Consider the following 144,179-nt stretch of genomic DNA (forward strand, 5'->3'; position numbering starts at 1 on the left):
ACCACCAGGAAGAGATAGGGGAGCTGTTTTGCCATGAGGCAAAGAAGCATATGTTTGGTACACATGTGATCCACTTGGAAGCTTTCAGTATTCCCTCACCCAGTTTTTACAATAAATAGACAATTGTAGCAGCCATGCTACAGTTGGGCATAGTGATCAAGGAGAAGACCCTTCATGGATGAGTGTTTAGATTATACCTATATGTAGGCATGCCACAGAGATTAGCAATGGTGCTGGGTGAGGTACAGGGGAATTTCAACTGTATAGTAGAGGAGAGAGACAGAGTGTTGGTCGTGAACCTTAGACTAGCTGAGGTTATGGGGCTATGATTTATATTGTTACATTTTCTTAAGTTTCCCCCTAGACAGAATTTTCTTGGGAATCCTGGACCTGATGATCCCAGGAATATGTAAAGAAATGGATCTGAGCAGGGTAAGTGGTAGACTAGTGGTAATTGTAATATCTTTCAGATTACTCTTCATAAATGAAGAATTCATTCCCTTAACTGCTTGGACTGCTGCCAATTGACAATTCTCAGTTGTCAGCCTTCCTCAGGCACCTTAACTGAAGTGAGCCACTTCGCTCAAAGACATGTTCCCTTCCTCAGGCAACCAATATTCAATTACTTAAGTACATGGAGCTATAAAAACCTATCCTACTTGCCCCAAGTTACATAACTCTAAGATATTATCTCAACTTCAGAGCTCTTCATAAGGTAAGCTGAGGCCTTCTGTGAGAATGCATCTTGGCCCAATATTTTATCCTGCTAATCTTTCTTTTCTTTTTTTTTTTTTTTTTTGAGACGGAGACTCGCTCTGTTGCCCCGTCTGGAGTGCAGTGGCATGATCTCCGCTCACTGCAACCTCTGTCCCCCAAGTTCAAGCTATTCTCCTGCCTCAGCCTCCCCAGTAGCTGGGACTACAGATGCCTGCCCCCACACCCAGCTAATTTTTGTATTTTTAGTAGAGACGGGATTTCACCATGTTGGCCAGGATGGTCTCAATCTCTTGACCTTGTGATCTGCCCGCCTCGGCCTCCCAAAGTGCTGGGATTAAATAGGCATGAGCCACCGCACCCGGCCCTATCCTGCCCAATCTTTCTTCTCTTTCTTTCTACAAATGTTGATTCCAAGAACAATTAATAAAAACTTCCAAACTAATAATGTCTGTCTCAGCCTGCTTTCTGGCACAAAACTATATGAAGAGTTTGAAGAAAAACATGAATAGACCTTTCACAAAAGCAATAGTTGCTCAATACATGTATAAAAAGATATTCTGAATTAAAATCAACTGTAAAAGCAGACATAAAGACCATTGTGAAAAACTTTTTTGTTGTTTTATTTTTTAACTTAATTTTTCTGAAAGTATTCTGAAAGATAATACTGCTTGCATTTCTGTGTATAATATGATGGTTTGAAGTACATACACATTGTGAATAACTAAATACTAATTAGCTAGATTAATAACTAAATCTAGCAAATTAATATGGGAATTGCCTCACATACTACCAATTATGTTGCTAATAGTGCTGAGAATACTTAATATACACTTTCTAGCATTTCTAATAATAGAATATATTGTTATTAGCTATAGCCACCATGTTGTACAAAAGATCTCTTGAACTTACTAATTCTTACTAAAATTTTGTATCCTTTGACCGACATCTCTCCAGACCCCACCACCAACCCCCAACCATCCCAGACTCTGGCAACCACCTTTCTTCTCTCTACTTCTATGAGATAAAACTTTTTAGATTCCACATATGCATGAGATTTTACAGTATTTATCTTTCTGTCCTTGGCTTATTTCACTTAATGTAACTTCCTTTAGGTTTAATCATATTGTCTCAAATAACAGGGTTTATTCTCATGTATAATGGCTGAATTGTATTCCACTCTATATAAATTTTCTTTATCAATTTATGCATTGATGGACACTTAAGTTGATTCCATATCTTGGCTGTTTTAAATAATGCTGCAATCAATGTGGGAATGCAGATAGTTCCTTGACATACTGATTTTATTTTCTATGGATATATACCCAATAGTGGAATTGATGGAACATATGGTAGTTCTATTTTTAATTTTTGAGGACCATCTATACTGTTTTTATCAGGGCTGTAATAATTTCTATTTTCACCAACAATGTGCAAGGATTCCTTTATCTCCATTTTGTCAATACTTATTATCTTTTGTCTTTTTGATAATAGCCATTCTAACAGGTGTAAGATGATATCTTATTTAAATGCAAATTGTGATTTTAATTTGCATTAGAATGATGAGTTGTAATATTGAGCATTTTGTAATACACCTGATGGCCATGTGTATGTCTTATTTTGAGAAACGTTTCTTAAGGTCGTTTGCCCATTTTTTAAATCATTTTTTTTGTTTTGGCTGTTGAGTTGAGTGTCATATATTTTGGATATTGACTCCTTGTCAGACGTATGGTTTGCAAATATTTTCTCTCATTCTGTAGGTTGTTTCTTCACTCTCTTGACCATTTCGTTTGCTGTGCAGACCTTTTTAGTTTGATACAGTCCTATTCATCGATTTGGGGGTTTATTGCCTGTAATCTTGAGGTCATATTCAAAAAATTATTGCCAGACTAATGTCAGGGAGTTTTTTTCTCTATAATACAAATGGGATTGCATCAAACTGAAAAGCTTTTACACATCAAAGGAAACTATCAAAAAGTGAAGATACAGTCTACTTAATGGAAACCATACAGGTGCAAATCATTCATCTGACAATGAATTAATATCAAAATAGGTAAGAAACTCAACTCAAGAGCAAGAAAACAAATAACGTAAATTAATAATAAGCAAAGGACATGAACAGACATTTCTTCATTGAAGACATGCAAAAAATGCCCAACATAACTAATCATTAGGGAAATGCAAATCAAACCTTTATGAGATATCATCTTATGCCTATTAGAATGACTTTTGTCAAAAAGACAAAAGGTAAGTGTTGGCAACCTTATGGAAAAAAGGAAACATTTGTACATTTTGGGTGGAAATGTAAATTAGTACAACCATTATGAAAAACAGTGTAGAGGTTCCTTAAAGTATTAAATAATTAAAAATAGAACTACCATAAAATCTAGCATTCTTACCACTGGATATGTTTCCAAAGGAAATGAAGTCAGTATCTCCAAGAGTTATCTGTACTTTCATGTTTATTATATTATTATTTACAACAGCCAAGACATAAAAACAATCTAAATATCCATTAATAAATACAAGGTTAAAAATTTGGTATATATGCACTGGAATATTATTCAGCCTTAAAAGGAAGGAAATTCTGTCTTTTCAATAACTTGGATGCATCTAGAGGTCATTGTGCTAAGTGAAATAAGCTAGGCTCATTAAGGCAGTCACTGCATGCTCTCACTTACACGTGTGTTAAAAAGTCATCAAACTCCTAAAAACAGAGAATATATTACTGTCAAGGGTAGGGGAAATGAGGAGATGTCAGTCAAAGAATACAAAGTTTTACTTACGCCAGATAAATTTTTTGTGGAGATCTAATGTACAGCATGGTGACTACAGTTAATTTGTGTTTTATACTTAAAATTTGCTAGGAGAATAGATCATAAATATTCTCACCACACACACAAAATTGTCAACTGTCTGAGGTGAAGAATATGTTAATTAGCTTTACTGTTGTAATTATTTAACTCTGTAAATGTATGTCAAAACATCATGTTGGATATATTAAATTTATCCTATTTTTATGTGTCAATTATACCTCAATAAATCTAAAAAAAGAAATTCTAACAAAAATTTCTTAAAGTAGAAATTTTTCTAATTTAATAATTTATCAATTTTTTTTACTTCAAAGGCAATTTTTGCTTAATGCAAAACCTTGAGAATCGGGGATAAGTATGGAAAAAGAATAGCATCATAATTTACCACAAAGAAAGCACATCTAAACTATAACCATATTTAGAGATATAAAGATAAATATAATTGGTCCTTTATATTTATGGGTTCTGCATTCCATGGATTATTTACTATAGATAAAACATATTTGGAAAAAATAAAGTATGGTTGCATCTGTACTGAACATGTACAGACCTTTTTTTCTTGCCATTATTCCGTAAACCATACAGTAGAACAACTGTTTACATGGCACTTACATTTCATTTGGTATTTTGGTGCTGTCATACATACTAATTTTCATCCAAAGTTTCATAACTCCCCATAGCCCTTGTTACATCTTTTGTTATAATGTTGGGTGATTAGGCCTCAGGAGCAGGCCTCTGACCTTCTTTTGCCCGCTTTTTTTTAAATTATATTTTAAGTTTTAGGGTACATGTGCACAACGTGCAGGTTAGTTACATGTGTATACATGTGCCACGTTGGTGTGCTGTGCCCAGTAACTGGTCATTTAACATTAGGCATATCTCCAAATGCTATCCCTCCCTCCTCCCCCCACCCCACAACAGGCCCTGGTGTGTGATGTTCCCCTTCCTGTGTCCATGTGTTCTCATTGTTCAATTCCGACCTATGAGTGAGAACATGCGGTGTTTGGCTTTTTGTCCTTGCGATAGTTTACTGAGAATGATGATTTCCAGCTTCAACCATGTCCCTACAAAGGACATGAACTCATCCTTTTTTATGGCTGCATGGTATTCCATGGTGTATATGTGCCACATTTTCTTAATCCAGTCTATTGTTGATGGACATCTGGGGTGGTTCCAAGTCTTTGCTATTGTGAATAGTGCCACAATAAACATACGTGTGCATGTGTCTTTATAGCAGCATGATTTATAATCCTTTGGGTATATACCCAGTAATGGGATGGCTGGGTCAAATGGTATTTCTAGTTCTAGGTCCCTGAGGAATGGCCACACTGACTTCCACAATGGTTGAACTAGTTTACAGCCCCACCAACAGTGTAAAAGTGTTCCTATTTCTCCACATCCTCTCCAGCACCTGTTGTTTCCTGACTTTTTAATGATGGCCATTCTAACTGGTGTGAGATGGTATCTCATTGTGGTTTTGATTTGCATTTCTCTGGTGGCCAGTGATAATGAGCATTTTTTCATGTGTCTTTTGGCTGCATAGATGTCTTCTTTTGAGAAGTGTCTGTTCATATCCCTGCTTTTCACTCTAATGTTCCCCTGCCTTTCTGATTGCGGATCTTAAGGCCCTCCCAGGAGAGGGTCCCACCCTATATTCTGAGAGTAAGAATGCTGATGTCATGACGCTTCCATAAAAACCGAAGAGGACAAGGTTCAGTGAGCTTTCAGATAGCTGAACATGTGGAGGTTTCTAGAGGGCGATAGTTCCCAGGGAGAGCATTGGAGCTCCTAGTCCCTTGCCCCTTCCCCCATACCTCATGCTACGCATCTGTTCTTCTGAATCCTTTGAAATATCCTTTATATTAAGCCAGTAAAATAAGTAAGTGTTTTCCTGAGTTCTGTAAGCCGCTCCAGAAAATTAAACCCAAAGAGGGGATCATGGGAACTCCATCTTGAAGCTGATGGGTCAGAAGTTCCTGAGGCTTGGACGTGGGGTGCAGGGCAGAGGCCTGTCTTGGGGACTGAGCCCTCGTAGGATCTGACACTATGGCCAGGTAGACAGTGTGTGAACTGAATTAGAGCACACCCAGCTGGTGTTAGCTGCTTGGTTTGTGGGGGCAAAAATTCCCCACATATAAGGTCACAGAAGTCTTCTTCTGTGTTGGTGACTGTCATGGTGTGAGAGCACAGAAAAAATAGGTAGAGAGAGTTTTCCCTACACAGGTATTATAAGTAATCTAGAGATCATTTAAAAATGTCTGTAGGTTATATGCAAATACCACACCATTTTACATAAGAAACTTGAGCATCGATGGATTTTCCTATCTGTAGGGAATTAAACTAGTCCTTTACAGATACTGAGGGACAATGATATGTGTGTGTGTCTGTATTTGTATACATATATATAATTTTAAATAAAATTGGTACTATAGTAATAATGTAGTTCCTATTTTATTTTAAACTTAGCAATCCATCCTAAATATATTCTATTCTCAAAGGTTTTGATTATGTTTATAAAAGACTGTGACATTTATGGTTGATGTTATTTTAATATTCCTATTAAAATAATGCACAAAAACAAATTAACATAGATGTTTATGCTTATCATGTATTAAGGAAAACCATATTTAAAGTAATTATTGGCTGAAGAATAAACACACTCAGGTTTTTGTTATATATTCCCTGATTATCTTTTAAAAATCTTTAGCAAATGATAATCTTACTAAAATTATTTTGTAGGCCGGGCGCGGTGGCTCACGCTTGTAATCCCAGCACTTTGGGAGGCCGAGGCGGGTGGATCACGAGGTCAGGAGATCGAGAACACGGTGAAACCCGGTCTCTACTAAAAAATAACAAAAATTAGCCGGGCGTGGTGGCGGGCGCCTGTAGTCCCAGCTACTCGGAGAGGCTGAGGCAGGAGAATGGCGTGAACCTGGGAGGCGGAGCTTGCAGTGAGCCGAGATTGCGCCACTGCACTCCAGCCTGGGCGACAGAGTGAGACTCCGTCTCAAAAAAATTATTTTGTAATTTTTCTAATATTGTTCTTTCTTAAAGGTAATAAATGCAAACGTCCTAATTTACATTTCTATGATTGTTATAAACTTGAATTTTAAAATATTTATATTTTAGTTACAAAACTTCTTAGTATGAATTGTGTAATCCTGTCCATTATATATATTTTTTCTTTTTTCTATTTTGCATTTCTGTTTATTATCTTCTTAATGATATGTTATAGTGTGTTTTTGTTTCTTTGTATCCAACAAAAATACCTAGATTTCAATACAATTCTCTATAATTAAAATTCCACTTTTTGCTCAATAAATTGTAGATAATCATAACCTCAGTAAGAAACAAGAAAAAAGATGAGGCAAGTCAATCAATTTGAAAATAAACAATTAAAATTGAAGATATAAAAATAAGTCTAGATAAAAATATATATATTTTGAAAAATTTTAAAGTTGCAACCAAACACTTGGAATGAGATTTTCAAAGAATAAAAAATCCTGTCCACACTATAAGATATTAAAATCAGTATTGTGGAGGAGAAAATTGACTGACTTCTGAGAATACATCGAAACTACAAGAGAAGATTCATTAATAAAATGTTGATAGATATTCAATATTTAGGAAACTGTCCTAGAAGAAGGAATCAGAAAAAGTGAAAAAAGAAGCAATATTTGAAGGGATAGTACAATATAATTTTATGGGCTGAAAATAAAATGGCATCTTCAAACGGAAAAGACTGAAAATGACAAAGATGACCACAAGATGATGCTAGTGGTACTTGTCAATATCTTTTGAGTGTATAAAATGTGCACAACTCAATAATAAGATACCTGTCTTTATACATGTTATTTAACCCTCAAAACCACTTTTTAAGGTACATATTTTTTAAATGAAAAATGAATTCTTAAATATATTGTGTAATATCACAACTAGTTCAGTATAAACAAAAAAGTTTAAACAGATTTAGCCATTTTCATTTCACATATTTTTATTCATCACATATTGGGTTGATATATTTATGTAAGTTTCAAAGAGTTTTTAATTTTAAAGATAAAAAAATAGCAGACAGCTTAAATGTATGCATTTATACATTAAAAAGAATAAAGGTGGCCTCAGAACTTTCTACTATAGTACAATGGCAGGACATGTGTATCATAGATACAATGGGAGATTTTATAGTAACATAAAATGGTTAAATAAAACTGGTAAAGAATAGGTTTAATTAAAATATTAAAGTGATTGCATTAGTCATGGTTCTCCAGAAAAACAGAACTAATAGGAGAGTATATATACATATATAATGTTACATTAGAGTATATATACATATATAATATTACATTATATTATATATAACTATATGCATATATACAGTATGTATATATGCATTCACATATATGCATACATATATACGCATTCACATATATGCATACATATATACACATATAGATACATATACACATACATGTATACATATACACGCATATGTATATAATAACAAATGTGTTTACGTAATATTATTGAGGTTGAAATCTTCCGTGATCTGCCATCTGCAACCTGGAAACCCAGGAAAGCAGGTGGTATAGTTCCAGCCTGAATCTGAAACTCTGAGAACTAGGAGTTCTAATGGTGTATTTCTCAGAAGACACATATTGCCACTCAAGCAGTTCATCAGAGAGTGTGAATTCTCCCTTCTTCCATCTTTTCATTTCATTCACTTCTTAACAGATTGAATGATATCCACCCACACTGGGGCGGGCAATAGCTTTATACAGTCTATATTCAAATGCTAATCTCATACAGTGACACCTTCACAGATACACCCAGAAAGAATATTTAACCAAATATTATTGGAGCATCCTATAATCCAGTCAAGTTGACACATAAAATTAACCAACACAATACTCAACTATGTAGAATATTTCATCTACTTATTATAAATAAAACTTATTCCATATTCTTGTCTGAATAACCATGCCCACCAGAAAGGAATATATAAAGCCTAAAAATGAATAATACTATTTTTATCACTCAGTTCTATCATATTTTGTTTTATTTTTCACTTTAGTCTTTCTTACAACCCTTCTTACAAAAGGAGAGGCTGAAAATTAAAATTTGTCTAGCAGTATGGAATCTGTATAAAATAGTATAACAGGCTTCTAAGCCTCTAAAAATAGTAGCAGCGAGATTAAAAATCCAGAGTGAGTTCAAAGAGGGCAAATCGACTTTTAAATATTAAAAATAAATACAATTGTGTATTAGATTCCTATTATCGCTTTAACAAGTTACCAGAAACTTTATGGCTTAAAATAGTATGAATTGATTACTGTACATTTCTAGAGGTCAGAAGCTCAAAATTACCTTCACCAGGCTAAACTCAACATACTGCCAGGGTTCTGTTCCTTTTTAGGGCTTGAAAGGAGAATCTGTTTTCTTGCCTTTCCCAGCTTCTAGAGGCTGCCCATGTACCTTGCCTTGAGGTAACATTCCCCCATTTATAAGCCAGCAACATCAGGCCTAGTCCTTCTCATGCTGCAATTTCTTAGGTTCTCTCTTCTTCTTCCCTCTTAAATCTATAACAACCTTTGAGACTACATTGAGCCCACTTAGATAAACTAAGAGTCTCCCCATTTTAATGTCAGTTGACTAGCAAGATAAATCCTATCAGTCATCTTAATTCATTTTTGCCATGTATGTAGCTATTACATCTTGCAGAGATTAGGCTGTGCACATTATTCCAGAACTGTTATTCTGCCCCGTATTCTAGGCTTTGGTTCCCAAAGAGTCACATCTATCCCACATGCAAAATGCATTCATTCCACCCAAGTTCCCCAAAAATCTCAATGAATTACAGCATCAGCTCAAGTTCAAAATATCGTCTGAGTCACATCAGCTTAAAAGTCTCAAATGTCATCATCTATATAATGTAAAATAAGTATGGATGAGGCCAGGGATATAATTCATTGTGGGGTGTAATTCCTCTCTTTTACTCTATTATGATTCCAGATTGTCTTTGAGTAGAATTGTTTTCAGACTATGAAAGATAGGGCCAATATTAAAAAGTGCAAGTTGAAGACACTTATGTAAGAAGGTTGGTTATGTGATGATTTAGAGTCTGTGAGTACTATGTTGCTCATAGCAAACCATGAAAGAGAGTGAAGACAGAGTTCCGTCATTCAATACCTTTTAAATCACCAGATGATAGAACGAGGACAAAATAGTGCATATAAACAGACATCTTGACTCCCTAAGAGATGGAAATCTTTGATTTTTCTTACCATGGTTTGATGGATGTAGTTTAATAGGAAATATCTTTAAAGATTAAATTACTCAATAGAAAGCAAAACAGAGATCTCTAGAGTCTAGAATGAGTTCACTATAGATAAATCAGTAAAAACCAATTTCAAACCAATTTTTCCTAGATAATTTTATCAAAGTAATAAATTAGAAAAAAGTTATAGTTTTGATAAAACATTTAATAAATGTGATTTATATCACAATGTAGGTAGGTATACATGTAACAAGTTAAAAGACTTCTCATAAAATAAGCATAGGTTAAAATGTTGTGTACCTAATGGAACACCATGATATGCCCTGAATTTAATATTTCTTTTTTTTTTTTTTGAGACAGAGTCTTGCTCTGTCACCCAGGCTGGAGTGCAGTGGCTCAGTCTCAGCTCACTGCAAGCTCCACCTCCTGGGTTCACGCCATTCTCCTTCCTCAGCCTCTCCGAGTAGCTGGGACTACAGGCGCCCGCCACCACGCCCAGCTAATTTTTTGTATTTTTAGTAGAGACGGGGTTTCACCGTGATCTCGATCTCCTGACCTCGTGATCTGCCCGCCTCGGCCTCCCAAAGTGCTGGGATTACAAGCGTGAGCCACTGCGCCTGGCTGAATTTAATATTTCAATCAGTGATTTCTATAAAGACATTTATGGCATGGTAATAAAATGGATGAAGCATGTCAAACTGAGCAGTGTACTCAAGATATTACATAAAAACCTCCAGGCTTTAACTGATTCATTTCTATTCTGCAATAAACATTATTTAATGTGAGGTAGAGACTTAAAGTACTACATAGTAAGGTTTAAAGAAACTTGGATTGTTTTACTGGCAAATAAAATTTTGAGATAATACAAAGGCTGTGTGAAACTATTTAAGACCTGGGATTTTTAATAAGTCATAAATATATTTTATTTACTTCATTAACTCATTGCATAAATATTTATCGAATGATTATTTTTTCTCATGTTAGATGCTGTTTGAAAACCTATAATTTTGCTCACGGGTAAAATATTAAAGTATGAAATTATTTTAAATCAGACATAATGAAATGATTTTAAATCAAAATTATTTACTATAATAATATAATATTTAAAATAATTATTTTAAATTAGAAATAAATCAGATTTATATAAACTTTAGAAAATAAAGTAAAGGACTTTTATTAGTTCATTTTCACACTGCTATAATGAGCTACCTGGCTGGGCACAGTGGCTCATGCTTGTAATCCCTTTGGGAGCACTTTGGGATGCTGAGGCCAGGTGGATCATTTGAGGCCAGAAATTTAAGACTAGCCTGGCCAATATTGCAAAATCCTGTCTCTACTAAAAATTACAAAAATTAGCCAGGTGTGGTGGCATGTGCCTGTAATCCCCGCTACTTGGGAGACTGAGGTGGGAGAATTGCTTGAACCCAGAGGCAGAGTTGGCAGTGAGCCGAGATCACGCCACTGAACTCTAGCCTGGGTGACAGAGCAAGACTCTGTCTCAAAAAAAAAAAAAAAAAAAAAGAAAGAGCTACCTGAGACTGGGTAATTTATGAAGAAAAAGAGGTTTAATTGACTTATAGTTCTGAGGGAACCTAGAACTGTGGACTGGGGGACCTCAGGAGACTTACGTGGTGGAAGGCAAAGAGGAAGCAAGCATTTCTTACCATGACAGAGCAGGAGAGGGAAAAAGAAGGGGGAAGTGCCCTTTTAAACCATCAGATCTCAATATCATGAGAACAGCAAAGGGGAAATCCGCCTCCCACCAGGCCCCTCCTCTGACATGTGGGAATCACATGTGGAATTACAATTCCACATAAGATTTGGGTGGGGACACAGAGCCAAACCATATCAGAATTATTCCCAAATTATTGTATGAGATCAGTATAACCCTGATACTAAAACCTAATGAAGGCAATGCCAAAAATATCTCTAATGAAAAAATATAAAAATGTATAACAAAATACTAGCCAATCAACTTGCACAATACATAGAAAAGAAAAATATATCATGACCAAGTGCGTTTTGCATCAGTAATGCAATAATTTAGATGATGTGGTATTTACTGAAAGTAAAGATAATTATATTATTCTCCTCATTGAATTATCTTGACACCCTTGTCAAAAATCATTTGACCATATCTCCAAGAGTCCATTAAGTTAAGAATAAAGATTACAAAGCTATTCAGTAGAAAAAAGAAAGTCTTTCAACGAATTGGATTGGTATAACTAGATAAATATTTGGGAAAAATTAATAACTCTTGAAGCTTACTTCACACCATAAGCAAATATTAATTCAAAAATAAAATTTAGATAACTGAATATAAAACAATTTAAAAAGAAAAAATAAAACTTTACAGTTTTGGGGTAAATAATTTATATATGGAATACTTTTTTGAAAATAAAAAGAAGAGCTTTATAAATAAAAATCTTTTGTCCAAATAGTGCATCTCATCGTCATGTAATAAATGAAACTATACATCCCTCCAATTAATAAAAATCTACAAGATTCCAATAACATAGGAGAAAATTGTTTTCAGTGCTTGAATAGTCATCAGCATAAAACAGTAAACCCTGGGAGAATAAAAATATCAATGAAACAAAGAGCTAGGTCTTTGAAAAGATGAATAAAATATAGAAATTACTGGCAAGACTATTAGTCCTCACATTGCTACAAAGAAATACTTTAGATGTGGTAATTTATAAAGAAAAGAGGTTTTTATTGACTCAGGATTGCAACCAGGTTGTATAGGAAGTATGGAAGCATCTACTCTGCTTCAGGGGCAACCTCAGGAAACTTACAATCATGGCAGAAGGTGAAAGGGAAGCAGACATGTCTTATATGGCTGGAGCAGGGGCAAGAGAGATGGAGGTGGGAGGTGTCACACACTTTTAAACAACCAGGTCTCCTGAGAACTCTATCAAATAAACAGCAACAAAGGGATGGGGCTAAACCATTCATGAAAGATCCACCCCCACGATTCAATCACCTCCCACTAGGCCCCAGCACCAACACTGACTATTACAACAGATCATGAGATTTGGGTGAGGACATAGATCCAAATCATATCCCTGACACAGAAAAGAAGGGAGATGACACAAATTACCAATATTGGAAATGTAATTACACAGGGTGTTACTACAGATCCTGAGACAAAAACCAGACTACTTAAATTTGAATTCTTATCTGCCACTTATTAATTTATTAATCCTATATAGACCACTTATTAATTTGTGTGTGCCCTTGAGAAAATTACCCTCTTGGTGACTAAATTTCTATATTTGTAAAAATAGGGTTGGTTTATTCATTATAATTTTATTGCTCATGCTGCATAAATATTGTTCTAGACCTGAGGATAAAACAGCAAACCACACAAAAATTCTTGCCCTCAAAAAGTACACATATTAATAGGGATGGGGTGTGTATACATTACACACAAGAAAAAGTAAAATGTATGTTTGTTACATAGCAGAGAATACTAATCAGCAAATTAAGTGAGGAAGGGGTTAGAATTTTGTGAAGATGAGAGGAAGTTGCATTTTTGGTAGGTGTGCTACAAAGTGCTCACTGGAAAGCTGAGGTTTGAGTAATAACCAGAAGGAGATGAATACTTTGGCCTTACAGACACAAAGGGCAAGAGGTTTTCAAGAAGAGGGAAAAGCAAAATGTTCTTTATTGGTAACAGCTTTAGTTAGCTAACGCCCTGGCACGACTGTCTGCTAACCGATAGTAACAATAACTATTATTTACTGAGTGCTTAGGATGAATGACATATTCTGAGAAATCGGAAATATTATCTCTATTTAATATACAGAACTAGGTATCAGAGTGATCAAATAGCTTCCTCAAATCAAACGAGAAAAGTAACAGAACAGTTTTAAACCTAGTCTAGAGCCCTGCAGCTTCTGCTCATCCTTTTCCTTCAAGCAGAGAGGATGATATCAGTAATTCAACCAATATTTATTGAGCACTCTACTAAGATTTTAGATATGTCAGTGAAAAAAAAAAACAGAAAAAAATCCCACCTTACTGAGACTATAATTTTCAATCAAAAAAGATAAAAAGTAAATGCTTATAGGTGATGATTTGGCTGTTTCCCCACCCAAATCTCATCTTGAAGTTTAGTCCCCATAATCCCCACGTGTCATGAGAGGGACCAAGTGGAGATAGTTGAATCATGGGGGTGGTTCCCCCATCCTGTTCTCATAATAGCTAGGTAGTTCTCACGAGATCTGATGGTTTTATAAGGGGTTTCCACCTTCGCCAGGCACTTATTCTTGTGTCTCCTGCCACCATGTGAAGAAGGACGTGCTTGCTTCCCCTTTTGCCATTATTGTAAGTTTCCTGAGGCCACTCCAGCCATGCTGAGCTCTGAGTCAATTGAACCTCTTTCCTTTATAAATTACCCAGTCTCAGATATGTCTTTATTAGCAACGTGAAAACAGAATAATACAATAGATAATCAAGTAAATTACACAGTATATACATATATTATATATATGTGTGTGTGTATATATACATATACATAATTAAAAAGTATTGACTATTCTAGAAAAAAATAAGGCTGGAAAAAAGGAGACTGGGATAATGAGGTGGGGTTGTACTCATTAATAACTTTTAAATATAAATTTTATTGTTACTTTTGAGACAGAGCTTTGCTCTTGTCGCCCATGCTGAAGTGCAGTGGCACAATCTCAGCTCACTTCAACCTCTGCCTACCGGGTTCAAGCGATTCTCCTTCCTCACCCTCTCAAGCAGCTGGAATTACAGGTGCCCGCCAACACGCCCGGCTAATTTTTTGTATTTTCAGTGGAGACAGGATTTAGCCATGTTGGGCAGGCCGGTCTCAAACTCCTGACCTCAGGTGATTCGCCCACCTCGGCCTCCCAAAGTGCTGGGATTACAGGCATAAGCCATCTAGACGTTGATTAAACTTAGCTATTCCAACCAATCTGGGTAGAAAAAACCTTCACAAAATATGACAAATAATTATTACCACATAGGGAAACATTTTCTAAAGTATGAATAGTATATTACAGTGATGTAAATTTTTTACAGTTTTAAGAAATATTTAGAAAAACTATAAAGAGGGGTGCAAGGGAAGTCTGCCCTTGCAAGCAGCATAACTAACTGTGCATGTGTGCTTCTGTGTGTATAAAAATACTTAAATATACACACATCCATCCATCAATAGACTTACATATACACATATATGCACATACACATTATGAACATACATAATACATAAATGAAAACATGCATATAAACAAAAAATGTATTTTATTAATATAAATATTTGTTTCATGTAGATATTTATTTCATAATGATTAATTAATAACATCTGTAATCTCCAAAGTATGAGAGAAATATGTGTTTAAAGTTAGTAGGGCAGTTTCACCTGAAGTTATTTAGACTAGATAAAACTGCAATGCAAAAAAGCAAAAAGTGATTTACTCTGAAATTCACTAAATGGTATCTTTATGGCCTTTAGAATTTCAATAATAGGCTTCTTCCTTAAATAGAAAAACCTCCATTTAAAAGAATTCTCCCCTGGGTAACATTTACCTTTCTTAGGCAGAATAGAAAGTGTCAATGACAAAATGGTATAAATACAGTTTCAAAGAATATAGTCTACCATCACGGCCTGTTTGAAAAATCATGATTTAAAAGAGAGAAAAAAAGGCAATAACATTAATGATCAAAAAGCAACGCTGGTGGTTGTCCTTTGGTTTGGTTCTTCTTTGTCCTTTTGTTTTCTTCTGATTGTAGCCTCTTCACCTGCATCAAAATACATGATCACAAGCTTTTGCTTACTCCAAGTGCAGAGCTGCTTATTCATATGGTTTTGGAAAAAATAGTAATACAAGCCTACATCTCCTTTCACCAATGCCAAGGGTCTTTAATGCAAAGCTTAGGAAGCTTCGCTCATTGACATCAAACCAGTTAGGAATATTTATTTCAATGAATAGGCCCACAATTGTTAGAAATGACCTTCATATTTCAAAAATTCAAATGGCAGAAGAGAGTTAAGCTGTGAGTAGTGGTAGAATTGGAAACGGCATATCCATCCTTTCTCTGCCTCAGTCCACGAGTATTTCAAAAGGCAATAATAATTTTGATGTTCAGACAAAAAGCTTGAGACCATTCGCTCTCTGTCTCTCTTTCTCTCTCTCTCTCCTCTCTCTCTCTCTCTGAACAGGGTCTTTCTCTGTCACCCAAATCAGAGTGCAGTGGCACAGTCATAACTCACTCAGTCTCGAACTCCTGGGCTTAAGCTATCCTCCAGCCTACGCTTTCCAAAGTGTTGGAATTACAGGCATGATACGCTGCACCCAGCCAAGAAAGTGTTCTCAATGAGGTCATCAATATTTTGTCACTTTTCTTTCTAATGATTTTATTGTCCTTTTTGTATGTTAATTAATAATTTTTAATCATTCTAAAATAAATTGATATCTGTAGTTTGTTGAGCATTTGTGTTTCTCCTGTGAAACTTCTGCTCATATATTTTTTTTCACATTTTTCACTAGGTTGTTTGTCTTTTTCTTATTGATTTATAAGACTGCTCTTATATTAATGTGTTTCTGATTGCATGTTTTGCAAATATTCTCTACCAATTACTGGCTTGTGCTTTCACTTTTATAAAGGAGTATTTTTTTCATCAACCTTAGCCCTTAGCTTTAATGAGGTTAAATTTATTAGTCTGTCTTATGTTTAGTGTTTTTGCTGTTTTTGTTATTGTTACTGTTTAAATAGTAGCTACTCCTATGCTTGTTAAAAATCAGGGAATTCAAAAGACAATCAAAAGAGATGTTATTTAACATTAATTCAGTTGATGCAAATTAAGAATTTTTATAATAACAAGTGTTGAATCAGATATGGACTATGTGTATCTCCTATATATTGATACCGGGCATGTTAATTTGTGTAACTCACTTGGAAAATATTTTAACATAATCTTGTAAAGATTTGTAATTTGTATACCTTAGGAAATAGTAATTACTTTCCCAGAAAACACCTAAAAGAAACTATTGGCCATGGTTTCTAGGATGTACATACATGAATATCCATAGAAACATTATCTGTAATAACAAAAATGAATGGCACCAAAATGCTCATTGTTATAAGGATGAGCAAGTACATAGTAGTTTGACTAACAATAGATTATTATACTACAATGAAAATGTGCAATAACATGGTCGATTCTTACATAACATAATATTGTGTGCCAAAAAATGTAAAAACTACCCATAGTATAATAACTTTTGCATCAGCTAGGAAAATTTAGAGTCAAACATACATAAACTGTATATTTGTAATAAAGTCATATTATTATAAAATCAGTGGGATATGCAATATAAAATTGCAAAGAATGGTGGTCTGGGTCTAGAATGTTGAAGCTAGAGGCAAAATATTAAGTTAGAGGAGAAGCACATAAACAGATGAAATAATTGAATGCTATTCTATTTCTTTAGTAAGTATCAGGTGCTTTTGTATGCACTATATTTTATAACCAATTTATAAATAATATGGGTCATGTTGAGGCCAAATATAACACTGAGTGATGAACCAAGTAGAATGAAAAAGCAAATCTGATACCCAAAGAAAAAGTAATATATGTGTATTTTAATGAATACCATAAAATAACATGTAAAGTGTCTCACCTTGCCCTTCTGGCACCACTCCCTGGAGATATGCCACTATTAACAATCCATCCAGAAATGTTTAATATATAAATGTATATGTCATCAAATAGTATGCCATATCATATTATATTTCAGCATTCCAGAGAATATTTGAATAACTTAAGATGAAAACCTTGCCACTTAGAGTATATTCTTTCCTTTTAAATCTCTATCTCTCTATCACCATCTCAATCTGTCTGCACATGAGAGAGAGAGAGAGATAAAGAGAGAGAGAGAGAAGCAGAATGTGGGAATTGGGGGAGAGGAAGAGAGGGCTAGGGGGAGAGAGAAAGGGAGTGAGAATGAATGTGGAGGACATTTTATATACTCCAAGGATTTACATTTGCCTCACCTCACTACTGTGTTCTTCAGGAAACCCAGTTTATTGAAACATTCTGGTCACTCTCCCAGAAATTCCAAGCAGCTATACACTTCATGAGAGAAAACTTAGAGAAACCACGTGAATATATTCTAATATTTATGTATATGCTTATGGAAAATGTGATTCCAGTATATTTAAAAATTGTGTTTATATGTTTATATAGGTATTGATAAATAGAATTACAGATATAGGTAAAGATATATATATATATCTTTATATATATATATATATATATATATATGCATAATGGAGAGTTAGATGAAAGGATACACTCCAAAATGTTAGCTGTAGTAACATCTGAGTATATAACAGGATTGTGAAAAATTTATCTTTTCTATCATGCCGTATATCTTTAATATTGTCTCTAATTACTGTGCATTAAGTTTATAATAACAATAGCCATCATTATAACTTTAAAAATTCATTCTTATGAGCAATCAAATATATTAAAAAGTACTGTGTTTTATGTATCAAATTAGCAAACGTTAATACCCCCAGCTGTAAAAGACACTGAAAAATTCAATATTTATTTATTGCTAATGGCTGCATTAACTGGCCCAATTAAAAGGGAAGACAATCAAAAATTCATATCCTTTGGTCCTGCATATCAATTTTCGGCAGGCAATCCCCCTGCCTCCAAATAATAAAATACAGAATAATCAAAAGGAAAGAAAAAATAATCTGCATATACAAACTTTTCATTATGAATCATAAACTACAAGATATATAATGTTCATATTACAAAGCAAATATTTAGTATAAGATAACTATGTAATAGATTGTATAATCACTAAAAAAGGTAATGAGGCCATTAATAGTTTAAAAAGCTTGTAAGTGCTAAGAGCAGAATGCATCTTTTAAGTTACATGATTGCTTATGTAAAAATGTGTAAGGAGGATACAATCAGATTGGGCACAATCCTTATGGTCAAGGGTTTAAAATCTAATTTGGTGGGCAATAAATGAAATACAGAAGTTTCTCAAATGTACATTTTATTCAAATTTTTGGGTTTTTTTGTATGCCAGATTGGAAAACAAGACTTTTGACATTTACATCATGACTGAATATGAACACAATTTTCTGACTTTTTGAAACCAAATGAAAGTCCTTCAAAAATTTATTTATGCAAATTGAAATAATAACAATAATAACAAAATTTTAGTTACATAGCTGAATCAATTCTGTCCCTCCAGATTAAATAAATAAGTAAAATAAAATAAAGTAAAATAAATAAGTGGAGAAATAATGCTAAGTTCAGTCATTTGTTCTTCAAGGAAATAACACAGCTCAAGTATAAAGACAGACTTACTATTTATTATTGCCTGTCCTTGGGCAAGTTATACAACTGGTCCATCCTCAGTTTTGCCATTGTGTGCATTTACATTTGGGTATGTGTGTGTGTGTGTGTGCATGTATGTGTGTGTATGTGTGAGAGAGACGGAGGTGGGGGAGAGAGAGAGAGAGAGAAAGAGATGGTATTAGGGGAGAGACAGATTAAATTAATTAAATTACCCATATAAACTTCTGATGTTGGCACAGAATAAGTGCTAAAAAAAAAATTGATGTCATATCCATTTGTCAGCAATGTAAAAACGACTTCTGGAAAAGGTTTTTGAAAAATATATGAATGAGAATTTTTTTCATTTTCCAAAGTTACAATATACTTACAGTCACAATATACTTAAACAGTCACTGATTTGCCTCCCATGTCAGTATGACAGGCTTTTGCTTTGTAGATGCTTCCAGTGTTAATCTTTAAAGGAAAATTAAAAAGTCCAAAAACAAAAAACATATGAAGACCCACACCATATTTTTCTTCTCTGAATCTTGTTTTCCTTTATTCAATCTGCATGTCGGTTTATTTGGCTAGAACTTCTCAAAACAACACATTGTTTGCTCTTTTCTTCAAAGTGATGTTTCTTCCTTCATTCCAAATTAAAGCAATCTAAATACTAAAATGAAAATCCTGTTACATAAATTCAAAAAATCCACTCTATACTCACTGAAAAAATATCACAAAGCTCTGCAGGATGTACTTTCAAAAAAAAGGCTGAACTTTTGGAGTCAAATTTTAAAATATAACTTCACAAAGGTGTTTTAACAATTTTCAGTATGATAAGGACTCCTCTCAAAAAATGGTATACACTAATTTTTCATAATTATTTTAAGTTTATTTTCCAACTGGAAACCTGATAATTCCATTATCTGATTTATGAGCAATCTTTTAGTCTTTTGTTTACGCATTCAATAAATTTGGAGGAATTGTGGGTTGGTTCATTATAATCACTGGTAATACATCAGTATCAATAAAATAGACAGAATCTGTACTACAGTCACATTTGTATCAGTTTTTTATTGCTGCTTTACCAAATTACCAGACACTTAGTGGTTTACACTATACACAATTTAAAATACAAAAATTTTAAAATTTAAAAACATAAAGCTCTTGTGGTTCTGGAGATCAGAAGTCTAAACTCATGACTTCTGAATTCTTCCAGAATTTTCTTCCATAATTTCCATAGGATAATCCATTTCCTTACGTTTTTCAGCTTCTGGAGATTGCCTTCATTCCTTGGTTCAGGGCCCCTTCCCTGAGTTACTGAGAGAATGGAGGCTCCTGCTTCTTTCATCACATCTCATCACATCTTTGGCTTCTAACACTTATCCTTTCCTCCCTATTTTATAAAGACACCTGTAATTACACTTAGATAATTAAGAATAATCCCTCCTTTATCAAGATCCTTTACTTAATCACATATGTGAAGTCATTTTTATCAAACAAAGCCATATATTCACAGGTTTTTGGTGGGGATTTGGATGTAGACATCTTTGGGCAGCCATTATTCGGTCAACCACAGAATTTATTATCAAGAATTACTTTTGAAAACCTGCACAATTCTATTTCCTGAAGTATTTGAGCTTTAACAAAGTGGAAAATAAACAAGCAGGTGATTATAATGTAGTATGTTATGACTGGTAGAATGTGGAGAAATAGAAATTCTGTGGTTACACAGATATAGATTGAATTTGAGTTTTAACATTTTCTAATTGTGGGAAGTTAGGAAATTTCCTTCACCTCTTTCTAAGCCTTACTTTCCTCATGTGTAAAATAGGGATAATAAGAGTACCTACTTTGGAGGCCTGCTCAAAGGAACTCATGCATAGGAGGGTAAGCAAAATTTCTGATAAATACTAAAAGTTCAATAAAGTTTTCTTATCGCCATCATTAATTATTAGATTGGGGAAATACAGTCCAGTATAAATGGACAGAACATGGATATGTCAAAGATTGTGTCATGAAATAATACTTTATGGAAACAGTAAATCTGAAATGGGTAATTAGACACCCAGTTTTCCTCCATATATAGCCACATAAAGAATTTGAATATCATCTTGGAAGGCAAAACAGATTCTTGAGGAAATAAAATGGGGTGGGGAGGAAATGAGAGAAGGAAAAAAGGAAAAGAAGGGAATAGAAAACAAGAGAAAAGTGAAAGACAGAGAAAAGATGTACCTTAGATGCTTGGCATTTGCTCTATAAGGCAGATTGAATTATTGCCTCTATTATTGTCCCTATGAGTCTATTTGCATTGTCGTAAAGGAATAGCTGAAATTGGCAATTTATAAAGCAAAGAGGTTTATTTGGCTCATGGTTCCTCAGTGTGTACATGAAGCACAGTGCCACCACTGCTTCTAGTGCTCCCTCAGCAAGTTTACAATCATGGTGAAAAGCAAAGGGAAGCCTCTTTCTTTCACATGCCAAGAGAGGGAGCAAAAGAGAAAGGGAGGAGTTTCCAGCCTCTTTTAAACAACAAGATCTCATGTGAACTCATAGAGTGAGAATTCTTTCATTATCACGAGGACAGTATCAAGACATTCATGAGGGATCTGCCCCCATGACTTAAACACCTCCCACTAGGCCCACCGTTTACATTGGAGGTCACATTTCAACATGAGATTTGGAGCGGACAAAACATTTGAACTGTATCAATGGTTCTTTTTTTGTTTTTTTTTTTTCTTTTCTTCTTCATTTTTTTACCCCTTTCTGTATCCATCTGTATCCATGTTCTTTTTCATGTTACTGTTGCCCCTCCTCAAGAGGCTGAGTATACTACCCTGTCCCTATGGTGTGAGCTCAGTGAGGTGAGTTGCTTCACCCAGTGGAAGCTGGTAGTGAGACTTTCCATGCCTTGGCCTTAATAAAAAACATATATATATACATGTTGTTTATTAAGGATATATATAAAAATATATATGTTTATTAAGGCAATATATATATGTTGTTTATTAAGGCCAAGGCATGGAATATATATACATAATATATTGTACATATATATATATAAATATTATATATATATGTATATATATATTTTTTAGTTGCCCACTTTTGCCTCTGTCATTGCTCTGCGAAGAACATGCCCCAGATAGGCTGTTGATCCAAGAAGGATGAGAAACACAAGCAGTATTCACAGAAACAGTCTGCAGCTTACAGCCATTTAGCTGAGCCCACTCTAAGCTGAATAGATGCCTATTATGTATCCCACTGAGATATGTTGGTTGATTGCTACCCAGCAAAGCAACTACAGATGCTCTCCTTATATTCACAGTAAACCACTTACTTCTTATTTGCCTGAAACCTATACGAGTATGTTTTGGTCGGGAGAATTACAGCATACTGCATGTTTCTATTCTGTTTTATTAAGGAATCAATTCTGCCCACTTTCCTCTGTGATGCACTTTAATTAATAAGTTTATAACGATTGTAAAACAGAGCTATCACAGAATGAAAGAATTGCAATGATTAAAGTTGACTCTACTCTTTATTAACATTACAAAACTGGTAGATACTAATTACATGTCATAAACAAGTAAAGAGAACATCACTTTTCAGCAGAGAAGAATGAGAAATTTAAGCCACAAAACTAAAATAGGACACATTTAGCCCTCTACTAAACAGAACATGCCCTTAATCATGATAATTTCCAGTGAACACTTTTAGGATGGGTGAGTACAGCTTTATGACAATAAACAGTGGCTAACTAGGCACCTGGTGATTCACACTGATTCACAGACTTAAATTGATGTGTGCAGGTTAAAATTAAGTTGTCCCACCTTGACTAGCTCAAGCCATCTTGAGCAAAAAGGAAAAAGCTGGCTAGCATCATACAATTTGATTTCAAAATCCACTACAAAGCAATAGTAATGAAAACAGCATGGTACTGGCATAAATAACAAACACATAAACCAATGGAACAGAATACGGAGCCCCAAAATAAATCCACAATCAACTGATCTTCATCAAAGGTGCCAAGAACACACAAAGGGAAAAGGACAGTCTCTTCAATAAATGGTGTTGAAAAAACATGTGGAGAAGAATGAAATTAGACTCTTATCTTACTCTATACACATGAAAAAAACTTACTTAAAATGGGTTAAAGACTTAAATATAAGACCTTAAACTATAAAAATACTAAAAGAAAACACAGAGGAAAACACGATGATATCACTTTAGGCAATAATTTTCTGGATATATCTCCCAAAGCACAGACAACAGAAGCAAAAAATAGACAAATATGATTGTATCCAATGACCAAGCTCTGCATAGCAAAAGAATCAGAGTAAAGAGGCAAGCTATAGAATGAGAGAAAATATTTGCAAACCAGGCATCTGAAAATGGGTTAATATAAATATACAAGGAATTTAACTAAATAGCATGAAAACAACTTGATTTAAAAATGGGCAAAGAAACTTAATAGATTTTTTTAAAGAAGACATACACATGGTCAACAGATATATTTTTGAAAGTTCAATGTCATTAATCATCAGAGAAATGCAAATAAAAACCACAATGAGTTATCACCTCACACCAGTTATAGTGGCTATTATTTAAAAGGCTGAATGTCTGGACATGGTGGCCCAGGCCTGTAATCCCAGCTATTCCAGAGGCTGAAGCAGGAGAATCACTTGAACCTGGGAGGCAGAGGTTGCAGTAAGCCGAGATCACACCACTGCACAGCACTGCACTCCAGCCTGGATGACAGAGTGAGACCCTGTCTAAAAAAAAAAAAAAAGAATGAAGGATAAAAAGAGTTGGTGAGGATATGGAGAAAAGGAAACTCATTGTTGGTGACAGTGTAAATTACTACAGCCATTATGTAAAACAGTATAAATTTTCTTCAAAAAATTAATGATAGAATTATCATATGATCTAGCAATTCCACTTGTGGGTATTACCAAAATACCCAGAAATGTTGGTCAAATGATACAAAAGATTTGACATTAGTGTGTTGAAAAGATATCTGTACTCCTATGTTCACTGAAGCATTATTTTCAATAGCCAGGCTATGGACTCAACTTCATTGCTCATCAGTGAATGAATGAAAAAACAAAATGTGGTACGTGCAAAATGAACTATTTGCTCAGTCAGATACAACAACAATAACAACAACAACACAGCTGTCATTTCTGAAAACATGGATGTACCCAGAGGATATTACGCTGAGTAAAATAAACCACACATAGAAAAACAAATACTGCCTGGTCTCACCTATATATGAAATCTAAAGTAGTCAAATTCATAAAAACAGAGGGTAGAATAGTGGTTACCTAGGGGCCAGGACCATTGGGAGGGGAATAGAAGCAGCTTGGAAAAAATGTGGGTCAAAGGATACAAACTTTCAGTTAGAGAGAAAGAATAAATTCAACAGCTTAATTGTATAACATAGCGAATATAATTAATAAAAGGTGTATGATATACTTGAAAATTGCTGAGTGTAGGTTTTAAGTGTTCTCACCACAAAAAAAGACAAGCATTTGAGGCAATGCATATGTTAATTGCTTGATTTAGCCATTCTGCAATGTATACATGTATCAAGGCACCATGTTATAGACCCTATATATTTATAATTTTTGTCAATTTAAAAATATTTTTACATAGTCAATGAAAGATATTTTATAATACGTTGCTATATAAAAGGCCGGGATCTAGAAGTCTTCAGTAGTTGTCTAAAGATTTAGAAAGATAGAAGTCGATCTAAATTTGCAATACACATTTCAGTAGCTCAAAGGGAGAAGAGAAACAATAATATTGAACTAGAGCATAGTGTTATTGTTTCCTGTCTTAAAATACAGTCTTCTCTAATTCTAAGGTTTGCTTTAGATATTGCAGCTATACAGTACTTCAAAATGATTGAGAATTAATTGAGGATGAGTGGGACTTTTAGAGGAGGAGAAGCAGGATTTAGAATGAAACAAGTTTTTAAATATTTTTCTCTATGTGTCAGCTACATTAACGGGCATTAAATAATGGTGTTGATGATGGATGCTAATAAAGAGGAAGATGAGCATGACACTGATGATGATTATAATAGTAATAATAGGCAGTGTTTATGGTGTTCTTATTTGTACCAGATATTGTGCTAGAAACTATAGATGGACTTCATTCCAATATAATAATCTCACATCAAGGAGGATCTACATTAATATAGAGAGGTACCAACATTTACTAAATGCATTCTATGTTCTAAGGATTGTTCTAGGTACATTAAATGCTTTACCTCTTTTAATTCTGGCAATAGTTTTGAGAGCTACCTACTAATGCTCTGTGTGTATATATATGTGTAGGCAAACATAAAATGTTTTAATTATGTATCTGTGTATACATATATATGTTTATGTATATGTGTATATATAGTTATGTATGTATAAGTGTATATATATTATAGTTATATATATATATACACGCAACTGGGTTTCACATTGAATAAAAAAATAGTATATATGATTGAAAAGCTTGGCTTTTTACTGAGAAAGATTGGTAAAAAAAATTAATAAAAAATGTTCACAATCAGATTTGTCCAGAAGCAATCTGTTTTCACTCTCCCCGACAGAAAACTAAAAACAACTATTAGGTGATGAAACTGTTACCACCAATATCCCAGAACTCAAAGTTGAGGCTATGACAAAACATGGGGCAACAGAGAAATGAAAAACTGTGAGGAGGAGGAAGGAGAAGTGATTTATCTATCCTCAATGCCCCTTTCCCCAACTTTCAGGTGCAATGCCCCTCCTCCAAACTTTTAGGGGAAAATTCCCTGAGCTCACAGTTTTTACACTAGAAAAAATGAGATTGAGGCAGCCAGCCCCCATTGTCTTTGGTTTCTATGCAGGAAACTGCTCCTGTTTCAACCCACAGACAGTGTTGAAAGTGCCTGTAAGGTGAGGGATTCCTGAGGGCAGCTGGAGACAGATAGTGAAGGTAGAGCTAAAAGCCTCAGCACACAAAACTCTAGGGCTAATTTCCCTCTTAGACAAAAATTACCAAATCAGAGAGACGGTTCAGCAGCACCATGCTGTATGAAGTGTATTCCACAAGCCCTTTGGCCATGAATCCTAGCCAGCCTCCCCCCAAAAACTGGGAATCCCACTTGGAACCCTTCCATCAGGGCAGCACTTTGATATAGTGTGAGAGCAACAGCAAACCTGGACTTAGGTCACCATCTAGTACTACAAAAGAGGCAGCAATCGAGCACTAAGGAAATCAACAGGAAAACTGCACAGAACTTCTAAACACACACGCACTAGAGAAAACAAACCAACCCAGAGAACAAGGACTGGAATAAATAATCCTTCAGTGTGAAGACATAGATAAACATTCAGAATAGCAATCTTAAGGAAACTCAGCAATGCCGAGATTACACAAAAAAAGATTAAGAAATTTATCAGAAAAAATTAACAAAGATATTAAAATATTAATAAAAATTTAAAAATAGAAAAAACTTAACTAAGAAATACATTGAGCTGAAAAGTAAATCAGAGATCCTCAATAGCAGACTTGATGAAGCAGAAGAAAGAATTAGTGATAGGGACAGGAGGCTGGGAAACTCTGGGCAGAAGGCGGGTCCCCAGAGGGGACTTGTAGTCACTTGTGACAGTACTTGAAATTTTTAAAATGAGAAAAAGAGGTAAGGAAAGCAAGTAAAAACGAAAGAGGGATCTTAAATCTAGCCAGAGAAAACACCAGCCAGCAACAAAAGTTACACTATAAGTATCTCATTCAATTCTTCCAACAATCATGTTTTGTAACAGTTTATTTTATAGGTGTAGACTATTACTGTAGTATTCACTTCTGAAATCTGAGACCTTGCTGAAATCTTTAAGATTATGTAACAACAAAGAGATTTTAAATGTCTTTTAGGAAAAGTTCATTTCTTACTTGGCCCAAATAAGGAAAACACAATTCAGCATTCTATTCTAGATTATCTTTTTTCTTATTCCACATGCACCTATTTGGTGAGGTCATCAATTCTCAAAGTTCTGAGCAATCAATCAACCAGTCATCAATAAAACCTAGATCTTCCTTCTGAAATCCAGAAGTATATGCTTAGCTGCCTACTGAACATCTTTTTTGTGTGTGTTCTAAATATGTAACCCAATGCTTTCTAATCCAGAATTCTTTGCCTTCCCTTCACTGTTTGCTTGCCGTTCACTGTGCTTAAGTAAATGGTGCTGCCATCGCCTAGTTGTTCAAGTTAGAAATGGGACATCTTTCTTGCCTACTCAGTCCTCTGCCTTATGATCAAACCTAATTCCATAAATTCTTATCCATTTGTCACACTACATGTTTCTCAAACAACGCTTGTTTTCTCTTTCCTTACTGTGAAGGCCTTCATGATGTGGTGGCTGCTTAACACCTCCAGCATTATATTTTGCCGAGCCTCAAACATCTATTTAATTATGACAAATAAAAATTATACTCCACATTTATAGAGCATTTTAAAAAATATATGAGGCTTTCACATCTGTGATCTTGTTAGATTCTTAAAGAAACTTCGTTAAAAAAGGAAGATACACACTTACACACACTCATACATATGTATAATAAAAGCTATCATTTTACAGCTGAGGAAAGTATGCCAAATTTATTGTTTAATTTAGAATTACAGAGTAAAGTAGCAAAATACAGAGAATTGAACATCCATTATGTACCTAAAATTTTGCTTGCACTATATATCATTATTGCACAAAGCCACCCAATGAAGGAACCACCCTATAATACTAATTATTATTATTATTGTTATTTTTTTGAGATGGAGTCTTGCTCTCTCACCCAGGCTGGAATGTAATGGCACAATCTCAGCTCATTGCAACCTCCGTCTCCTGGATTCAAGCGATTCTCTTGCCTCAGCCTCTCAGGTAGCTGGGATTACAGGTGTGCACCACCATCATGGCTAATTTTGTTTTTTTATTAGAGAAGGGGTTTCACCATGTGGGCCAGGCTGGTCTCGAACTCGACCTCAGATGATCCACCTGCCTCGGCTTCCCATTGTGCTGGGATTACAGGCATGCGCCACCGCACCCAACCCTACTTACATCATCGAATCTGCAAAATCACCCATTTCACAGATGATGTAGATGAATCTCAATGATATTATGTAATTTACATAAAATCACATTGCTATTTTCTTGAAGAGACCACCTTTGCCATTGTATGCTTTTCAAACTTCCTGAAAGCTTAGCCCATGTCTTACTCACTTGTGGAAGATCGGAATTGTTCCCCCCAAAGTTTCTATAAGAAGTTAATTCTTGTTACAAAAATACTCTATTTTGAACATCATAAAAAGTAATTAAGAACCTGAAATTTGGAGAAGTTTGCTGTTTTATGAGTTTTCTTGATGTTTTCCTCCAGTCACACACATGGTTCTTGAGAGTAAATCTAATTGCTTAGACCACTTTAGTTTTATGACCCTGATTTCACTCACATGAAGAGATGATGATCCTGAAATTCTCATTTGCTTAGTAAGAAATGGTTTTAATGAAGCAAGGATACACAAAAGCACCAACTAAAAAGGAATGTCAAGATGTAAGCTGTGGATTCTTTCCTTCTAACTGCAATTTTACTTCCACAAGTTCCGACTCTGGAGTTGTAAAACTGCTTACTTATGTTGGAAACTATTCCCTTTTGTGTAGGAGGCAGATGGCATTTTCTTGGCACAGCACAGAGTGGATTTGCAGAACTAGCAAAAAGGGGGAGGTAACACGGAAGGAGACGGAAAGTGTTTTTTCATGGTGCTTTCCTCAGCAACAGCTGCCATGGACTGCAGTTGACTTGGCATAGAAGATCCATTCCCAGTTGAAAATAGTGGAGGTCTCTAGAGACTCCATTAAATGTTGCAAAAGAGGACGCTCATCCCAAACCCCATCTGAAAACTGTATGGCATTTAGAGAAACCTGAATGGCATACAGGTTAAGGTTTGTTCTGCCTACTATCCTGTGCTGAAGTGAGAATTAAATAAAACAACCTATGTGAGTAATAATACCAATCTCTTTTATTCTATAACCATATTTTCATTGTTTTAAATAAACTTGACATATAGTAGTCATGTATCAGAAACTCTAAGATTACATCTGGGTTCCGGATGTATTTTGATTCTTCCAGATAGAATTTTTAAAAATAATGAATGAGTTGTCAATACTTAAGGAGGCTTCATAGAAATATCTCGTGAACAATTGCAAAGCTCACTCTCCCATTCCTGCCAAGTACCAATGCACTGGACCTGAGGACAGAGCACTCTCTCTCTCTCAAGATTCCCACTTATTCCCCTCATTTGCCCTAAATCACTTGGCTTAAAACGGATTTGTATAGAGTGGGTTTCTGTCCTCTGACCAGGAATCAGTAATATTTTCATTTCTTTTAGAATAGCTTTTCTTAAGCTATACCAAATAACCAGGCTTCAGAAGCTTGAGCTGGTGATGATAGAAGGCTTCTCATTAGGCAGCAGGAAGCCTTCACTCTATTTTCTGAGTGTTTTACCTAACAGTATCCTCAAAGAGTATACTCAAGAGTAGCAACACTTGGGGAAAAATCTGAGAACTGTATGTTGGAAAGCCCACCCTACCCCTGCACACACATACCCAGAGCACACACATGAACATGAATATCTCTGTAGAACATTCTCTTCCCTCTGTTCCTTTCATGAAGACTGCTAAAGATTTTCCCACTAGTTCTCTATAACAATTCTTTTTAAAGCATTTTTTTCACATTAAAATGTAGTTGCCCCAACCATTTTCTCCACGATGTTTGCTAGGGAGGAAATATGGCAGAAAGAACCAGTCTGCTTGGACTCAAACTGACTAGAATTTTCAGGTTAATCTACTAGCAGTGCAAACTTAAACGTGTTATTTAATGGCCTTAGTTTCCTCATTCTTAAAATGGAAGTAATAATATCTACTCTGTATATAAACAATTAGAATTGAAGCAGATAACTTTGAAAGTATCTCTAACGTACTGTCTGGCAAAGAATTAGAGGTTAACAAATATTGCACTTTCTCCCCAAGTGGTTAGTTAATCAATCTGAAATATCCTTCCCAAATGACATTTAAATTTTAGTAGTGACTTTTATTGCCTTAATTGATGGGAATGAGTGTATGAGAATTAGAAAGGGGAAATATTTTGGAAGTAAAAAAAAAAATCTTCTTTGCTTTGAAGCTGTAACTAAGCAGTGCCTTAACTTCAGCTACTTAGCAATATTGAAAAATAGTACCTACACCCCCAAAATAATTGTCAGATTATTTGGTATCTGTTATTGGATTTTGCATGTGTAATTGTCTATAACTGTACATAAGATATATTTAAAGCATTTCCACATATTTTGTTGAACTGTTTCCTTTCCCTCAAATATAGTTACTTTTAAGGAGCAGGCAGAGCCAGCTAGGTAGCTTAGAGAAGCTATTGACATTTAGAAGCAGTGCTTTTTTTTAACTTAAGATAAATTCAGTCTAACTCTAAGAAGATGCTTAAAACTCTGGTGACTTTCTCTGTCCCTCTCCTGAGGGGTTGTTCCAGAAAAGTCCTACTATCCAAGCTGCTAAAAAGACATGTGTCTTGGGGAGTAAATGTGAACTAAACAAAAACACAGCAACAGGGAACCAGGCTTCATTTGTGCTCCTTTGAAACATAAAAATAACACCCAGTGTAGTAGAGAATCCCTGAATGCTGATCACAATGCATAAGAAAAAAAGCACAGTACAAATAAAAAGCATCTCATTCCCAGGGACATACTTCTCATACACAGTTTTGCAGTCTGAGCAGTTACTAAATGCAGGGCCTCCTACTTTCTTTTTTCTCTCTGTCCTCTAGGGGTGACAGTGTGCTCCAAATACAACCTTAATTGTTCTGCTCTGGCTTAACAGACCCATCTGCCATGGCTTCTAAGTGCATCTCTTGGGTCTTTGTTGTGTTCCCTGTGCATGGCGGGGATCCTTCACTCTGTCTTGCAGTAGCTGCATGCTAAATTTTCATGTATATATTCAGTTCATTTTTAAGACTTTTTTTTCCTGAAAAATGTTTTTAAGTCACTCAGGTCTTTGTGAAGCATTTATGCTTAACTTTTTCATTGGTAATTTGCTTGAAAATTATTTAAAAGTAAGCAAACAAAAACATCAAAAATCAAGAGATATATAGTGCCTAACCAAGATGTGCTTTTCATATTTGTGAATAAGGCAGGATGCATACGAACAAATTTAGCTCAGAATGGAATTTCTACACATTAGGAAAATGATCTTTTGATATGTTCATCTCCTTAGCAAACACCTGGTACTGCCAAAGTGAATATTGCAAATATCAGGGTCTGGCTTCCACTACTAGAATCAGTATTTTAAAACAACTAGTTTCAGTGTACTTTATTTTGACTGAGTTATGCCTAATTTGCCTTTCCTTTCATAATCATTGACAATCCAGTGCCTTCTGCACAGAGTATACCTGCAGATATTCTTTTTGTGTTCTGTAAGATGTTGCACACCTGTGCCCTGTGAACATGGATAATATGACTTAATCACTAGGAGAATGGTGTGTATTCAGTAAACTGAGAAAATTAAGTCTCTAATTTTGGAAATTTGAAATTTATCAAATCCCTCTCAAAGCCATGGAGCTATTATACATTGAGTATATAATATTATCTGTTTTATTAAATAGGTAATATATAACTGCAAATATTTTAAGTTTTATATATAATTCCCTCTATATATCTGGCCAACCTGGTGCCTTCTTATTCAAAACCATGTGACTCTAGATTTTACAGTTGTGATATTGTGATTTATAATAAGAAATAGCCATGCATAGCTTAACAACAAGGATATATTCTGAGAAATGGGTCACTGGATGATTCTATTCTCATGTGAACATCACAGATTGTACTTACACAAACCTAGATGGTATAGCCACCTATACACCTAAGCTATATACGGTACAGCCTATTGATCATAGGCTACAAAGCTGTGCAGCATGTCATAGTATTGAATACTGTAGGCAATTGTAACACAGTGATACGTGTCTATGTATCTAAACACACCTGGATGTAAAAAAGGTAAAATCAAAATACGGCATAAAAGATAAAACATAGTAGGACACTTACCATAAATGGAGCTTGCAGGACTGGAAGTTGCTCTGGGTGAGTCAGTGAGTGAGTGGCAAGTGACTATGAAGGCCTAGGACATTACTGTGCACTGTGGTACACTTTCTAAATACTATACACTTGGGCTACACTAGATTTATAAAAACAATTTTTATTCAATAATAAGTTAACCTTAGTTTACTGTAACTTTTTAACTCTATAAACTTCTATTTTATTTTTTGATGCTTGCGATGCTTAAGAATTAGCTTAAAACACAAACACATTTCATAGCTGAACAAATATTTTTTCTTTATGTCATTATTCTATAAGCTTTTTGTATTTTACCTTATTTTTTACTTTTTAAACATTTTGTTAAAAATAAGATGCAAAACACACACATTAGCCTAGGCGTCCACAGGGTCAGGATGATCAATATCACTGTCTTCCACCTCCACATCTCGTCCCACTGGAAGGTCTTCAGGGGTAGTAACAGAAACAGGAGTAGTGTTTCATAGGACAACAATGCCTTCTATTCGAATTCCTCCGGAAGGACCTGCCTGTGGCTGATTTACAGTTATATATATACAAACATATATATATATGTTATAAATACGTATAGTTGTACATATATGTGTATAACTGGAAGGAGTACACTCTAAAATAACAAAGTATAGTGTAGGAGATGCATAAGCCAGTAACATAGTCATTTATAATCATTATCAAGTTGTATTATGTACATTATTGTATGTGCTATACTTCTATAAGACTGTCAATGCAGTAGGTTTGTTTACACCAGTATCACCACCAGCATGTGAGTAATGAATTTCACTATGATGTTACACTAGCTAAGATGTCACTTGGCTATGGAATTTTTCAGCTCCATTATAATCTTATGGATCCACTGTCATGTATGTGGTTTATTGTTGATCAAAACCTGATTACGCAAGACATGACTATATATTTTGGCCTTTGTCCCCTGTTCCTGGCATAGAGCTTCTAAAATCCTTTGTAATTTTCTAAGTGATAGGCATGCTAGGAGCATACTTTCCTGAAATACTTTGCCTTTGACCCTGATTCTTGACACAGAGTTTTTAATCCTATGATGTTTCCTTGGTGGTAGAGCTTTTCGTGGAGTTATACGTTGACAGCCACTTCTGTTTTTATAGAGAGAAATAAAATGTAGTAATGGGGAAGTAGATGGTAGTGTTTAGGAGGAGAATTTACTATCACTGTTCCTTGATTTTGTTACTCTTATTCCTCTAACTGAAATTCAGTAAGAAATGTTCATAGACAGAGAAATACAATTTGACATCTATCATGGAAAGTAGAAAAAAAATTTTTTTCCAAACAGTTTTTGAAACATACACTTTTCACCAGCAAGGGAAAAACAACTCACTGTATTCCACCTGCTCTTCCATATGCTAATATCTTGTGTGAAAAAAGGTTTGTGTTTGTTTGTTTATTCTTTTGGAGAAATTATGATTAACAGCTAGATACATTGTTTATATCTTACATGGGTAGAATCAGAAAATAAGAGACTTGAAGCAATTTGACAAGAAGAAAATACTAAGCAAGAGGAAAAAGATGTTCTGCTCCCAGTGCCAGAGAGTGTTAGAGGGGAAGCTAAAACTCAGGTCATCAGATTTCTGATCTCCTGAGAATTCAAGATGCATGGCATAGAATTTCACATACACAAATACAAGAACGGAAAAAAAAAGGAAAGACAATTATGCTATCATGGTATGAAAGTCAAGAATCTAGCCAATGGTGTCATTTTAATTGCTTTATAAAGCTTTCCCACTTTTTAAAGTTGTTTCAGTAAATTTATTTCAGGTGGTCACCTACTGAAATATGGAGGCGTTTTTCTTTGCTCACCTTTGGAGACAGACTGGAGGAAATAAGTGTACAAAACTAATTGGTAGAAATCTATCACAGTAACATTAAAAAAAACTGTTTTTCAGTCACCTCTTTGTTTAGGGAAACATTATCTATTTGTCAGTTATTATCATTTCTTATCTCTGCTTACATATGTCTGCAGAACTGATCATATCAAATAAAAAGGGCTTTTGCAATTAAGAGTGCTTTCCTTCCATGGTAGATTTCAATTTACTCTTTTTGTCAACAACAAAAAAGATATTTTAAAATGAAAGACCTTGTTTTAGAAGCTTTTAAATTTTTCAGATAAATATTATCCATTATTAATAAACCATTGTAATTCCATTATCTAGCATTTAATTTAGTGTTTACTCATAAATGATAGCTGTAATGCATGATGACATTATCACAGCCTGGGATGAAAACATGCGGCTTTGGATTTCTCATTTGATTTTACTCTTCATTTTTTTTGCAGGGATTGCTCTTGAAGTTTTAAATGTTGTGGATGAGGAAGGCAAGGAATGACTAGGTTAATATCTAATTATAATGAAAATATAGGAATTCTATTATCTCTTCTATCATTAGCTATTTTTAACTCAGTTACTGTAGGCAGTGACAAAGACATAAAATCTGTCAAGTGCCACTCTGTCTTCAGAAGAAAAATGCATACAAATAGGGTTTTTATTACATATCCTTGAATAAATTTGGAAAATTAAAAAATCTAGTATTAAATGTAAGTTATTATAATAAGTATTTCTGCATTAAATACTTGGAGTGAAAAACTGGATTTGTTTAAACGTAGAGTACAAGGGATTTGTGTAAAAGTTTTAAAGCTGGTGAAAGTTACTATCCCTTTAAACTTGTGGCTGGTTCTCTTTCAAGAGAACTTCTTATTGTGCACTTCTTATTTTCAGGCTGGTTAGTGTGTGATTAATGTAGTCTCATCACTTTGTCATCAAGCCAGGGATCTACATGCAAGAGGGTCAGGTATGCCCCTAAAAGATGCTGTTGCTATCATCTTGATGTCTACTTGAAGAGAGAGTTTTCCTCAAAACTGAAAATCCTATACAATGTAGAATTGGCATTGTCTCGTAGGTAAAAATAGGCATATAGAAACAGTTTACATGAGGTTTTTTCTTTTGTCTTTGCTTTTTAATTTGCTTTTTTTTTCCTTCTAGAAATAATCTCCAGTTTTTCCTTGGTATTCTCAGCCAAGAAAACTTGCCATAGAGCATCAGAATAATCAATGTCATGTCAAATAAATTTTATAAGATTTTTTCAATTAAATTAACCATCAAGGAAAAATGATAGATGGATAGATAGATAGAAAGATAGACAGACAGAAAGATAATAGACATATGGTAAATAGAGAGGCCGTTCCCTCCATATAATGAGGTTTTTGAGAGGGGAAAGAAGGCCTGTGACCCTTGTGGACACTGAAAACTCTTGTGAACTTGCTGTATTAATGAAATAATGTATTTTGAGGAAGAATTATTGTGAGCAAATACAAAACTATAATATATCTCCCTTTCAGATACCCATCTCCCCAAAAAAGGAAGACCTGGCAGCCTAATTTGTGTTTTTGACCTAGCTTGTCTGAATCCAGGTAATTGTCTTGTTCATTAATACCTGACCGATTTTTAATAATAGAATCTCTTATTCTATCTCAAAGGCTTCCCTTCTTTCATATTTCCTGAATTATTTCCTATTCCTTTCTCCCTTCAAAGTTGAGTTTTAAATATAACCAATCTCTTTGTGTGGATGGAGTTATGGATTGATATAAGATGTTTGGTGTATATGAGCAAGAAAAATCAGAAAAAGAAATTTGAAGAGACAGAGAGAGTGGGGAGGAGAGAGAAGGAGAAAGCAGATACTGATAAAAAGTAGAGAGTATAATTATTATCAATCTCCAGTGATAACGGAGAGCCAATGGCATCCTTAGTTTCTCAGAACATTCCAGTGGCTGCTACTCACCTGTCTTACCACTGACTAAGCTTTAAGAGATGATACTATATCTTCTATTCACATTTTTTGCTTATTCTTGACCAAGTGAACATCAGAAAAAAACCTCAATAATCAAAGTATTATTTATTTCTTTTACATGGTTCAATAAGCAATATAGGTAATATAGTTTTATGGTTATGATAATGTTTTATAGTCTTGTAATGTGTTACTATGGAGGGAGACTTTATGAATGGTACGTAGGAACTCTGTGTTATTTTTATACTTTTATTGCGAGTTACTACCTCAACATAAAAGTTAAAAGAATGACCTAGGCACCCAAATCTTGGTTTCTAATACCATTGTCCATTGAAAGGATGCAGAACTCCCTAGATAAGTGGCTGATTCAAGGATTGGAATAGGAAATAAACAAGATGAGCTGGAACATCTCATAGAAATAAAACAAAATGCTCAAAAATTCCAAAATCATGGGGCTCGATTAAATGGATACAGAAGCCAGCTGAAATTCCAGAGCCCCAAACTGGGACAATTTGAACAATACAACAAATAAAACAGTATTGGATTATAATTTGAAGTATAAAATAAATATCCGTGAGTCTATACTTATAAATAACCAAATAAATAAATGAGGGTGAATAGACAAATCTTATACACTGAAAAATTACAAATAATATATATAGGTACTTCATCCTCAACATGATGGAGCATAATTCCCCACTCCATTAGTGTGAGCTACTCACATTGATTTCCTTCAAAAGCATACAGTATTAAAAAGTAGGAAAAGAGTAAGTTTAGAATGGAAAATCCTAATAAACACTGTTTTAGCCAGGTGACCAACATTAGCATCAATAGTTATAAGTCATATTGATAGTGATGCAGGACAGGTGAGCCTCTAAATTAGGGCTTAGCCTGGGAAGGTTCTTAACTGTGCCCAGGAAAGAATTCAAGGGTGAGCCACTGGTATTGGACAGCAACTTTTATGAAAGCCACAGTGTACAGCAGCAACAGATGTGCCAATCCTTGCATAACAGGGCTACCCCGTGGGCAGTGTGCCCAGAGTAGCATCATATGGGCTGTTGGTAGCTATATTTATACCAACTATAATTATATGCTAATTAAGAGGAAGGTCATTTAGAACTTTCTAGAAAAGGGGCAGAGAGTTCCTGGAACCACATAAGGTAACTTCTGGACCGTTGCCATGGCCTGTTGCAATGGCATTTGTAAACTATTATGGTGCCAGAGAGAGTGTCTATGCTAATGAGCAGTAAGGGCAATTAGAGGTTATTTTTCCTTGCCATCTGCTGGTTTGGGCTGGTTTCCTCACTATAACCTGTTTAGACCAGATACTGCTCTGATCAGTGGGGTCACAACTGGGGCCATGACCAGTGCTTGGAAAACAAGTCCCGTTGATCTCCCACCTCAATAGTATGTACCCTTAATATGATGTCGTGGAAATGACACTTCACAGCTGAGGTCTTCCTCCCAAAATCCAAACTCCAGTTTAATCATGAGAGAAACATCAGACAAATTTGAATTGAAGAATGCTCTACAAAGTACTTGATGGGTAAACTTCAAGACTGTTTTTCAAAAAACAGGACATTATGAGAAATTTTCACAGAGAACAGCCCAAGATAATATGGTGACTAAATGTAATGTACCCTAGATGGTATCCCGGAAGATAAAAAGGGCATCAAGCAAACACTAGAAAAATAAACAACATGTAGACTTTAATTAATAATCATTTAAAAATATAGTTTTATTAATCATGACTATGCTACTACATTTGTGTGAGATGTTTGTTAAAGAAAATCCAGATGTGGGGTGAAAGGAAATTCTGTATATTCTTCACTTGTTCTGTAATTCTATAACTATTCTAAAATTAAAATTTTACAAAACAGTGCCAAAAAATGTGCTGACAGTGTTTCACCCAGATTAATTTAGTTAATTTTATAGATCCATTTGTTGAATAAACCAAACCACCTTTGGACTTTACATACACACACACACACACACACACACAGAGAATGAGAGAGAAGGAGAGAGAAAGAGAGAGAGAGAGAGAGAAATATTTGTGTAAAATTTGTTTGGGTACAACCTTTATTTTTATTATAATATCTATGCACCTGTATGGCATTTTTATTTTTATAACTTTCCTGTTCATTTTACCATCTGATTTATACCTCAGTTTTCTTATTTGTAAAATCAGGATATTATGGACTCACTGGATTGCAGTAAGATATAATCAAATTATATTTATAAGGCATTTGCTGACATTTCTGGCCACAAAATAAATTGGAATGGAATATCTAAATTTAACTTTCCTGCAGTGGACCACAGATATGATTGCAATGCATGTTCTCTAGAAAACTGGTATTAAATTGATAATATATCTAAAGTATCTGAAAATCAAGGAAATCAATCCAGATGGATTGTTTGTATCATTTTTAATTTGGTTTCACATTGAGTAAATAAATATTTTGTACCTGTAGCAGATTATATTTTGTAAAGATAGTCAACAATATCTCCTATTCCACCTGATCTTCTGCAATGTGACCTTGCCATTTTCCCTTTAAGAGACAATGTCTCATTCCTCTCTTCTTGAGTCTATGCTGGACAGAGTGCTTTTTCTGTAACAGATAGAATGTACCAGATATGATCCTGTGTGACTTTTAGGTTGACTCAGAGAAGACCATGCAGCTTCCACCTTGCTCTTGGTTACAGTCTTTCCTTGGGGGATGTTTTAGGATCCAGACACAGGGAAATCCAAGTCACACACAAAAAAGCCATGTGTAGGTGCTTTGGTTGACAATCTAGATAAGCCTAAACATTGAGTTCTTCCATCCCAGTTACCAGACATATAACAGACATATTAATGAATACACCTTTAGATAATTTCAGCCCACACCTGCTTGAGTCAACACAACATTATGAGTTTTTCTAACTGAAGCTCCAGATATAGTGGAGAGGAGACACTAGCCATCCCTGTTGTACTGTCTAAAATCCTCACCACAGAATCTGTGGTTATTGTTAAGCCATTTAATTTAAGATGGTTTATTATGCAGCAATTAATACCCATATCAAACTTCTGATATTTTTCAGGTCATAAATGTCTCCCAGTAAAGTTTGGTAGATTTTGTTTGTATTTGTTTTGTTTTGTTTCATTTTATTTTATTGACTTTATATTTCTCCTTGGGAAAACCCAAGTGTATTTTGTTAGGCATTAGAATATTTTCTTCTGTTATGTGTGTGAAATATTTGTTTCCATTTTGTCTTCTGATTGGGCTATTCACTCTTTATTTGATTTTTATATACGTTACTAATATCTCTCTCATATTTTTAAAATTTTTTATACAAAATTTAAGTGGATTATCTGAGTTTTCTAATTATATAATTATATCAGCTACAAATAATAATGGTATGCTTTTATCACAAAAATTATCCTTGTTTTTATATCAAGTCATCTTAATGGATCCACATTTCTAGAATAATATTTAATAATATTGTTGACAATTTGTATTTTTGCTTTATTTGGAATTTTAACTACAATGGACATAAAATTTGCACATAAATACACATGAATTATATGCCAATTCTTATCTGCCAACAATAGAAATTATCTCTGGATAAATTAAATAGGAAAATATTGTATTGGAAATATTTTGGTTAGTTTACATAATCAACATAAAGGTTGAAACTATGATAAAATTTATATTAAGAGCAGGCCACAGTCAACAAGGTTGCTAGCTGCACCACATTTATTGCCTCTGAAGGCCAGAGACCAGCACACTCTCAAAATCTTATATAAATGCTGCACTTCAGTCACTTGATCATAGGAGCTGTCCTTTTAGTATCTATGTATCACTCTCAAATTAAATGGTCATGCCCAGGGTGTTATAAAAGGGTAGATTATATTACTCAGAGCCCAAACCAGTAGTCTAGGAATTTGTGCTGAATTTCTAGGAAATACTGAGTTTATATGTTATAATACAGACAAAGAAAAAATGCATTCAGGCCCTACAATTCTCTTGAATGAAACACAACTATTATACATTTTCTCCATAAGTTCTTGAACACAATGGGATACAATTTTATCTTCTGGATCTCTACTATGAATCATCATGAGCTCAGAATGATCCTAGGCAGATTTTTTCATATCTCTTTACTATTAGCATGAGCATGGAGTCATTTATTTTTCTGATTTTGATATCTGGCTGTTTGTATTGCTGATCTTTCCTTCTGGTTCAGGCAAGACAAAAGCAGACAACGCGTTTCTCATTATTGGTCTGAGAAGGTAGCCCAACAGACCACAGTGAGTAACTAAATAATTTCCCTCACCTACTTTATCATTTATTCCGGTCTCATTTTCCTTTTTCAACTTTAGTATGCTGGCTTCTTGGTAGTCCTCAATATTTAAAAATGACTCACTGAATTTCAGGTAGCCTTGATTATCTCTAAGTAAAAATATCTGGAGAGTGGGTGAGACAAGGACAGGAAAAAGAAATCCAAGAATTGGTATTTCTCATAATATTATTATGCTCAGATGTTTGACTCTTGGAACCAAAACAGAACCATAACAGATCTTTATAATTCTCCCATCTCCTACACAGTCACCCTAGAAATTATTAAATGATTTGGAATATTGGTATTTGATTGGCAAAGCACTCCTAGATATTACAGCTGAACTAAAAGAATGGGGAGATAGTGCCATCATCAACACATGCCAAAAAGTTAATGACTTTATTTAGGGGAAAGGAGTGAGACAAAACCTGGGGAAATTTTGCAGGTATGCACCTATTGATTGAAATATTCTTAAAGGTGAACTATCAAAAAGAGTTCTAGTTTCTTCTTCCTTCACTCTCTCATTATTGCCTCTCTCTGTTTTCTAGGTAATGATTCACAATGTGTCTGTCTTCCTTTTTAATGTCATTCATTAATATAGTATAGTTTTCTTCATATAATCAATGTATGTGTGTAAGTGTGTGTGTGTAAGTGTGTGTGTGTGTGTAGCTTTCTTCCTAGAAATTTTATTATTTCATTGCTCTTAAAATGTTGTTTTTATTTGATGATATATTATATGGTATGGCACAGAAACACTATATTTATATTTATTTTATTTTATATTTTGTTACTGGTCATATTGCTAAATACATTTACTGGAGATTCAAAACTGTTTCAAAACATATTCATTAGACTTTAAATTTGGTAATAAGTATTCTACAAATAATAGTTACTTAAATCTTAAAAATACTTTTCTTATCCTATTGAATTGTCAAGGACTACTCCCAGATTTGTTAGTGATATTATGAGTGTCTTATTTTCCCTCATATTAATAAAAATGCATCTAGTTTATTTCACTATTAAATACAATATTGTTATTTGTCCAAAATACCAGTTATCTTAGCTTGCAATATGTTTACATTCTAACAGCACTCTTAAAGATCCCTTTCATTATCCCTTTCATTACCCTCCTTCCATTATTCCAACTAATAATTGTATCACCAACTTGGCATATTGCTATGTTTGTTAACTGACTGAATTAATAAAGAAAAAGAAGAGATAAAATCTAATCAATGACTATGAGTTGTTCTTGGAAAGGACTGACCTTAACAGGGTTTGTAGCTTAAGTATAGTAATTAGGGTAAAACATCCTAGACACTGGAAATTCTCTTACAGACAGTCTTAGTTTTCACAGCTTTTATGGTTAATACTCTGCAGTGTTTTCTTAAGTATTTCAGAAGAAAGTCCAGTGAGGACAACTAGCTATTTACCACCACAAATTGAATGAAAACTTTTGCCCATAGGAAAGGAAAACATAAAAGGAAGCAAAAACCTTACATAGTATTTCTTTTTAATTCTCCTGATGATTTATCTTGCCAAATAGAAATTCATACAATCCACTCTACACTACACTTAAAATCACTGATTTTTCTGTGTAATACATTCTCTACTGACCAACTATTATGTGTCTGTGACAAGGTTAGGGGCCAAGCATGCAAGGATATATATGAGTGAATCTTTGCCCAAATTTAAAGGTATTGTACATTAGACATAAGATACTTATGAGAAGAGTCTTTAGGTAATAGAGAACTAGTTATCCTTGTTTATATGCATATGACATAACTTGCATATGCAGGCCATTCTGTTCTTCAAAATATTGGGACTCAGATTCCACAAAGTCTTTTTTCTGTCTCTCTTTCTCTGTCTCTCTTTTTTTTCCAATTTGAGGGCCTTCGTTCAATGAAATTTAAAATTGACTTAGAACATATTGCTCATTGATCTTAAAACTTTGTATCTCGTTGACGGTGTAATACAGCTCAGATATAAATTAAATTGTAGTGTTTTAAATTGTTACCGAAAGTGACATGCCCTACATCTTTCTTCTTGACCTTTATGCAATAATAAAATATCCTATCTCTCTAGCACTTTTGTTTTCATAGTTTTCTCTTCTTTTAGCTCCTTAGGGCACTTTTCCAGACCACCTCAAGATTCCAAATAGAATTGTGTGATTTAGGAATAATAGCACCCGACAGCAGTAGAGAAACAATCTTTCTTAAAGAATATATGGATTTTTCAGAATGCTATCTGGGATGCCACCTCTGCCCACATCACTGATTCATGAGTTCATCTTTGGCCAGACAGCAACAGAATTACTTTTCTAGGGAGAACAGATAACTTATTGGAGGAGAAGGGGGTCAGCCTGTCACTGGGTGAATATCATACAACATAAAGCCCAAATGCTATAACGCCATAAAAAGTCATCAAGTATTTTACAAAATGAAGTTCTTGCTGCTGGGATTCCATCAGGCAGCAATTTTTTCTCTGATTACCTAAAATCCCTTCATCTGTCTCTCAGCATTCCTCTGCCTGTAGCTTATCAGTTTTCCTCTAAAGGGGATTTAATATTCTGTCAATTTCCACATTGTTTCTGGCACTGTTGTGTGCGGATAGTATCTTAAAGTAAACAAAAAATCTGAACAACTAAAGCAACGGCAATCTGTCTTTGCCTCTGCCAAATTTCCTAAGGTTTGTAAACCTTTCCAGCAATTGATAACATTAGAACATATTCAGATCTCTGTTTCTGTCTCATACTTACTGAAATCTTATTTAAGCTTTTAAAAACATAGTTTCTTTTTTGTTTAGCAGTTGGGTCACAGGTAGCAAAAATTTTTCCTGACATTTGTATTTCTACTCCAGGATTGATTCTTGACATATCAGCTCATTTGTGAGATCTGAGATCTAAACTACTCCAAATCAACTCAAAATGGATTAAAGACTTAAGAGTATGACCTGAAACCATAAAACTCCTTGAAGAAAACACACAGGAAAAGCTCCTTGACACTGGCTCCTTGACAGACAATGGTGTCTTGGATATCACACCAAAAGCTCAGGCGACAACAGAGAAAAGAAAATCAGGACAAGCAGTTTTACATCAAACTGAAAATCTTCTGCACAGCAAAGGAAGCAATCATAAAATGAAAAGGCAACCAACTTATGGACGGAAGGAAATATTTGCAAACCAGATATCTGATAAAGGGTTAATATCCAAACTATATAAGAAACACAATTCAATAGCAAAAAAAAAATGCATAAATTAAAAATGAGCAAAAGACCTAAATAGACATATTTACAAAGAAGACACAAAACATGGCCAAGAGGTATATGAAAGGATATTAAATATCTCTAATCATCAGGTACATGTAAATTGAAACCTCAAGGAAATATCATCCCATACCTGTTATGATGACTATCATCAAAAAGATAAGAGATAATTATTGGTGAAAGTGGAGAAAAGACAATCCTTGTACATCATTGGCAAAACGTAAATTCATACAGCCCTTATTAAAAATAGTATGAAGTTTCCTTAAAAAAATTAAAAACAGAACTACCAGCAATCTCCCTTCTGAATATACACCCAAGGAAGTGAAATCAGTACTTCAAAGAGGTATCTGCATTCCTATGTTCATTGCAATATTATTCAGCTAAATATTATTCACCATAGCTGAGGTATAGAGACAACCTAAGTGCCCATCAACAGATAAAGGGACAAAGAATATATGGTATAGTCTCTCCTTCAGTGGCTCAAGATGCCAATAGGAAAGAAGGGCAAGGAAAGAAGGAGATTCCAGCTTCTGCTGCTGTGAAGCAGCAGCAGATCAAGAAGGTGGTAAATCCCCTCTTAGAGAAAAGACCTAAGAATTTTGGCCTTGGACAGGACAACCTGCCCAAAAGGGATCTTACCCACCTTGTCATATGGCACTGCTACGTCCAGTTGCCCTGGAAAAGGGCTACTTTCTAAAAGAGGCTGAAAGTGGCTCTTGCAATTAACCAGTTCACCCAGGCCTTGAGCTGCTAAACAAGGGCTCAACTGCTTAAGCTGGCCCACAAGTACAGACCAGACACAAAGCATGAGAACAAGCAGAGATTGTCAGTTCAGGCTGTAAAGAAAGCTGCTGGTAAACAGGATGTCCCACTAAGAGACCATCTATTCTTGAAGCAGAAATTGCCACTGACACCACCTTGGTGGAGAACAAGAAGGCTCAGCTAGTGGTGACTGTACATGACACAGATCCCACGGAGCTAGATGTATCTGCCCCGTGTCAGATGATGAGTGGTTCCACTGCATTATCGATGGGAAGGCCAGACTGGACTCTAGTACACAAAAAGACCTGCACTACCATTGCCTTCACACAGGTTACCTTGAAAGGAAAAGGAGCTCTGGCTAAGCTGGTGGAAGCTATCAGGACCGATGACAAGGACAGATATGATGAGTATCCTCCTCTCTGGGAAGGAAATATCCTGGGTACAAAATCTGTGACTTGCATTGCCAACCTGGAAATGGCAAAGGCTGAAGAACTTGCCACTGAACTCGGTGAAATGCATGGTATTGAGTTTTATGCTCGTAAAACAAGAAAAATTCTTTTTTAAAAATGTGATATACATACACACTTAAATGTGAATACTGTTTAGCCTTTAAAAAGAAGAAAATCCTGCCATTTGCAACAACATGGATGAATAAGGGGGGCATTATGCTAAGTGAAATAAGCCAGAAACAGAAAGAAAAATGCTGCATGAAGAACCTTAAAAAGTCAAATTCATAGAGCTAGAGAGTAGCATAGTGGTTGCCAGGAGTAGGGAGGTGGGGGAAATTGGAAAATGTTGGTTAAAAAGGTACAAAGTTTCAATCATGTAGGATGAATAATTCTAAACATCTGAAGCACAGCATGCTGACTATAGTTAATTAAACTGTATTTTACACTAGAAATTTGCTAGAAGAGTAGATTACAAGTGCTCTCATTACACACACACACACACACACACCAGGAGATATACACACACACATATATATACATAATTTTGTTTACTGTAGTAATCATTTCACTATGTATATATATATATATCAAAACATCATGTGCATCTTAAATACAAACATTTTAAAATAAAATAATAAAATACAAAAAAGGAAAAGAAAATACACTTCTAAGAGTAATGGATTACTAATATAAAAATGAAAGAGTTTGTTATTTTTTACAAAGTATAGAGGAGGGAAATCTTTTCCTTTATCTTCTGAGGATTTGATAACTGACCCCATCAGATAAACTGAGAGTAGGCAGATTAACAGGCAAAAAGGTATACAAATACGTGCACAGGGACATCACAGAAAAGAGAAGTGAACATTCAAAAACCCAGTGAGATCTGGAAGCTTAAAAACCCTCTTTATAGGGGAGAGGGGAGGAGAAATATCAGTAATTTAGGGGAGAGTGAACGATCTCGGAGAAAGATAAATGAGCCCCCAGAAAAAAACAGGTGACAGCCTGTGAAAAATTCTGTCTGGCGATGGTGCTGACCTCCAGTCTTCCCTCCTATGGTCTGAATTAATCTTTCCTGGTTGATGTGGTTCCCGAGCGGGAGATTCATAATAACTTACTTCCCTTTAGAGGACACATCATTAGGCAAATAAAGGAAGTTCAGAGACAGGCCCTCTCTGCGTTGGCTGTTTTCCAGGCACGCTCAGTTTAAGTAATCAGTGTACCACAGCAGCATATCTTGGGGTGGCATTTCCAGAACCCCTTTCAATAAAATGAGAACGTATTGGCCAATCAAAGAAAACAATTATTATTAAAGTAGAATGGATATTACTTAATGAGAAACTTCTAGGACTTTGCAACCAAAAGAGCAGTCTAAGGACCATGAAGGAACTTCTTAGAAATGCAGGCTCTTGGGCCCCACTTTGCACATACTGAATCAAAAATCAACATTTTGCCAAAATTCCCTGGAGGTTTGAATGCATAAAGAAGTTTAGGAAATACTCTTCTACAAACCATACTGGACTGTAGCTATTTTGTTTTATACAATCATCAAAGCAGTACTTCTATGTAAACAAGTTTTTATTATTATTATTATTATTATTATTATTATTATTATACTTTAAGTTCTGGGAAGCATGTGCAGAACGTGCAGGTTTGTTACATAGTTATGCACGTGCCAAGGAGGTTTGTTGCACCCATCCACCTGTCATCTACATTAGGTATTTCTCCTAATGCCGTCCCTTTCCTAGCCCCTCACCCCGTGACAGGCCACGGTGTGTGATGTTCCCCTCCCTGTGTCCATGTGTTGTCATTGTTCAACTCCCACTTATAAGTGAGAACATGTGGTGTTTGGTTTTCTGTTCCTATGTTAGTTTGCTGAGAATGATGGTTTCCAGCTTCATCCATGTCCCTGCAAAGGACATGAATTCATTCTTTTTACGGCTGCATAGTATTCCTTGGTGTATATGTGCCACATTTTCTTTACCCAGTCTATCATTGATGGGCATTTGGGTTGGTTCCAAGTCTTTGCTATTGTGAACAGTGCTGCAGGAAACATACGTGTCTTTATAGTAGAATGATTTATAATCCTTTGGGTATATACCCAGTAATGTGATTGCTGGGTCAAATGGTATTTCTAGTTCTAGATCCTTGAGGAATTGCCACACTGTCTTCCACAGTGGTTGAGCTAATGTACACTCCCACCAACTGTGTAAAAGCGTTCTTATTTCTTCACAAGTTCTCATACCATTGTGAAGATAAGAAATGTGGTTCCCAGAAAATGTAAGTACCTTTCTCAAGGTCATGCAGTGAGTAAATTAAAAGGAAATGTGAAAGAGGGATTGTCAGAATTGTGAACCCAAGTATATCTGATTCAAAAGCCTGTGCAAAGAACCTGTTCTTCATTTTTAAAAAATACAGTAACCCCCTTTAAATCTGACCTAAGTGCTCTCAGCATTTTTGGATGTCTTTGAAATACTAATCTGGATGTTGAATAACATACCTAGAAAAAATGAGAAGTTTTCTACTTCCTCAAAGAACTCAAATTTTGGTAAGAAGGTAATATAAAATAAAGCTAATGGCACTGGCCCTAAAACATTTGTACAGAATTTAGAACATCCATGTCTTATACACTCATCTTAGGTGTGTAAATATGATTTCATGCTGTAATTTACTTACTACATAAGGCAATAGTAATGACAGTAGTTTCCCTAAAATACTGTGGTAAGATCTAAAGTAAACTAAATAATGATTCCAATAATGAAGTTAAATAAGTACATGGGGAAAATATGAAAATATTAATGCTAGGCAAAGCATCTTTTAATTTCTTTGTAAAGATTAGAAAAATGCTTCAGAACTTATACCCTGTTACTATATCCTGAGGTCTGAAACACTGTGAACTCTTTTAAAATGAATAAAATAATAAATATTTCAGAAATTAGACAAGAAAAATTTATATGCAAAACTCTATACACAGTAATTATGATGATTTTTAAGACATGACTGAAAACTAAATGTATGCTCTGCAGGTACCACTCAATGTAAGAGTGGAATATTAATGGAGGAACTATATATTACAAATGAACAATCAGATGTGATCTGACATAGGATTTTAGTAAAATAATCAGGTAAGAGCTACAGCTTGAATGTGAGAGTATTTTAATTTCCCAGACACCTTGGGGTGGTTTATTAGGACAACAAAAGAACTCTCAGAAATAAGACACACATGTTTTCTTCTTCTGTAAGCTATTTCCCATAAAAAGCTCCAGGGCTAGTCATAAAACAGGCTTAAAAATGATGAACTAAAGCGGATTCAGTATAGATTTAATGATTTTTCAATCTCTTATGACAAGAAAAGAATGAATCCTTAGTTTTAAATACTTGTATTTCAGACTTTTTTTGTTTATAAGACATGGCCATAACTTTAATCTTTCCACAATAAAGAATAGTTTCATCTTAGTATGTCATATGTAAATAAAACATTTTTCATTCTTTTTATTTTCCTGATGATAAATGGAAAGATGTTTTTTCTTTGATGAGCAATCTTTATCAGTGACTTCTATTTCAAAGTCATTTATAAAAATCTATTGAAGCAGATGATCAAAGAATCTATTGAACTTGCTTTCAGAGATGTCTGTGAGAAGCATCATTGTGTAACAATAACATTATATTATTTACACACTTAATTCAATTAAAAGGAGACTGTTTTAATTCTTAGTTTGGGCTGAAGTTCCATAATTAAACAGAATTAGGTATCAATATCCGTATTTTGTAGGAGAAATATTTTACTGCCTATGGAGGACTTGCCATCAGGGCGGCCCTTGGCTTTCTGGGCCTCTCAACCATTAAGCAGACTTAAGCCAAACATGGTGGTAGGGCTGGGGAACACTGATTGTGAAGGGACTCATGTTGAGGACTTCTTGGGAGTGTGTTATTGAATGGCTGTCTAGCTCTTCTCCCTTGTCCAACAGGATAGGAGCAGGTACACTGGCCATCTTAAGCCAAGTGAAGGTGCCTTCAACACAACCACTTAGAAAGGTTCTCATGTGTTATCTGAAGTTTGCAGAAGAGAAAATGAGTGTATGCCTCTTACCTAGAAAAGTCTAAGGGAGTAAAGCTGATTGAGACTGAATTGCATGCCCACTGATAGGACCAGAGATTCGTATTTTCTGTGTCCAGAATGGGCAGAGTCAGTTCCACAAAAGGGGACTAAAGATGCAGCCTCATGGCTGAGAACCTCACCCTCTTGAAGAGTTCTGCTTTGAGACTCCAACTGAAAGAATCTTTATGAAATGTAGGGAGAAGAAACAAGCAACCCTTGACTAACATTAATCTACTTTCTGTCTGAATTTGCCTATTCTTGACATTTCCTGTAAATGGCTTCATACAATATGTAATTTTTGAGTGTGGCTTTTTTCACTTAGCGTGATGTTTTCGAGATTCATCCATGTTGTAGCATCAGTACTTTATTCTTTTTTATGTTCGAAAGAACATTTTCTATTATGTGGATGGACTGTAATTTATTCATCAGTTCTTAGACATTTAGGTGGTTTCCACTTTTCAGCTATAATGAATAATGCTGCTATGAACATTCATGTACAAGTTTTTGTGTGAACATATGTCTGTGTGGACATATGTTTCATTTCTCATTGGGATATATCTAGATGTGGAATTGTTAGGTTATATGGCAATTCTATGTCTAACTTTTTGTATAATGTCTTCTATAGCTTTCTATTTTTTCTCTGAACCAAGAGAAATTTGAGGTTTATGCATCATCCTTGGTTGCTTTTGTCCTTGGTTTCATTTAATCCAGAACAGTGCCTCAAACTTATTCTCCTCATAGCAATAACATTTTAAAGAATGAAGGTCACATCATCTTATAGAATGCCCTCTTAGATTTTTCTTATTGTTCCCTCATGGTGCATATAAATTTGTCCTCTATCTCTGTATTTCCTATAAGCTGGAAGTAAGTCTAGAAGATTTATTAGATTCATGGCAAAAATTGTCCTTAGATGATACGTATAATTCCTTACATTTTTTGTGCTAAAATGTTTTACCTTTTATGAAATGAAGGTGAAAGTGATAGTAAGATGTTGCTTTTTGCTTGTTTTTTTCATATTGGAAATGACCTCTATTAATACAATTATAAACATGACAATCTCAATGTAAACACCTTACTAAGAACATTGCACAAATAGCAATAAAAACCAGCAAGAAACAAAAATCTGTCTCTGCTGTGAGAAATCTAAAAGATTAGGATGCACTAGACTAGGTAACTTATAAACCTTTGCAGCTGTGAGAAGTTATACAGTTGATTCCCTAAAGCATAAGAAGAGAATAATTTTCTTTTATTGTCAAAGTTCTCTGAAATAAATCATAATACACATTTTCCTCCAGACTACAGGTAAGCATTCTCTTCTAATGAGAGCATCTGTTGTAGGGACTTATGAAAATTAGGCCCTTAAATTTGATAATGTATTTTTTTATATTTAAAGACCTCATGCTTTACTGTCACTTTGGAATATATAATTGTTAACTTGTCAGCATTATAAAAATTGTATTTTTGCCTAACTTCTTTCCTGCCTACTTTCTTCCTTAAAGACAGAAAACTCACCCTGTAGCAGGGCAGTTGTGTTGCACCCAGGAGCTCAAAAATTACGACGACGATTCCATTCTGTTTAAAGTTTTCTACCACTTGTTTAGAATGTTTTATTTTGGTAACTGAAGCTTGTAAGATGTTGCTCTGATTCACAGCTTGTTGCAATCTTGCAAATAAATTCTTCTAAAGACTCAAGGCCCTCAAGTCTTGATCCCAAGACTCACCCCAGATCCCATGTCACAGTTGAGCACTCAGGCTCAACTTATCTCTTCATGTTGTCGACCCTGCATAACCTCAATCAGCTTTACGCTGCACTGTACAGGAACCATCACCATGTCTCTCACATGGAGTTCTATGTCCATCTTGCAGGTGTTGAATATTCGGTGGAAGATGGTCTTCATTATTGAAGAGCTGAGAGTGTGATGAAGAAATCTAACAACTTTGAGATCAGAGCTTGGTTATGAAAAAGCGATGTGTCAGAGGCAAAGTTTCCACAGATTTGCAGGTAGAAGCTTGGTTGTTTGACTGCCTAATGCAAGCTCAGGGATTTATTAGCTGAAGAAGTGATCTCAAAACCTTTAAGTTGTTACATTTGTCAAAATAAGTATTTTAACAATCAAACGTGAAAATTGTGTTATTTAGCAAGGAAATAATCACTCATTTAAAAACCAATTTGGCTAATCAGATGTACTCATTGGTTTTTAATCCATGTAATCTGAAAACAAAAATTTAAATATTTTTTAATCAGAAAGTTTAAAAGTAGCTCCTCTGAATTGCTAATCTAACTCCTGACTATTTTATTTTAGCAACACTGCAACAATACTATGTATAATGGCATTTAACTTGCATATTTGCACAAATAATTTCAAAGCATATGCAATTTAATGAATCTATTACCTGATACAAATAAGGAATAGAGGCAAAATAAACATTTGAATTTATAACTACTCTTAAACTTATCTAGACCACCACATTTGAGATAAAAATTTATGATATTTTGAAAAGCTAAATTAAGAGCATTGTTTTATAGCATTAGATCTTTTCACACTGTCTTTAACAAATTTCAAGCTTTTGAAACTTTATATATATATTTCAAGTTGCTTGTAGAAGATCAAAAAGCCATTTCCTCTACTTAAAGAACATTGAAAATCATGTCTTTCCTTCAAAAAATATTATTATCTTGGAGATCATTTTCCAAATAAACTCTGCAATTTAAATTATAATTAAAAAAGTAACATGAAGAATTAATTCACATATAATTCATTTTAGTGATAGATGATTCATCTCATATTCCCCAAAGTCTAGAATTCTAGAGTTAGAAGATTCTATAAAGTTTATATAGTTCAACTCATTTACTTAATGGATGATAGAATAGGGAAGTTCGGAGGTGGTAAATAGTTAGATGAAGTTCGCTCACCACTTGTGTGCAAGAGTGATGGTTTGACTGTAAAACACCTGTGTCTAGTGTGTGAACTCCTGACTTTATTTGTAATTAAAGTAGCATAATCTGTAACTCAATTTGTACTGAATAATTGTCAAGCGTACACTCCTTTTCTTACAGAGCTATATATACCAACTACATACCTAGCAACAAGATTTTGTTCCATTTTATATCATCTCTGAATTTTCCACACTAACAGAGCCCACAGACTCTAACTGGGGACGTGGTCATTTGGGATCAAGACTGCTTGCATTTCTAAATCTATCTTTTGAAGAACAGAAATAAGTCTGACCTCTGCCCAGTGAGATGCAAACAAAGCTTCAGGTGAGAATTTCTGGAAAGCATCCTTTAGGGGAGGTAGATATGTCTTTTCTCCACATTTTGCCTTCTGCTTCTGGGAGTTTCAGCAAGGTAGCCAAAAATGATCATCTTAGACAACTCAGTAAAGCTAAATTCTCAAGAAAAGAAAGCAACACAACAGTAACAGCCTAGACAGCAAAAAACTTTGTGGAACTACCATGGACTTTTATGTCTACCTAGTTTATGTCTAAATGGTCTTCTTTACAAATAATCTTTCAAAGATCAGATGCTCCTGGGAAATGTAAAAGCCCTTTGATTCTTGAAGTCTACAGCTGAGCTCATATGATAAAGTCACTTGCATAGCAGCCAAATAGATTTCACCAATACTTTATAGCAAAGATTCTCAACTGTTGTATCAGAAATGTCGATCTTCTCAGTTATTAGAGTGCCCAAGTAGGTCCTGAGGCAGCCAGAGCTGTCAAGCGTATTGTTTTCTATTTATCCCAAGATATGTCAAAGATACAGTATTATTTTCTCTGTGCCCCATATTCTGAAAACTTTAGGAGAATGCTGCATTATAAAGGCACAGACTTTTAGAAACCAGTTATTTAACCCTCTCCCATTTTAATGATGAAATTATTTACTCTAAGGGAGCTTAAGCCACACACCTATTTTAGAGAGAATCAGTTAGAATAAAAAATATCTTGCTTTCAAGTGTCTTTTTTTTTTTGGTTTGTTTGTTTTTAAAACTAGTTATACTTTTATTATTTTTTTTAACTTTTAGCTTCAAGGGCACATGTACATGTTTGTTATACAGGTAACTTGTGTGTCATGAGGGTTTGTTGTACAGATTATTTTGTTACCCAGGGGATAAGTATAGTACCCCATAGGGGTAGGTATTTTTTTCAATTCTAACTCTTCTCCCTCTCTCCACCCTCAAGTAGTATTATATTTATTATAAAATAATACTCTTCATAAAATGGCATGTGAAATCACATAGCACATTTTAGGGTGAATATCAGTTTTTGAATTATTGTGCAAGAAACATGTCCAAGAAAGTGGCTTAATAAAATTAATTTGAGTCATGGTTCATACAGATTATGATAGGTGATGAAAGCTATAGAAGAGATAAGTGAGGTCAAAATTAGTTTGACGAATAACCAAAATTAATTTTTATCACTAGCAATAAACTATGATGCATCCATAAATTGGAATAATATACAGCTATTAAAATGAATGATGTGGATCTCTCTCTGATAATCCCCAAAAAAGTATTCTAAGAAAGATTGAATGAAGAAGATCAAGTTGCAGAAAGTATATACAGTGCATGTTCATAGTTATTTATCTGAAATTTTGAAATATATAGAGGTCTAAATTTTTTTCATAATGTATTTGGTGATAAAAACTAATTAGTTTTGAATTCATTTGGCAGGAAATCTTGACCTAAATTGATATGAGGTGATGTGTAATCATTATTTTAATTACTTCAAGTATGCACATAGTTTGCTAATGTAATATTGTATTGAATAACATGGTAGTCGCCCAGTCCTTGCTGGTATTTTATTGAGTTTGTTATTTCTTTTTCTTAGCTTTCTAAAATCTGAAAAATTTGGCTCCAGAAATATATTTGGCCTCAAGAGTTTTAGAGAAATATTTACCAGTTAACAGTGAATATTTTCCATGATTTATAAGTAATAGAAGTATCTATATTCATAGATAATATTTCTGTGATATCTGAGATGATAAGCCTGTATTAATTATGTAATAAGGTAAAATGTAACAAAAGTTTGAAAATAAATAGAAAAAAGCTTCTGATACTATGTTAATTCTTAGGAAACACTCAGCATTGAACAGTAACATTAATCTTTTTCCTTTTTCCTCAAAGTATTGGTTTTCACAGACTTTGATCATACACGAAACATATTACTATAGTATTGGGTTTAACATCTCATGCTCTAGAACTGAATAGGTCTGGTTTGGAATGATTACTATTCCACCTACTAAATTTATGAAAAAGGAAAGTTATATTCATAGAACTTCTAATTGTAAACTGGAGAAAGGAAATAATGGATATACGTACCTCATAAAACAATTGCAAGAATGGCATAATCTAATGAGTACAGCTCAATTAGCCCAATGTCTGCCAGTTATTAAAACCTGTAGTAGATGTTAATTATAAACATCATCATCACATTTTTCTGAAGACATTCTTTCAAAACCAAAATTATTTTTGTCGGCCATCATCTCAAACAGCTGAGCCATATCTTCTCCTTTTGCATACTCCTGGGTCTCATCCCCCCAAGGATGAATCTTTTGCAATGTTTGAGGTGTGAGCAGGTAGGACGAATGAGAAGTGGAATCAAGTCTCAATTGATTTTGTCTCTGATTTTTTCGAACAGATCTCTTTATTGTCTTTGAGTTTTTAAATCCTGATAGAAAATATTGGCTCTTTTATTTTCAACCATTCTGCTACTTGTTTTACTTCACCCCACTTTTCTTTCTTTTGCTTTAATCATATCTGATAGATACTGGTATTAAACTTTGACTAATGTGATCAATGGTAAGTAATCAATTCAGATTTTTAACACTATTATATTCTCTTAAAATAATTTCTATTAAACTTAGTGCAGTATTTTAGCATACAAGTCTATAAATAAATGCCTTTGAACCAATAACACATTACCTAAAATTAAAGAAATAGTTTGTGATGTTTTTGTAGTAAATCAACTAGTGTCCTGCCTTGTGAAAGACTGTTACTCAGGTACATGTTTTGATTCTAAAATATGAATGAAAACCATCACTGGGTATACGACAAAGCCAAAAGCCATATTGATCTTTTTATTGTCATAACATTCTTCTTACTATACTTGGAAATTTACATAATTACAAAGGAACTTATAAAGCTAAAAATAACAGTGATTGAAGATATTTTCTTATTCTTTTTTTATTTCAATAGTTTTTGGAGTACAGGTGGTTTTTGGTTACACAGATGAGTTTTTTAGTGGTAAATTCTGAAACTTTAATGCACTCATCACTGAGCAGTGTTGCACTGTACTCAATATGTAGTCTCTTATGAAGATAATTTTAAAGAGATAATGGGCAGAAATATGGTTTGAGCCTCCAATTCTGCTATTTTGAACTAGCCCCCACATCCCACTGTTGCTTTTACAACCTTTTAAAAAAGTACCCTGCCTAAATTATCAACAAAGGACACTGAGATCATTAGGTGTTTTATGTTCCAGCCACCTTCTCATGTACCCAAGATGTTGGTCAAGATATTGTTATGCCATGTGAAATTAATTTTTTAATCCAGAAGTCACATTTTTATCTACTTTAAAGATATCAAAAGAAGATTCCATGAAAACATTCCAATTGTTCCCAGTTCCTAGCCTCTGGAATGACTTACTTGGCCACTTGTCCCAGTATCACTTTGTAGTTAGAATTTCATCTGATTTGTACTCTACTTAAATATTAACTTGTAAATTTTCAATTGCTTACCACTGTGTATGTTCTAGAGCTATTTCAAATCCTTAATGATGAGCAGTAATATAGTATAGTAGAAATAATATGGAAATAGAACTTTAATTTAGCTTTAAGTCATTATAAACTAACTTCTGTTCATAGGCAAGACCGTTTTAATTTTGTTTATTTCATAGTTTTTTGTACTTTTCTCTTGAAATTTGTAGTTAGCTATATCTGGACTGTTTTATCAATTTTACAGAATTTTCAAATGTGACTATACATATGAAACACTTTAAACTTTTATTTGCAATATGAGTATAATCAACAGGCCACAGACCTGCTTTGAAACAGGGCTTCTTTAGAGTGGTGAATACTTTTCAAAATTTTGTGGAAAATATGGACGATGTATGAGAAAAGTATAGAACTAATTTCATAGGCTTGATGAGGAATTTAGATTTTTCTTAATATAATTTCAGTGCAAAATATGACCTATTATGCTAAATTGAAAATATATTAGAAAAAGAAAGAAATCCATAAGTGTGTCATTCTTTTTACTACAATGCAATTCTAAAAAGGCAGAGGAGAGATTGTTTTTTCCTCAGTACTTTCCCATATTCTTTCTATTTCTGTGTTCTTCTCATTTTTAAATCAAGATTTTACATCTTATCTGTAGTCCTTAAGACTATGCATAACTTCTCAGGATACTCTTCTGGTCCACTCATCTTTCCAACAGTTCGTTGGCCATTCTCTATAATGACTTCTGTTCTCTCTTCTGTTACTCAACTCAGCATTAAATATTTATTTAATGTCCACATTCTTCTCTCTCTTTGTAGATGCTGCTGATAAACCTAAGAAGATAATAACAGTGCTTGCCATTTTAGAATATGTATTATGTTGGAGGATGGACATTGAAAACAATAACAAAACATAAAACTAAATTTTAGTTAAGATGGTGAGGGGAGGCCTGAGCTGGGGAAGGGAAGGGCATCTGGTTGGAGCTACCAGAAGGAGGCCACTGGGAATTGGTCTGTGATGAAAATGGAGTGGTGAAAATAAAATTAGATAGAGAGATGAAAGTCTTTGTTAAGAAATTTGGAATTTGAGTGCAATGGGAAGTGAATTGTATTTTAAAGAAGAATGAAGTGAGAGAAAATCTCAAGTCAGTTTTTCTTTGGGATTCTAGTGTTTGGAGAGATTATGTAGTAGAGTTTGGTAGTTAATGTGCAATTAAATTTTGTGAAGAAAAAAAAGAGTCTCTATTAAAGATTCACTTTACGCAATGCCAAATGTCTGAGCTTCCTGCGTGTCAAGTTCTACCTACATAATGAAGTCAACATCTATATCACCTACCCCATCACTGAGTAAGCCAGTGAGTTCAGGGAAACTTAGAGATTAACAAGAAAGGTTAAAATGACTCTGGAGTGAGCTTAAAAGGGAAGGATGTGAACTCAAATTTACCATGAGCAACATGGGTTTCTTCCCCTCTTTGCCATTAGATACTGTTACAATTATTGAATATTCTGTATTTCTTTACCTTTAGGTAAGCTCGTATAGTGATAAATTACATTTTTTTAAATCTTAGAACATTTGTAAGATTTATATGATTTTGTTATTGGCCTTATTTATTGATATAGGAAAATTTAGAATGACAATAGTAATAGCAGTGAGAATGACAATAGTAATAATAATAATTACTAATACTTATTTAGATTTTACTCTGCTCCAGTGTTCAAGGCTTAGTGCATTCTGTGACAAGATGACAAATTAGTATAAGAAGAAAAACAAAGGCAAGAACTCTACATAAAAGAAACATATTCCAAACTGTGATAAAGTTGTTGCTACAGATAATTAAGTTATCACTTCTTAACATGAGATGTATGTGTATGTGGGTGCATGGGCATTGGGATGACATGCATTAAAAAGATCATTCAGTCTGTTTAATTTCTAAAGTAAATAAGACCGGCTTTTTCCTACATTAAAGTTTGTCACAAGAGCGTATTTGTAAACTAGTTTTAACTCATCCCTTTATTTACAGCCATGATAATTCTGGAAGTTATCCATATACATGTATATAATGTATATATGCATATAATTTATTTTATACATTATATTATATATACATATATTATAGATACACATACATTATACATACATATATGTATGTAATTTATATGTATACATATATTATACATACATATATGTATGTAATTTACATATATAATATATATACATTCTGGAAGTTATACATATATAACATAAAATATATATAATATATTACATATATTATATATAATAACATATGTATAACTTCCAGAATTATATATAATATATAGTATAATTATATATTATATAATATATAAATTATATATTTTATTTTTAATAATTTATAAATTTAATATATATAATATAAACTTAATAATTTATATACAATATATAATATAATAGTACATATAATATATAAATTATATAATATATAATATAATTATATATCATAATTATATATAATATATAATATAATTATATATCATAATTATATATAATATATAAATATATATAATATAATATATATTTATATAATATATAAAATATACATTATATAATATAATTATATATTATATAATTATACTATATTATGCAATATATATTTTATATAATATATAAATATATAATATAATATAATTACATATTTTATATATAATAAACATATATTATATAATATATAAATCTTTTAAACAAGACACAAAATATGCAACTATCAAGTTAAACATTCATACAGTTGGTGATATTACTATTAATCACTTCTGTCCATCAAACATCAATAGTTATAAGTTACAAGTGGATGAAGAGATCACGTGTTGTCAGCAAAGAATTTATGTCCTGAATATAAAATACTCTCTGAAGTTTAATACGAGGAGACAAACTAGCAGAAAAATGAAAAAATAATACAATAGGGATTTCACGTAAACAGGAAAGATATATTCAACCTAATTGATAATCCAATAAGTGCAAATTAAAATCATTAAAACCATAAAGCCATTTCACAAACACCATATTTACAAAACATAAAAGTCTGTTGGGAGAATAAATCAGTACCTTTTTGCATTACTTGGTAAAACAAGGTATACATATAAGAAATAAGCCCATCAATTCTACTCTCAGTTGCACAAAAGGATGTGAACAAGACTGTTAATTACAGCATTATAAACACACACACACACACACACACACACACACATGCTCGCAAACCTCAAAAATGATTTTTAAAAATCAGAAAATCCCTCAAATGTGCATTAATTTGAAATTATAGGATTTTCAGACAATGAAATATAAATTAGTGGTGAAATATGAATGAACCCTAAAATTACAAAATACATTTTTTAGAAAATTATGCGTATTACAAAAACATATATATATTAAGTCATATAAAGTTTAAAGGAAGGCAAAAATCCAGCATGTTCTGTTTAGAGGTAAATACACTAAAACCATAGAGAAAAACACATAATAATTTTTACAAAGTGAAGTAGTTACTTTGTGTGGCTCAGAGAATGAGATGAACTCTGAAAGGGGTATTTATAGTTGGTTTAGCTAAGATATGAACATATGGGGCTTTCTTTTAGTATTATTATTCATTATTTCATTTTACATGTTTTAGTAATATGCAAAATCCATAGTAAAAAATGAAATACTTTAATATTTAGCCATAGATATTGAAATGATTCATTTTACATTTCTATCATAGAACCCAAGACATGAGTTCAGAGCACAATGACCAAGAATTACAACAGATGTATTGTCCATTAATGATGAGCCTGCATGTCTTCAGATAAAAATTGTCTACCTAGAAACTTCATTACTACTTATTAGACACTTTTATGTGCTCCTGGTCTATTATTTATTTTGAATTTTAAATTCTCGGTTTTCTAAGGCACATGATATTAAAGGCAAGTATCTATGGATTTGTTTTTATATAAAAGTCCAATATCTTGCATTTATCCATTCTTCACTCTATTTTTAGAGAGGTATTTTCAGAACTCTTAGACATTTGTTCAAACAATTCAATATCATCTGGATTCAATAAAGATAGTAGGTTCCAGGTGTATTTTAAGCCATTTAGATTTTTGTACATTATTAAAGTTTGATGGATCAATGATAACAGGGTTTATATCCCAAAAGCAAACTATTTAGATCAGGGCAACTAAAATATAGATTTACTATCTAAATATTAAATACTTCAAAAGAAAGTTTCTATCTCAGTACATTTTCTCAATCACTAACACCTGTGCACCAGCAAACACACACACACACACACACACACACACACACAAACATACACACACACAAAAAAATTAAATGAGTTGGTAATTATAAAATGTGAATAATTACGCCTATTACTTACTATAAGTCCTAGGAGTGTTTCTTAAACAAATGAATGTTCACGCAAAAAGTATATTTGGTACCAAAGATTCAGACCCCAAAGGTCTTTTAGGAGGCTGCAATGATAGCCTGCATTTCAAAGACAATGAAATTTTGAATGACTTCATAACCAACTTTGTACCACTATTCTTTTCTGATGTCCAGAGAATATGAAGATTGGTATTTTACTTTTCAACAGACAGAAAACTAGTTAATTGACGTGATTAGCCGAAAGAAGAAAGTGAACACTTGTAATAAAGCAGGTGTTAGAATGTTGTTCAAGGCTGGGCGCGGTGGCTCACGCCTGTAATCCCAGCACTTTGGGAGGCCAAGGCAGGTGGATCACGAGGTCAGGAGATCAAGACCATTCTGGCTAATGCAGTGAAACCCCGTCTCTACTAAAAAAAAAAAAAAAAATACAAAAAATTAGCTGGGCGTAGTGGTGGGCACCTGTAGTCCCAGCTACTTGGGAGGCTGAGGGAGGAGAGTGGCGTGAACCCGCGAGGGGAGGCGGAGCTTGCCGTGAGCCGAGATTGCACCACTGCACTCCAGCCTGGGTGACAGAGCGAGACTCCGTCTCAAAAAAAAAAAAAAAAAGAATATTGTTAAATTTAGTGAAAATATTTTAAGATATCCAAGTATTTCAACAGCTTCTGATTTTGGCAGAAGCTGATTTGCAGATCTGCAGATTTTGGCAAAGTCTGCATTTGCAAAATTACAAGGCATGTTTTACAAAGATTAATGAGATTATATAATGATTTTGGTCAATGTACCCATAAAAATAAGAAAGTTCTGGTCAAATCTCTTCTCTTTTTATTGTATTTGGTGCTTGCCTCTACTCACCTATAATCTTCACTGCCAAAAGACGTGAACAAAAGATAAGTGAGTTTATGCCTCAGTTACTGAGATAAGTTATTTCAATTATATTTTCCCCGCACAACCAGATAATTTGGGGGAAAATAAGAATGGTTAAATTCATATTTTTATGAACACTTGACTTTTTATTACTTGTCTTTTCAAATATGACTTTATAATCTAATTATAACTTTCCCCTAGGGGAAAAGGCTCAAAACATGATTTGAATTTGTTAGATTGTTTCCTGCTTAAAAAGGGTGTTACTTGAAAAATACTTGTGTTCTGTAATACACTGACAAAGTCAAGTCAATAACTTGGCATAATCTTGTTATTCTGCCTGGCAATTATTTAACCTTAAATAATTTTCAAGCTATTTAAGCCAATAATTTCAAAGCTAAAAGTTGACAAATATTATATATTTAATGAAATATTCTGGAGCCTATAAAAATATTTTTCTTAAAAAACTACTAATAGTTGTTACAGGGAAGATACATTGATGAATGACAAAATTAGTGGACATTAAGAAGAAACAGGATATTTGCATAGCCTTAAAGTGTCTCCGCAAAAGTTTACTAACTACTGTAGTAGTTTAAATATATGGCCATAAATTTTTTGGTACCCTCTTCTGCAAGAATTAGAGTTTAACGACCTTCATAAGTGACACAGCTCTTAGTAAATGGCATCTATGAATGGCATGTAGAAAGAGGTAAAAAAACAAAACAGCAACTTGACATAGGAAAATTCTGGAAAACATCATATTAACCAGGTAATCGAAGTGAACATCAACAGCAGGTCATCTTGATGTTATATGCTCCCTAATACGATTCAAAGAGTAAGGCTTATCACTTCTATAATATACTTTCCTTCCCTCAAATCAAATAACCTTCGACTGTTTTGAGAAAACATCAAATATTGAGAGGTAATCTACGAAATACTCAACCACTATTTTGCAAAGCTATAAGATCATGAAAGACATAAAACTATCACATATTAGAGATTAGGGAGGAGACTAAAGACGACTAAATGCAATGTGCCATTCTATATTGAATCCTTGAACAGATCAGTATCAGATTTGTGAAAAAAAAATGGAAAAATGTAATCAAGTCTGTAATTCAGTTAATAGTAATGTCACAATGTTAATTTGTTATTTTTGATAAACATACTATGACTGTGTAGGAAGTTAATGCTAAGGAGAACAGGGTGAAGGGCACATGACAACTCTCTCTTCAAATCTTCCACAAATCTAAATATATTTGAAAATAAAAAGATTGTTAAAAATAAAAAAACATAAAAAATATGACTGTCACTTAAATACAAAAAGTAGACATTTTCTTTTTCTCAGTAAAAAGTGAGGGAAACCATATGCCCTCATTGCCTATTTTGAATATATATATTTTTGTTTATCTAGCATTCATTACCCATCCCACCTGAAACTCAGTTTCTTGTTTCCAGATTTCCCTCTAAAAAGTCACTTCTCTGAAGCCCTATTTCTCAGTTCATGTTGTTCTAGTGAGGCAGCTAAAAGTGACAAGAACTTAGATTTAAACAATTCAAGGATTTACATTTCCCCGGCCATAGAGATTCATTCTACGGTGCTTATGTCATTACTCCACCAGAGCCAGTGAAATGAATGAGACTTACTGAGATTTTTGATAAGTAGGTACTCTTTCTATTGTACTTGAATTAGGCAAGATGTGAAAAAAATACCATAACCAATATGTAGAAAGTGGAACAAAGAGAAAAAGAGACCTTAGTGATATCATTCATGTGTCTGATCAAATTTTGTCTTATGCTTACTCTACTCCTGGACTTTTCAGTTATATTATCCAAATAAGTCACTTTTTAGAGTTGTCATATTGAATATGTTTTTTTCTGACTCATGGAACTAATGAATATAATAGTAAAATAAAATTAACGTGGGTAAAATTTTTCAAGATGTTTATTTGACCAATGAGTAAATTGTACAATGTGATCATAGTATTTAGTACTGGAATTAAACAGATTTGATCTTACTTGATATTAATTATTAATATTATTAATTATTATTGTTGTTGTTTTATCATTACTTTGAACAGAAATTTGGCTATAACATACTCTATGTGCCGTGGGAAATAATGCTTTTTTTTGCTACAGGTTTCAAGTCTGTCTAATAGGCATTCACATAGAATTAATCACTGGGAATTATTATGAGTATTATTTAATATTGTATAAATGCATATGTATGGCTAAGAGTATAGTCTTAAAAACATGAAATAATCATAGACTAATAATAAATTAGTTTAACTTTCTATCAACAACAGCAAAATGTATGTAGTTATTGTTGGAAAGCTAATTTATTTTCTTGCCATTCACATATTTACCTGCAGTTTTTATCTTCCAAAATGCCAGAATTTGAGAGTTCATCAACTTTCAAAGAAGTATATGTGAAAGTGAATATTATATGAAATGATTATATATAATACAAGACTATCTTGTCTCAAGAGCAATCACAGGATACCATGATTCCTTATGCTAAAAATTGGTTAATATGTGTGCATATATGCTGGAGTCCCGCAATTCAGTTTTGTAACGACTAGTCACGTTAAAATTAAATAACATAAGATTTCCATCTCCTCGGTCACAGTAGCTACATTTCCACGTTCAGTATGAGACTTGTTGCTACCACATTTAACGGTACATTTAGAACACTACATTGCATACAAAGTCCTATTGGAAAGTGGTATGATAGAGTTAAAAAAATTAAAGAGCAAAGTAAACTGTCTTCAAAGGTAAAAAATGTATTTGGTTACAATAAATGGTAGCATAATCACTGTAGATATAATACATCCTCTGTGGGAAACTCCCTCAGGCTAATTTCCTTGAGAATTTCTCATAATGTCCAGAGCCAAAATTTACTGCTCTGCAGAGAACACATCTAATCATCAAATTTTGCATATGGTGATTCCACATTCTGATAAAATCTGTGCTCTGAATGTCATACTCACTGTCCACTAAAGGTCAATACTTCTACCTTATTCATCTGCAAAGTAATATGCATTAAGTAATAATTAAATTTTTATAGGTGCCCAATATCAACTACTTTCTTTGGCATTTCCCTGCTCCAATTCATTTCCCACAGTACTGGCAGAGTTATCTTTCTAAAAGCAGTTCTGATGACATCAATCTCCTCTTTGAAAACCTTCAATAATTCTAGCTTCTTAGGAAGTTCATCTGCCTTAGCAGGATATACAAAATTGTTGTCAATACTCACCTAACTTATGGTTTAGCCATATCTGTCATGTTCTTCCTATTTGACCTCTGGCAACCTGAGCATTCTTCAGTATAGGTTTTACTTTTTTAGCTTCCTAATCTTTGCCTGGAATGCTGTTTTTTCTCTTCTCTGCTTAGAGTATCCTTTCCTCTTTCCAGATACAGCTCAGATGCCTCATTTACTAGTATATCTCTAGTGTCTACAAATCACTTCACCCTCAGGGAACCTGCCCCGATAGTCACGTAGGTTCTTTTCTATTTTCCCTAAGTGTCGGCCAGCTTAAGAAATAAAGGGACAGAGTACAAAAGAGAGAAATTTTAAAGCTGGGCATCCGGGGGAGACATCACATGTCGGTAGGTTACGTGATGCCCCACAAGCCGTAAAACCAGCAAGTTTTTATTAGGGAGTTTCAAAAGGTGGGGGGAGTATACAAATAGGGTGAGGGTCACAGACATCAAGTACTTCACAAGGTAATAGAATATCACAAGGCAAATGGAGGCAGGGCGAGATCACAGGACCACAGGACCAGGGCGAAATTACAATTGCTAATGAAGTTTCAGGCACCATTGTCATTGATAACATCTTATCAGGAGACAGGGTTTTGAGAGCAACCGGTCTGACCAAAATTTATTAGGCGGGAATTTCTTCTTCCTAATAAGCCTGGGAGCATTATGGGAGACTGGGGTATATTTCACCCCTACAGTCTACACACCATAAAATACGGCCACAGCCGGGGGGCCATCTATAGACCTACCCCCAGGCGCATATTCTCTTTCTCAGGGATGTTTCTTGCTAAGATAAAGAATTCAGTGATATTTCTCCCATTTGCTTTTGAAAGAAGAGAAATATGGTTCTGTTCCACCCGGCTCACCAGCGGTCAAAGGTTATCTCTCTTGTTTCCTAAACATTGCTGTTGTCCTGTTCTTTTTTCAAAGTGCCCAGATTTCATGTTGTTCAAACACACATGCTCTACAATTTGTGCAGTTAATGCAATTATCACAGGGTCCTGAGGCGACATACATCCTCCTCAGTTGACAGGATTAAGAGATTAAAGTAAAGACAGGCATAGGAAATCACAAGGGTATTGATTGGGAAAGTGATGTGTCCATGAAATCTTTACAATTTATGTTTAGAAATTGCAGTACAGACAGGCATAAGAAATTATAAAAGTATTAAATTGTGGAACTAATAAATGCCCATGAAATCTTCACAATCCACGTTCTTCTGCCATGGCTTCAGCTGGCCCCTCTGTTTGGAGTCCCTGACTTCCCGCAACACTTCACTGTTACGGTCTTAGGATTTATTATACACCTCCATAAAAATATGGGTCTATTCTACTCTACAGATTTCTGTGTGTGTCTGCCTCTTTCACGACACTTTGAATCCATAGAGGACAGACAACACATATTATCCCAGGAGCTCCTTCACCTGCTATATACCAAGCACACAATAGATATTCAATATATATTTATTGACTAAACATCATTTTATATTTGCACTATCATTTTGTCTAAATTTTGTTCAATTTTGGGAGTGGGATAGATTTAGTCTTACCTCATTATTTTACAAGTTACGAAACTGAAATTGAAAGACTAAAATTATTCTCAAGGTCACATTACTAATAGAAGTAGGAAATTAGAAAAAATTGATGATGATTAAATATTCAAAACAGATAATATCTCACTAGATGCAGCTAAAGAAATCAAATAAGGGAAGGCATTAACTTCTCTTATCACAGGTGATAGAAAGAAGGAGAAAGAAAGAATGCTGAATTTTGATTTTCCAGATTGAGAGATAAAATATTACTATGGCTCATTTCCTTCCAGTTCTCTGCATGAAGGTGGGTGGCAGTGGGAAAGATAAGCTGTTGGAAAAACACACTTATGCAAAAAATAAGTTATTAAGATCTATATCATCTATATCTATATATATGCTTCAAAAATTTTTTTGTGAAAATTTTTTCTAGGTAATCTTTTATAACATGGAACTAAGGATTTTGTCAGCTATCAAATATACCATATACTGAAACATAAAGCTATAAAAAGACCGGAAAAATGGTGAAAAATATATTAGGTATGTTCTTCACCAAATTATGTGAGAAAATAAGCACATGTTTCAATAATTAAAATTATTTTGATTCAGTGTTACATTGTAAGGGCTATGACTATGAAAATATTAAATTACCAACCAAAAAAAATCCCTGGACCAGATTAATAGCCAAATTCTACTGACATACAAAGAAAAGCTAGTACCAATCATGCTGTAATTATTCTCAAAACAATGAGGAGGAGGGACTATTCTGTAACTCATTTTACAAAGCCAGCATCATTCTGGTACCAATACCTGGCAGAGAGACAACAAAAATAGAAAATTTCAATCCAATATCCCTATATAAACATAGATGCAAAGCTTCTCAACAAAATACTAGCAAATCAAAAGTAACAGCACATCTAAAAACTAATCCATCACAATGAAATAGACTTTAATCCTTGGATGCAAGATTGATTCAACATACACAAATCAATTAATGCCATTCATAAACAAAATGAAAACAACATGATCATCTCAAGAGATGCAGAAAAGGCTTTCAATACAATTCAACATCCATTCGTGTTTAAAACTCTCAATGAACTAGGCACTGAAGGAACATATGTCAAAATAGTAAGACCCATCTATGACAAACCCACAGCCAACATCATACTGAAGGGGCAAGAGCTGGAAGCATTCCCCTTGAGAACTAGAACAAGACAAGGATACCCACCCTTACCACTCTTGTTCATCATACTACTGGAAGCCCTAGCCAGAACAGTCAGGCAAGAGAAATAAATAAAAGGTGTACAAATCGAAGAGACGAAGTCAAACTGTCTCTTGTCGCAGATGATATTACTCTATAACTAGGAAACCCCACAGACCCTGTCGAAAGACTCCTAGAACTGATAAATAACTTTGGTAAAGTTAAAGGGTACAAAATCAATGTAATCAATGTACACGCATCAGTAGCATTTCTATATAGCAATAATATTCAAGCTGAGAGCAATCCCATTCACAATAGCCATGAAAAGAATAAAATACCCAGGAATGCAGCTAACCAAAGAAAGCAAAGATCTCTGAAAGGAGATTACAAAACACTGCTGAAAGAAATAAGAACTAACACAAACAAGTGGAAAAACATTCCAAACTCATCAATAGCAAAAATCAATATTATTAAAATGGCCATACAGCCCAAAACATTGCACAGATTTGATGCTATTCTTATCGAACTATTAATGTCATTTTTCACAGAATTAGAGAAGAAAATCTAAAATTCATATGGATATAAAAAGAGCCCAAATAGTCAAGACAATCCTAAAGAAAAGGTAGAAAGCCAGAGACATCATACTACCAGACTGCAAACTATACTGCAAGGTAGTATAACCAAAACAGCATAGTACTGGTACAAAGCACGCACTTAGACCAATGGAATAGGTTAGAGAGCCCAAAAATAAAGCTTCACACCTACACACATCTGATCTTTGACAAAGTTCACAATAACAAGCAATGGGGAAAGGACTCTCTATTCAATAAATGGTGGTGGAGAAACTGCCTAGCTATATGCCAAAATGGGAACAGATCACTGTCTTTTACCATATACAAAAATCAACTGAAGCTGGATTAAAAGCTTAAATGTAATATCTAAAACTATAAAAACCCTAGAAGAAAACCTAGGAAATATCACGATGGACAACAGCCTTGGCAAAGAATTTATGATTAAGTCCCCAAAAGCAATTGAAACAAAAACAAAAATGGGCAAGTGGGACCTATTTAAACTAAAGAGCTTCTGCACAGAAAAAGAAACTATCAACAGAGTAAACAGACAACATACAGAATTGGAGAAAATATTCGCAGGCCGAGGCGAGCAGATCACCTGAGGTCGGGAGTTCGAGACCAGCCTGACCAAAATGGAGAAACCCCATCTCCACTAAAAATACAAAATTAGCCAGATGTGGTGGTGCATGCTTATAATCCCAGCTACTCAGGAGGCTGAGGCGAATCGCTTGAACCCAGGAGGCGGAGGTTGCAGTAAGCCACGATCACGCCATTGCAGTGAGCCGAGATTGCGCCATTGCACTCCAGCCTGGGCAACAGGAGTGAAACTCCATCAAAAAAGAAAGGAAAGAAGAGAAGAGAAGAGAAGAGAAGAGAAGAGAAGAGAAGAGAAGAGAAGAGAAAAGAAGGGAAGGGAAGAGAAGAAAAAAAAAGAAAAGACAAGAAAAGAAAAAAGAAACGACAGAGGGAGGGAGGGAAGGAAGGAAGGGAGAGAGAGAGAAAGGAAGGAGAGTGTGAGAGAAAGAGAGAGAGGGAATGAAGGAAGGAAGGAAGGAAGGAAGGAAAGAAGGAAGGAAGGAAGGAAAGAAGGAAGGAAGGAAATATTTGCAAACTATGAATGTGACAGAGGACTAATGTCCAGACTCTATAAGGAACTTCAACAAGCATAAAACAACCCCATTAAAACATGGGCAAAGGACATAAACAGACACTTCTCAAAAGAATACATAAATGCAGCCTACAAATATATGAAAAAATGCTCAATGTCACTAGTCATTAGAGAAATGCAAATCAAAACCTCAATGAGATACGTCAAATCTGTCAGAATGGCTATGACTAAAAAATAAATAACAGATGCCGACAAAGCTGTGGGGAAAAGGGAACACTTATACACTGTTGGTGAGAATGCAAATTAGTTTAGTCGCTGTGAAAAACAGTGTGGAGATTTCTCAAAGAACTTAGAACCACCCAGAAATCCTACTACTAGGTATATGCCACTCCCCAAAACAATTGCTGTACCATAAAGACACCTGTGTTTATTGTAGCACTATTCAGAATAGCAAAGCCATGGAATCAAACTAGATGTCCATCAAAGGTGGAAAGGATAAAGAAAATGTGATACATATACACTATGGAATACTAAACAGCCATAAAAAGGATGAAATAGTTTTTTTGCAGCAACATGGATACAGCTGGAGGTCATTATCCTAAGCAAATTAATGCAGAAACAGCTAATCAAATACCAGGTGTTCTCACTTATAATCAGGAGGAAAGATTGGGTATACATGGACACAGAGCTGAGAACAATAGATACTGGTGACTACTTGAGGTGAAAGACTGAGAGGGGGATGTGGGTTGAAAAACTACCTGTCAGGTTCTACATGCATTAGCTGGGTGATGGGTTCATTTGTACACCAAACCTCAGCAACATACAATTTACCCACGTAACAAACCTGCATATGCACTCCCGAGCCTAAAATAACAGTTAAAAAATATCTACAGATCATGTAAACCTCACTAATTTTTTCGGATAAGAAAAATGAGAAGAAGCAAAGGTAGGTAGACATTTGATGCATCACATGGAATGTTGATATCCATTCAATTTTTTAATGTCATACTTATTTACCAATTGATGTTTTATCAAAGAACAGAATATAACACTGTGTTAGCTACAGCATGAGACATTTTCTTTGTTTAAATGTGGATCCTTGGGATCATTAGTTTTCACATTTTCTTAAACTATTGTCCGTTTTGACAAAATTTCCACTAAAAAGACCAATTCTGCTAGTAAAAAAAATACAGATCACAAAGGTTTCTGTCAAGATTTATAATGGAGTGTTAAAAATAATGAAATTTACAAAAAATGAATCTCATAATTACTTGATTATAAACAAAGTATAAACAAAATCTAGGTAAGTTATAGTATGCACCTGCAAGTGCCTTCATAATGTGCATCATAAGTGAAGAATCATTGTTTTAGACTCTTCTTCTTCAGTATAAATGAGTGACATATACAATAGAATGGCTTATAATATCTTTAGATTCACAGGCTATTTCTTGCTTTTGACCATTGGGGAAAGGCATTAATTTATACCTAATTGGGTAGCTGATTAATTTGGCTGACTCCCTATAGTAAAGAAACTGATTATATTTCACAGCAGGATGTTTTTAATCATGACATGATTATAATCTCCCTAAGGATGCATTAACTTAATATATACATTGACTGCAGTCTATATGAAGGTAGTGAAAAGTAGGACAGTGTAATTTGTATCTACCAGATCTGAGTTTTAGAGTTTGTTCTGCAGTTTGTCACCTGTAACATTTAACAGGTCTTATTAAATTTTCTTAGCTTTAGTTGTTTTGAAAAAAACCTTTTTTACATATTTATTGAGAGCATTATATATTACTTACAAAAATTTAGTTATTTTAGAATCTTAAGAAAACTGATCAAATATAGTTGAAAAAATCTGCATATCATGTGTAGATCTAAATAAAAGGATACTAAAAGAGTTTAAGCTATATAAAGGAATTACCTACTTTATTATTCCCATTTAATCCTATGTGGGATAGGAAGATAAGAAAGAAACAGAGAATCACAGTAGAGCAGAATAAAAAGGTAATGGAAGTTCAAATTTTAGGCTTAGAATTACCACATGTATTACTGAATGGGTAATGAACACTGATATCCAGTTTGTTGTAGGAAAAGTTTGCATTTTTTTCCTGTCTTTTTTCCTGAAGATTTAGCTCATTCCTTAGTACCAAGCTGTTCAGCATACAGTACATCTATCTATGCAGTATGTGCTGTACTTTATATTGTTTAACACAAGCAGCATCACCAAAAGTCTTGTTAAAATTGCAGAATCTGAAGCCCCACCCCAGTTCTGTTGAATCAGAATCTGCACGTTAGCAGGATCCCAAGTGATTCATGAACACATTAGGATTTGAGAAACACTGTATCCTCTGGAACTTCTACCAGCAATCAGGAAGAAGAAGAAGAAAGAAACTGAACATGAACTGCCCAATAGTGTCAAGTGTCTGGAATCAAGTCTGCAGAGACTTTAGGGTTCAATATTATACTAAGGACTCCCGAGTTAGCAAATCTCTCACCCATTGACATAACATGTCTTTGGTATAAGATATTTTGGGGGGGAGGGCGAGGGGATAGAAGCTGTCCCTTGAGAAGTCCATGTTTAAATGTAACCACCAGCAGGTGAGATAACAATACATTCCACCAGTAGCCATTACCTTTTTCAGGCAAATTGATTGCTCAGTAGTGGAAATTGAACAAGTGGGGCTTCATTTGAAATTGTAAGGTCTAGGACACCAGCGACCGTGACAGTACCTGGTACAGGATACATATACACACGAACCCATACACACAATCTGTTTTGAATTAGAGTTTTTTCAGGAAAAGGTCCAAAGCATGAGATGCTTCTGTTTGGAAATAAAATAATTTTTTCATAAAATTGTGGTAACATTTAAAAAATATAATGGTGGAAAGATGCTCAATAACAGTAATTTTTCTTATTTGACATTCAATTTATGATATGAGCAGAGAGACATTATGTGTCCTTAAAAACTCAGTTATATAAAACAATGTAAATCAGAATTCAATATCAGTTCAGTGCAGGCACACAAATGAGTCTATTTCCAAATTGCCATTGTGAAAGTTGAAAACTTCATTGCTTGGAGGTTTTCCAGTTTGGGATCTGTTCACTCTAGCTGTCTAGTTACAAACCCCAAACGTGTCTACAGCTGGTATGCATTTTAAGACCAAACAGCTCTTATTTGTATTTGTGTTTGTGGAATAAAGAGATTAATAAAACAAAATTATTATCAAATAAATTATTACAAAATTTAAAAATAATTGAAATAAACAGATTAGGCCTGCATTACTCCCTGAATAACAAAATGAAGTTCAGAAGTAAATCTAACTAATTTGTCTGTTTTATTACAGAAATCTTTGGCTATTTTTTTTGTTCTAGGCCAGCTAAATGTTAATTTAAAATTGCATGGTATTTATTTTTCATGAGTCATGTAGTTTACTTCCACAGCTGAACTCTAACAATGTGATGAGGATAAATATAACCCAAATAGAAGGTCCCGTTGTTGGCCATGATGCCTGAATTAGCATGTCCAATCCACTAAAAAAACGATTTGCTAAATATTAAGAAAAAGACACAATGATTGAGCATTATTCGGCTTGTTTTTTAACACAAATACAAACTATTGATTTATGGTATGATTAGAGTTCATTTTTATACAGATCAATGTTTTAAGAAAAAACAAAACATCCTTGAGTTGACTGGGAATAACCAATGACTATAAATCAAACAGAACATTTCTTTATAATTTGGTTACCAACTGATAAATACCTTATTGAGGTTTGATAGGTCTTCCTCATTCCCTTCCAAATAACACTTAGCTTTCATGTGTGGATTTTCTGAGAAAAAATTCAAGCCAAGGCAATCACATCTGAACACTGGAATCTACAACTTATGCATAATATTACAAAACACTAAATTGTTTGTGGCTTTTAGTTGAACAGATCAGCAATATGTCAACCATCTTACATCTTCCTCCTCTTAATCCCCAGTATATGAGGAAACGTTTATTGCATACTTACAATGTTGTAGGTATCATCAATTTCTCTTTATAAACACACTATAAAGGGAGTACTATTTTGTATCCTCTATTTAAAAATAAGGTCAAGTAACTTTTCCAATGTCATATAGGGGAGAGATGAACACAAGCTCTCTCTAGGCAGCATGAACCAGCTCCAGTACAGTACTGAAAGAGCCAACCATTGCAAATGTGAGGGGTAATTCAAAAGCAGACAGCTAGTGAAGACATCGTCTTCATCAACAACATTTCCATTAAAGACCACTTCCGGGATCTTGGAGAAACTCAGAAAAAGGCCAGTTACTGTGCATCCACCATTTGAATATATCACTCAAACTAGACTACAGCTGTGGTACTGTATTAGTCTATTCTCACACAGCTATAAAGACATACTTAAGGCTGGGTAATTTATGAAGAAAAGAAGTTTAATTGGCTCACAGTTCTGCAGGCTGAACAGGGGGCATGGCTGGGGAGGCCTCAGGAAACTTAGAATCATGGCAGAATGTAAAGGGGAAGCAAACAGGTCTTCACATGGTGGCAGGTGAGAGAGAGCAAATGGGGGAAGTTCTACACCCTTTTAAACAACCAGATCTCATGAGAATTATTACAAGAACTGCAAGGGGGAAATCCACTCTCGTGATCAAATTACTTCCTGCCAGATCCCTCCGTCATACTGAAGATCATAATTTAACATGAGATTTCGGTAGGGACACAGAACCAAACCACATCAGACAGTGAAGTCACATTCCTTTTTCCCTCCTTTCTGTTTCAGCTTGAACCTCGATGGGCCACAAACTGCAACTGAAAATGGGTGAGGGGCTATCATGCCAGAAGGTGAGGACTGACTATTCTCCCTTCTGCCCTATTGATTTCCTACCATGAAGAAGAGACGAACTACGTGTGTTGGGGAAGGAGGGTCGTTATATTAGATAGAGATTCAAGTTTCATTTTATATTGGGGGTGGACTTTTTAATCACTGAATGACTAAGACATGACAAGAAAAGCTATGAGGACTGACTAGGATTTCATCTAGGAAAGTTACAATAAAAAATAAGGTTTGCTTTTAATTGCACCTGCCACGTCTGTTACATCCCCACTGAATCTTCTGTACATGATCAATGCCACATGAGCTTACATTAAGAGTTCTGTATTGTTTCTGTTCCCATTTGTAGAAAATGTGATAGTTTTTAATAATAGAGAATTACAGATGGACAAATCAAATCAGCACCATGATTTATGTAAATATATCAAAATAAAAAGAGTTTGTTTGTGAGCAAGTGGGGATATAAGTATAAATGGGTGTAATCACATTTGCTCCCAAATTGCTCTGTAAAGCTTCTATCCTTCTTGCATATCTCAATCACAGTTTTCATGAGGAATTACAGATACCTGTTTAGCATTAGTATTTGCTAGAAAAATTGCAAAGATTCTATTGGATGCCACTACATTCTATAAACATAGAAAAATATTCAATTGGATGACAAGGGTGTCTTGGGGGCTCTTGTGTATTTAGACATAAAAACACAAACATAGGAAATTTCACACCAGAGCCAGTATGTCTGCAATAACTCTGTCTTCAATTGTAAAATCCCAAGTTTTTGTCCCAGTTCTGCTACCCAGCTGCCACATGATTAGGCAGCTCTCATAACCACTCAACTTTTTACTTCAGAGAATTTCAGTGTGTACACTGGTACCCAAAAAGCCTTCTTCTACAAATGTTGCTATAAAGTATTTTTATCAGATCAAAGCTTGTCACTAGAACCAATATCAAATGGTTTCAAGTTTCATTCTCCAACTAGATATCTGCCTACCTTCAAACACAATCAGAATATTTGTATTCCTGGGTTTCAGACGATTGACTTGCATCATAAGACATTGACATATAATTTGAAAGAGAATGGGTATGCATAAATATAGTAATTTCAGAGTCTTATAAAGGTAACAATAATTTTGAAAGAATTAAAGGTAATGAGTTATTTGTGTCTCTACAATAGCACCAAACCAGTTTAATTTTTTTCTGTCACTGAAGTGATCATTTTGAAAATTGATTATCAGCATTGACTGGTTGTTTTTATGTTATAAAAGAACAATCTATGTTACTCTAAGGGGTACTGTTTCCTATTAAGGGTCATTGATCCACAGGAAATAAGTCAACTGAGAGCTGCACAAGTATAAAATATAGCTTTATTTAGTTTGGTTTCTTTTAAAAAAAAGAATGCAATAGACGATAGTTAAAAGAAAGAAAAAAATACAGGAGACAAAAAAAGAAAATATTTAAAATATATGAGACAAACAATACTACAGAAAAGCTAGATGAGAGAATTGTGTTGATACATTAGTAGTTATGGGAAAAAGAGAATTGGAGATATCAAAAAAGACATTCAAATATCAAGAGTGTGTGTCTGTGTGTGTGTGCGCACGCTCACATACGTATAGGAGAATATAGAAAAGGAGAAATAGATTTCTGTAGAGCAGCATTATTTTATAGAATAAAAGTTCCCACGGCAGTTCCTATTGAAAGGCATGCTTTATTTTCATTCTTTTAGAAATAAATACAAAGACTGTCTTTTTACCCATGTATTGTAGATGTCATGAAACTAAGTCCCAAACTAACATCTTGCTAACCACCCACACTTCATAAGCAAACCAAATTTCAGTTCACTCAATCTGAGTTCTCTTGCTTTTCAAAGCAGTTCCAGGAACAAAAGAGAGGCAAACAATACCATTTCCAAGCAGGAACACTTACACAAATATTTTATTTGAAACCACTGACTTGTCCCAATTACCATATTTCCAGTATACACGATCACTAAATAGAGACATTCTCTGTGCACAGATATCTGAAGTTCCAAGTCTATAAGTCAGCATAAATTTAGAAAGAATTAAATTAAATTCTTAAATTCTAATTAAATTAAATTAATTTAAAACGAATAAATTAAATAAGTTACAGTTTGGATTTAGGAGCATGAATTTTAAAATCCAAGGTCTCTACTCACTAATGGTTTAACTTTAAGTACATTTCTTAAGTATTCTGACTTGTTTATAAAGTGGAGGTAATAATAGAATTTCAAGTTCATCACTGTAAGGATTAGAGCTAATACATGTATAATACCTACAACATAAAGTTGCTATATAAGAGCAGTAGTAACAATTGTCATAATTATACTTTGCTTGTAATATAATACAGAGATTGTTTTTCATTTTCTATCTGATTTTGAAAATTATTAATATGTGCTTTACTGTTTCTGTTTTATATGTAAATGTGAGTGCATATATATATACATATAATATTCTAGAAAATATAGTCATTTAACTAGAATATTTAATATTTTCAGTGATTCCTAATAAATGACATGTTTAAAATATTATAATTCTTCTTTCATTGTTTCCTAAGCATTATATAAAATTAAATTCCGGGTGTCAGATTATACTTTATGAATTTATTATCATTGTTTGATTAGAAGTACATTCAAAATCTCTAGCAAGACAAAGCCTATATATATTTTCATTTTATTTATTTTAACATTTTCTTACTCATTTGTCCTATCTCTTCTTACATTTTCAATCTACATATTAATTAAATATTCCTTTTTTAAAGTTATGTAAGTATATGTATGTTACTTTATTTATACAGACCAAAAGTATTTTATTCTCTCATTTTTATTTCTTGCTTTTAGAAATTTTTTCATGTAAAATATGAACATTTAAATATTTTACCAGGTTTAGTATTATTGTTTTTCTTTTTTAAATTTTTTTATTATACTTTAAGTTCTAGGGTACATGTGCACAACGTGCAGGTTTGGAATATATGTATACATGTGCCATGTTTGTGTGCTGCACCCATTAACTCATCATTTACGTTAGGTATATTGTTTTTCTTTAACTTACGTTATAAGAAAAAACTTGCTTGCAACTAAATGTTATCTATCTACATTCTTTTTCGGGGTTACTTTCCTCTTATTACAAGAAAAAAAATATCAGTCTATTAAAACATGATTTAGGGATAACATTGTCACTGTTGTGTTTGCACAACAGTGCTAGGATTCTGATTCAATCATATATGTCTAAAAACTCAGTAGGAATATTCAGGCAAACTTGTATATGCGTGCAACATTACAAACAGTCAAGTCTTTGGTCTTGGTACCAACAGTAACTGGACAGGAGGGCAGAGAGAAACAATGGCTTACAAAATTTAAAATATCATTTTTATCTGATTTTATAATCCATTCAGTGATATTTAGTATTCAGTATTAAGTGAATATGCCTTACTGAAATTTTCATTTAAGTTAATACTAAAATATGCTTCTTCTATCCAAAGACATACCTACAGACAGTAGAAATAACAATTTTCCTTATGTAATTTGAAATCTACTGTGTTTATGTATGTCTAATGCCATACACACAGAAATATCCACAGAGAAAGTGCCTGTTTTCCATTTATCTTAAGTATTTGGGGAATTTTGGCACATTTATTTTGCAATAACAGAGGTTTACAAATTTTGTTACGATATTATTGTGAAACCATCGTAATACCCATTTCCTTAGCCCCAGCACCAAATATTGATTTAATCTGTTTGTTTGAATAAAACAAACTAGATCTTTCCAAGTAGATGTTGCCGTTTCTTGTTCTGAAAAAGAAAGCAAAATTGCTCTATTTCTGAAACAATTCAATGTTTATACATCAGAAAAACAAAGACACAAATGTTTGTCGGTGGAACCTGCTATTCAATAAAAAGCGAATTCGGATACTAGGTATAATACACTTTTTCCACTGTATAGAAAAGTCTGCCAACAGCTCTAGAAATATCAAAATTCTTGTTCTCAATTTGAGGTATTGAATTCATAGTTATTGTTGTTGTTTTTTAATAATTGAAATAATACTTATAGTGTTATTTCCTGTTAAACATCAGGAACACTGTTACTTATAAATATATTTTTGCTTAAACAACAGAAATGCAAATTCTCACAGTTCTGGAGGCTGGAAGTCCAAGATCAAGGTCCAGCAGGGTTTGGTTACTGGTCAAGTCTCTCTTCTTGGCTTGCAGATGGCTGCCTTCTTACTGTGTCCTTACACGGAGAGAACACGCAGAGACGCACACAGAGGGAAGGAGAGAGTGAGCTCTCTGGTGTCTCTTTTTATAAGGCCACTAATAGTACTACATTAGAACCTCACCCTTATGACCTCATTTAACCTAATTACCTTCTAAAGGCCCTATCTTCAAATACAGTCAAATTGGAGATTAATGCTTCCACATTTTGATTTTTTTGGGGAACACATTCAGTTAATAATATACACCAATGTAATAGAAAACCACTTAGTTTGATTAAGATAAAACCCTTCTGAGTCAAAGAGATTCAATTCAAATCCTGATTCTATAGCCTGTCTATTACTATGGCAAAGGTGGCATCACTAGTGCCTCCGTAATTACTTGCACTATAAATATGTTATAGCTATTCAATAAAATCTACTTAAAAGGAACCCCACCTAATGTCTAGAATATGGCAATACTCAATAACTAATGATAATAATGATAATTTCATTAACATCATCATTAAAACACAAGCCTATAGACTCTCTCATGCATTTACGTAGAAGTTAAAAAACTGTCACAGGATCTTTAGAGTGTCATTTCATCGGCCAGAAACTTCTGTGGCTGGTGGTGACTCTGCTTGGGTTTTGCTTGTGCCCGCTGGGCTTGTTCTGCCCACTCAGCCTAGCAGGCTGCACTTGGCTCACGCTACCAGCCTGGATCCCATGACTGCCAAGAGCCAGACAGGCGTGGAGCAGTGAGGGCTCCAGCCACTGCGCACATCCAGGCATGCTGCCTGTGGTGGGACAAGCAGCTCTTGGCACCCGCACAGGTGCCCGCTCCATGTGAGGCTGCAGCTGGGCCAGATATACCACAAGCGGCTTCTGCAGCAGGCACCAGCATCTGGACAAAGGAAACGTGGTGGCATCCGAAAGCTCTGAGATAACAGGAACTGCAGAGCCCCAAAGAGAATGCTACAGCCTGTTACAGCCCTGGCTCAGTGATCCCCAAGGTCTGGTCTTCCAGAAGGCCCACAGCTCTTCTCTCTTTCTTGTCCCCTGCAGTGAGGCGAGTAGGGGGCGTGTTTCAGCCCTGTTTGTGTTACAGTTCTTTTAGTCCCGCCATTCAGTGCGTCCCAAGTTCTTGTATGGTGTCCAGGAAGAATGAGGTAGGCAGACAACTGGAAGGTGACCAAGGTAGAGAGGCTCTTCACTGAGAGCCATAACAGCGACCAGGAGACCCAAAATGGGTGTCTTCTTTCTGCAGGCAGGTCATCCCAATGAGCGTCCAGCTTGCAGCAGAGAGGACAACAGTGGCAGGTAGCTCCTTTCTGCACGCAAGTCATCCTGAAGAGTCAAGGACACCCAAAGTGGGTAGCTCCTTCCCGCAGCTGGTAGCTCGGACAGCTGTCTGAGTCTGGCTGACAGACAGGAGGAAGTGCATGCTGATTTGTCCATGGGAGGCCCTGGGTGGGCCCAGAAAAAGCACCATGAGTTACACTCCAGGTTGTGGACTCCACCGGGAACTGGCAGCCTGGCTGCCAGGCTTCAGGCTGTCCCTGGCTTGAAGGTGGGCTTTCAGTGAGGACCCTCCCCTTCCCACTCAATAACCTGTCTGCCTCTCACAACCAACATGCCCTCCACAGCGCCCAGGCTTTTCATGCTGAGGGTCACTTGAAAGCCTGCACCAAGCGCCCTCAGCCCTCCTGGCCTCCCTCCCATGCTCATAGATGCCCAAAGTCCGGAGGGGGCTGAGGTGGCAGTGGGCTGGTGTGTCAGCACCAACCCTAGCGTGCATACAACTGCTGGACTTGCAACAGCAGCTGGGCTCAGCCACGACTTTGATCCACACTGGAGTGAGCACCCGGAGCAAGGAGAGGCCAGGGAGCGGGAGCAGGCACGTCCACGCCTGCAGGTGCGAGGGACTTCCCAGCTGGAGAGTACAGGGACGCCTGGGTCCAGAGCCAGGCTGGGCTGCTGCAGCTGCACCCAAGAACTCGGGCTCCTGCTCCGCCAACTCCATAGGGGCGGCTCTCACCTGTTTCTGGCTTTCGCTGGCCTCAGTGAGGGCACAACCCTCACCGCACCTCTCCCGCTGCAGCCGATTTCTTTGCAGCGCCGGCTACAGACAGGACGCCGCTTCTATCGTGATGACCTTATATAGTAAGCAAGAACAAATGAAGAATATAGAAATGGGAAACTAAAATATATTGAGAGATGCAAATGTGTTCAGTGTTGTACTTCATATTTTAAGTATTACCCTTATAGCAAGTATAAGTGCTCATCTGTAAAAATCAAGCTGTTATATTCATTTAATACTTCAAGCAAAATTACTCAGCTTCAAGCCTCCACTCATTGTGTTGGTAGGAAATAAAATCCTAATAATATACATGCACCCCACCTGACTCATATGCACATATAAGATCTCAGGCTCACATGGTGTGGCACCTGCCTCTGGTGCCCATGTCACTTGGTACAGCTCATCTCTGCTTTTATCCGCAGTCGTGTTGGACAGTTACATGCAAAATCAAACTTATATCATCCTGAGAGTATCCCATAAAAAGCAAATGCTATGTCTCTATCTAATTCCTAACCAGAGGACTTTATCTGAAGTCATAGGAGTCCCATTTCCTGTGCACAACCCAGAAGTATAGAGTTAATCCCCAACCAGTGGAGGATGAGAGCCAGAACAGTCCTGGGAAATGTTCCATACACATCGAGAATATGTAGCAAAATCTATCACTTTTACCCAATTGGCAAAATGATAACTTTGATAATCCACCTTTATATTATTAGCTTTTCCGACATGCCTCTTTTATGTAACCTTTGGATTATACTTAGTATTCTTTATTATGGCCTTGAACTTCCTCTCATTTCTCCATGTATTTCCAGTGGCTTAACTAATATCCGGAATACCCCCATTTCTATATTATTTTTTAAAAGTGTTCATTCTTTAAGATATGATGTAATTATCTCCTTCTCTCCTACTCTGGGAAGACTTCCCAAGTTCCCTTAATCATTGATTGCTCTTTTAGTTTTACCTTAGAATTTTGTTTACACCACTAGAATAACACTTATTACGTTGTATTATACTTAGCTTTTTAAATGTTGATCTTTCCTAATAGACTATGATTCCTATATGGAATCTCACCTTTCTCATTTCTATATCTTTGGTGTTTAGAGTAGTCTCTGGCATATAGAAGTGTTTTAAAAATGAGTGTGTTAAATGAATTTCTTTTTTTACAAAGAAACTTTGAGATACAAGTCAAAACTCTTACAAGATCAATTTTTTGACCCAATCCTTTCATTCCCAGCATTTCTTTTAAAAAATGCTAAAAATGAAAGAAAGGACACAGTTTAGCTACAGAACTTTCCTAAAAGAAGATATCAAAAAGAGGAAGCAACAAATCACAGACAGGTATTTCAACATTCATACACACAGAGTCAATTTTTGTTATTCGAGCTTATTATGTTCTATAAAGTTGCCACCAACATTGAACTGGCACATATTGACCCATTGTTCCTAGGAGAAATACAGGGAGAGATATCTGTGAGCCTTTGGTCATAGGATTTTCAAAAACTGATCTATACATAACCTTGATTTATGTGCATTTCTATTTAAAGACATTGCATTTAATATATATGGTTAATTCATTAACTTTGTAGTCACAGAGAACAGCACTATAAATCATGCCTGAATGAAGTTTGTCTAACACAAAAATATTCTCCATAAGGCACATCACAGCTTCTTGCACTTAGAAACACTAGAAAACACTTTAACACAGTATACTTGGGAGGCATTTTAAACAATAAAATCACCAAAAAGGACAAAAATGCAATATCGTGGCACCAAATAAATGCAAAAAGGACACTTGTTTACAGGAAAGTTTTGTTCGACCTCAGCTGGGAATGTATTCATAGAGAATTTCAAATCTTGTGCAGATATGCACAGGCACATCTCTGCAGATGGCCTAGAAAGCCTCACAAGTGTTGATTTTGGAATTACAAAAACATTTTAGCTAGTAAAAAAAAAAAATTGCAAATGCAGAATTCACAAATAATGAAGATTGACTGTATATATTTATATGTTGATGTGTTCTAATTTACGTATATAATATATACATTTCTCTGAAATCTACAAAGACTTGGGTACCTTCTAAATGTAAATGATCCAGACCTATTGAAGACAAGAAAAAAGCTACTGTTTTTATATTATAGAATAATAGAAAATAGTTTCCTTTGCTCTTTGGGAAAAGAAGTATTACACTATATAGGGAAATTGTTTTGCAACTGTCATGTGGTATATAGCCAGCTAATCAGAGACGCATTGAGAACCCTACACAAAGTTTTATAGTGATTCACAGTAAAATATCACTCTTTTATTAAAAAAGAAGGAAGCATTTAGTTGCTATATTGGTCTCTTTTTTTATCAGAAGATGATTTTTAGATACATGAACCTGTTTTATTTAAGCTTAATTCAGCCACTATTTAAAATCAAAGTTTGTGTAATAAGATCCTACTGTCTTGCTAAGACATCTTCAAAGACTTTTTACATCAGTGTATCTCCTTCTCCCTTTTCACCCCTACTGTTGAATGCATTCCTTTGACAATCTACTGTCTACTGAGATTAAAGTCACTAGACTAGTTACTTAGAAGAACAAAGGATGAATAGAAATAGTAACTTCATGTAGAGATTCTTTGCAGACTCACTAACTCTATTTCTTCTGTTATTTTCCCATGTAGGAAATATATTCAGATTGTTAAATGGAAAGGTCCTGATTTTTTTAACCTTAATATGGAAATGAATTTCTGACTTGGGGAAACGCTGTTAACTTTTTAATTTATTTGGCTTCTTCCATATACATTCCCATGAATCCTTCATATTTCTGTTCAGTCTCTTGTGGAAATATATTATTTATACTGAACAACGAGTTGACACGCTACTGCAACTCTTCCTCCAAATCACTTAATTTTAAAAAATAAGGTAGAAGGAAAAGACATGTTTACTTGAAATATCAGCTTTTTAAGCTAAGCGTTTTCTTTTCTCCTGCATTTTTTTTCTTTGCTACATTTCTTAAAGCAAAATGAGAAAAAATAAAATAAAACACTATGGGGAAGATTTCTTACATTATCTGGCATACAATTTGCTTTTTGAACCAATCATGAAAACTTAAATCAAAATTATAAAAATCAAAATGTCTAATCCTGTCTCTGAAGAGACCCCAGGAACCATTTAGAGTAACAGACCTAAAGAAAAGAGAAAATTGCTGAATACTCCATTATGTATTAAAGCATTCCATTGTCCTATAGAGCAAATGAATCTGTAGAGTAAGATGTTCTCTTACTATTCATATCAACATTTCACTGGGGAAAAGTTGGACTGGAAAATTCTAATCAACTATAAATTAAATGTGGATGCATGATGAGGTGAATAATTTAAGGTTATAGAATGTCAAGACTCTACCCATTCTCTTCCTTTCTCAAATATGCCTGCAGTGAACTGACCTGTTCCTCACAAAAATAGAATAATTGCTGAAATTCATCCACATGTTTGTGGGGTATAATAAAAATACCCCCTTGCTAAGAGTCAGTGTTTTCCACTATCGAATTTTGTGCTCAGAACGTAGCAGCTGTTTGACTTTGATCAAGTCACTTTACTTCTCTGTTTTCTGGTTCCTTAACTGCATTATTGTATACAAGAATCCTCCTCTATTTTACCAAATAGAATTTTAATAGTAAATGAAGATGGCCCCATAAAGTATAATCTTCTCTACAGGTATAGCTCTCTGAAAGCTCTAATTAACATGTTTTGAATGATTTACACCTGACAAACAAGGTAAGTGGGTAACCCAATACTAAATTGAAACTGTGAACACATCTTCAAAATACAGAAAAGTTAATTCCAAGGGAAAAGCACCATATGTAAAATTTACAAAGAAAAATAATGAAATTTGGTTCCACGACTCTTGGGCCTTCAGACAAAATAAGGCTATAAAGATGGATTGGATCAGAATATCCAGGCCATTTTGGAGAGAGCAATTGGTAGGTGTAAGTCCTCATCTGTCTCCCTTTCGCATCCCCATGTGGGGAGGAATGCAAAAGCCTGATCCTTTTGCTTCCATCTTAGTAATGGAAACTTTCATATAGCTTATTTTTCCTGTGGCCTAGAATAACAGAGTACTGGTACCAGACCCATTCTGACAAAACAAGCTAAGCTAAAAAAAAAAAAAAGACTTATAACGTTATAAACTTGCACTTCCAGAATTTGTATGGGGCAAAGAATGGATCAGTGTATAGCCATATTTAAAAAAATTGTCAGCTTATAGATATTATTCTCTGTAAAATAACTGTCTAGAGAAGTAAGAAAACCCCATATCAAAAAGGTGAAAATGAATGGATTTCTTGGGGCTAAAAGAAAGCAATTGATCTTCTGGAATAGAGGTTGTTCTGCCCAGGAAAGAGGACACAATAGTCAGACCCAGTGAGAAAGAGGGATATTTAAATATTAGCCATTCTCAGGGATGAAATAATACAGAAAAATCTTTTGTATACTCTTCTCTCCTTAGCTATAAATCTTACTTAGTAGACTTCAGAATTGGCTAGTAAGCCGCAAGGCAGGTGAAGAGGAGAAATGGGAAAAAGGGGAGGAAGGAAGACTCGAACTGTGTTATTTTCTTTGCACTATGAGTTTCCATTTGCTATCAAATTTAAACTGTGAGAAGAACGATTTTACTGTCAAATCAACTTCAAATTTATAATTCATATGTTTTACTGCACATTTTAGAAATTGAATAGAGACTGTATGTGTGACAAAATGACTATTAAACTGCCATTTTATCAGACAAAGTGCATAGACTTTTTTGTTTGTTTGTTTTTTGTTTTTGAGATGGAATCTCACTCTGCTGCCCAGTCTGGAGTTCAGTGACGCGATCTCGGCTCACTGCAAGCTCTGCCTCCCAGGTTCAAGCGAATCTCTTGCCTCAGCCTCCTGAGTAGTTGGGGACTACAGGCACGTGGTGGCGTGTGCCACCATGCCCGGCTAATTTTTTGTATTTTGTTGTAGAGACGGGTTTCACCCTATTAGCCAGGATGATCTCAATTTCCTGACCCCGTGATCCCCTGTCTTGGCTTTCCCAATGTGCTGGGATTACAGGCGTGAGCCGCTGCACCCAGCCAGTGCATAAGCATTTTTAAGTTTTAGTCTGATGTCAGGGAAAACACCTCTTCTCACTGAGTGAAGTTTAATATGAACAGTGGAAGACTGAAGAGTGAAGCTGCATTTTCTGCAAGTTATGAGTAATGCTTATGCAACATTTGCGTTGTGATAAAACAGAAAGCAACAAAAGTGAGACCATTATTTATTCCTGCTCTCAACTGGTGTTAAATAGGATTCAATCAGGAAGCACCACAGAAATTCTATAGTCCCTTTTCTCTTTTTACAGTCACTTTTATCTTTTGCCATTTTCCCCACAAAATATATTCCCTAGAACATCTTAGTCACTAATCACTCAGCCTTCAAACATCATTTTTGGTTGCCAAACTTGAACCCTTCAAAAATCATCTCTTTGCCTTCCGCACACAGTGTATCATTTGCCTTCTCATTTTTCTTTAATTTCTTTATTGTATAATACGACTAAGTTCTTTCACAAATTCTTTTTTAAGTAATGTTAAATAGAGATAGGAGGAGATTTGTGAGGTGGAATCAATAATTTCTCTTAAGTCTTAGCTAGAATAATTAGAAAAGAGAAAGAAAGAAAGGGCATCCAAATTGGAAAGGAAGAAGTCAAATTATCCTTGCTTGAAGATGATATTTTATATTGGGAAAAACCTAAAGACCACCAAAAAAAAAGTTAGAACTAATAAAACTTCAGTAAATTTGAAGGATACAGAATCAATACACAAAAATCAGTAGCATTTCTATGTGCCAACAATGAGCAATCTGAAAATAATCAGAAAAGTAATCCCGTTTACAATAACCACAAATAAAATTAAGTACTGAGAAACTAATTTAAGCAAAGTAATGAAAACTACAAAAAACTATAAAAAGTAATAAAGACTATAAAACACTGATCAAAGTAATTGAAAATAACCACCAAATAATAAAAAGATATTCAATGTTAATGTATTGTAAGAATCAATAATGTTAAGACGTTCATCCTATCCAAGCAATCAACAATTTCAATACAATCCCTATGAAAATATCAATGACATCCTTCACAAAAATAGGAAAAAATTCCTAAAATTTATAGGGAACTGCAAAAGACCCAGGATAACCAAAGCTATGCTAACCAAGAAGAACAAAGCTGTAGGAATCACATCACCTGACTTCAAATTATACTTCAGAGCTCTAGTAACCAAAACAGCATGACACTTGCATAAAAACAGACACATAGACCAATAGAACAGAGAACCAAGAGAAAAATCCATACATCTACATTGAGCTCATTTTCAACAAAGGTGCCAAGAACATATGTTGAGGAAACGACAGTCTCTTCAATAAATTGTCTAGGAAAACTGGAACATAAAACCTCAATGTATGAAACTACTTCAAGAAAACATCGAGGAAGCTCTCTCTAGGACATAGGTCTGGGCAAAAATTTCTTCAGTAATACCACACAAGCATGGGCAACCAAAGCACAAATGGACAGGTGGGATGACATCAAGTTAAAAAGCTTCTGCACAGTGAAGGAAACAATCAACAAAGTGAAGTGACAACCCACAGAATGGCAGAAAACATTTGTAAACTACCCATTTGACAAGAGATTAATAACCAGAATATGTAAGGAGCTCGAACAAATCTATAGAAAAAAAAAACTAATAATACATTTTAAAAATAGACAAAATATTTGAATAGATATTCCTCCAAAAAGACATACAAATGACAGACAGGCATTTGAAAAGGTTCTCTGCATCACTGACCATTAGAGAAATGCAAGTCAAAACTACAATGTAATATTATTGCACTCCAGTTAAAATGGCATATAACCAGAAGACAAGTAAAATCAAATGCTGGTGAGAATGTGGAGTAAAGGGAGTCCTCGTACACTGTTGTGGGAATGCAAATTAGTGCAACCAATACAAAGAACAATTTGGAAGCTCTTTAAAAACTAAAAATGAGATACTATATGATCCAGCAATCCCACTGCTGGATATATACCCCCTAAAAAGAAAATCAATATATTGAAGAGATAGCTGTGCTCCCATATTTGTTGCAGCATTATTCACAAAGTTTGGAAGCAATCTGAGTGTCCATTGACAAATCAGTGGATAAATAAAATATGGTATGTGTGTGTATGTGTATATATATATATATAAAGTATGTGTGTGTGTGTGTATACACACACACACAAAATGGAGTACAACCATACGAAATAATGTAATTTGCAATGATATAGAAGAAACTGGAGGTCCTTACGCTAAGTAAAATAAGCCAGGCACAGAAAGACAAACATCACATTCTCATTTTGGGGTCCTAAAAATCAAAACAACTTAACTAATGGAGACAGAGAGTAAAAGGATGGTTACCAGAGGCTGAGAAGGGTGGTGGGGTATAGGGAGGATGTGGGGCTGGTAAATGGATACCAGAAAGAGTTAGAAAGAATGAATAAGACCTAGTATTTGATAGCACAGCAGAGTGACTATAGTCAATAATAATTTAATTCTACATTTTTGTGGCAGGTATTTTCCTTAGTTCAGCTGAAGACGGGCCCTTGTCACCACAAAAGATTAGGCTTGCAGAGAATTTGAAGGGTGAGAATAATGGGATTTATTGGGCAAAAAGGAAGAAAAAGGGTGGAAACAGGGACTCAGCAGAGTGAGAGTCCTTCTAGTCTAGGCTTTCCACCTCACAGATTGAATTCCAGGTTCCATACAGGAAAAGGAGGGCCCAGGCTCCTTTCCACTATAAACAGCACTAACTTCCGTGGCTCCACCCCAGTGTGCACTCCCGCAATGTGCAGGCTGGTTGGAGTTTCTCTGGGAACCCCTTCCCACCTGGCTGTCTCATTCTGAAATAACTAAAAGAATATAATCAGATTGTTTGTAACAAAAAAGGTAGATGCTCGAGGAGACAGATGCTTACTCCATTTTACATGACGTGATTATTACACATTGCATGCCTATATCAAAACATCTCATGAACCTCATAAACACATACACCTACTATGTACCCACAAAAACAATGTTTCTTAGTATATTCAGTAACAAATTGTATCCTATCACATGGTTCCACATTATTCTTCACCATGCTCTATACATACATACAAACACACACACACATCCCTCTGATCACCAATATCAAAATAAAATCCAATAATCATCTTATCCTTTCTTCTCTCCTCTTTTTATCTTTATCTTCAAATTTCTTTCTTTTTCTTCCTTTACCTCTTCCTTCCTGCAGATGCTTTCATTTGGAAACCAGCTGATTCCATTATAATCTCCTTTAACAAATCATAGAAGAATAAATATTTTTTAGGAAAAACATTAATCTGAGAATTAAATATCTTCCAATAGTTTTGCTATGAAGAGGAAATGAGGAATAAAGAGACTATATTTTTAAAATCTTTTTCCATATTCAAAGTAAGTTTGGCACTAGTATTTAAAATTTCTTTTTTTTTACATTTTTTAAAATTTAATTTAATTTAATTAATTTATTTCTTTTTTATTATACTTGAAGTTCTGGGCTACATGTGCAGAACGTGCAGGTTTGTTACATAGTTATACACGTGCCATGGTGGTTTGCTGCACCCATCAACCCATCACCTACATTAGGTATTTCTCCTAATGTTATCCTTCCCCTAGCCCTCCAGCCCTCTACAGGCCCCACTGTGTGATGTTCCCCTCCCTGTGTCCATGTGTTCTCATTGTTCAACTCCCACTTATGAGTGAGAACATGTGGTGTTTGGTTTTCTGTTCTTGTGAGAGTTTGCTGAGAATGATGGTTTCCAGCTTCATCCATGTACCTGCAAAGGACGTGAACTCATCCTTTTTATGGCTGCATAGTATTCCATGGTATATATGTGCCACATTTTCTTTATCTAGTCTATCATTGATGGACATTTGGGTTGATTCCAAGTCTTTGCTATCGTGAATAGTGCCACAATATACATACCTGTGTATTTGTCTTTATAGTAGAATGATTTATAATCCTTTGGGTATATACCTAGTAATGGGATTGCTAGGTCAAATGGCATTTCTGGTTCTAGATCCTTGAGGAATTGCCACACTGTATTCCACAATGGTTGAACTAATTTTCACTCCCACCAACAGTGTAAAAGCATTCTTATTTCTCTACACCCTCTCCAGCATCTGTTATTTCCTGACTTTTAAAGTATCAAGATTTAACCTATCTATAGGTCATAAAAGAATCAGAAAATAAGTAACTGAATAACAACAGAGGATCTGATGACCCAATCTTCTGATGACAAATAAATTAGGAGCACAGCTTCCAGCTTGAAGTATAGAAGTTGCCTCTTTAAGGATCTTACGATTGAACAATTGGGTTTAGGGAATCTGTATATTGGCTTTTGTTTTCATTTTTTTTCCATCTTGAGGAAGTTGGCATATCCAACATATGGGACTATGTTTGTAAAACTTCCAACTTAGGTCCAACAGGTATCTACGATTTGCATTGTATTATTTGGTCCTGAGTCTTTGTTGACCAACAAAGCTATCTACCATTTCCTCCTACCCATGTTTGAATTTACCAACTGTTAGAATTTGGATGTCCTTCAGAGCAAAAAATATTGTTATTATATTATTTATTATTTCTAACTGTACATCATCCTTTTGTAATTTTACCTGAAGTGCTTAATTCTGTGGCTTGCTAGCAGGTAGTTCACAAGAATGGTTCTTCCATTTGGAGAACAAAAAAAGACAACTTTTCCCCGGGTCACTGGCTTGCTGTATTGAATTCAGAATACGAATTCCAGTCACTGTCCATTCTATTAGGCGCTTATTCTAGTCCTATGCATAACTGTCAGCCTTTATGGATTTGTGTCAAAAATGACCCTTATGACAGTCATCATAAATTCTCGCAAGCTGGCATTGTCTTTTGTCTCTGAGCCTATCTCTCCATGTGTGATTTCTGAGACATATTCCAACCATAATTCAAAGTCACTTTATTTGAATCCTAGCTCATTAATTATCTCTGCCATCTCAAATTTTTTTATTGTTGATTTCCATGCCAGCAGCTCCAAAGCTTTTTAAATCATATGTCTCCTAACATTGCTCTTTATAACCCAAATGAATGTCTTTGCAATAATGGAATCTAGCATTAGCTTTGAATTAGCTTAAATAAATTTGGCCTCACACTTGTATAATTATATAAATGAAGTTTAATTTATTAATACATAGTAAACAGGAAGTAAAATTATTTTCTACTTTACCTCTTCCCAATGAATTTTTCCCCCATATCCAGTTAACTTTTGCATCACTAAATAAATTTAGTTAGCTATCTGCCTGGAACATTCGGTTTCAAATAGCACATATTTCTTAATTTGCAAATTTGAATGTCATTCTTTCCAAAATACTGTTAATATATCAAAGAATTATTCCAAGGATCACACTGACTCATAATTAGAGACCCATTTCCATGACCCATAGTTTAATAACTTGATTCAGGCTTAGTGTAACAGGGAATGGTATTAGCCTTAGGTGTGCCTGACCATTACTTGTCTCAGAGAAGCTGCCTGGCTTCCTCAGTTGTGAACCTATTGAAGCTAGCCCTATATAGTTTAAATGATGTCACATTCACAAAAAAATCTAATTCTAAGAAGAGTCTTTTTCTTTGTGTGTAATAATCACGCAACATTAAAGGTGAAATTCCAAAGATCATCCCAAGAATACTTTTTCTTTGTAATTTTTTTCAAGCCTTGTATTTTTTAAGACATTCTCCTTTGCTAACCCCTACCATGTCCTCTACCCAGCCTCCTCTACATTCCCTATGAAAGGTAGCTCCTTCTGAGTTTCCTCTTTCCTGATTACCCCCGTCTTTTTATTATGTAAGTTGACTTTATATCTCTTTGCTAAGGCATTCTAGTTATCTGCCTCCTCTCTGATTCTGTAGTTTTCTAATCAAGTCTTTAATTCTGCATCACAAAAATCTGTTTGCTTTGAGAGAGACTGTAGATAAGAAGGTAAGAATGAAAATAGTTCTTTCTTTGGTGTGCTGAGAAGAGGGGAGCACTGTAAATATTTCTGTATCTTTTTTTTTCTGTTCAGAAAAACTATATCACTCAAGAAATACAGATTATGTCAGCTTGTGCCAAATAATTTTAACTGCATCAATTAAAACCTATGCAAAAATTGTCATATTAGCAGCCATATTAGCAGCTACATATTGGGAAGTATAACTCATGGAATTAAAGTGCTTGCATTTCAAGTTAAATTTAAATAGGAATGTTGTAGTGAGAGCCAGTGTCTTTCCAATGCCTTTCCATACTGATAGCATTTCCAAAATGAAACACTTATCTTTATTTCATGGGTTACTTTATTAGCATACAAATTAAATTGCATTAACATTTAGGAAAATACCATAACGTCTACAAGCTCTCTTTGGCTCATTGAAGGACATTCAACCTTTTTTCAAGTGTCTCTTCTGCATACGTGTCTGGAAATACTCAAGAGAGTTTATTTATTTTTATATTTGCAATCCTGGTTAAACTATTTTCTTACTGTAATGGGAAATGGAACATCGATGTGGTCCTCGAGCTCTAACTTTTCAATTCCTGGTCTCAAACTAGCTGGACTAAAGATTTGAAATTGCCATGTCCTCCTTATTCTAGCTTACAGTTGCATCACTAACTTTTTAGAAGTGAGAGATGCAAATTGTGTATATTATACAATTTGAGAACATTTGAATCTGTTATGGAGAACAAACAAAAATCAAGTAAATGGAACAACTGGAAAAACTCATATGATGTGTTCAGTAACAAGTAATTATGAAAGTATTTTGCGAGAAAAGGGGAAAATTCATAAGACATGTTAAATATAGATACTACGTTACTAATGTTGGGAAAATACAATTGAAAACAAAATCAATTAGCAATCAAGAAATCCTCTACACAAAGATAGTAGAGAAAGAAACCGATTTTGTTATTAAACAAGCAATGTACTTCACAGGCAATCCACTAAGACACTGCAAAGTCAGGAAAAAACCTCACACTCTTTTTAAATAACCAAGCAGGTACAACCTATTTCATGAACGTTTTCAAGATAAACAAAAACTAATCCTCAAGTAAGAGGACTTGGTATCATCCTAAACTTTCCTGGTAACGGGAGTCATCATCAGTTTTAGGTAATTGGCTTTATTCTGAGAAGAAACAAACTTCACATATGTTTATAACAGGTTTCGCAAAGTGGAGCAAGGCACCTACTTAAGTTAGGCTCCTACTCTCCCACAGAAACAGTGAAATAGGGGTAAGATCTCCCTTGATGTTTACATTTCAAACAAATGACTTCCAGGACCTTGCGAAAGAAATCTCTGGGTTATTGATCTGACGATAAACTTATCTAGTTTTCAAAAGAATTTATATGCATTTCAAAGAGAGGCGAAAGTATTTATATGATTTCTAAAATAAATACTCCAAGTAAAAGGATCCCTTCTCTTGGATTCAACAGGCAGAATTAAGCCTCTTATTTTAAATTTTTATTTGCCCTTCCTTCCACAAACCTTTTAGACATAGTGGATACATGTGGAATAAATGGAGCATAAGTATAATTAACATTGTCTAAAAATTGAGCAAATCAAATCTTCCTAAATACCTTGAGATTCACGACTTTCTTAAATCAGCCGTGCTTTGTGACACACTTTTTGTCCCACGTCTGGCAAAGACACACAGATAAAAAGAATAGTTCTCAGCAGCTTATTAATGAGTTATTGATGCAGCCAGGCATACCTGCCAGGTGCAGTCAAGCTTTTTTGTTTACCTTTACATCTTGCTTAGCGAGGAAGCCTGGTGCAGCAAAGGAAAAAAAATACAAAGATAGAACATAGAATACTGCATAATCAGGATTTCATAGTGTGCTTCTTCCATCTCATCTGCAAACTATCCTAATTGTATTAACTTACTTCATATCTTTTCTTTTGCCCTTAGTTTTATGTTTTAACTGTAGAATATTAATTCCTCAAGATTTTACCATCTCAATTTGAGACATCTTTCTGTTCCATGGCCTCTGAGACTGCCTGCCTCAGTGATGTGCCAGTGTTTGACAATTTCTCCTCTCCTAGGCCTCCTCCATGGTACTGTTGAGCACATGATTGAGGTTTTTATTTTGGAAATTTTATTTTTCCATTCTAATATGGCATTTGTTTTTCCTTTGTTTTATTTCTTTCTGAAAATTTCTGTTTCTTTGCTGAAACTTCCTATTAAAAATTTTGTTTCAGGCATGTTTGTAATTTGTTTGTTGAAATGTTTTTATGGTGGCTGCTTTAAAATACTTACCAGATAATTCTAAAACGGTTATAATCTCAGTGTTAACATCTACTGATTCTTTGTACATTTGGAATACTGGGATATTAGGTAATGGGATCCTGAATCTTATTTAAACATATTGTTTTAGCTGGTTTCCCCAATATGAGTCTGGCAGAGAAACAGGAGAGGCTGTGTCATTACTGCCAGTGCAGGTAGAAACTCTAGTTCCTCACTTGACCACAGTTGACACTTGGGGGAAAAAGGTCTTCTTGTTACTTCTGAGTGGTCATGAGACTTCTGGCTTCCTTCTAGGCCTCTCTCACCTGGCTGGGAGTGGTAGAAGTTCCTAGTTATTGCTTCCTATGTGACTCTAGTTGGGTGACATCATTGCTGCTGGGTGATGGTGAAAGTCTTGAATCTCCATTAGGCCTCTTTGACATTACCTCTGCAGGAAGAATGGAAGGACACCTTGCTACTTCTGGGTGTTCATCATGAGCAGTTAAGGCTCACCAGATGGTCTCCACTGATATTTGGCGGAAGGAGACTTGTTACTACCTAATAATGAGATGAAAGATCCTGATTCCCTACTTGCTTTACTATGACACCACCCTGGCATGATGGTTCAGGAAACTCTTTACATTTACACCTTGTCAACATGGAGCTTTAGGCTGCCTCCTCAGCCTTTACCACCCTGGGTTGGGTCAGGTCACATTTTTTTTTATGTTGTTGGTGGAGGTAGAACAGTTACTGTCTAAACGTTTTCTATCTTGCTATGGTGTCCCTTTCCTTATCCTTTTTTCACTAGAAAGAACAGGCTTCTGTTGGGTCTTTTGTCATCTTTACCCACTGTCAGCTTTTTCTAAGCTCGGGGTACATGAAGCAAAAAGGAAAACTGAAAATTTCACACTGTGTTCTTTCCTGGGTCTTAGGTCCCTAGGCAGTCTGCCTTGTTCTTTCCACCTTTCAGAGACTTCTTCCATTAGTTTTACAATAATATTACAGGTGTTTTCGTATACCTTATGGGGATAAAGATGAAAAAGTATTGTCTACTCCATTTCCCAAACGTGGAAGTCTATTATTGTATTTTTTAAAACATTTATCAGTTTTCATTTTATTAGGCAGTTATATAGAAATTATCTGTAAAATTCCAGTAAAGTGTAAATCTCTATGTTAATCCATCAAAGCTCACACCTGCATTCTATGCAATTATTTGACATTTAAAGAAGACTTCTGTATTTCTGTCAATACGTATTTTATCAGCCTCCTCCTATTTTAATTTCATTTCTTCCACCTGGATCACAAATTCATTTCATTGCCTCCTTCATTCTGTGTAGGCAGAATGTTACAGATGAAATATTGGTATAACAACAACAACAACACAAAGATAGGGTCCTATGCTTCACCAGAGAAGATGGATTTTAAAATCACGTTTATATATCTCTATAGAATCATCTATACAGGGATAAGAACATTACTCCAACTAATGACAATCAATGGTTTACTGCAGTTTTCACACACACACACACACACACGCACACGCATGCACGCACACGCAAACACACCAATTACAGTTATGTATATGTCTCCATAAATACATCTGGGAAATTTCTTTAAAAAAGAATACTGGAAACAGAAAAAAAGGAGGAGGGAGTGTAAGAAACAAATAAGAAAACAACTCCAATTCTTCAAGTTTGGCTAGGGAGAGAATCTCCACATGGGGAATACAGTCAGGCCTCAGAATGGTGTCCCATTTTACTGAGAATTTCCTGAAGGATTTCTACTAAATTCTAACAACTGCTACCACTCTGAGAGTGAGTGCATATTCTTCATACTGTTTTAGCTTAGTATGAACATATCAACATTTCCTAAATATCCTGAAGCCTAGATAATATCATGCTGAAATATTTAGACAAGACTTTACTAAAGCAATGACAAAAATATAACAAAAATTACGTTTGCATGTGATAGCCTGTTATGTAAAGTGGGCTCGCCTCATTGTTGGCTTGGAATCTCGTAGTTTATACCTCCTGTCCGAGACCTTCACCAGCAGCCAACTGGCAGAAGCTAGCAATATCCTTCCATTCGGGAACCATCTCTCTCAAATATATCAAAATAAGTAAAATCCTAGACTCAAAACAGAACAAAAAACAAAGAGAGAAGCATTTTTATTTGAATCTGTTAAAAATAATCCCGAGGTCTTTGTTGACTAAGACTTGGAACTCTACTCATACTACAGAATTGCTGTCTTACCCGAAGACTCAATAGAGTTAGCATATGTCAGTTTACAAGACAATTACGTGGCAGCTAAAGAAGAGATACGAGCACATAAAATTTTTATATCTTCATTTTATATATTAGCTAAAATCTGTCTTGTTTCTTTTAATATACAATCACATAGATAGCGTTGATAACATCTTTTGAATTTACAAGGTAAAATGACTGCATGGCTTATACTCATGGCAGGAGTTTGATACTCTCTTGGGCCCAGTTTCAATGCATCTATAATTATTTAGCACACCCATTTTACACATGCTTTCATACATTTGCATACATACACACAGACTCACATAATTTTTTGATATTAAAAATGTTTAAAATATTTCAACAAATTATACAGGCTTTCATAAAATTTTAACACAATTTATTTCTAGCATGTATAACATCCAATAGATTGCCATGATTTTCATTTTCATAAAAATACATTAGGGTTTGCATTCCTGACCAAAAAGGTATAACTAAGCATAAGTTATGAAAACATCTGTACAAGATATAACAATTTTTATAATGCTTAATAATGTTATGGTATATGTCTTAAATATAAATATAAATATACACATATATTCAAATATATAATATATAAAATATACATATTGATATTTACTGTGTATTACAATATAGTTCCAATTTGTTATATACATATACTTTACATAGAGTCCCAATGTAACATATACACATATTATACTGTATTTCTAATTCTCTGTTATATAGAGTATATTTTATATACAATAAAAAATGTGTTAGATATAGATACTCTATATACATCATTAAATATGTTACTTAATATAAATGTACAAATGTAAATTCTTACAATATTTGTAATATTAACTTTCAGGCCAAGTGTATAATAGATATATGTGTATATAATATGAAATATATTAGACATATGCTCTTTTGCTTTACATGTGACTCTATTTCTATTTCAATTGCTATGCATTATGCCCTTGGTCTGAAGTTAATATTCACATTTACATTCTAAACATTTTATCTGGACATGTTGCAATTTGTAATGTTTTCAGGAAATGAGTTACATAACCAAACTCAATTGAAAATATGCTTTCTTTTTTTTAAATAAATATTTGTCTCTTTTTTTAGAGAAGCATTGAAATCATTACACTAACTTGAAAATAATTTTCAAGGTGAACTTTTAAATATAGTCTTACTTTCCATCACTGAACAAAATTCTGTGATGTAAATGGTAAACCTCTAATAAATCGAAAAAGGCATGGGACTGACACGTAGTTCTGTGCCTATAGTGATGGGAATGAAGAGTGTTTAGATACATATAAAATATGTATATGTACCTAATATTATGTCATATTATATATACAGTCTAGTTATCAAAAAGTGCATGGGACAGAGATAGTGCCCCCAAGTATTATTCAAAGAGATAAGCAAAGGCAAATGCTTATTCTCTCTCCTTTGATATATTAATAATATACTCTGTAGCTGTCATTCATAGATCCCACACTATTCTGTCCAGATAAAAGAACTAGACACACACACAAGAAAAAGAAAATCATTCTTAACATAATTATGGTCTACTAAGGTCACTTCATTACTATACATTGCATATAAAAAGTGGTTAAATAAAACCATAAAGGATTAAGCAGAAAACAGTATTTGCATTAAATAGACATGCATTATCTGATATTTTCATTGATGTATAATAGCATGTTTAGGTGGCCTTGAAGTAAAAGTTTTACTTTTACTTCAAGTAAAAGTACTTCAAGTGTGATTTGAATAAATCACACAGACAGAATGTGTTTCAAGGCATAGAACAGAATACCAATACTGGAATAAGGAATCTTTCTTTAGAGGTAAAAATTATGCTGCTGTCTAAAGTTTAAATTTTTCTTGCTCTGTTTCTTTTATTGATATCACTATATGTCATGAAAACAAATGATTACAGTGAAAATTGAGAAAAGCATACTTTTTCTCTTCCAGTTATTCACAATAACAATTTAAAAAATGTTAGAAGTCTATATTATAAAGAACTGAGTAATTATTTTCTAGAATACTGTTTTCAATGAATATTTATGAAAAATAGAAGTTATTGTGAAAAGAAAACTTTAGAGAAATTATATTAAGCAGAGTTTAACTGAGCACAGAACAATGTGCACGTCAGTCAGCCACCCAAACCAGAAAAAGTTCACAGAAACTCTAGGGCTGTCCTGTGGTCAGAAAGGATTTATGAACAGAAAAAGGAAAGTGATATATAGAAAACAGAAGTGAGGTACTGAAACAGCCAGATTAGTTTGTCTTAGGTGAACACTAACAGTTGGTTGCCTGTTAGTAGTTGAAGTATGGCCTGTGTGATTGGCTGACTCGGCTACTTGGTCCAAGAGTAGGTTACAGTCCGATTACACATCCAGTTAGGCTACAGTTCACTACGCAGAGAAAGAGAAAACCTTAGGCTCAGCTGACATGAAAGTCACTTTAGGCTAAACTTAAAATACTATTATAGTACTTTGAGTGGTGTTGGTTAAAGGTAATTTTTGGAATTAATGACACCACACTAGAAATATACTACATCCTCTCTCTGACTTAGTATTATTACAATAATACTATCTCAGTTAACAGCTGCTAGACAGCTATCATCATGTGAGCTGACTATCAGAGCGGTTTATTATTGGCCCCTGTCAGATGTACAATTCAGAAGACTGAAAGGAAAATGCCTATTTCAACAAATGCAATTCATTAGATAATTGATGTTTTTGTGTTGAGAATCTGTATTTCCTTTTATGTCTGAGTTTAACTTTTAAATGCAGCAGACTATTATTATAGGTGTCAGAGGTTTAGAATTATTTCATGCCTTTATATTTTTTAGACATTCCACTGGTTGAATTATTTTAATAGAATTGATCAGACAAATCAGTCAACAAGGTAATTCAGTCCACGAAGTTAGGACTTTTTGTCTGATTTACTTCCATAGGCCATACAGATAAAATGGCCCCAATGTATTGACAAGTAAATGGAGAATAACTAACTACACTTTGGGATTTGATGTGTCTTCAGGCAAGTCAGGCAGCTCTACTGTATGAAAACAAATCTGTTTCCAAATGAAAGTTAAAAAACAAATAAGTAAAACTGAAAAAAAAAGAAACTAAATTGAAAAATTCAGCTGCCTGGGTCTCTTTTCTCTGGGCAATGCCATAAATTTATTTCTTTTAGCAGCTACTACAACAACAAAAAATACTTGATTTCTAACTTGGATTCTCTAAAATCAATAAAAATGAGACAGATGTTTGAGAAAATCTCTTGGAAAGTGGGATGGCACAGAAAGCACAGATTCCAGGTGATAAACACAGATGCTGAAATATGAATGATGCTGAATAATTATTTTTTACATTTAAAGTTATGGAGCCTGGGAAAAGTACCTCGACTACATCAGATTTATAAAAGAACCAAGACCTTCCTGTACATAGAAATAATAAATACAATGAAATAAGTTATTCAAGAGGTAAAAATAAATGTTTCATTGAATGTTAGAATAATATTAAACACTAACACACAAGGAGAGATATCTCCCAAATGAACAAGGTGTATTTTACCATATTTTCTGTAACTCAATGAGAAGTATCCCATCTGATTTTGAGTCTAGTACTTTCTATTTTCTTAGTAAAATTTGCCCAGCCTGTGGACTTTCAAATAACTGATAGATACTAAAGATCAAGAAAACAGTGTTGCAATTTTACAACCACAGGCATAAACAAGTCCGTAAGTGAGTTTACCAGGTAGATAGAATATCAAAACAGATTTGATAAATGTTAATGGGCTTTCTTTTTAAGGAAATGCCAAGTACACCAAATGAAGAAAATGTCACCTGTGAATTCTGCACCCTACAAAGGGCTGTGTCTCTTCTTAAAAACCTTGGAAGCTTGGGAACACAGTATTTTCAAGGACATTTCACATTGTTTTGATTGAGTAAAAGATACATGAAAATATACAAATTGGCATTTTAATACTGATAATCATTATACAATGTCCTATTTGATGAAGTGGTTTTATCTATTAAATAAATTACTGATCTTTCTTTGCTTCTGCTAGCCAGGGAAACTTTCTGAAGGATATATTTTTTTTAATCACAAAACATTCTTGAGAAAGACTTCTTTTTAAAAAAAACAAAAACAAAAATTGTGCCTACCACTGAATGCCAAAATATTTGGAATAAAAATGAAAGCTTCTGACAAGCAAAAAATAAATGTTTATCAGAGGACATGAAGCCCAACATTCCTCATTATCTATGTAATGTTGTGTGTCCAGGTATTTGATTGTTGCATACTGGAATTGTGGAAATGTATTGTGGTTACAGAAATCACTTTTTGATGCCGAAGGAAGCTGTCAGTGGAAATATATACGGATTTCATGCAAGACAAAGAGAAATGTTGATAAGTCAAAACATTATTTCCATAATAATCAAGGCAATATTGCAAAGGTGTCTTCAAAAAATCCTGAGAATGAATATACCATACATGCCTTGCCATGCATGTATTTATTTATTTATTCTCTATTCTTCAAAAATGTCTTCATGTAGTCTTTCTTTTCTCTTTCTTTGTCTTTCTCTTTCTTTCTTTCTTTCTTTTTTCTTTCTTCCTTCCTTCCTTCCTTCCTTCCTTCCTTCCTTCCTTCCTTCCTTCCTTCCTTCCTGATTCAGGGAGTACATGTGCAGTTTGTTACATGGGTATATTGTATGATGCTGAGGTTTGCGGTACAGGTGGTCCCATAAAACAAGGAGGGAGCACAATACCCAATAAATAGGTTATTGGCCTACACCCACTTCCCTCCTTCCTCACTCTAGCACTCCTCAGTGTCTATCGTTCCCATTTTTAAGTCCATGTACGCTCAATGTTTAGCCCCCAATTATGGGTGGGAACATGTGGTATTTGGTTTTATGTTCCTATGTTAATTTGTTACAATAATCTTGTCATGTATTTATAGAGTATTAGAGTGGCAACAGGTTTCCAGTGATAGGAAAATTATTTAGTAGTTATTACCTTTGAAGGAAAGTTAGCAACTTGTCCCTACCTCAAAAAAAAAGTTTAAAATAAGAACATACCCATTCATGACAAATAGATCAACAAAACAGACCTTACTCTACAAACCCAATGAAAATGGCTCTATTTTCCCATCTGTTTTAACATATTCACATTATTAAAAATTCTACACAACTTGTTATAGTTGTGAAACTTATAACATGCCTTTATCAATCAAAATATATTCTCATGTAATGAATTTAGATGTACCAAATTTTTACTTGACATCGTTCCAACCAATTATCGTGGGGCTCAGAATGAAGAAGTTACTGGTGCTAGGACTATTGTTATACGGTACTGGAGTGGTCCTTTGCACAAATGAAGTTTCAATACCAAGTTCTTTGCTGTATTAGCTATGCAACTTAGTCAAATGTGAGAACTTCTCGGAGCTTTTAAAAAATCTTTTAAACAAAAATATATACTTATGTAAAGCATTAATTTATAGATATTATTTTTATATAACTATTTTTAAAATAGTTATATGTAACTTTTATATGTAACTTTTTTTAAAAAGTTATATGTAAAAATAGATATTTTAAAAATAGTTATATGTAAAATCCTGGTACATGGTGTACTTTCAATAAGTATTAGGTTTTTTCATTGTTCTTTTATTTTATAGCCTGACATTTCATCAACTAGAGATTCATTACTTTTAATAAACTACCTCATTTAAAATTGAAATGTCTCTGGAAGGTTAAAAATTTTATATATCACTTTCAATTAGTTTAATTAGATTACTTTATGTCCCTATCTAAACTCAACCTCCAAAACTGACTCATGGAAAGCTGTTTTTATAGGGATGGTGGGAAGGTGATCAACATGACTTCAGTGTACAAAGCTAGAAAGAAATTTCAACTAGTTTAAAAGAATTGAATTCAGCAATTTCAAGGTTAACATTAAAAAATAATTTTCAAATGGAGAGTAGTAGATCTACCTACTCGTAGTTCTGCTCTGTTTGGGTTTTCACTTCTTGGGGTTCTCTTCTGATTATCACAACATGCTTAAATCAAACAGAATACAAGAGAAGAAGTGTGGAGGGCATTTTCCTTTTTAATACTTGAAAGATCTTTCATTTCTGACAGCTGAGAGAGACAGGTCTTCAAAAGGCTTCCCTAAATAAATTACTAAGGGAGAATTTAAGAGAAATCCATGCTGAGAATAGGAAAATACACATTTTAAACGTCTGGCTTATAATCCACTGGGTTCTGATACAGCCCTATTTTTCTGGGTCTCCGGGATTCCCAGGCTTTAGTTATTTTCCCATAGAAACCCATTTCCAAATCCCTGACCTGTAGTCGAAGGGCACCCTGTGAGATATCTAGCAGTGGTTCCAAATCTGATCTAGCAGTTTGTACATCATCAACTCGATGGATGCATGTAAACCTCACAATAATGCTAAGGAATAGGAACTATTGTTTTAAATCATTGTAGTTTACATATAAGAAAACTAAAGCCAGGCCCACTGTTTGCATACAGTGGAGCTAGCATTAGAATTTAGATAGTATATTTTCAGTGTCTGTGCTCAAAACCATTATGCTCTACCAGACGGAGTCCAATACTTTTTTTTTCAAACAAAAACATTATTTTTGAGCTTTTACTTTATATGGGACTCCTTGATAAAAACTTTCTCTGCATTCTTTCATATGAAATATGCAAGGAGCACTTACTAGGGGTCATAATATTTTATGATTACATACGTAAATAAAATAAATCTTCGTCTCCTTGGTTCATATAATTTTGTAGAGGGACACATGCACCTACCTACCTGCCTACTTACATACAAAAATATATATAAAATTTATAAGAAATCTGAATTAGGTACTAAAATTATCCCCATATTACTGAAGAGAACAATGAAGTCTAAGAGGTTAAAACATCAAGTACAGTTTATTGGATTTGTGCATGAATGAACCTTCATATGATTTCATGGTCCTCAGGTGTTAAGTCAGTCCCAGATTTTAAGTTTTCTTGGCTCAGTCTACAGACATCATATAGAAAGACAGCATCTTTGCTGCATCCTTTCTGAAATCTGCATCCATAGAATCATTGAACACAACAAAATGATTGTTTATGACACTGAATTTAGGGTAATTTTTTATGCAACAAAAATAACTGAAATAAACACCAACCCAACAAGATATGTAATGCAATGCAATGCACCATGGTTATATTTCAAGAATAACCCCAGTGGAATTTCAGGAGGATATTTTGTTTCAGCAGCATTGTGAAAAACATGTGAGCCTGGGAAAAGGCACTGGACACAGAAACAGTGCTTAAATGCAGTGATTCTGAAACTTGACAAGATTTAGATCCACTTACATGAGAGGAAAGACTCCATAGTTCACCTAGCACGTCTGTTTCTACTATTAGGAAAAGAAGAAATATGAGATAACAGAGGGATAGAGAGAAACAAAATAACAACAAACCTGATAACCACACAAGTTACAAAAGAGCAAATGTGAAAATTTTTTTAAACGTGTCAATTAAATGAAAGAGAATCCCAGCTAAAACTTGTGGTGAAACATGACTGTGAAACTTTATTGATAATATCTTAATTGCAAAACCTCTCTCTTCTTGACTATTACATGATTTCTAACCAGCTGCATTTGCACCTGTACCGTTCAGTCTTACAATGCAGTCAGGACTTGTGGTAGAGTCTAAAATGCAGTACTTGGTATATTTTTATCAGTAAACTCCCTTTTTCTTACCAATGTAATATAAAATAAAATAAAATGTCACCAGTAGGATATCTGAGTAATGCATTAAAGTGAAAAAGAATGTCATCTTTATGACATACACACACACACACACACACACACACACACAGGTGTTGACACGCATATGTGTAATTAAGAAAAAAAGACTCAGAATTCTGGACCAGTTCTTAATTCATCAAAGAAAACACTAAGAGCCCGCTGGTTGCCTATGGACCATAGATGAGAGCACAACATACCTGTCCAGACCAGACACAGTCACAGAGGGTAACTTTCTGGATTCATGTAGCTTACTCCTTCCATTTCTATGAAAGTATTTGCTGCCAGTTAGTCAGGGTTGCATTTCAGGAACTGCCCAGGGCTGGAAGAGGATCCCTTGTGCAGGTCTTTTGGCACCGGATTACAGGGATGCTGCTTTCACTGCCCTTAAGCCTCCATATCACAACCACCCCCTCATTGTGTTGGCCGTACATTAATTTGCAGAATTTTATCTGTGGAACAGAAGAGCCAGAGGCCTTCCTAAAGCTTCCACATTTTCCTGTTTGAGAATCACTGGAGAAGTTGTCCATTTTAATGCTTTATTTCTCTTCTTATGAAAGACTTGGAAAAGAATGGGTCACTCTGAAATAGTCCTTGGAAAGTCTGCTACTTCTTTCATAGATTTCTGATATTGCCTTGGCTCTGTAGCAGGTAATGTCTGAAGGAAACCAGGGCCAATAAGCTGACAAAGTCAAAGGGAGGTACCTTTGCTACTTTAAATTATACATTCATTCTTATTCTTCTGTTCTGAGTACAGACTACAGTGGCCGGTATTCTTTCTGAATGCTAAATTCAAAGTTGACCAAAATCACAGAATATTTTCTCATAAAAGAAAGTTAGAGTCTACCTACTTCATGTTATAAAAGAGGAAATTGAATCTTGGTTACAAAAGCAACAGGCCATACCTGAGGTCACAAAAATACTCACAAATCTGGAAATAGAATCCTTTATTCCTGAGTCTTAATACTATATTCTTGTTTCTAAATTAATTATTCCTCACTAGAATTAAAGATTTAGGCTTTCTCATAGAATGAATATGTGTGCATCCACTCTTTGTATTAAAATTTTGGCAGTAATGCCTAAACACACGCTATTAGTAAATTGAATATTAATCTTATTTTATCAACTATTTGCAATTACACTATTCATCATGGGTACCATGATTACTCTTCAAAAATAATTATCAATGTATTAGACACTTTATTAAGCATTCACATGTATAATTTCACTTAATTCTCATGACGATCTTATAGAGAAATAGCATTAATATTTGAATTTAAGGTTGATGAAACTGAGGCATAGGGCCTAAACTTGGTGAAAAATTCTAACCCAGCTCCTTTTGCCTGATGCTTGCATCTTGGTCTTTTTACCAGCTTTGCTTCGAATTTTGCTCCGCTGGATTCTTTGCCAAGTAGCTGAAGCTATGGATGCAAATGCCTAAACAAGCATTTGGAGATTTATAGTGCTTCATGTTAGTGTTGCTAAAATGCAATACTGCACAACCTCTTTTTGAAAAACCATCCAAGGAAAAATATAAGATGCATCTGATGGAGTGGCAACTACATAAATGATACCTCCTGAGAAATATACTGAACCACTCTTTCCTTGTCAGAAAGGTCAAATAAGGTATTTTGTTTGAAAGTTACAGAAATTGTTCCTTCCAAATAAAAATTTTAACCTGTGCTTTTATTCCATGCTAGCTGTAAAGTAGGTTGGTAAATTCACATTGTTTAAGAATTAAATAAAAGGACATGTATATAAAATGTCTAGTATCATACCTGGAATACAGTAAGTGCTAAGTAAATGTTAGCCATAGTTATTATTAGCATACAGCTTTCCTTTCATCTCTTATTTATTCCAAAACTCCTCTGAACAGATTGCTTTTTTTTTCTTGTTTGCTATCACTACTTCATTAAGACTGCTCTAAAATAGTAGGGACCATCGGATTGATAATAGTATATTTAAGTGTTCTTTTGCTTATCATCCAAACAGCATTTATTACAACTTCCTATCTACCTATCTTTCTTTTGAATCTGGACAGTTTCTCAATTTCTTCTAAAATGTACAGGTGACTTTTGAACAACACAGGAGTTAGGGGTGACAACCTCCCATGTACTCAAAAATCCATGTATAATTTTTGACTGCCCTAAAACTGAACAACTAACAGCCTACTGTTGACCAGAGGCTTTACAAATGACACAGTCACTTACCACATATTTTGTATGCTATCTGTATTATATATTGTATTCCCACAATAAAGTAAGCCAGAGAAAAGAAAATGATACTAAGAAATTAATAAGGAAGAGAAATATAGTTTCTCTTCATTAAATGGAAGTGGGCCATCATAAAGGTCTTCATTCTCGTCATCTTCATATTGAGTAAGCTGAGACAAAGAGGAAGACGAGAAGTATGTCTTAGTGTCACAGGGGTAGCAGAGGCTGAAGAAAATTGGCATAAAAGTTGACCCACACAGTTAAAACCCATGTCATTCAAGAATCAGCTGTGTATATTTTATCTTCTTCCTTTTTTTTTTTTTTTTGAGACAGAGTTTTGTTCTGGTCGCCCAGGCTGGAATGCAAACGCGCCATCTCAGCTCACTGCAACCTCCACCTCGTGGGTTCAAGCGATTCTCCTGCCTCAGCCTCCAGAGTAGCTGGGATTATAGGTGCCCACCACAGGCCCAGCTAATTTATGTATTTTTAGTAGAAACTGGGTTTCACTGTGTTGTCCAGGCTGTTCTCAAACTCCTGACCTCAGGTGATCCACCCGCCTCAGCCTGCCAAAGTGCTGGGATTACAGGCATGAGCCACCGTGCCTGGCCATCTTCTCTATTTTTTATGACACACTATAAAGAAAGAAAATGCTGCTATTTCTGTTTTTTAGGCTGTATCAATTAATATCAATTATCTATTACCATGGTAATTCTGTGTAACAACTCCAAAACTTCCGTGGTACACAACAATAAATTTTCACTGCTCTAGCATCTGGAATAAGCTATAGCCTATCTATTCTGCTGCACTAATCTTGGCTGGACTTTTTCATGTCTAAGAGGAGCCACTAGTTATTGGAACATCTAGATTCACCTTGGCTGGGGCATCTAAGATGACCTGACTCTGCCCACAGGTCTTTCATCTTCCAGCAAGTTATTCCAAGTATGTTATTGTAATGATGAGACAGGAGACTAGGGTCTGGAGGCAGGGAACCAAAGGCCAATTCATGCTGACTTTCGAGAACTAAATCAAAAGGAAAACTCCAACTTTCCATGCCCAAGTAGCAAAAGGACCAGAGGCTACTCCACTTGCAATGCCCCACTCTTTTCTGTATGGCAGATGAAAAACTAAAAGTACCTCTGATTGGGTCCTTCCCACAACCAAGCAGGCTGGTCATGGGCCAAGCTTTCATTTGCAAAAGAGTATAACTTTGTAATTTCACTTCAGGCTCTGGTTGGTCACTTTCCACAACCAATCAGACATTTGCATAGGGTGTAACTTTGTAACTTCACTTCAGCCTCTGATTGATTGCTCCATACAACCAATCAGACTGATTGCTGGCCACTACTTCATTTACATAGGGTATACACCAAGTAACCAATGGGTAACTTCTAGAGGGTATTTACATCCTAGAAAATTCTGTAACTGAGCTCTTGAGCCACTTGCTTGGCCCGCTTTCACCCTGTGGTGTGTACCTTCATTTTCAATAAGTCTCTGATTTTGTTGCTTCATTATTTCCTTGCTTTGTTTGTGTGTTTTGTCTAATTCTTTAACACCCCAATAACCTGGACACTTTTCATCAGCAACTGTGATAGAAGTGGTATAAGCAAGGAAGCAATATGTCATGCCTCTTCAGGGCTAAGCTTAAAACTTCCTTTTTTAGCCAAAGCAAGTCACATGACCAAGTCCAAGAGTCAAGATATGGGGAATTAGACTCTAGCTCTTTAGTAGGCAGAACTTCAAAACCACAATTCAAAGGGCATGGTTATAGGAATAATTAAAGAGTTGGAAAATTTAATAAAGTCAAATTATCCTTTCACAAGAAGAAATTGAGGCTTAAAGGATTTAAATAATATAGTGTAAATTCATACACCTAGAGCATTACAAAGCAAGATCCATGTGTTTTTCAAATTCCAGAGCTGCAATCCAATAATTTTGACCTTTATTTCCCTTAAAAATCCTTTATTGCCTTGTCTTCCTAAAATGTCTTCCATGGGCTTTACTCTTAATGAACTAGTGATTTGTTATGTCTCCCTTGCTGTGTTTTTTTTTTTTTCCCCTTTACCTATTCCTTGTTAGACTATGCAGAGAAAAACTCAGAACTATGCTGTATATCTCATTTTTTACAGAATCTATCCTGAGTTCCATAGAATTGAGTGTTTGTGGGTAGAAGCCCCATGACCTCAGATGGGAAAAACAAAAACAAAAGCAAACAAAACAAAAGATTTTCCATTAGCCTCCAGTTAAAATGTATCTTTTTCTTTAAATGTAGGCTACAAAATACATTAGTATTAGCAATGTGTGAAAATTTGTCATGAATAAAATAAGCGATAATTTCATATAATTACATATCACAATCACAATATGATATACCACATTATAATTATTTCAAGAATCTCAAAATATTATTTATCTCTATCCAAATTTGAAATTGGCATACTCTTTTTAGGAGATGAGTGTCCTGCTTGGTTGCCCAGGCTGGAGTGCAGTAGTGCAATCATAGCTTACTGCAGCCTCAAACTCCTGGGCTCAAGCAATCCACCTGCATCAGCCTCCTAAGTGGCTGATTGTAATTAAACATCAGATACATCTTGATATTGAATGTGTCAGTGAAGAAGCACATATATTGACTATATTGCAAATTTGCCTATAAATATTTTTGATAGTACACATTGCAATACAATTGGCTTGTTTTTTAATTTAATGTATTTTATTTATTCTAATTAAAGCATTTGTAAGACAAGAGTCTTTAGGCATTATGAGACTGAAAATCTACGGTTTAAAAAGGAACTCTTAAAAAGTTAAGTACTCTTTTTACACCTACACTTGCTAAATAATAGTTTCCATTGTCATAATTATGTTTCAATTGATGAAAATCTTTCTCTAGCCCTGATACCTCTCCTGAGTTTTACACTCAAATGATCATTAGGTTGCCTAATGGCATTCTGCTGTTTTGTAGGCACATCAAGGTAGATACATGCACAACAGAGCTCCTCTGCTCCATAGATGTACATGCCTCTTTACCATCCTTTGATCTCTACTGCAGTAATTGTTATCATTGTTATCAATATCTGGATAGTATAGTCTGCTCCTCTGCCTCACACCTCTACTGTCAATCAGTACTATCTTGTTTAGTCTACTATAGAGGTCTTCTACTTATCAATTCATATCTGCTCTTATGTTTCTCTAACCTATACTCAGCATTAAATCATAATGTTTCTTTTAAAACACCAATCTTACAAATGGTTTCTTAGTTCACCGAGGGTAACACTTGAATGTTTAACAACTTTTTTAGGCCCTCCACTATCTAGATCCCCTCTTGCCTCATCTTCTCTCATTATTCTCCTTTCCCTCTGTTGTCAGAAGTCCACTATACTCTGCTTTTTAAAGTTTCCTGTATTATTCTTGGGAATTGTTATCAGTCAACAGTTGGTTCCCTCTGTGGCTCATAAGTAAAGGATCTGTCCCAGGCTTCTCTCCTTGACTTGTAGGTGACTGTCTTATCTGTCCGTCACATCATCGTATTGCAAAATATATTCACCCATCTCAACAGCCCCCAAAGTCTTAACTCATTCCCAAATCTTATCTAAATCAGATATGGGTGAGAGTTTGCTATGACTCATCCTGAGAAAAAATTCATTTTCAACTGTGAACCTGTGATACAATAAAAGTTGTATGCTTCTAAAATGCTTCGAAAATACAATAATGGCATGAAATTAGGATAGACATTTCCTTTTTTTTTTTTTTTTGAGACAGAGTCTCCCTCTGTTGCCCGGGCTGGAGTGCAGTGGTACAATCTCAGCTCACTGCAACTTCCGCCTCCTGGGTTCAAGCGACTCTTCTGCCTCAACCTCCTCCCGGGTAGCTGGAACTACAGCTGTGCGCCATCATGCTGGGCTAATTTTTGTATTTTTCATAGAGACAGGGTTTCACCATATTGGCCAAGCTGGTCTCAAACTCCTGACCTTGTGATCCACCCATCACAGCTTCTAAAAGTGCTGGGATTATAGGCGTGAGCCACCGCCCCCGGCCGACATTTCCACTTTTTAAAGAAGAAATATGAAAGAAGAAAGGAGTTATGGGTATCAAGGATGCCTGAAATCTAGCTGGACAAATTTCATTAGATTTTAAGGCTCAGGAATTTTTGCACACAAATTGAGCCTAGTGCCTTTACTGTCAAATACCAAATTAAGAAAAAATTGACATTTGCCTGGAAATGTAGATCTTCAAACTTTTTTATTCTCTTTTCTTCTCTTTCTCCCTATCCCAAATAAAAAAAAAAACCCAGAGAAGAATAAACTTAACTTCGCATATTTACATAAGCAACATTTAATCATTAAATGATAGCATTTGCCAAAAACCTGATTTTTACATGAGAGTTTTTTGAAGCATGTGGTTATTGAGGAAATTAACCAATTGCTCCTTGAAAGAATCATTTTTTCTTTTTGTTTTAATTTCCTTCAAGACTCTTTAGAGCCTTTAATTTTTTAAAAAATAGATGGCTTTGAATTATCATAACATTTATTCAAACTAGGTGTGGTTGGGTCAGGCTTCAAGCACTTCTACAGGATTTATGTCATTATTAATAGTCCACCAAGTTAGTAGAGGTCACCAAAGAACTAGTACTAATACAGAAGGAAACAGTTTAGTAAATACCCATATAGTTGCTTTTGATACCCAATTTTTTAAAGGAAGTAAATAAACTTACTTATCTAAATAAAAATTAGAGATCACTTTGACTGAATCCACAGACTCAGACACTGTTGTCAAAGATCTTTCTTTCTGTGTTGTCCAGCATCTTTTTCTTTCTCTGTCTCCCTCTACATTTTTTTAATTTGGACTCACCATCTCCTACTGCAAACAATTTTACCACAATAGTTTAAAAATCTCTCAACTGACATATTTTCATTACTGAGGGAACAATAATCCTGGTGAGATATTTTATTGCTCTAAACCAATTACTTTGGCTAAAGGATGCAGATCTTTGGAGGAGTTATCTCCACCCAAGACTGGGACGAAATCCCAGCTACTCAGTTACTGTGATAAAAAATTCCACCTGAAATACATGGTGTGAGAAGATATCCCCAGAGTATAAGTTTCAACTAGAAAAAAGAAAAAAGAAAGAAAAAAAAAGAGTCATACTGGCATGTGTGGGAGTCAGGAATGAATTTAATGCAGAAAATCCAGTGCAGGACTCAAGATCACTGAAAGATAGCAAAGCCACCTTTTGGAAAGAACCTGGTTTCGGATTGACTGCTGGAGCAGTGTTCATCTGCATGGACATTACCACTTTTGTGAGCAAGAAGGACAGCTTCATTGTGTTACAGACAAGGAGAGGACAGAGAACTAAATATTTTAAAAGGGAAAAAAAGGAAAGTGCTTTATTGGAGAGGGGGGATGCAAATTGAGTCTTGACAAACGAGCTGGTTTGTTACAGTCAGAAATGATAAAACTGTTTAAAAACAAACAATGCAATACAAAAACCTATTGTTTTTTACCGACAGTAAAAATACAACAAATGTATATTGATGACAAATTAATTGTCTTAATTAGTATTAATGCAAAGAGAAGGATGTGAGAAATGCATATATATATGTCTAGACAAGGTTGCTTCAGAGATTTCACGGCGATAGTTTTCAAGTTGAACTAAGGAAACATGTAGAAATGCAATAAAAAATTCATGATATTTATGCTGCCATTTAAACTCCTAGTCCATGGTCACATCTGTATTAATCACAACACCCTTTCCCAATGAGTACAAAGAGGGTCTTAAAATCCTTTGCATATAGCATTCATGCATCACTGTCAATCAACTGGAGACGGCAGTTGAAACAAAGCCTCAAAGTGCATTGGCCATAAATCAGAAAATCCAAATTCAAATCTGAACTTTTCCATGGCTTGTGTCACCTCTGGCTAGTCGCAGACTCCCTAAATGGCATTTTTCTCATTGGTAACATGGGCTACTTCAAAAATTTGTTCCTCACATCAAATAAGCTAACACATGTGAGATTATTTTGTAAATATACAAAATTGGCATGCAAATTTATGGAGGAATTTTTTATACACCTTCACTAACCTGCTTTATAGCTTACCTCTTAATTTCCATATCTATTTGAGTTGGAAAATCACATATTCTTTCTGTAGGTACATTTTCCAAGTAAAGCAGCAGTCAGACTCCAATACCAACATACTTGTTTTTAATATTTTCCAGTTCTTGAAAAAAAGGTGGTGTTATTTATGTACTGGTCACCTGTCTTCCTGAAATATTTGAATTCAAATACATACTATAATTTTTTTCTCTTATACAAATCTATCTGTATGTTTTCTTTTCCATTGATTTATTAGAATAAAAGTACTTTACCAGGATAGAAATTGCTTATTTTGGCTGGGCACAGTGGCTCATGCCTGTAATCCCAGCACTTTGGGAGGCCGAGATGGACGGATCACAAGCTCAGGAGTTCGAGACCAGCCTGGCCAATATGGTGAAACCTCGTCTCTATTAAAAACACAAAAATTAGCTGGGCGTGGTGGCACGTGCCTGTAGCCCCAGCTCCTTGGGAGGCTGAAACAGAAGAATCGCTTGAACCCAGGAGGTGGAGATTGCAGTGAGCTGAGATCACACCACTGCATTCCAGCCTGGGTGACAGAGCAAGACTACATCTTGATAATAATAATAATAAGAAGAAGAAGTAGAAGAAGAAATTGCTTCTTTTATGCCTGTAAGTAATTAACTATTATTTGTAAAGATATTAAAGTGTTTATAATTATATAACTATGTTATACTTATTTTTATTAAAATATCTTACAAAGCGAAATAAAAATAGACATCACTGAATCACAGGTTCTAGATTTAAACAGACTAAAATGTCTCCAGTTATTTCCTTCCAGTACATCATTTTGAAATAAAGTACACTAATATTTTACAGACAGTCCTTGGATGGGCCATATAGTTGTCAGACATCTTCTTTCCTCCATTCATCCAATCAAGTATTTTATTTTAAGGATAATGCTCTATCACTGAATATTGTTGCATGAGACATAAAATTTCTATATGTATGCATGGTCTTTTACAGAATAAAAGTAAACTAAGCTCCTGAAAAGGAGCATGCAATATTGATTCAGACAAAAATGACAAAGGTGAAGAAAGACATGTAACTGCAATCTACTCAGAATTTGTGAATAGTATAAGAATTATGGACAAGGATGATTATACATCTCATAATGCAAATGACATAGAGGATGTCCCAGCTCCAACCTTTATTCTCTGTAAAGATTTTCAAAGTATTATGGAGAGAAGTCATGAAATACCCAGAATGCCAAAGAGGCCACAGTCAGTAAAGGAAAGGTTTATATTCATATAAGATTCATGCGAAAGGAAGTACATGCTGGGTGGAATATATAAAATGGAACCAAACTTTAGCCCAATATTACTAATGGGCCTTTCCTGCATCTGAAACTATTTTGATGATTGGAAAATTTATTGTTTTTTGTAGAATTTTTTTAACTCTTGCCCTGCATTAGTTTACACATGTCAACTTACCCATTCAAGTACATAATCACTTTTTTCTCTCTGCAGTGAGTCTGTTTGAACATTAGCTCAGATGGATTGTCTCACATCTGCCCTAATGCCAACTTTGGTCTTATCTTTACCAAAGATGAGGAAAGTAGCACCAATGTGATGAATTTGTCAAGCTTATTGAGCAAAATGAATTGCCACTTCAGTTGGATAAAGTCCATTAATTTTACTCAGTATTTGTTAATTTATTTACCCAACATTATTCATTTGCAATCCCATTTAATCCATTCTCTGGATAAACTATGCCTAGAATTGCAAAGTGTATACCTCCAAGTAATGAGAGCACAGTGAGAACACTCTTACATATGTTTGAAGAGTCTCTGTAGAAGAGTCAGAAGAACCTTTGACAGTTTCTTTGAACCAAGTGTAGATTCTGTCAGTTCTTAGGCTTATTCCATAATTAAAATCTGTCTTCACAGGCTTGACTACCCTAAAGGTATGTATCTTGGACCTGATCAAATGCTGGTTGCAAATTGAGATTTTTATCTAGAGATTATGAGATGTCAAAACAATATTTTCTAACTTACGAGAAAGAAGTATTTGATTCACATTTGGAAAGATAGATCCTTTTTTGGAGGTAGTACTCATGCATTTATTTGTTTAACATATCAGCACATATTTGTCAATTTAGTAGAATGGAATGGAGAGGAGCATGGACTCTGCAATTGGACGATCTTGTATTTCATTTACAGCTCTATCACATTTGAAATATTTAAGTTTTATCAAATCATTGGATAAATGACTTCATTTCTCTGTGCCTAAATTTTCCATCTATAAAATGATGAAATTATTTTCTGGTTGGTTTGAATTTAGTACATGTTAATTGCTTGGCATAATGGCTGGCCCATATAGAAAAAGCTTGTTGATAGCAGTAATAATAATGGTGGTGACAGTGACGGTTGGGATAGTGGCAATGAAACTCTGTAAGGTTCTGTATTATAAATAAAAAGATAGCTTTTCATTCATCAAGGACTGTTATTACTTTGATGACAGCCATATTATTATCTTTATTTATTCCCTTCACATCCATAATCTTGCTGTTCCTGTGTGTGTAATCCATCAGTGTTAAATGAGGGCAGGGACATTGTCTATTGTTCATTTTTATGTCTTTTAGCACCAAGAAGAATGATGCCTGGAACAAAGTACATGTTCAGTGAATATTTGTTAAATGAATAAATGCACTACTATCACCTTTGCTGTTTGCTCTGTGTGTGTGTGTGTGAGTGTGTGTTTATCCCTTATATTACTGCTCTGTGTTGCTAGGAACAGGAGATGAGAAGAGTAAAATTAAATTTTCCCATCTCATCACCAACTATAGCATCACCTTTTACTCCTCTAACAGTTATTAGTGAGAACCTGGCTAAATAAAAGATTCTGGGAAATATATATCCTACTGTCATTTAATCATTCCTGGTAGGCATAATTATAAAAATTTGAAGTAATTCTAAGAATAAACTCTATTTCTTAGTTCCTATATATCGTAGTAGTTAGATGAAGGTTTTGTATTTAAAATAAAGAGTTCCAAACTCAGACTAGTATTAAAGTTTAACTAGTTTAATTAAGTGTCTCATCTCATTGTTGTCATGTTATTCAATCATGACATCACACCCGCAGTTTAGCCTTTTTTTAAACAAAAATTACACCCAAAACCGTGTAAGGTGGTAAATATATCTCCAATTCTTCATCTTTTAAACTCTAAATAACTACGGACCATATAAGAAAAAAGAAAACCAATGATCACTAAGAAAAATCTTGTGTTTCTCTCATACTAGCCTCTTGCAATTCCTAAACAAAGGCGATTCTTATTAGTCTCTTTAGGATATCCGTCCCTAGTGAATTGGTTCTCTATCACAGTGGGGATAGGATTGAAGACTGGCCTGCTGATGACTGAGTTTCATATGTACAAGGGTAAACAACACTTCACTTGTCAGTGGGAGATGGGCTTAATTATGCTTACAGCTGTGTCCCTCATGAGGCCATTCCTGCAACAATCTGGCTCTCTGCTCCTTTTCCTACAGTTCTCTACCATGGAGATGAAACTTTCTAGTCTAGTGTGTCAGCTCATGCTGACTTGAATCATGAACTGATTCCAGCTGTTCTCCCATAGCAACAGACAGTTTCACATCTGCAGGGCCATTTGGATCTCTGATATGAGTGGCAAAGATCACTGCTTGACTATGTTTTGCAATTTTAGGTTGTAGTTAGAATTGGAGTCAATTTAAAATGAAAAGTTTTGAGTATGTTATATTCTGACTACATAGTGACTTTCAATGTCTATCTTTATGTGGGTTGAAAAGTAAACTCTACAATTTGAAATCCACATTAAAATAAGTAGAGATTGCACACATATACAAGGAACATAAATCAAGAACTTAAAACTAAAAATAAACTAGGATTTATCATTAACTGTGAACAAAAAATAAGAATGTTGGATTTCCACTAATGAGCTATGTGACCCTAACAAGTAAACTAACATCTCAGAATTGTTTTAATATATAAAATAAGGTAAAATTAGATGAAGTCTAGTGATATTTTGGCCCTTAATTATATGATATTATATTTTATGTTAAATAGAGAATAGAAATACAAAAATATCACAATTATATGAGAAACTGAGTTTTTGTTAGAAAACACAGAATGTTATAAATTGAAAAGACAGTTCTGCAGATTCTGGAAAAACACATGATTTGTATAAAACATACCAAACTGTTGGGAGCAAGTCCCCCAAAATCTGGCCATAAACTGGCCCCCAAACTGGCCCTGAACAAAATCTCTGCAGCACTGTAACATGTTCATAATGACCCTAATGCCCAAGCGGGAAGGTTTTGGGTTTACGGGAATGAGGGCAAGGAACACCTGGCCCACCCAGGGCGGAAAACTGCTTAAAGGCATTCTTAAGCCACAAACAATAGCATGAGCAATCTGTGTCTTAAGAGCATGTTCCCCCTGCAGTTCACTAGCCCAACCTATTCCTTTAATTCGGCCCATACCTTCATTTCCCATAAGGGATATTTTAGTTAATTTACTATCTACAGAAACAATGCTAATGACTGGTTTGCTGTTAATAAATATGTGAGTAAATCTCTGTTTGGGGCTTTCAGCTCTGAAGGCTGTGAGACCCCTGATTTCCCACTTCACACCTCTATATTTCTGTGTGTGTGTCTTTAATTCCTCTAGCACCACTGGGTTACAGTCTCCCTGAACGAGCTGGTCTCGGCACCAAACAACAGTGATTAATCCATAAATGGTAAGTGAATTTTGAGAGCAGTGGTAATGAAACCTGATACTCAAAATCTATTATTTTAGAAAATGAAAGCAAACTAGTGAGGTAACAAAAGAGAGGGATTGATCTGAGAGGCTCAAAATTCTGCTCAGTCCTTATTTGCCTCTAGCAGAAGAATAAACATGCATGTGCTTTCATCAGTAGTGAATATTATCTCTCAAGGTAACAAGCTTCTTTTAGACCATTTTATAAATCAACATATTTCCTACTTGAAAAATAAAACTTTTACCTTGACATGGTGATTCACACTTGTAATTCCAGCACTTCGGGAGGTTGAGGTGGGGAGATCACTTGAGGTCAAAAGTTTGACATCAGCTTGGACAACATAATGAGACTCCATCTGTACAAAAATTAAAACGAAAAAATTAGCCAAGCGTGGTGGCACATGCCTGTAGTTCTAGCTACTCTAGAGACTGAGGCAGGAGGATCACTTGAGTTCAGGAGTTAAAGGTTACAGGGAGTGTGATCTCTCCACTACCCTGCACCCTGGGTGACAAAGCAAAATCCTGCCTCAATTAAAAAAAAAACAAAAAAAAAAACACTTTCAAGATCTTCTGTTAAAAAGAACTTTTATAAAGATGACAGATGTTATTGAAAAAAAAAAAAAAAACCTGTGCTCTCTGATTTCTATAAGGAGAACTAGTAGTTCAGGCTCTTTACATTCAAGGTTGGACTTTTTTATTTCCTTCCTTCCTGTCTTCCTGCCTTCCTTCTTTCCTGCATGCATTTTTATACTATCTGAACTTACAAAAGACTCCATGTGGCTTCAAAACTGGATTATCACAACAGTCTCGCAACTGCTTACTGGGGCCCACCTTGTGTCTTTGAAGCTTGCTGATTACCGAGGAGGCTCTCCTTCTGTGCTGGAACTCCCTTCCTTATCTATGTTTGTAGCCCAATCTTCCAAGCTGCTCTTTGCTAGAGAGGGAATTCTGTTGAGGACTCTTTGCCCTATCTGCCTAGCTGGTTTCTTCCTTTCTGCTCTCTCAATATGAAGATAAGACTATTGAATTACATATTGTCTTTGTCACTTCCAATCTCTTCTATATAAAACAGTTCCAAAATAACCAACTTTGCTACAATAAGGGCAGAGATATATTCATCTAGCTGAGATAATGATTCAACATTCCTATACTCTTTCAGATAATGGCATTATGAACATTTGGGAGAGAGAGAGCGAGATAAATTCCACTCCAGAGCCAACCTCTACACTTTTGACGAAATGCTAAATATTCCATCTTCTCTGTTGTAACAACAAGTACATAACTTTAGAAAAAACACATTTTTTTGCTATAATGTATTTGTGTGGCATTTGGTAAACTACACATTTTAAAATATACATCAATCATACTGCTAAGCAACATATTTAAAGTGTTAATATGTAATACCAAGTGATGCCTATTGGTGGCTAAATATGTACAGATCTTTCTACAATGGTTGATCTTACAAATTTGCCCCAGATATATAATTGTTAAGTTTCTAATAGAACTTAGTTTTTATTGCACGGAAATGATTCCACGTCTTTGGTCTTTAAATTTTCAATCTGTGGATGTTCTCTAGTAGTCTCCATTTTTGAGATGTAGTAACCAGTCAAGTTGTGGAACTCAAAGTATGTATGCAGTGAATTTACCTTCCTTATTTGAGTAAAAATTTTTACAAAGAGAAGCAACATGATTAAGCTGCAAATTCTGTTACCCATAGGAAGACATTTTTTTAAAAAAATTATCTTCTCTGTAAGTATCAAGTATGCCACATGCATTTTATTAATATTCCCTTGTGGGGAAAGAAAGAGAGATCAGACTGTTACTGTGTCTATGTAGAAAGTAGACATAAGAGACTCCATTTTGTTCTGTACTAAGAAAAATTCTTCTGCCTTGAGATGCTGTTAATCTGTAACCCTACCCCCAGCCCTGTGCTCACAGAAACATGTGCTCTGTCAACTCAAGCTTTAATGAGTTTAGGGCTATGCAGGATGTGCTTTGTTAAACAAATGCTTGAAGGCAGCATGCTTGTTAAAAGTCATCATCACTCCCTAATCTCAAGTACCCAGGGACACAAAACACTGCGGAAGGCAGCAGAGACCTCTGCCTAGGAAACCCAGGTATTGTCCAAGGTTTCTCCCCATGTGATAGTCTGAAATATGGCCTCATGGGAAGGGAAAGACCTGACCGTCCCCCAACCCAACACCTGTAAAGGGTCTGTGCTGAAGAGGATTAGTAAAAGAGGAAGGCCTCTTTGCAGTTGAGACAAGAGGAAGGCATCTGTCTCCTGCTTGTCCCTGGGCAATGGAATGTCTCGGTGTAAAACTCTTATGTATTCCATCTACTGAGATAGGAGAAAACTGCCTTAGGGCTGGAGGTGAGACATGCTGGTGGCAATACTGCTCTTTAATGCATTGAGATGTTTATGTATGTGCACATCAAAGCACAACACCTTTTTCTTAACCTTGTTTATGACACAGAGACATTTGTTCACATGTTTTCCTGCTGACCCTCTCCCCACTATTACCCTATTGTCCTGCCACATCGCCCTCTCCGAGATAGTAGAGATAATGATGAATAAACACTGAAGGAACTCAGAGACCAGTGCCTGCACAGGTCCTCCATATGCTGAGCACAGGTCCCCTGGGCCCACTTTTCTTTCTCTGTACTTTGTCTCTGTGTCTCTTTATTTTCTCAGTCTGTCGTCCCACCCGATGAGAAACACCCACAGGTGTGGAGGGGCAGGCCACCCCTTCACTCCCTCCATTTCATCAAGTTAAAGAATGAACAGTTTATTAGAGAAACACAGATATTGAGGCAGTTCTATTTTTTCTGAGAGGCTGGCAATAGAAATATGGAACAGCCTTTTCCCCCATTTTTCTATCCACTCCTCTGAATAAACTGTTACTAAACATTAGATAAACTTTTCAAAGGAAGATGCCAGCTGTGTCTTTTTTTTTTTTTTTTTTAGATAAAAAAAAGAGAGCCTTCCTAAGATTCCTCAGAATGTAACAAGTGAACAAACTATATATAGGAGTAAGTAGATTTGAAATCATTAACGAAACACCTAGGCTCAAACATAACGAACATTGCTTTCTGAAAGAATCCAGAAAAGGAAAACTTTTTATATACCAGTAATTTTCTCTTATTTCACTTTTTAAAAGATTTGTATATACCTGTAAAACAGCTTAAATTACAACCTCATGTGTGAAATATGATGAGGATAGGTGTGAGATATAAAATACATTTTGAATTATTTCTTGAAATCCTCATAGGGTATTTAAAGATGATAACTAGTATATATTCAATATTAGAAAAAAATAGAAATTAGAAGATCTAATTGGACTCAAGCAGCTCTTTTAATTTTTCATGCTCCATTTAATAAAAATAACCTGCCTCTAATGAAGAAAAACTCCACTAAAAAATTAATTGTTCACTGGAAATGAATGGTAAGAATGTCCATCATTGGACATGCACACACACATACATAAACACACTGGATGGTAAGATAGAAAAGTATTAGTGAGTTGTATATGACAACACTTAAAGAAGAATATTTTCTATCATATTATTTTTTTCTGTTTTCTCTTTGATATACATCTCTAGTATATGTCATAAAGAATTATTTACGTTATAAATTACTTGTTGCGTCTTTTCTTAGAAACAAAATGCTGGCTGGGTGCAGTTGCTGACTCCTGTAAAGCCAGCATTTTGGGAGGCTGAGGTAGATGGATCACTTGAATTCAGGAGTTCGAGACCAGCCTGGCCAACACGGTGAAACACCATCTCTACTAAAAAATACAGAAAGTAGAGGCGTGGTGGTGTGTCTGTAATCCTAGCTACTTAGGAGGCTGAGGCAGGAGAATCACTTGAACCTGGGAGGCAGAGGTTGCAGTGAGTCAAGATCATACCACTGCACTCCAGCTGAGAGACAGAGACTCCATCTCAAAAAAAAAAAATTAATTAAAAATATAATCCATTGTAAGTTTCTCAAAATAGGTAAGGTTTTGTTGCAAGCAGTGAAAACAGATTTTATTAATTCCATTCTTTAGTATATGTAACAACACTTCAACAGCCTTGAATTCTCCCATGAGAAAAAGGAAAAATGTATTTGCCATTTTGGTAAGTTTCACTTATAATCAAATTTTTAATGAACATTTCCCACCCAAATAATGATTTCTTGATTTCAGGTAGCTTTTAATTAATTTTGCTTAATGTATTTCAGAGGTGCACAATATAAATACATTATTGGCCATTTATAGTTATTAGTAACCCATCAAGATGTATTCTCTTATAATTTAAATCAACTTTAATATAACAACTAACATTTGCACAGCACTTCACAAGTTACCAAGTCATATTTTGACTTCTCACATATTTTATTTCACTTCTCATACCTCCTTGAAGTAAGAATTTTTCGTTTTATTTATTTGTAGTTGAAATCCAAAAAAAAACTCATAACAACTTGCACAAGATCATGTGACCAGGATGTCAAAATCAGACCTTTGACTGTTTCTTCCATTAAAACGTGCTGTTACATATTTGGTATAAGAAATTAAGCTCACCTTTTATAATTTGAGATGATTAATTTGTTAACTGGGTTTACTGATGCCTTCATTCACTCCTTCAACAAATATTTTCTAAACACTTACCACACATGTGCTAAGCATTATGCTAGGAGCAATGATGCAATGATAAAGATTATATCAGTCGGGTGTGGTGGCTCACGCCTGTAATCCCAGCACTTTGGGAGGCTGAGGTTGGCAGATCACAAGGTCAGGAGATCGAGACCAACCTGGCTAACATGGTGAAACCCCGTCTCTACCAAAAAAAAAAAAATTAGCTGGGCGTAGTGGCAGGCACCTGTAGCCCCAGCTACTCGGGAGGCTGACACAGGAGAATGCCGTGAACACAGGAGGCGGAGGTTGCAGTGAGCTGAGATCACGCCACTGCACTCCAGCCTGGGCAACAGGGCGAGATTCCGTCTCAAAAAAAAAAAAAAAGAAAGAAAGAAAAGATAATATCAAGATCATTACTTCACTGATATAAAAATAAATAATGGGGTAATTTAAATGCAATAACTAAATAAAGGATGCGTCTATAAGATATATGGCTATATGGTGGCAGAGGAAAGAAATAACTATATTTTTTCATGCATGTCCGTGTGAAGAGACCACCAAACAGGTTTTGTGTGAACAATAAATCTTTTAATCACCTGGGTGCAGGCGGGCTGAGTCCGAAAAGAGAGTCAGCGAAGGAAGATAAGGGTGGGGCCGTTTTATAGGATTTGGGTAGGTAAAGGAAAAAGGGGGTTGTTCTTCAGCAGGCAGGAGTGGGGGTCACAAGATACTCAGTGGGGGAGCTTTTGAGCCAGGATGAGCCAGGAGAAGGAATTTCACAAGACAATGTCATCATTTATGGCAGGAACAGGCCACTTTCACTTCTTTTGTGGTGGAATGTCATCAATTAAGGCAGGAACCAGCGATCTGGATGTGTACATGCAGGTCACAGGGGATATGATGGCTTAGCTTGGGCTCAGAGGCCTGACATATTTTCCCATTAAAGTCAAGGTAGGCTTAACAGGGACAGTAACTTGAAATGAATCTTGAAGAAGTCGGAAACATACAAAGAGCCAGGAATAAAGTTGTCAGGACAGAGGAAAGAACATGTTCAAAGGCAGATTGATTTTTAGTTGGTTTTATGAAAGCTTTCAAATTATCTTTAGAAAAGGCATGCTTATTATATACACTTAAGACAATTTGTTCCAGCTCAAATCCCACCTCATTTCTGCTGCATTTGGCACCCTACCCATAATAGCATTTACTTAAAACTCACTACACATCCAGAACTGCTATAAATGATTTCACAAAAGTGTTTTTAAATTTTAAAATTAAAATGTATTTTATTTGTATACTATTTGTTTCACATTTTACAGATGAGGAAACTAAAGAATAAAATGCCTAGGTAATTTGTAAAAGTTATTGTATCAAATAAAAGCAAAATACCACAAAAATTTAAAATAACAAAAAGCAAAAGAAGACCACAATCCGGGCAATTTGATTCTTAAATCTCTGCTCTTAATCTTTACAACAGTTTATGTTCTTTTTCTACCTGATATTGAGTGTTATCTGTCCATTTGTTTGGATTTTGAAAATACTAATCAATTCCTTAATGCGGAAAAATATTTTATTTAAAGTTAAATGAATACCAAATTGACTTTAGTGTTTCATCAATTTATTTTTATTGGGATTCTTAAATGGGCAGTGACATGATAATTTAAAAATGTTAGCCAAACACAATGATGATTTCACCAAAATTTAGGAGCAATTTGGATTTGATCAAATTACTTAACCTGTGAATCTGTTTTCTTATATGAGGAATGGAAGTTTCAATGCCTTCTCCAGTGGGCATTTATGATTCTTGGCCAATCAAAATCCTTTTACTACAATCATATCATTTCAATGTGTCTTGATTTTGTGAATCTTACAATCCTAAGGTAAAATATAAAATAATGATGTAACATTAAAGAAATAGAAATAGCATTCAGCTTTCCTTGCAACTAATCTAAGTTCTATTAAACACATGCATTCATGCAAAACATTGATTTGAAAATGAGCTATTGATGGAATATGCATCCATTGTGCTGGCAGAGACAGTGGTGGAGGCAACCTGGTCCTGAGGTCCTCAGCAGAAGTTAACTTATTAGTTACGTCCCACCAAGCTTGAGTGTTTTCCTGCAGGCTTACCCTTGCCTAAAATTCTGGGAGCCTTCTAAAACTCTTTCATGAATCTGTTCCTGGTATTGCAGATAGAGTGGATTCTGTACTTTTCAACTCAGATGATCAACACACCTAGTTTTCAAAACAAGCAAGGTATAATATAAAGCACTTACTGCAAATGCAGCACATGAGGGTTGTTCAGCAAATGGTGGCTCTTGATATCCAAATGTAAATTTCTGCTTCTGTGTTATAACAAGTATCTAGCAATCCTGTATTAGGTAATAACACCATTTATGAATTATTTTAGCCATACTTGAAGTATCTTCTTGATTTTTGTTTTCCCCGGATAATATATTGAGTACATTTTAGATAGACCTAGAGTTCAATATCCATTTTTTAAAAATAGCAAATTTTGGAATACTTAAACAGTAAATAGGTTTTCAAACTCATTAATGGCCTTAGCCTAGATTGTATTAAATTTTGCACAATTTTTAATGTTACAAATCTCATATACATGTGAAAAATCATTCTTTCTCCAAGAAAGTAAATCATATATAATGATCTTAAAAGCAATGGCATGAATTAAGATGATTTTGACTTATTATGACATTGATATTCTAGCTGGAGTTGTCAGAACCAATTGATTAAAAAGGCTTCAAAAATATTGATGGCATTGGCATGTGAATATAGTCCTATATGACTCAAGTGATTTTTAGCTAGAGATGTCTAAAAGACCTTCATGTATTTAGTTCTTTTTACGAAGCAGTTATGAGTATCTATCTCTTGAAAAATTACTCTAGAAAAAACAAAACTTTTTTTTTTCGGAAACAGAGTGCCAATTAAGAAAAAAAAAAAAAATCACATGAAGAAACCAAGGTTGTCAATTTACATCCACATATCTTAGAGATGAAAGGTTGCATTAATAGAAACGTCTCTTTTCCCTCATGAGTTGGGCGATAGATCATACAGCAGACAAAAAACATAGGAAAACTGAGGTCCAGAAAGCCCCTAATGATGGCAGGGAATCTTTATGTGATTTGTCCTCTGTGAGTGAGGATGGGATGGTTCAAAGGAGAAGTATGTCTTCTCTTCCTCCTCCTCCTCCTTCTTTTGTTTAGGTTTGTGATTCCAACAATACATTTATATAAAATAAATAAAAACACTTATGAAATAGTGTCTAGGATAATTGACATATTTCCTAGGTTCTGCAGATTGGAGAATTATGGAAGAAAATATTAAATAATTGCATAAAATGTTTTCTTAGTTTCTCCCTCAGACTTTTATTGTTATTTTTATTGACTAGATATGGAAACAAATGAAGTTTCAAAGTGTTGTTCTTTAAAAATAACACAAGGAACTATGCTTGGAAGCTTTAATGGCAAAGCAGTTATTTAAAAAATATGTATTCAATTATTTATTCAGTATAAACTATGTGCCATGCAATGTGCTAGGTAGTGAGAGTTGGGGCAAAGAAGACAGGTGTCAAATAAATAAGCATAAATAAATAAGCATACAACTTTCTGTGGCATTAAGAACGCTTACTGAAATTGTTCAAAAACTTCAAAATGCCTTCCTGTTTTTCTCCTAAGAATGTCAGTCATAGTCAATAGGACGATCTCTTCTATGGTATAATACTTTATTGGTTTTCAGTAAGTATCTGCCCATCACTTTGCTCTTCCCTTGTGCCATGTTGCCTACATGAACATGTTTGTTGTTGGTGATACTGGGTTTGTTGTTGTTGTTTTTCTATTTGGTCCTTTTATTATTTTTAGTTTTAGTTTTAGTTTTCATTTTTTAATTGGCATAATTGTACATAGTGATGTTGTGATACATATAACATATAGTGATCAGGTCAGGATTATTAGCATATCCATCATCTCAAACATTTATCATTTCTTTGTGTTGGGAAAATTCATTATCTTTCTAGCTATTTGGAACTATATATTTTTGTTAGCTATAGTCATTCTATAGTGTTACAGAACACCAGAACTTATTCCTCCTATCTGTCTGTAATATTGTATCATTCAACAAATTCCTCCCTATATCCTCCACCCCACCTCTACTTCCTCCTACCCTTCCTAGCCTCTAATATCTTTCGTTCTATTTCACAGATGTAACTGATGATGTTTTGTGCCACATGATCCCATTTTATTGGAGTGAGGACTTCTTATACAAGGGCAGACCCTTTATGAGATAGCCAAGTTACTTGTAAATAGGAATTGGGAAACTTTAAGCAAATAGGTAGAAATTGAAATTAAAAGAAAACAAGTCAAGGAAAAGTAAGGACATAAAGAAAATGTATAAGGTAAGGTTATGAGAAAGAAACCGTGAAACCTATTGGAAGGGAAAAGAGGGAATGCACATTCAAAGAGAAACAGAAATGACATTGGAGAAAGACCATGGAAATAAGAAGACAGAATGGAAAAACTGCCTCTTCACATCTACCTCAATTCCCCGTGACTTCAGCTACTGTCATTGGGAATCCTCATGATAATTATTCTTCTAACCCTTGCTTTTAAAGTAGCTTGGAAAATATCCCTGTTCCTTTTAACACGAAGATCATAATGAAATCAGTTCTATAAATTTTCTAGAAATTTTATCCCATATAGAATCTTGTCGTTATTCCTACTTATTATATCAAAAAAGAGGCAAATGGAGGCTAGCTGAGGTATAAGGTATGTTTAGCAACACAGCAAGAATTAAAATATTAGTCTTCAGCTTCTTGCCAATTTTCCTTTAGGGAGGCATATTTAGTTGAAATATACGCTTAGAACCATTTTAATGCATGACAAGAGCTCTTTATCTTTCTAGTTGTTTGCGTAATGTTACAGTAATTCGGAATAATTACAACTTGTTGTCTAAGATAACCCATGGTGTTATTCTAAATAAATAAAAACTCTGCATTAGTAATATATGTACTATCTTAGAACTAAACAATAATCCACATTACACTAAGGTACAATCTATTCCCTGAGGGCATTCTTTATTTGGCATAATGATAACTATTTGCAAACAAAGATAAAAGTTATACTTTCTTTTTTGCAATAATAACCTACTTAACTTTGCTTGCTGAATTAACAATTATTTGAATGAAGTAAAATTTGTTTAAATACAGTATTGATGTGGCCGGGAGCAGTGGCTCATGACTGTAATCCCAGCACTTTGGGAGGCCAAGGCGGGTGGATCACAAGATCAGGAGATCGAGACCATCCTGGCTAACATGGTGAAACCCCATCTCTACCAAAAAAAAAAATACAAAAAATTAGCCGGGCGTGGTGGCGGGCGCCTGTAGTCCCAGCTACTCAGGAGGCTGAGGCAGGAGAATGGCGTGAACCTGGGAGATGGAGCTTGCAGTGAGCAGGGATCTTGCCACTGCACTCCAGCCTGGGTGACTGAGCCAGACTCCATCTCAAAAAAACAAAACAAAACAAAGCAATACGAAACAAAACAAAAAAACAGTATTGATGTTAAGCAATGCAGAGTTTTTAGAAACCCAGTAACTCTCTTCTGAATCCTTAGGGTTTATTTACTAAATTCATCCATGAATTGATTTTTTTTTCTGGGGTCGCCAATATAATTCAATATGGTATTTGGTGGTGGTAATACTGAGTTGTCTGAAATAACCGATAAACAATGAAGAGGTTTTCAACATGCAAAAGCCTTAGTGCTTGTCAATTTTGACCCTAGAATTTGCTGTGACTCTAGGTCTTATTTGATTCATATGTAACATGAATCCAGTTGAACTTGACGTGATAATAAATCGTGTTTGTTGCCTATTTGTTTCTAGAGGGGCCCTTTTTATTTCTTAGGAAATGTTTAGAATTTTTTGCATTGTCCTTGGTATTTTTAAACTCAATCAGAATGTATGGCTTGATTTTTGTTCATGTTTCTTAGCATTTACTGATCATATTTAATATAATATGCAGTCTTCAGTTCAAGGAAAGTTTTTTCTATTATATCTTTGGTAATTTGTTCCTCAATTTTAAATTATTGAAACATTATTCCATTTTATAATTATTAAAAATATTCTTCCATTTCATAATTCATATGATACAGATGGCAGATGGATCACTTGGACTTCCCTCCATAAAACTATGTCTTTATGGGAGAAAACTTTACATTTTCTTCCAGATCACTACATTAGTATTAAACAATGTACATTATATTTTTGTGCGTTTTTGCTTTGAAATAAGGAATTTTAAAAGTTTAAACTGCAGAAGTTTAAACTTACATTTGTCAGAAACTTTTTCTTGTTTTCTGATTTGTGTGTGTGTATGTGTGTGTGTTCTTACTTTACAGATGAAATATCCTGCTGAGTATCTAGTATACCTTCTAATTTATTAGAATTTTTAAAAAAATCATTCTAGTTTCTGACTATTTTAAATATTTTCATTGTGGCAAGTTACTAGATATTTTTATCTTGGGTCTTTCATGACATCAGCTTTCCTTAGATATCTTAGATATCTGGCAGTTCATATCCATGAGGATAGGATTAACTGTTATTATTTTAAGATGTTAGTGTGAGAACAATCTAATTATACAACCAAAAATACTTTTACATTGATTTACATTTTTTAAATTTATTTTTATTTTAAACTGATGTGTAATATTTGTACATATGTATGATGTACATATAACATTTTGATACAGTCATGGAATGTATAAAGATCAAATCAGAGTATTTAGTATATCCATCACCTCAAACACACATTGTTTTGTTATTATTGGAAAGTTTCCTACCTTGAATAACTTTTCTTCATACTCTTCTACACCAAGCACTCCCTACCCCAATGCCTGTGGATATTGTCCTTCCCTCACTGGGATGTCTGTAACTGACCCAATAGATTTCTGCTTAAATTTAATTTATTTGGTGAAAATTTTCTGAATCTTTATTCTAAGTCCCCCCCTATGACTTTTAGGGCACCCTCCACATTTCTCTTGACTCTTCATATTTTTAATTGTTTACTCAGTGCAAATCTTATTTAGTGGGCCCAGGGTGAGTACTGTTCCAATCTTGTTTATTCTTATATTCTCACAGACTGCTGCATGTTGCTAACATACATATAAGTTCAATAACTGAATAACTCAATAAATTATAACCCTTCTATATTAGCAATATACGCGTCAGATAGTGCCAGAAACACAAAGTTATTGCTATTACATAGCAACATCAAATTTAATCTATAAGACTCACTTATATGCTAGAAATCATATTCTTTAAAAGTAAGCTTCATGAGGCCATGAATTTTTGTTCTCTTATGTTTACCGTATATTCCCAGCAGTTAGAAGAGTGCCTAAAGACATAGTATGTACCCAATGTAATTGTTGAGAAGGCACTCAATGTATTTAAAAACATTTTAACTTTATTTACCAGCACAATTTTTTTTGGTACTAATTTATGCTTTAAAATGACAGAATGCTTATATAGGCTGGTGCCGCTTGTTATCTAACACATAAATATAAAAGAAAAACTCACTTTATGATTGTTAAGGAAGTATTTTTTAGGTTGATTCCTGGTATAAGAGATCATAAAATTGTTTTCAGTGATGCAAGTTGCCCTATATTTAAATCTTATCAGAAAGGTATCATAGCCTTAGTCTATCTCATAAATAAAACTAGGCAAGACAAAGGAAGAAAGGGAAGCAAATGTGTGTAAGTTTGTGTGTGTGTGTGTGTGTGTGTATATGTATATATATATATATATAATCCATAACTTTCCACTAACAGTTTCAGTCTTTATGATATTTATATGAAGTTACTAGTCTGAAAAAATTTTCCTAAAATTTTCATTTTTTAATGATCTTTTGGGGGGAGATAGGAAAAAATATTAGATACAGGGCAATTACAGATAAAATGAAAAATTAACATATAATGTAAGGAACTTAATTTCCTCTTATGTAAATTCATATTTATGATCACGTTAACTGATTTTGTGATCTGATTGTCTCAAATTTGAGAAGTATTTAATGTACATCTATTCCCAGTGTCTGTTTTTCTCAAAACTGGAAATAACTAAAGTCACTAAAATTTCTTCAGCTGCAGATAACTAGACTCAACTCATCAGAGTTTATACTTTCAAAAGACTTATTTTCCCTGGGCATCCAGCATTTCTAAAACAAATGGGGGACATCTTAGTATAATCATTTTTTTAAATGAACACTCAATATAATGTTAAGCAAATAAGTTATTAAGGGTAGAAACTCTTCTTATGAAGAAAAAATTTCTTGATTTTTCATATTCCAATCACTTCAGAGAGTAAAAACAAACAGAAAACACCTTAGATTTATTCCAATCTGTGGCACAAGCATCCAAGATTCACCCAGCTCTGTGTTGTGCTGTCTAGATTTACAGTTAGCTATCTGACTTCGATTTAAAGTTCCCTCAGAACAGAATATGGGAAAAAGTCCCTGATCATAAAGTTATTGCAACTTGAACTTCACCTGGAAGGACCTTCTATATTGTGTTTCCATTGCTTAATTTTGCCACCATCATTCCTGCGACTCTGAGAAGGTGACAAGCAACTAAGGAAAAGAAAAAGACTGAATAGCTCCATTTATCTTGTGCTACCAGCCCAGAGTTGCAATGCGATGATAAATGGACACCAATAAATCTGTTGTGGACAAAAAGCACTGGCACATGGGTGTATTTTCTGTTCATCTTAGAACCAAAGAAGAGATGAAGAGACAAAAATATTGACAACAAGAAGAAGACAATCATGTACACACACAGACTCTGATCCAAGCCAAGGAATGATAGCCACACAGCTGTCTTTCCCATAAGGTATGTGAGAAAAGATCATCTTCAACAATCATTCTTGTAATACATAAAGCCTTTTGTTTGTTGTGGAAAAAACAGTTAATCTTTAGAGAGGGGCTTTATATATCTAAGCTCTAAAACAAATTTTGGTTTGAGGAGATATTAAGCTCTAACTAATATATGCTATTTACTAATAGTATTTTTAATTCCCTTATGTAGCTTATATGCTATTGAGTGATAGCTCAATAAAACCATAATCTAAATGAGCAGTTTCTGCTAGACTAAATAAATCCATCTTAAAATAATTTTTATGTCATTGTAAAATTTAATTCTGGTTTAGGCTTGTGTTTCAGAATTCAGAAATAGATCCATAATGCCTTATATATTCATTGACCTTAGTCATCCCAAGTTATTCAATTACAGTTGACCCTTGAACAACACAGGTTTGAACTGATTGGGTCCATTTAAATGTGGGGTTTTTTTCAACCAAACATGGTATTCAGTGTTCATAGAATACAATCTGCATACACAGAGGGCCAATTTTCATATACATGGGTTCTACAGAGTTGACTGCAGGACTTTCAGATAAGTAGACTCAACTCACTGGAGTTCACTCTTTCCAAAGATTTCCTTTCCCTTTCTCCCATATCCCACCCACTGAGTTCTGTTAGTTTAATCTCATGACAACTTTCAAATTTGTACACTTGTTGCCATCTCTCCCCACCCATGTAAGCTGAAGCTCTTAACTGTCTTGCCCAAACTTCTCTAAAGTCTTCGGAATGGTCTTGCACACCTCACATCTTTTTCCACTTAAAATTTGAGTTGTTTCTTTTAGGAGAAAGACGCTAAATGCGCAGATTTTGGCAAACACGGGAGCCCTGGAAAAAAATCCCCTGTGTATACTGTGGGACAATTGAATTCAAGAATATCATGAATGAATGCTTATCTAAACATCACTCTGTATGTTCCATGCTTTCACTCCATTCCTAATCTCCCCTGCTTTCAAATATGGTGTGCTATTATAATAGGAACTCTCAGAATGACATTAGCAAATTCCTCTATAAAGTCAAGACTCTGAAAGTCCTTTCATTTTTATGGAGAAACTAATACTTCTTCCCCACTCCCCCCCGCTCCCCACAGAAAAGCACTTCCTTGGAGTTCTCTCAAATAGAAAACAGTTGTGGTCCCACAGCCCATATAATTTAGACTTCAAGATATCTTCCTTGCTCCTCATTTTCTATTTCTGACTTTGTACTTCAAATACCTCATAAGGAAATTTCCCCATATCAATTTATTTGCCAATCATACAGATTATCTAGGTAGCAAAGCACACATATAAAGAAACACACGAATACACACACGTTTATAATAAAATTAGATTCTATGTTCTGAATGTTTTTGTTTCTCCAAAATTCATATATTGAAGTCTAACCCCCAATGTGAGAATGGAGGTGGGACTTTTGGGAGGTGATTAGGTCATGAGGGTAAAGTCCACATGAAGGGGCATAGTTCCCTTATAAGAGAGGCCTCAGAGAGCTCCCTCACAGTTTCCATCATGTGAGATTATAGCAAAAACACCACTGACTATGAATCAGGATGGGACCTCTCACTAGACATGGAATCTGTCCATACCTTGATTTTGGACTTCCCAACCTCCAGAGCTATGCAAAATAAATTTATGTTGTTTAAAAGCCACCTAGTCTATAGTAGTTCATTATAACAGCTGGAATACACTAAGACCCTAGGTGAGAGGGTATCCTCACAAAACCCAAATTATAAACTGATGGGTATAAACCGCTAAGAGCTGGGATACCTGCATATTATCAACATCATTTTGGCAAGAAGCAGAGAGGAAAATAGTGTATCTGACTTACCCGATAAAAGAAAAACATCTCTCATGTCCATCAATGGATAAAAAATGTATTATATATACATAATGGAATACTATTTAGCCATAAAAATAAAGAAAATCCTGTCATATGTTAAAATATAGATGAACCTGGAGGATGTTATGTTAAATGAAATATACCAGGCACAGAAAGACAAATACCACATAATACCACTTATATATGGAATCAAAAATAGTTGATCTCATAAAAGCAGAAAGTAGAATGGTAGTCACCAGGGACTGGGTGTTTGAGGGAGATTAGAAGGATGTTAGTCAAAGGATATAAAATTCCAGTTAGGTGGGAGAGATAAATTCATGAGATCTATTGTTCAACATGATGATAATAGTTTTCAATATACTGTATTCTTGAATAATGCTAAGAGAGTAGATATTAAGTGTTCTCACAAAATGATAACTATGTGAGGTAATGCCTATGCTAATTTGCAAGATTTAGTCATTCCACATTGTATGTATGTTTCAAAGTAATATGCTGTATGTGATAAATACATACAATTTTATCTGCCAATTAATAAAAATCTATGAAGAGTCTGAGATTTTACTTTACTTGCAAGCTAACATGTTACCATGTTGACATTTTTCATGGAGGCTAGAAATAGACATAACACTGCTGGGTTAGACAAAGGGGACATAAAATTGACATATTGTTTTATTTCTCTTTGCCCCCCACCCCTTTCAGCAGGATGGTGCCTGCACATGGTGAGTTGCATTATAGGGAAAACCTGTGATCAATGAAAACTTGCATTTCTTATGATGGGCAGTAAACATGCTTGTTTTTTGCTCCAAAGGGAGGCACCTATATCTGTCTTCCAAGACTGTTCACTCTATATAGGTTTTTGAAAAGAGTCTGAAAAAGAGAACATTCAGTGTGTGCAGAATTGTGAGATACTCATAGAATATTTTCTAACATATTAAAATGTTCAGAGTAAAAAAAAATACTTAACATCAGCAATAATTAAATTTATTTTCAAACTTCTCCATAGAATCATTAGATGCTATAAGACCATGGAATTATGGAGTAAATTAGATACTAAGATATTAAGGGAAAAAGGCTTTAAACACATAATGTCATGGTCATTTTAGAGACTTACTGATGCAAAATCAACATAAGAAGAAATGAACAAATGTTAAGTAAATAATTAAATAATTTTTGGCATATGTAAATATCCTCAAAATAATCACCACCCTTCATATTGTGAACATGTCAATCATTTCCAAAAACTTTTATCCTATAGCTGTTTGTTATTTTGTGGATATTTACTCTTATTTGTATTATATCCTTTCTTCTGCTTACTTTGGTTTTCCTTCACATTTGTTTTCTAGTTCATTAAAGTTGAATGTACGGTCATTAACTTGAGGCCTTATATCTTTTTATTACAGTTATTAAGTGCTATAAATTTTTCCTTTAGTACCGCATTAACTAGTCTCTACAAATTGTGAGGCTGTGTTTTCATTTTCTTTGAGTTCAAAATACAGAAAAATATCCTAAATTCCATTTTTATTTCTCCTGTAATCTATGAGTCATTGTATTGTTTAGCTTTTATATATATATTTGGGTTTTCTTAGATATTATATTACTGTTGAATTTATAATTTTATTCCACTGTTTAATTCCATGCTTTATACATTTTGAATCCTTTTAAATTTGGTAAGACTTGTTTAACAGCCCAGAATGCAGTCAAGGTTGGGTAATATTCTGTATACAATTGAAAAGAATGCACATTCTGCTGTTGTTGGAGAATATGCCGCATACAATTGAAAAGAATGCTCATTCTGCTGTTGTTGGGTGGAGTGTTCTGTAAATATCAATTAGATCAGGATGGGTAGTAGTGTTTGTGTCTTCTACATCCTCACTGCATTTCAGTTTTCTTCCTTATTAGTTATTGCAAAAGGGATATACAATACCTGGATAATAGTAGACACATATTTGTCCTTAATGTTCTAGCAATTTCTGATACATTTATTTTGATCCTCTATTATTAGGTGCATAAAAGTTTATAATTGCAATATACTTTTGATGAATTAACTCCTTCATGTTTACAAAATGACACTCTTTATCTTGGTAATATTCTTTGCTTAGAAATTGGCTTTGTCTGATATTGTTATTTCTGTCCCAGGTCTCTCTGACTAGTTTGAAATGGCATATTTTTCATCTGTTTGCGTTTAAGAAATATGTGTCTATTTTTAATGCTTTTTAGGCTCTATATAGTTGAATTTTCCTTTTTTATGTACTCTAATAATCTCTAAGTTTTAACTGGAGTGTTAAGAGCATTTACATTTGATGTGATTATTAATCGTTTTTTGTTTTAAAATCCCATGTTACTATTTGTTTTCTAGTTTGCTTTTGTTATTTTTCTGCTTTCCTTTGAATTTGAGTCTATTTTATGATTCAATTTTGTCTATTTTGTTAAATTATTACCTACACCTCTTTACAATATTTTCTAGTGGTTACTTTTTGTATTATTTTGTATAACTTTAAATTTTCTCAGTCTACTTTCAAGAAATATTAAACCACTTTACATATAAATATAAAAGCTTATGATATTATGCTTGCATGTTTTACTTCTTGATTTTCATTCTATTGTTTACATTTTACATTGACATATAAAGCTCACATTATTGGTTATTGTTTCTGCATTAAACAGTCCATTACGTTTTTATTTACAGGCTTTATTCTTACAATGGTTTAAAATTTAAAGAAAAAAATGAGCAGATAGTAAAGGTAATTATCATACATCTCTAAAACCCATGCATGCAACTTTTCTTATTAATATATTGAATTAATATGGTAGATTTATTACAACTAAGGAACAAATATTGGCACATTATCATTAACTAAGGTCAATATTTATATATTTTTTAGCTTTTACTGAATGGCCTTTTTTGTGTATGCTGGAATCCCATCCAGAGTAGCACACTATATTTCCTTGTAATGTTTATAAATGGCTGTAGTAGCCTGTCAGGCTTTCTTGTTTTTGAAGACCTTGACAGTTCGGAGGAGTACTCAACAGCTGTACTGTAGGATCACTCTTTATTAAAATTGTTTGATTGTTTTCCCTGATTATACTAGGGCTACTGGCTATTGAAAAGAAGGCACAAGATATAAAATGTCACATAATCAACATGACTTACGACTGTACATGTTGAACTTGATTGCTAGGCTGAAGTAGTGTTTGTCAGGTTTCTCCACTGTATGTTTCTCTCTATACTCCTACTACTCCCAACACACACATACTGTATCCTTATAAAGGAAGTCACTATGCGAAGCACACGTTAAGGAGTAGAATAATCTTTTCAAGAAGTTTAGAAAGTAAGTACAATTGTCTTGTATATTTTCCCCACATATTTACCGGTGTAGATCTATATTTTCATTTTACATTATTTTCTTACAGACTGAAGGATCCTGTTAATGTTTCTTGTAAAACAGGATCTGACTGTGGTAAGTTATTTAATTTTTTGTATTTCATTAACAACTTTTACTTTATCTTAATTCGGTATGGAAGTCTAGGTTTTTTTTTTTCTTTCACTATCTTAAAGATACTGTTTCACTGTTTTCTAGCTTGCATTGTTTCTGATAAGAGCTCTGCTGTTAAAATTACCTTCATTTATTGTAGATAATGCACCTTTTTCCTTTGTCAACTTTTAAAGATTCTCTTTATCACTGTTTTTAGCCATTTGACTATAATAGGCTTTGGTGTTACTTCCTTTATGCATATTGTGGTTGGTGTTTTTGGTGCTACTTTTCAGTTGTACTAAACTATTTGTGCATTTATAGATTTTATTAAATTTGGATGCTTTTCCTTCATTATTTATTCCTCTGTGCAGAGGACTACAATGACATAACATTAGGCCACATGAATTTCCCACAGATCACTGATCTCTTTCAGTTTTTTCTATTTTTTTCCTATGTTTAATTTTGGTTTATTACTATTGTTATGTCTTCGAGTTCAACTAAGATTTTCCATGCCATTCTCTAATATACTGTTAATAACATTCATTGTATTTTAAATTATAGTAATAATTTTTTATCTTTAGATTTTTGATGAGGGTTTGCTTTATATTCTACATGTCTCTAATTAACATGTTCATGTTTACAATCTTGTAGAGGTCTTTACCTCTACAATGAGTTATAATAACTCATTCACCATCTTCATCTATTAATTACATCATATGCCATTTCCAGGTCTATATCTATTGACTGGATTTCTTCCTAGTTTCTTGATTTTTGTATGTCTGGTAGGTTTAGATGTGCCCTATGTAAGCTTTATAGTTGGTTTTCTGTCATGTGTGGAATGGTTGTGTGTGATCTTCTGGAAAACCAAGAGAATTTCTTTGCACACATCCAGTGTTCTTGTTCTGAGCTTATTTCTCCCCCTTTGTACTATACCCTAAAAACTATCACTGGTAGCTAGCTTGGGTATCCAATCTCCCAGCTCCATGTTTTTAACTTTTGGAGATCACCTGGCTTTGCCTGAATTCTCCCACCACACACTGTGGCCTGGAAACTCTCTAGCCGTTAAACCTGGGATATCATAAGCTTATCTGTTTTGTTTTCTATCTCTGAGACTTCACTATATTATATTTTCCTGATACTCCAAGTTAAACTTAAGTGGAAGTCCTCAGATAAAATTGAGTACTAGAGATTGATAGGAATATTATATGATGATAACAGACTCATTAAAAATAAAGAATTTAAATATGTAGATAACTATATCTTTTCCCCATTTGCCTGAAATATGATACCAAGATAGGTATTTTATTTTACTTTTTAAATTTCTTTTGTTTGTTTGTTTTTTGAGACAGAGTCTCACTCTTTCACCCAGGCTGGAGTGCAGTGGCAGATCTCAGCTCTCTGCAACCGCTGCCTCCCGGGTTCAGACAATTCTCGTGCCTCAGCCTCCTGAGTAGCTGGGATTACAGGCGCCCACCACCACGTCTGGCTAATTTTTTGTATTGTTAGTAGAGATTGGGTTTTATCATGTTGGCCAGGCTGGTCTCAAACTCCTGGCCTCAAGTCATCCACCTGCCTCAACCTTCCAAAGCGCTGGGATTACTGGCATGAACCACCACGCCCAGCAGCATTTTATTTCTTAGTTGCAGCAAAAGTAGTATTCAAAATGGTCATATAACTTATTACTGTTTCTATCATTTCAGTATTATATATAATAATACTATTAGTACATAGTAAATATGTTTTTGTTATTCAATTTGTTAGATATACATATTATAGAAACTTAGAAAATTAATGTTAGATATTTAATGTTTTGTAGTACAGTATAATATTTTTGGCAAACTGATATGTAAGTAAGGAAATATCAGCTTTTAAAAATTCAAATTGATTTTCACCTATATCCTTGACACCACATTGGTTGTTCTCTCCTGATATTCAAAAATTTTTGATATTTTTATTTCAAAAGTAAATTTAACCTTGCTTCCAACTCAGAAATGCTATTCTGGAAGCAAAAATACGATTAGGGTGTCCAAATCACTTGTGTGTATTGTATATAAGAAATCATAAAACACACAATAGCCATCAAAAATTAATTTTAGAATTTTGTTAAATATTGTTTGAGAAAACAGGAGTAGTAAGCACTTGTGTGAAGGAAGTTTGACAACAGCAGGATAAAAGAAGACAAGTCATAGAGAAAGCTGAGAAATGATAGCCTAACATCGTAATAATAACAATCAATAATAATGACTATTGTTTTTAATGCTTACTATGAATTATAAAATCACCTCATGAGGTAGGTACTACTACTTATCACTATTTTAGTAACGGAGAAACTAAGGTACTGAGCATTTAATAACCTACTTTAAATGGCAAAGCAGAGTAAAAATCAACCTTCTGATTGGTGCTACCAGGAATATTTTTTAAACAGTTTTATTGAGATATGATCTACATGCCAGGGCAGGAATTTCTAAGACAAAACATGAGACTTCAATAAGATCTGGACTTGCGATAAGTGCTTGAGGCTGCCTCCCTCTGATCCTTGTGATACTTACTCTTTTAGTGAAACCCTGGAAGAAACACTAATTTAGTTAAGGCTTTCAACTCTCTTATTTTGAAGATAAGAAAACTGAATCCCAGAGAAGGAAACAGACTTGCCTAAAGACACGTGGAATATTCATAGCAAAGAACTAGCACTTCAGACTTCAGTTCAGTATACTTAACCGTGTCAATTATTTAATATCTTGTCTTTAATTTTTTGTTCCTCATCCTTATTAACATACAGTTTGAATGTTGTCAATAATAATGTAGATATAAATTGGAAGAATGTGAATTCCTTAAAACAGGTTTTCTTCTGTCAAGTTTTGTTATGTCAACTTTTATTCTTTATGTTTTCTTCTTAGTTTGTACACCAATTTTCTTCTGCTTGTAGAGAATTTTTGAGCCGGAATTTATTGGAATCTGACTTCACTTTTATATTTAATATTTTTTATTATAATCGATTTTATTATTTAGAAAAGTTTTAGGTTTACAGAAAAATTGGAAGGTAAGTATTGGAAGTTCCCATATATATCCCCTACCCCAAACATCCACAGCCTCGCCCGTCGTTAACATACTCCACCAGAACGTTGAGCCTACTTTCACACACCATTACCACCCCAAGTTTACATTAGGCTTCACTCTTCATGTTGTGCATTCTGTGGGATTTGATAAATGTAAAATTACATATATTTGCCATTATAGTATTATACAAAATAGTTTCACTGCCTTAAAAACCCTCTGTGCTCCACCTGTTCACTCCACTTTCCTCCCTATCAGCACTATTTCCTTCTCCCTAAAGTGTCATATTAAAAATGTATCGGCCAGGTGCGGTGGCGCATGCCTGTAATCCCAGTACTTTGGGAGGCGGAGGTAGGTGGATCACGAGGTAAGGTGGTTAAGACCAGCTGATCAACATGGTGAAACCCCATCTCTGCTAAAAATACAAAAATTAGCTGGGCATAGTGGCGGGCGCTTGTAATCCCAGCTACTCGGGAGACTGAGTGAGGAGAATCGCTAGAACCCTGGAGGCAGAGGTTGCAGTGAGCTGAGATTGCGCCACTGCACTCCAGCCTGGGCAACAAGAGCGAAACTCCATCTCGAAAAAAAAAGTTTCATTTATGGACTCAGTGTTGTATTTATAAAACCACAACAGCAAAGAAAAAGAAAATAAACATAAAAACTTCTCTAAAACAGCCTCCTTTGCATATTTTGTAGAGAGATGAAGTGATCATGTGATATTATGGCATTGGTCATATTACAAATGAAAAGCAAGACACATCTTGATTTTTTCCTTTTCTTTATCGTACCATCTCTTACAGTTTTGGTTTGAGTGGAAGAATATCAAAATGTGCCATTCTTTTCAGAAATGGAATATCTTTCTGAAAATGAAAAAGGGCCTCATATGTTCTCTCAGATATGAGAGTCATATGACCCTCAAGAAAGACCATAATATTTGATACCATCCCTTTTCTTTAGTCTCTCATAAATAGACACCAACCTGAATGAAACACCAAAACTCATTATCTTATCTCATAAAGTTGCTTTTGGTTATCTATTTCTCTAGATCGCTCTCATTTGTTAATGCTTTCTATTTCATATAGAGCATTGAAGGTTTAAAAGCATTCTTTTTTCACTAAGTTACATACTGGAAATGAAATGACACACTTCAGGATGTTCTTTGTAATTCAGGCAGGAAAGTTTTCAAATTACAATATCTTTTTTAATTATTAGTGTTATATCTTCATTGGGTTATATTGCCAATAAATGAGAATTCTTCATCTACTCTTTTAAAGCTGACATTAGGCAATAAAACTTCAGCTAGGGAAATTTCGAGTGGCTTTCTTAGTAGAGATAATAACAGGCTTCCCACTCAGTAATTTCTCTTTTTCAATGCTTTGTATAAAAGGTTTTTGAACAGTAATTTTGTCAGTGTGCCTTTTTCAGTAAGTGGAGTGGGGCAAACACACATGTTGAAAGCTGTGTGAGAAGAAGGATGCCGTTTATTTCACCCATCTTAAGACTTCACTTGACAATTTAAAGACTCTTGAGAATAATTAGGAATGTCATGCAATGTTATTGACAAATACCTGTGGCAAGTGTGTAGGTGTTAGTGATAAGAAATAATAGCAATAATTAACATTTTATGGAGATATTACATGCCAAAGGTTTTATATTTTTAACTCATTTAATTCTGATGGCAACCCTGTAAGAAAAAGCTATTTTCTCTCTTTTACCAAAAAAGGAACTGAGATTTATTAAATCCACACATCGAGTAAGTTTCAAACCAGGACTTAGAAGACAAAGATTTCAAAGCACTTTTTATAAATATATTTGAAGAACCAAAATAAACTATGTTTAAAAATTAAAGTATGACAATATAACTCTTCAAACAGAAAGTATTAATGAAAAGATAGACATTTTTAAAAGGACCAAATGGAGACTTCACAGTGAAAAGTCCAATGAAAGAGGTAAAGAAATTCACCAGGGAAGCTCAACAATAGATTTGAGTTAATGTCACCATTGATGGTCTTGTATGGTTATTGTTTACATGGTATTTTCTTTATATGCTAATGCTTTTTACGTTCTCAAGCCTTTGAATCTATAATATGTCCCTTATAGTCAGCATATAGTTGAATCTTCCTCTTCCACCCAGTCTGATGATCTTCTGTACATTTTCTGAATTCTTTTTGTTTATAATTGGCACATGATTGTATATTATTTATGGGGTACAGTGTGATGTTTCAATACATGCATATATTGTATAACAATCAAGTTAGGGTAGTTAGCATGTCTGTCACCTCACACTTTTATCATTTCTTTGTGGTGATAACTTTTTAGATCCTCTTTCCTGGGTATTTTGAAATATATAATACAGTTTTATTAACTATAGTGAATCAACAGGTACAGGTAGATAGGAAAAATAAGTTCTGCTCTTTTCTACATTTTGATTTAAGTGTCTAGTCCAGTTATACTTAATGTAATTCTTTATATAGCTAGATTTAGAGCTACCATTTTACTCTTTTTATTTTCATGTTTTAAATTACATTAAAAAAATTTTCTTACAGGTTTTTCTAGTAACTAACAAATACCTCTTAATTTATCATAGTTGACATCATGTTAATATTGACTTAAATGCCATTAAAAATAGAAACTTTATCCCAATATAAATACTTTCAATTCTTCCTTCATCCTTTCTGTCATTATTGCTCTCTCTCTCTCTCTCTCTATATATATATATAAATATAAATATATATATATAAATAAATATATATATATATATATATATTTTTCACATTTGTATTTAGTAGAGGTGGGGTTTCACTATGTTGGCCAGGATGATCTCGATCTCTTGATCTTGTGATCTGCCCACCTCAGCCTCCCAAAGTGCTGGGCTTACAGGCCAAAGCCACCGCGCCCGGCCTAGTTTGTGAAATCTAGAAGTTCTCCCGCCAGAAAATGTGGACGTGTTTTGGTAAGTGAGACGGGGGAAGAAATAATGACCTAAAACTTCTCAATTTCTCACCAGTTACATTGTTGTTAGATGGTAGAAACTAGGATATAAAATACAAATAAAAATGTAGCCTCCATTTTTAACTCAGGTGCTTTTACTAGTGGGGAAAGAGAAAATGGCAGTTCTAGCACTTTTGGAAAAAGTACAAAGGGTGCTTTGGATACAGTACAAAGGGTAATCCACACATCTTTTTATTGGCAAAATGATATATATATATATATATATATATATACACATTACTGATATATATGTACATTATTGAGATACATATACATTATTGATATATATATATATATATATCTCACCAAGGTTAAAATATACCACTGTGTTCTTATTCTTGTTTTATACAACCTTACTTTTTAAAAGCAATTAAGAGAAGAAGAGACAAAATATAAATAACATAGATTTTTCTCGGCTACCTATTGACAATTTCTACCACTCTTCATTTCCTGCTGTAGGTTTACGTTATTGTCTAGTGTCCGTGTCTTTCATTTGAAGGGCATTCTTTATTACTGTAGGGCAGGTATACTAGCAGTGTTTTCTCGTGGCTTTCTTTCTTCTCTTTTTCTTCTGGGAACGTGGTAACTTGGTTTTTTAGTTTTGAAAGGTAATTTGACAGATGTAATATACTTGTTACAAGACTTTTTTGTTTTCAGCAAATGAAACATCATTGTGCTTCCTTCTAGCCACTTTTTTTTTCCATTGAGAAGTCAGTTAATCATATTTACTTTCCCGTACTGATGTTTGTTTTTTTCTCATTACTTTTAAGACTTTTGTTTTTGTCTTTGGTTTTCAATACTTCAACTATGTTGTGTCTAATTACGTATCTCTTTGTAGTTATCTTTTTTGGGATTCATTGAGATTTTAAAATCTTATATTAATGTTTTTAAATCAAATTTGAGAAGTTTTAGGTCATTATTTTTTCCCCTATTTTGCTTACCAAAACATGCCTGCATTTTCTGGCAGGAGAACTTCTAGATTTCACAAGCAAACCTGCCCTGGCAAAGCCCATTCTTGCCAAATGAGCTGAGTGGTGGGGACTGGGAAAAATGCTGGACAAGAAATCTATAGAATTTCATTGTTCTAACCAAAATGGTTAGATTTTTTAATAAATAAATGCTTTTCAATGTGTTGTCTGCTTTCCAGAGACCTAAATCATTTTTTGTGAGAATTTTATCCTGTTTTACACTTATTTTTGCGGAAACAATGTATTTATCTCTTTTTGCAATCAAATCCAGAAGGCAGAAGCTTTTCTCTTATTTTTATTATTTAAATGTCTCTCTCAACATCTTACATAATTATTCACAGATCACATTTTTTACATTATAATAAGAATAAAAAGCAGATATTTCCTACACATTATTTTTATTTCATTTCGAACATTATTTCCATAATTATTCCCTAACTTTTAATTTGCACCTTCTATTATGTCTCAGTAATTCATTTTTAAAAACATATTTTAAACATATTGACTTATTCTCATATGTGGTGAGAGTTATGTAGACTAACTTTTGCCAATAAAAAGATATGTGGATTACCCTTCGTACTGTATGTTTTTCCAAAAGTGCTGGAACTGCCGTTGTCTCCTCCCCCACCAGTAAAAGCACCTGAGTTAAAAATAGAGGCTAAATTTTTATTTGCATTTTATATCCTAGTTTCTACAGTCTAACAACAATGTAACTGGTGAGAATTTGAGAAGTTTTAGGTCATTATTGTTCCCCCGTCTCACTTACCAAAACACGCCTACATTTTCTGGTGGGAGAACTTCTAGATTTCACAAACTAGGCCGGGTGTGGTGGCTCATGCCTGTAATCCCAGCACTTTGGGAGGCTGAGGTGGGCAGATCACAAGATCAAGAGATCGAGACCATCCTGGCCAGCATGGTGAAATCCCATCTCTACTAAAAATACAAAAATTAGCTGGGCGTGATGGTGTGTGCCTGTAGTCCAAGCGACTTGGGAGGCTGAGGCAGGAGAATCATTTGAACCCAGGAGATGGAGGTTGCAGTGAGCCGAGATCGCGCCACTGCACTTCAGCCTGGGCAAAAGCATGAGACTCCATCTCAAAAAAATATATATATAAATAAAAATGAAAACAAAAAATAAATAGTAAATAAAGTAAACTAACTAATAGCAAGAAGACTACCCAGAAATGGATACGAACAGGATTGAGAAAAGTATCTGCGACCTCCATGGACTAGACAATTGTTAGGATACAAGATATAGCTTTTGTACCTTATTCCATTATGGTATTAAAGTCCATTTGAACAAAATGAATGTGAATGATAATAAGAATAAGGTGATGGATGTATTTTTTAACAGATACATCAGAAATGTTTTTGACATGAAATTGCTGGTACAGGAGTTGTTTTATTTGTTCATTAACTTCTAATTTTATTTTCAAAAGAGGTGCACAACAATGGCAGCCTTAGTTCCAAGTCTCACTTTACCCCAGTTTAAGTGAAAGACCAGTATAGTTAAAGAGTCATTTATCTTAATTCAAAAGTATTAGATGAAAACACAATACTGGTAATTTTTTTTTATCAGGTATCAGCACTGCTCCAATTAATTATGGGTAAGAATGAGGAACAGTCTAGTACAATCACACCTGCCAGTACCAAAACTGAAACTGTTATCAGAGAAGGAAGCATAGTTTGAGGCTTGTTAGAGGTTGAAATATTGTTTATTATATTACTAATGCGTGCATTGTCAGCCCTGTTTCTGAGACAAAATCCTACTATTGGGGTGCAGTATTTCAAAAGCACATATAATATGAATTACCTGCTTCACAACCAAATCTTCCATACTTTTGACTCAGAGGTCCTTTCTTACAATGAATGTGGCAGATGATAGATTAGAGTAGATTGTAGACTCTTTTGTGGTTATTTTCTATATTATTTTCTGAAAAGATATATCTAAACAGATAGCTAAGGAAGGTTAAGTCTGAGCTGTTAGCTTTCTATTCACCTCAAATGTTCTTTTCTCTCATTTAGAAGAATAACATAAATGAGAAATCTTTTTCATTCATAAATGAGAAATCATTTCATGGTTGATATTGTTATTATTATTACTTTCCTTTCCTGTATCTATATTAGTCCA

The sequence above is a fragment of the Nomascus leucogenys genome, chromosome 15 (assembly GCF_006542625.1).
Source record: "Nomascus leucogenys isolate Asia chromosome 15, Asia_NLE_v1, whole genome shotgun sequence".
Taxonomy (NCBI): Eukaryota; Metazoa; Chordata; class Mammalia; order Primates; family Hylobatidae; genus Nomascus; species Nomascus leucogenys.